At 39.6% G+C, this 144,179-nt stretch overlaps 1 protein-coding gene across 1 annotated transcript; it reads left to right on the top strand.

Annotated features, from left to right (window-relative positions):
• The first annotated feature begins 25,068 nt into the window (after positions 1–25,068).
• Positions 25,069–129,853, top strand: LOC148479276 (vomeronasal type-2 receptor 26-like). The gene is made up of 5 exons (XM_088454692.1): positions 25,069–25,200; positions 25,278–25,321; positions 33,406–33,697; positions 125,017–125,140; positions 128,940–129,853. The coding sequence occupies exons 1-5, from the start codon at positions 25,069–25,071 to the stop codon at positions 129,851–129,853; spliced, it is 1,506 nt and encodes a 501-aa protein (XP_088310818.1).
• The last annotated feature ends 14,326 nt before the right edge of the window (positions 129,854–144,179 follow it).

Here is a 144,179-nt window from a genome sequence, read left to right as displayed (position 1 = left end):
GTGAGCTGTGTTTTAGTATCTTAAATTAATCTTCATTATAATTTTTTTATTATAAATTGTACACTTTTTAGGCCCATTTTCCAACTTCCTTATTGGTTGGCTGGCATCATCATATGCTAGGCACAGTAGGTTATGCTGTTAATGCATATAAATATGTTACTTGGACAGTGTGATACAGAAGTTTACCCCAGTATGTTATCATGTATAGACTGTAAATTAAAGTAGAGTAATAGTAGAAGGTGGATTGAGACTCAGCTTATTTTAACAGTTTTGGGGATTGGATCTATAGTTGTTGGCCATTCATTACCTTTTACCTAATAGACTCTAATAAACATATTGTTTATGTCCAGGCTGTAAATGGCCAATACCATTGATATTAAATTAAAGGAAACCAAAAAATTGTGATATATTTTATTTTAGGTTTGATATCAGTTTACTTTGGATCTGTTATATACCTTTCCTGAGTTCAAATCTTTTAGATTTTGATTATAATGTACTAAAACAATCATGTACTAACTTCTATGTATAGTGGCCCCTTGTGTTGCCTGTGTTTTCTTTTTTTTGGTAATTTTTTACAGTTCTATTTACACTTTTCTATTATTTTCGTTCATGACAATGAGTAATTTACACTGTATATAAAGCTCCCACTATCTCTTCATTTACCTACTGTACATCCTGATTTATCTATAATACTCTTGTGCAGCTATCAGTGCTGAGCCTGGACATACAGTTGAAACACTTTCAAATGCACCTGATTTATTCTCTTTTGGATGTTGGTCCTGTGTGTGACACTCTGCAGATCTGCTATACAGAATTCCAGACCTGGATGTCACCTTGTAACAAAGGAATATACATTTAAGCCTAAATACTCTGAGGAAGAAAATATCATTATTGAAGAAATATTTTCTTTACATTCGAGGACATTTTTAAGGAGGTATGGAGGGAATATATTCATCTGCATAATGTAAGTATAGTAGATGCTACATAAACTTTAGGGGGACATTTAAAAAAACACAGAGATGAATTATCACTATTTTGGGTATTTCTCAATATAATAACTAACAATATTACTCTGTCATCTTGCTACAGAATGTCATTGTTTCTCTTTTGTGGTTTCTCACTTGTGCCGGTTCCATTTTGATATTTCATATAATTATTAGCTATGAAAGATGCATATTCCCAATTTACAGTGATTCTCACAATCATTAATACTGTGATCTCATGTTCATTACTACTGTGATAAATTCTAATATTTATTAATGCTGTGATATTTTCCTTTCCAGAAAATCTGTTGTTAAAAGATTTCTGTTTCACTCTATAATTTCATGCAGATCAGAATAACAATACTTTATTTTTATGGAAGCAAACATTAGATCTATAACATTTTCTGAATAAATGAAACTATTTAGTAAATAATAATCAAATGCTAAAAGGTTATGCTAATATTAATCGGTTACCAATAATATGAGCTCTTAGTGCAGGGTAACCCTGATGACAACTGATCAGGCCACAATCTGTGTATAGTATAGCTAAATTATGTGTGGATTTTATTTCAGGGTCCAAAAACATATTATTCAGTTACATAACTCCTGACTAAATTTTCTGTTCTATGACCATGAGCCTCTGGTTAGGAAATTAGATTTGTAGCACAAAACAGTAAATGCATCAAATATATCCGATATTCTGAGTGCTCAACAGTCACATTGCTAAACATGTGTTCTAGGAAACAAATAGGACCCTTACTCTTAATACACAGCATATTAAATGTAATAAAATATTTTAAGTTAAAGTGGGGGAAAAATAAATGTTTAAATGATTATGTGTGTTTTGATTTTTTATAACTGCTTAATATTATGTTCTCTTTAGTTTCCTGCTTTGCCATATGTTCCTCTATAGGTAACTGTCATGAACATCACCTTTTAACTTAATAATTGTACATAATAATATGTCTAAGGGGAAACTAAGTGATATAGCACATATTATAATCAGGAATCCCACTAACAACTTTTTCAGATAACCTGTTAGTCTATTTTAGGACTTGGTATAGAGGTGCACGGAAACTGCACACAATTCAGAAGTCCATACAGTTGAGTGATTATTGCTATTTTGCATTTACAAAAATTCTAAAATCTCCTTCGGCACATTCATTAACCTAGATGTATGCACAAAGGTGCTGCTAGGTATGGCTCAGGTGGGACCACTAGTGGAGCAGCAAAGTGGTGGGTGTTCTTGGACGGTGACTTGACTTGAAGTAAACACTATAAGAGTCTATCTCTTGGGCATGTTATTGGAGTATTGTGGTTGTTTCAGTGAACACCGATGTACTCACAGACACATAGCCTCTTCCACATACTGTTCAGATAGAGAAACTGCACCTGCCAATGGGCTGGTGCATATGTCAATGGTGAACGTTATGATGCCCCAATGGTGGATTGTCTAGTACCACTGGTGGTGTTACTGCTTACTTGGGCGCTGAGAGTGGACATCTCACACAGCTTGAACATTCAAGCACATGCTAGCAGGGGTGTCAAGAGTTGCGCTGGGCCTGGGTAGAAGGGACTTTGCCATGTTCCCTTAGCCCCTCAGCCTGGCACATAGCCAAAGGGGGGTGCAATAAGTGTGATTGCTTCCCTCCACAGGTATAGGAGACTGCTGTGGCTGCTGCTCAGCAGGCAAGAGCAGTCTCACTTTTCAACCTAGAACATAGCATCATGTGCTGGGCTGCTCTGAGATAAGAGGGAGGGAGGTGGTGTAAGACCTGTGCTCCTGCTGGGCCCCTCTAGCAAGCTCAGTCCTGGGTAATTAGTTCTCGTAAACCCCCCCTTCTCTGCACCTTTGCATGCTAGTACACATAGTATTGCACCTGTGACTTTGGCAACAGACATTATACCAGATGGAGCATGATGTGGCCCATAATGAGCGGCAAGAAAGAGTATGTGAGGATGTTGTATATCCTGCTGAGACATGAGAAAAGGATCAATCTACTTCTATCAGTAACAGTAACAGGGAATCCCATCATCTCATGCATTACATTTATATTGCACTTTTCTATGTTGTTTTATTTCTCTGGTTCTAATGCTGGGTACACACTTATCGATGTGTACCCAGCACATTGTCATATGCACAGGGTCCTGGCGGGGTTACCGGCATTGGCTAATCCATACACAATATGCACTAGCCAATGCTGGCAGTGACAGAATGACAGCAGAATGCATCATGGCCCCCACTGATGTTATCTCCCATCGGACCTGCATGTGTGAGTGTGCATCATCAGTGACATAGCGGGTACACACTGCCAGATGTGGGCATATCGTCTAGTGTGTACACGGCTTTAGAAACAAGTCACATTGACTAAAATTTTATAAAAGTCAGGTGTTATCTTTATGCATAAAACAAAAAGTGGTTAAAAGCTCTCTCGTTAAGCTTCAGGTGCAATGTATCTTATTTGTCCAATAAATGTGCAAAAGAAGATTCCATAGTCTTATATTCCAATAGTCACTTTTTTGCAGTTCAATTGGCGCATATATTCTAATCCTGTTCCTTCTGCAAAGTTTTAAAAACCTGCTCTCTCCACTTGGTTCTCACACCATTATCTCTCAGTGTCAGTAAGCCATAAAGACAAAAGTGGGGAAAACATATAGTGTAAAACCATTTACATTTATTTCAAACAAAGTATAAATAAAAAGTGGTTGCGTACCCCTATTAAGGGGTGTGCTCCCCCTATTAAGCAATGCCTAATAGGGGGAGCACAAAACACCCCTATATGCTTAAAACTGTGCCTTTCATGAAAAGGTCTCTGATTGTATATGACCACTTTTTATTTATACTTTGAAATAATTGTAAATGGTTTTAAACTATATGTTTTCCCCACTTTTGCCATTTATGGCTTACTGACACTGAGGGGTAATGCTGTGAGAACCAAGTGGAAAGCAGGTTTTTAGAACTTTGCAGAATAATCAGGATTGGAACATATACAACAATTGAACTGCATAAAAGTGACTATTGGGGGTAAATTTACTAAAGTGAGAGTTTTTAGAAGTGAGTTTTAAAACTGATGTTACCCATAGCAACCAATCAGATTCAAGCTATTATCTTCTAGAAGGTGCTAGTTAAATGTTACGTAGATTCTGATTGGTTGCTATGGGCAACATCACTTTTAAAACTCACTTCTAATAACTCTCACTTTAGTAAATTTACCCCTAGGAATATAAGACTGTTGAATCTTCTTTTGCACACTTATTGGACAAATAAGATAAATTGCACCTGCAGCTTAACCAGAGCATTTTTAACCACTTTTTATTTTATGCACTTATACGTTTGTGATTGGTGAATATCACGCAGGTTATCAGCTGCCAGGTGTAGTCTGGATTGCAAGCATTCATTATTTTTCAGGTGTTATATGTATCTCATTATTGCATCACTTTAACCCTACAACTTTTTCTTCTATATTGTATGACAGAAAATTTGATTGTTAGCTTCAGTGTTTCAGGACATAATGTGAATGTTTATACATATAAGAGCATTATATAATGGGGATGTAGGTGGCATCCCAGCAGTCTGGATGCTGGCAGTCAGAATCCCATGAGCAGTCTCATCCCAACCATTGACATCCCAATGGTAAGTAGTTGGCTTGGGGTTAGGGTAGGGGTTAGGGTTAGGCTGTGGGGAAGATGTTAGGGTTAGGCTGTGGGGGGGAGGATTAGGGATAGGCTGTGGGGGACAGAGAGTTAGGGATAGGCTGTATGAGTGGAGGGTTATGGTTACATTGCAGAATAGTTGGGTTAGGGGAAGGTTTAGGGTACTTACATGCCGCTGTCAGTATTCTGACTGCCAGCATTCCAATTGCCAGGATCCTGTACCTAACCCTATTAGTGCTAGAAGAACAAAGAATAATTATGTATGGCTGTTTATTTTTATGTCAATATAAAACATTAACTTTTAGTTTTCCATATTATTTTTTAAATGTATTAGTATTATATTAGTTTTCTGTTTATTTTTGTTTTCCAACTAGACTGCCATGTTTTCAGGCAATAGAGAGTGTTGTCCCTGAGTTTTGGTTCTAATTCATGTGTTTTGGTTTTGGATCTGTATTTTTTCCAAATATAGATAAAAAATGGCTAAAATCAAGTAATTTTGGCCTTTTTTTGTACAGTAATAATAACCTCACTAACATTAATTTCCTGCCATTTCCAATCAGTATTGAGTGACCACCTCATAGTTCACAATTTTATTCACCAATATTGGCCAAAGGCTGGCTAAGCTAAGCAACAGAGCAGCAGCACAAACACATGGCAGTTTTAAAGAATAAAGCACATTTATGAAACATTATGACACAACAGTGGCAGAGAGGATGGCAGTTTAATAAACTATACAACCCCATATAAAGGTTGTTTTCATTCATCAAGAACTATATCAGAGGCCATATGTCAGTACAGGGAAATGGAGGAGGATTATTTAGTGGAAGGCAGCTAAAGCATTAATTGAAAATTTAATTTGAGATGTGTCTTTGTCCTTGTAAGAGCTGTTTTGCAGAAAATGAGAAGAGAAAAGTCCATAGAAGAATATGAAGTTCATAGCCAAGGATTCCTGATAAGGGTTGCAAGAAATGCTATCCATTTTGCCCCCTCTACCGCCTTCCTAATTGGGTAAAACACACCTGTAATATATTTATGAGGTGCACCAGAGAGTCAGAGTTTGATGGAAACTAGCTCAGAAGCCTGAGGACTGTACAGGGAAATGTATAAAAAGTGGAAGGTAGGTAAAAAATTATAATCAATTGATTAATTTAAAAAAATAAAATAAAACAACTGGCTTGCTATCTTCTTGTTCATATTATCAAATAATACAAAATATGGTCCAAATTTTGAGGAAGTTACCTCCTTCACCAATTGCTCACATGGTTCCCGGCTGTGATAACCACTCTTTCTGAGTACACACTGGAGGGTGGGCAGCTTAAGTACACCAAAGTTATTTTGTACAAGGGGCTTGCTTTTTTTCTCACACTAATCAAATGACTGTGTGACATACTAATTTGTACTTTGTCATTAAAATATTCCTCCACCATTATATTCATGCTCAGTGTGTCAGATTGAATAAAGGTAGAGGTGTCAATAATTGTGGAAAATTCTGTTAAGCTTGACCAGCTTTCAAAATGGTGCTTCACTTTGGTGTACTGAGTTGATTCATCATCTACATCCACACTCATCATTCAAACCCCCAATGGGTCTATAGGAAATGGTTAGTTCTCTCCTGACAACAACAATTCATGAGAAACTGAAGCAGGAGACATTGTCTTGTCATGTGTCATTTGAGCTGACAACTTGCTGGCAATAAGCTCTTTGCATCTCTTAAGATCTATGTCAGTTGGAAAGAAAGATGGCTTAAACTAAGGATCGAGCATGGTTGCCAAAATAGGGTTTTGTACATGATTCCGGCACACACAAAGCTGGCGGTCAGAATTCTGGTGTCAGAATCTCAATGGTAGAAATCCTGATACACGCTGGTAAGTAATTTAACCATTTATATAAACCTAACCCACCTTTCAAGCAGTCTAAACCTAAACTCTTCCTTCCTGTAGCTTAACCATAACCACTAGCCCTAAAACTTACCCTAACCCTAATACCATCAGGACTGCAGCCTTTGGGATTCTGTAGCTGGGATTTTGACTCCTGCCAGGACTCTGGCACCAGGATTCCGAGTGCCAGAATTCTGTGTGCCGAGATGCTGATTTCATCCAGCCAAAATTAAATTTCACCAAATGGAATATTTTGACAAACTTTTGGTCCTGGTGAAGCGCATAAAGCATATAATCCACAAGTTCAACATACTAAACAGAATCACTTCATTCCATCACAGTTTTTCAAGCTGCTTTTTAGGTAGCTTTAATAGGGAATCAGCTGACTCAAGCTTGAAGACTCTGAACTCACTACTTCAAATAGTTTCAAAAGTTTGCATAAAACACAAGTATTCTCCACTGTGCTAGACTAAGTTTCATACCCCTCCTCTCCTTATGTCATGGCTCATTGTGTAGGTTTGGATGGCTTGTTGCTGTACCACCATTCGCTGAAGTGTATACAGGGTGGAATTCCACTTGGTTACTCCCTTCTGCTTCAGTTGGTAGCATGGCAAATTGAACTGTTCTTGCAGCCACTGCAATCTTCTACTTGCAGTTGCTGATTGCCAAAAATGTCCATAAATTATTCTGGCCACAGATAAAAAATATCCTGCAGGCCCCTTTCATTTTGTTAAACATTTGAACCAACCATTTTATTGTTAGGGCAAAATAAGATGTGATCAAAGTCACACAGTTGTAATGCTCTCACTGTTACAAGCATTATTGAAAATGACAAATCATGAGGAAAGTCCTTGGTGGGGTTAGTCACTTTGCTAAGAAATATCAGAGTTTTTCTAACAGGTTGACATTGGTATGTCTCTTAATGAAGCTGGTAATAGAGAGAGAGTAGACTGCCTGTGAGTGAGTTGGCATTGTGTTAGATTCTGCTGCTGCTAAAGGTGATACACTCCCTCAGTGGGCTGTCATATTCATGTAATCTTTTGTTTGATCAGTATTGCTTGTCCACATATCTGTGGTTAAGTGGATAGTTGGTGCAATGGCATTTTCTAGGACAAGAACTAGATGCAAAAGTGATGCACCAGGTGCTCTCTATAAAGGGGTGTAAAGTGTAGATGTAGGACACAAGACCAAAAAGAAGACATTCCTTATTATTCTAATACTGAGATAAGAAAATGGAATATGAGGACATATGCTTATGGTCTGCACCTGACAGTCCCTCTTTGTTGGTGATGGTTGTCTAAACCCATAAATGAACTTTTATATACAGTGAATATATGTAATACATATACCATGTAGAACTGCACCTGTATAAGGTGATAAGGGTAAGTGAGGGCACTAAAATTAAGATGCGTTATACTGGTCCATGTGATATTCTATATGAAATATGGGGGCTGAAACTTTGTATAGTTAAAATTCAAATCCTTTTATTTGAGTTACAATGCTTTGGGAAGGAGATTATGAGAGAATGTAAAATAGAAAAAAGGTTTTATTAAAGAGGTATAAGGTAGGGACTGGATAGTGGATTTGATAAAATGTTTACTAATCCTCATTGCAAGGGGTGAAATTGGTAAATGTGGAATACCAGTAGTAGGCATCCTTTGCTCTCAATTAGAAAGTCAACGATAGGTCTATAAGAGTCACTATATTAAACAAATGTCCTGGTGAGGCCTCACATTTCTGTGTAACCAGTCTTCTTTTCTTCTCTTTCAGTCAGTCAATCCGGACCTTATTCCAGTGTGCTTTGACAGCGTGCACACCGGCCTAGTCCCCACAGTGGTAGATGGGACTTGAGTTATTTCCAGTGTTGAGGTATTGTAAGATAGATGGTGTCCCTGGGTCAGACTGAGTGCTCTACTCCCCTGATGGTGTGGGAACTTTGGTTGAATTAAAGTACTGCTAGTGGATAATGTGTAGCGAAAATGCACTGTCTTGAATAATTTCGGGCTGAAAAGCTATATGTGTTTACACATAAAGCTCTTCTGCGGCAAGGTAAAGGACCCTCGAGTTTTCCTACAGTTGCCAGGCCACCAATGAATCAGCAGATACTACTATAGTAAGCAGCGGCTGATTGGCTTTGAGTAGCCTGGCTGTCAATCAACAGCAAGGCTGCTAATTGGCTAATAGACAAATATGACACTTGTTTACATCAATATGGTGAAAATTATGTCCAGAGGCTCAACATAGAAGGGAGGATTAAGAACCATACACTATATCAATGCAAGCAGGCTCATGTTTATAGCAAAGATAAAAAATGGACACATAATGATACTCAGAGTGGAAATTTGAGCCTGATTCAGATTTAGAATAGAGTAAGATATATCAAGTTACTGTGCTTCTTGGTAAAACCATGCTGCACTGCAGGTGGGGCAATTTAAAATGTGCTGAGTGGTTTAGATTTGGGAGGAGAGTGTCCAAACTGAAATCTAAATTGCAGTGTAAAAATTAAGCTTTCCAGCATTTGTAGGCTATCTATATAAGCAGCCAGTATTTACCCCACATGCAAAAAAAAAAAAAAAAATATATATATATATATATTAGGGGAGAGCGGGTTCGGATTTCTGAAATCCGAACCCCCCAAGCCCCCCCAGATCCGAGGCCAATCCGAGTCAGGCTCGACATTTCCCACCTGACTCGGATCTGAAATCGAGGCAAAACATCATCATCCCGCCTTCCGGGTCTTGCGGGTTTTGGATCCTATATAAGGTACCCGCGTCAGCGCCATTTTCTCACTTGGCTGTGGACGGTGAAGAGGGAGGGTGGGAGTTAGGGCTGGCTGGGCTGTGTGGTGTAGTGTAGTGTAGTGCAGTGTAGTGTTGTGCTGTGCTGCTGTTATCCATAGGGGCTGGGTCCACTACTCCAAAGTCCATAGGGGCAGGCTGGACTGTGTTTTGCAGTCAGTTGTCCATAGGGGCTGTGTCCACTCCAAAGTCCTGTGCAGTCTCCCAGTCCTAAAGGGGTGCTGTAGTGTTGTGCAGGGGGTGCTCTGTCCATCAGGGGTGCTCCCCCGAAGTGCAAAAAATAGAAATATTTTTTCTGTGTTTGTGAATTATGTGCACGGAGGCTGCATGTGCATCAACAAAGGAGCAGCGCCAAGCGTGCGCCTGTGTCCCATAAGTAAAGGGCCAGCTGGCTTGTCCGTAAAAGGGTGCTGTAACCCCCAAAGTACACTCCAAACAAAATAAAAAAATATTTTCTGTGTTTGTGAATTGTGTGCACTGTGGCTGCTCGTGCATCAACAAAGGAGCAGCGCCAAGCATGCGCCTGGGTCCCATAAGTAAAGGGCCAGCTGGCTTGTCTGTTAAAGGGTGCTGTAACCCCCAAAGTACACTCCAAACAAAATAAAAAAATATTTTCTGTGTATGTGAATCGTGTGCACTGTGGCTGCTCATGCATCAACAAAGGAGCAGCGCCAAGCATGCCCCTGTGTCCCATTAGTAAAGAGCCAGCTGGCTCATTTCTTAAAGGGTGGTGTAACCCACAAAGTGCACTAGTCTCCAACAAAAATTAAAAATTATTTTCTGTGTTTGTGTGCGCCTTAGCCACACCTATATATCAATATAACATAAATGGAGAACCAAACTTTCTCCGATGAAAATAAAATAGGGAAAGATCAAGAACCACTTCCTCCTAGTGCTGAAGCTGCTGCCACTAGTCATATCATAGACGATAACATGCCATCAACGTCGTCTGCCAAGGCCGATGCCCAATGTTATAGTAGAGGGCACATATAATCCCAAATGACAAAGTTCAGGAAAATGAACTTAAAAAAAACATTTAAATCATCTGAAGAGAAAAGTAAACTGGTCAATATGCCATTTACGACACGGAGTGGCAAGGAACGGCTAAGGTCTTTCCCTATGTTCATGTCTAGTGGTTCAGCTTCACATGACGATGGAAGCCCTCCTCCCACTAAAAAAATCAAAGGTATTAAGCTGGCAAAAGCACAGCGAAGAACTGCGTGTTCTAAGAAGATATCACAAATCCCCAAGGAGAGTCCAAGTGTGGTGGCGGTTGTGATGCCTGACCTTCCCAGCACTGGACGGGAAGAGGTGGCTCTTTCCACCATTTGCACGCTCCCTACAAGTGCTGATAGAGCTCCCACAGTCCACTTGCTGATATGCAAATTGAAGATGTCACTGTTGAAGTACAACAGGATGAGGATACAGGTTTAGCTGGCGCTGAGGAGGAGGTTGGCGAGGAGGATTCTGATGGTGATGTGGTTTGTTTAAATCAGGCTCCAGGGGAGACAGTTGTTGTCCGTGGGATGAAAAAGCCCATCACGGTCATGCCTGGGCAGAAGACCAAACATTCCACTTCTTTGGTCTGGCAATATTTCTATCCAAATCCGGACAACAACTGTCTTGCCATATGTACCATATGAAAGGTGAAATAAGAAGGGGTAGGAACGTTAACCACCTAGGAACATCCTCCCTTATACGTCACCTGCAGTGCATTCATAAAAAGTTACTGTCAAGTTAAGAAACTTTGGTTAAGACCATAAGCTTTCCAGGGACACCTAGATCCCTTTTTCCTGTTTTATCCAAGGAAACAGTGGATGAGGAGGATGAGGACGACATCTTGCCTCCGTAGAGCCAGTTTGTGCAGGGACACATTAATTGCCAGCTTGTTTTGTGGGGGTCCAAACGAACCTATCATTTCAGCCACAGTCATGTGGCTGACCCTGGCACTGAAATGATTGGTTTGTTAAAGTTTGCATGTCCTATTTATACAACATAAGGGTGGGAGGGCCCAAGGACAATTCCATCTTGCACCTCTTTTTTTTTCTTTGCAGTATGTACTGTTCTGGGCCTAGTTTTTCAAACTGCCATCCTGTCTGCCACTGCAGTGTCACTCCTAGATGGGCCACGTGTTTGTGCTGCCCACTCGTGTCGCTTAGCATAGTCATCCAGCTACCTCGGTGCAACCTTTTGGCCATAAAAACAATATTGTGAGGTGTGAGGTGTTCAGAATAGACTGGAAATGAGTGGAAATTAAGGTTATTGAGGTAAATAATAGCATAGGAGCAGAAAAACCCACAAATTCTGTGATATTAGCTGTTTTTATGCTTTTTTAAAAAAAAATACAGACCCAAAACACAAAACCCAGAACCCAAAACACGGAAGGGTGGTTTTGGCAATACCAATCCAGATCCAAAACACGAAGAATGATCCAGATCCAAAACCAAAACACAAAACACGAAAAGTGGCCGATGCACACCCCTAATATATATATATATATTCGTTACCCAATACGGCCCTAACTGTGTGGAGTTTGTATATTCTCCCTGTACTTGCGTGGGTTTCCCCTGGGTACTCCGGTTTCCTCCCACACTCCAAAAATATACTGGTAGGTTAATTGGCTCTTAACAAAATTACCCATAGTGTGTATGTGTGTGCACATGTAGTAGGGAATATAGAGTGTAAGCTCCACTGGGGCAGGGACTGATGTGAATGGCCAAATATTCTCTGTAAAGCGCTGCGGAATATGTGTGCGCTATATAAATAACTGGTAATAAATAATAAATAAATAAATATATATATATATATATATATTTGCACCCCTTCCACTGCAACATGGCTTGTCCAGGTGCACAGGTACTTGCACTATTTTACTATGTTCCCAAATTTGAATTAGGCCCTCAGAGTGGAAGTCTTTGTGATAGGTGAAGCTCAAGTTGTTAGCAAAAACTATTACCAATAAATGGTTATACATATGAAACAGTATTTGTTAGCATGTTGGTATTCAAAACTTAAAGCAGCACAAATATTCAGTGTGAGGCATGCTGGCTTTACACTAAATGGTAGCACTGCTTTAAATATTCATCTCCAACCCACCTAGAAGTGGCAACTTAATAAACTTTGCTTTGTAAAATATACTGTAGCCAAATATACTATTATGCCCAATAGACATTATTGGCCAATGTGGCGGAGACAATTCATATATGGGACTCAGGCCCTGATTCAGAGCTGGATGCTCTGATAGAGCGCTCGCTATGAATCAGACTATGAATCGGGCTTTTTTCAGAATGGCCTACTGACCCCTCGGATAGCTGTGGGTGTCCACCCACAGCTATAGTGAGCGACCAAGATTATGGTCGCGATGATCAAGACCATCACGACCATCGGGCTTGTGACAAGACCCTTGTGGTAGGGTCTTGTTGCCGCAAGCCCCAGAGTGCTTTCGGCTCTAACAGAACCGAAAGCACTCCCACTGACATCACTTGTGATGTCAGTGGGGCCGGCCCCAGATGGTAGGCGTTCCTATGGGAACGCCTCCCTCTGGGCAGCCATGCCCCCGGCACACCCATCAAAGGGGGCATGCTGTCACTCAACATCGACAGCATGCCCCCTTTGGTACGAGACCTGGAGTGACGGATTGCCCGTCACTATCCGGTTCTCGCTCATGCGCACGATGGAGCCGGCTCTGTCGTGTGCATGCACACTGGGCCACCATAGACCCGCTTGAGAGTGCATAGCGCTTGCGATCGCGTCTGAATCAGGCCCTAAGGTTTGTTAAGACAAGAAAGAACACACATTTTGCTCGCTACACTCCTCCTCTCCTTCTATTTATTTCTCCTCTCCTCTGCTGCACTCAATTTCCATCATTTACTCTCCCTGCCAGCTGGAGAGCAGTTAATTTTATTATAATTATTTGGAATTGTTTTAACAAGTGCAAGTGTAGGTAATAAAATGAGGTTTGTGGGGTATTAGTAATATGTTGGTGTATTAATATAATGTTTTATTGGTGAAGTATATTAATGTAATGTGGGGTTGGGGAGTTTTATTAGGACAATATTGGGTCTCCATGTGACTAATAACTTAATGTCATGGCTTATTGAGTGAATTATTAAATTTATAAACATGATATTGGTAGTAGTTACATGAATGTTTTTCATTTAATGTTTGGGTTGGTAGGTGGAAATATGCCTGTTTATTAAGTTGCTTGTCAGGACATTTGAAGGAAAGGGGGGTCTAACCATAAAATAACAATGCAATTGCCTAGAAGTAATAGATACTTTTAAGTAGAGATGTGTGGTTCAGTTCTACAGAAATCCAAATCCATCCAAATTTTGTAAATAATGATAGATCTGAGTTGCGGTTCTGATCTTCCCACAGGTTGGAATTTGGATTTTAAATCCGAATTTCAGGTTTTGGAAATTGAATGATTTTAGCTGTTGATAAAACACAAAAAAAAATCCAGGTGCAAATGCAAAACTGAATCATTTCAGGGTTGTTTTGCAAAACCAAAACACAAAGATAAATCCATATCCAAAACCAAAATCAAAGTCAAAACACAGGGGTAAGTACATCTTTACTTTTATCTCTAAATACAAATTCATTATTTGCACATGTGAATCATCAAGGGTATTTTATGTACGAAAAATTGATTGTTCTACAACAGTAAACGAGATCATAATGTGTATTTACTAATATTTATCTCATTGTAGTTTTCTGTGTCTTAAATATATTATTAGAATGATTATTCTGTCAGTGAGGAGATATAAAGAAGAGCACAAATTCAAAAATAGTTTTCAACCTTTTAAAAATGTATTTAATATTTTCCACCAAATAATTTGGCTGTGCATATTGAGCACTGCACTCTGTAGATCAGAAACACAGAATCCGGAGCCTGGATGTCATTTAACCCGAAATCTTAAATATGTATTTGAATATAAATATTCCCAAGAAGGAGATTTTATTATAGGTGGAATATTCACAGTTAATGGCTTTGTCATACCACATAAATATACATTTGGAACCCAAATACTTCTTTGTGGAAGGTAAGTAATATGCTGAAAATGTACATTCTATTTATCAGTCACAGATTGGGAGTATGATCATTGGCCATTACAAGAAGGCTGACAGAAGGACATAACAGGGGTTAAACATTGAGGCAGTGAGGGTTATCGAAGAGTCAAACAGTGGGCTCTTGCTTTAGATCAGTTAGCCAATCAGATAGCAGGTAAGGGGAGGGTATTTCTATAGGGATTCTATATTATAGACTGTGCCACATGACTTCATCAAGCCAAATATTGAGAATATGGAATGCAGGTCAGACAGCTTTTAGCCTTTTGGGTAAGGCTAAGCTGTCTCAGACAAAGTTGATTGCTAGAAACACAGAGGGCTCTCCTGCTGTGAGCAAAAATTCAGTGGCTAATTTATGTGCACACAGAAACAGTATTTAAATGGTCCGACATGTATGCATTTTTCTGACCATACCCATTACCTCCCCCAAATGCTGACTACCTGTTACTCACTTTGTGAATGAATCCTCTGTGTGAGCGTAATCACAATACTATAGCTTCTCATGTCCAGTGCGGCTTACACACATCACTCAATCTGCATAAATATCTGCATTGCTTCCACATCAGAATCATGCCCATTGTGTGGAATATGCACCCACAATGTATTGCAATCCATATTCGCAAAAATTAGATATGTTCCTGTTTTTACAGAATCAGGACCAAAGTGAGATTAGCAGTTTATTCAAACCTACTTTAAAAATATCTCACAATAGTCAAACATTCATTGTTACAATAGTTTGATATTGATGAAAGTGGTGGATATTTGTCTACAGTAAGTTAGGTATAAAATTTTACAGCAATGACTATTTTGTTTAGACCAAAGTCTACCTGAATGTAACTGGTCAAATTCTTTATCTAATTTCAATTGCTCCTGTATTTTACTTACAGTAAGGAATGTTCCTAAACATAATTATAAAAATACTAGCAGTGCCTATCCGTCATTACTGAGTGATTATTAATTTTATTCAATGACAAGGAGACAGCACCCCAGGTACTCCTGATTGCTCTCCATGTTTCTGCTTCTCTGTGCACTGTCTGATGTTCCCAGCAAAGTTTTCTGGGTAAGTTTTGGATACAGAAGTCACCCTGGAAAAGCTGGGCAAGTAGATCCCAGAGTGGGTGGTGTGCCCGGTACTCAGAGTAGCTCATCCCTCCAACCAACAGGTGGAGAATCAGCAGCATCAGTGACCCTGGGGACTCATACTCAGAGGGAGGGAAGGATGATGCACACAAGTGGTGGCTGGGTGGATGCAGCAGTGGTCTGTAAACATCTAGATGGAGGAGGCTGTATTGCTGGTGCCAGCAAACAGACATGCAGAAGATACACAATAAAAGAGGTAAGTTCATGAATCCGGCATCATAAGGGGTGCTCAGTGTGATGGGGCTTGTGTTCTGGGCCTTGGCAGAGACTGTCAGCTGGAAGTAACTCTGCAGAATCCTCCACTCATGGTACACAAACTTCTCTCAGGCCATCCTTGTCTCTCCACCACTGGTCACATTAACATGCAGTTTCAGACACCTCCAGCTAAACATTGCCTAGCATGTCTGGGGCAGGGCCAGGCTATGTTTGTAACAGCCAATTGCCTTACCGCTGTACCGATGTGGTGTTATGATGTTGCCACATGAATCAATTGTCACCCTCCCCTTGTTGTACTAGGAGAAGCCTTACCCCCAGGCTGCTCAGTACTACAGCCAGCCAAAGAGGAGATAGGATGGATGGGGCCATCTGGCAGCAGAGAAGGGAGGGCAGGAGACAAAGCAATAGCTGTCTGGCTACTGTCACTCAAAGTAACGTAGGGCCAAGAGGCTCCTTCTCCTAGTATACATGAGGAGCTGCTGCTGGAAGAAGCCCAGTAAATATCTCTGTAATAGCTAGGATTGATGTGGTTGTGTGTGTGCATAGTCTATGTTATTTTAAGGATCACAAAGAACATTTCAGTGAAAACACAATACAAATTGGGTAGTTCTCAAGCTTACCCTGAACATACATACAAACATATAATTTTAGATATACATATATTAAAAGGGCATGGTCCTGCCCTTATATTAAGGCTGAATAAAAAAAATGTAATTCTCCCATAGAGAATTCCTGAGAGGGTAATGGTGCTTAAGGGGCTACACCTCAAAAGCTGTTGGATGTACTGAGCTGAAATTTGGCATGGGCAGATAAAACTTTTATTTGGTGTTACATGTCATATTTCATGGCAAAAAAAATGAGAATTTGTGTGTAATGTGATATTTCAACTGTATTTTTTTTCTGCCACTTTCAGTTATGACCAGGGAAGAGGACAAATTTAGACATCTGGAAAATGGCGTTCCACCCCCTCAAGCACAACCAGCCATGGGCTTTGGAGACCCAGCACTGTTTGTACTACATACCCGGGACAAACAATGTATTAAGCACAACCAGCACCTGGCTATCTAGAACCAGTCCTGGTTGCTAAAATACTGAGGAGAAATGACGTAGGGGACCCCTCTATTCAGCGCAATCAGCACTGGGCTCTGATCCAGTCCTGGTTCTGGAAATACAGGGAAAAAATGAGAAGGTATGCCCTAAAATTTCCATAACATCCATCAAACTTTTTCTAGCAGGAGGGGTAATGCCACAGCCAAGAGAACACTTTATCAGGGTCCCCAGCCAAAGCATTACCCCTGACTGCTAGTCATACCAGACCAGAGTTCCTTTGGGATCTGGGGACATCCATAATAAAGGGGTCCCCCTCTCCAGAGTACCCCAGGCCTTATCTGAAACCCTGGTGCTATCCCTGGCACCCCAGTAGCATTGGTGCTGGGTTGAGAGTGTAGTGTAGTGTAAATGAAAGAGTTAAAAATATTGGCTTTTGCAGTAGAACTACAGGTCCCAGCAAGCCTCCCCCACATGCTGAAACTTGGACAACCACAATTACCAGAATGTGGGGCATTACAGGCCCGTTGGTACCTCTAGTTCCACTGTACAAGTAATATTAAAATAACCACAGTACACACACTTTGCAGGCATTAATAGAGGAGGGACTTGTTGGAGGTAGCAGGTATTAGCGATGGCTTGGGACACAGTGGAGGTAGTGGGAGTTAGCAGTGGTGTACCCTGATGGAGGTGCAGGTGTTAGCAGCTGTGGTGCAAGTGGAAGAGGTGCGGGTATTAGGAACCAGTGGCAGTGCGAGTGTTGGCTTCCACCCTTGTGAGTGTACCATTTTGTTGCCCTTCTCCCCTGCAGGTGGCCTGATGTGCTTCTCCAAAACATGATGGTTAATAAATTATAAAAAGCAATGAATATCCATAGATAAAAAACCTTACAGTTTCACATGTCCCATTTAGGCTTTCTAGACATGATCTGAAATTTCACAAAACCTACTAAATTTCTACAACTCAAACTAAAAAAAGCAAATAAATTATGATCATTAATGCTCACACATTAATAGACTTGTTCCTTGCACAATAGAGATATGTTATGCCTTCACACCGTGTGCTTTACTGCAAATTCAGGACTCTCACAGAGTGAAATTGCTGTCACTCTCATAATGGGGGAGCTGTTAATTCACAGAATTGTGTTCTCATTGGAATACACACATGCAGTCTATGCAACTGAGGTCTGAGATTATGTGGCGCACACACATCCCACTCAGTGCCCACAATCTTCCCTTTTGGTCACATCAATACTCCCACTCATTTTGTAATCAATATTATTGTACCTTTAATAACTGAGTTGTGCATATCAGCACACAAAATTGTGGGTGGTGTTACAACACACATAAAGCTGTCAAAACATATCAAATAATGAGCCTGATTCATTATGGATCGCAACTGCAATTACACACACAGATGTCCAGTGTAGTGTACTGAGCATGTGTATGCATCGCAATGAGCATGAGAGGAGGCTATATAGCAATTGGACTGCAATTACAGTGACCATGCAGACCAATCGCAGAGTGATTGACAGGAAGTGAGTATTTAGGGGTGGTGATGGGGGATTGGTCAGTGAAACACTGGTGTGTCAGTACTTTAAACTACATTACAGGAGCATACAAAAATTAGCCACTGTAATGGCATACGCAGCTTGAGCTTTGACTGTGAGCAATGAGGCTTGGAAAATCTGCATATTGTCTGACCTTGCACAATTGTGCATGACGCTTTGATGGTACTCAATGTTACAGAAGGTTTTGCAGACTATATATAAATATTACCAGTGTGAGTAAAGGGAAGTAGGAATGTGCACCAACTCTCATGTTTTGGTTATGGTTTTAGATCTGTTTCTCCTTGTGCTTTGGAACTGGATTTGGTTTTGCAAAAATAAAACCTTTCTTGTTTTGGATTTGGTTTTGGATCTGTGTTTTTTTTTTTAAATTGATACAACCTGATGCAATCACATAAATTGGGAGTTATTTTGTTCCTGCAGTATTATTAACCTCAATAACATTAATTTCCACTTATTTCCAGTCAATTTTGACAACCTCACAGCTCACAATATTGTTTTCATCTTCTTGAGGCTCAAATTTGCACCAAGCTAGCTGACTAACTAAGTTAAGTGGCAGCAGTGGGTGGCACAAACACGTGGCAGTTTAACTTCCAACATGGCACATCAGGAAACAAATGTTTTTATTATTCAAAAGGCATCAGGGAGTTGGAGTATGTATGTAGTTGAAGGCAGGGACAGGAAGAGTTGATTGGTAGTAAATTTAATTTAATTTTTTATTTCTGAAGCAAATTTGCGAGGGTGGAGGGGAGGGGAGGAATTTACAAAAAATATTTAACTCATTCACATCAGTCCTTGCCCCAGAAAAATCATTGAGTGCTATACATGCTGCTGCTGATGCTGGGAATGGATTTTCATCCCAGAAGGGGACCAAGAAGAAACAATCCTTTGCAAAGATTCCACTTCACTACAAAAGCATTTCCCAACCTATACAGGGATATTACAAAAAACCTTAATTTGTGGCCTCCAAAATGCTATTGTATCCACTGTCCACTTAACCACAGATATGTGGACAAGCCGATAAGATTAAATGCAAGGTGTCCTTCTTGAGAATCCTTCAGCACTATGCCTGCTGCTGCTTCTGGGAGTGGATATTCATCCCTGAAGGGATGACGACATTGTATATTTCTTCCCAATGGACACAGTTCTGAAGAGATGCAAAGAGTTGTTGGTAAGCAAATTGTCAGTTCAAGTGGCACGTGATGCAGCAGTGGCTTCTCCTTCAGTTAGTCCAGCAAGTGCATCTTGCGAGAAAAAACTACACTTTCCCCCAAACAAAACACTGGTGATGCAAATGAGTCAACACAACCAATTGTTTTTGTCTTGTGCCCAGGCATGATAATGGGATTTTCCTAAATCATGGGCAACAACTGTTTCATCCACTGGTGCCTAATTTACACAAACAACATCCTCATCAGCAACATTGTCATCAACAACATCCTCATCATCAACATCTTTAACTTCAGCTACACAAATAATCTGTTCATACTGGCGGAATTCCACAGAAGCATTCTCGATTTCTATGTCAGTATGTTCACTTGTGCTTACATCATCAAAAGAGGCAGAACCACCAGTCTTAAAAAAGGCCAAGACCTTAGGTTTTCCTTGCCACTGCTTGTGGTGAAACTGGCATACTGCCAATTTCAGTCTTTATTCAGCTAACTTTCTCTTTAATGGTTTCTTCTTTACCGCTGTAAAAGATTGGTTCTTGATTTTAGATGCCCTGACTTAAGCCCTGTATGCCTTTGGGCATTGGCTTTAGTAGATGATGTAGATGGACTAGTATCATCATGACTTGTGGCACTGGCAGGAGCTATAGCACTAGTATGTGGTTCCTGCTCTCCTCTCAAGTCTCAACTGATAATTCTCCATATCACAAACACAAATGAAGTGGGGTACAGCACACATGTTTGTACCAATTTTAAATATTACACTGTGGTATCAATGACCTACAGTGTCACAAGATTTTTTATGAAAAAGAAAAGAATAACATGCTGTGCTGCCACTTACAGTGTAACAAGATTATTTATGAATAAGAATAACACAGTGTGCTACCACTTACAGTGTGTAGATTAATTATTTATGAATAAGAATAACACACTATGCTGGTACTTACAGCCTCACAAGATTAATTATTTATGAATAAGAATAACACACTGCGCTAACACCTAGTGCCACAAGGTTAATTATTTATGAATAAGAATAACACACTGCACAACCACTTACAGTGTCATAAATTAATTATTAATGAATAAGAATAACACACTGTGTTACCACTTACAAAGTCACAAGGTTAATCATTTATGAATAAGAATAACACACTGTGCTACCACTTAGTGTTGCAAGGTCTTTTTTTTATAAATAAGAATAACAAACTGCACTACCACTTACAATGTCACAAGATTGTTTATGAATAAGAATAACACACTGCACTGCCACTTATAGTGGTATCTTTATTTTTAATATAAAATAGCGCATGTTATAGAGCACTTTGTTGTGGTCTTGTAGTCGGCGTGTAGAATAATTATTTATTCACAATTGAGGAAATAAGTGAAAAGTTGAATATTAGACTGCATTACCACTTACAGTGTAAAAAGATTATTTTTTTATGAATATGAATAATACACTACACTACCACTTAGTGTCACAAGATTTATTATTAATGAATAACAATAATACACTGCACTACCCCTTACAGTGTCACAAGCTTAATTATTTATGAATAAGAATAACACACTGCGCTACCACTTACAGTCACAAGATTATTTATATATGAAGAAGAATAACACACTGAGCAATGACTTATAGTATAACAATACATGGATGATAAACTGCAGTCTGGCCGGCAGTGTCACCAAACAATATTAGCGCAGATAAGTTTCTAAACTACACACACAAATAAAAAAAAATTTTTGTAGATTGATAATGATAATATTAATTTAATTTCATTTTTATTTTTTTTACACTGGGGAAGTGCACCCCTTAATGAGGCAGCAACCCCTTGATGAACAACACATACAGCACCCCTTTTTGATGGACAACAAAGCACACCTGCTGAGTGTGGAAATACCACCTGCAGGGTCACAAATACATGGGAGATAACTGCGGCAGTTTCACCAAACAATAATAGCACAGCTAAGTCGCTAACACACTCACACACAAAAAAAAGCACTTTCATTTTTTTAAAACTGGGGAAGTGCACCCCTCATTGACAGAGCACTCCCCCTGGAAAAACACAGCACCCCTTTTTGGACTGCAGCCCTAGCCTGATGGACAGGACAAAAACAAATAAGCAGCCACAGTTAATTGACAGGACATGTGACACAGCAGCTGCATCATCCACTGAAGGAAGGCCCCTTTTATATACTGCAGCTTAAGCCCTTTATGGGCAACACAGCAGCAACCTACAGGCCAAGACCCCAACTGGACACACAAACTGATTGACTTACAGTGACTGACTATGTCTGCTAGCTTCTCTCTCTACAGCCAGAGTTAAAATGGCGCTGATCGCAGGGACCTTTATATAATCCAAAACCTGTGAGAATCCGACAGCAGGAGGATGATGTTTTGCCTTGTTTTGAGATCAAAGTTATGTGGGAAACCTCAAGCCTAGCTCGGTTATCACCTCAGATCTGGAATTTTGAGTGTGTCCAGTTCTCAGAGAACTGGACCCGCTTATCTCTAATATAAAGTAACAAATTTTACTTAATAGTTTAAAATGCTGCATCGCTTTATAAGAGACATAGATACATAGTAACAAATTGTGCAATATACCATACTTATTATAATTAAAAAAATATTAGAATGAATTAGTAAAATTAATTTAAAACATATTGCATACATAATGTATAAAAAAGAAAAACAATATCTTCATGTTAGGTTGACATATATCAATTACACAGTTAAATAAAACACAACATATCAGAAATTAAAATTTTGTAAAGCACCAGCATGCATTCACACCTATATTTTAATAATAATAATAATAATAATAATAATTTTATTTATATAGCGCTTTTCTCCCATAGAACTTAAAGTTGCTTTACAGACATCAGAAAACATGGTACATTGTAATGATTTGGTGTTGCAAAATAACAGAAAACCACACCGAGATAATTAAAATCAACCGAAACCTAGAGAGCACTATAAGCATATTGCTCGGTTGGTGCAGACATTTTGGTAAATAACTTCCATTGGTTATATATTCCACTCACAAAGGTACCAGATGAGGCAGCCATCTTGGGGGCACTACGTAGGATTACCCTGGGTGTAATAGGTTACGCCTAGAAGAGATGACACAAAATGGGTGGTTGCAAAACTAGGAGTAGTTTCCCACCATAATAGTCAGGTCCATGTATTTTTCATCCCATCCATGAGTGTAACAGGTGAGGCAGCCATGGTGGGCGCACTATGAAGGTTGCACTGTGGGTGATAAACCATACAAGGACCCAAGGAATAAATGGGAAAACTGACATGTGTGGCAGTATGATATACCCTTTGTGAATAGATCCACATAAAGTACATCTTGCCCATGGAGGATGCACTTCAGTGGATGTATAGTACACCAATGTATCATACAGTGGGATGGAAGTACATTTCACAATACAGGGATTAGTAAATACAGCAAACAGTGCTGCAGTTCCGGCATGAGATTTACGGGTGACTGAAACATTTGAAATATGAAATGTACTGAATGAATAAATCCACGTGTTTGTTCATCCTGCCCAAGAATGAACCATCCGAGGCAGTCATCTGGGGCACTCTGTGTAGGTTACATCTGGCAGGGTGTGCAAGTAGCGGAAGTATAATATCCAGGTGGAGAAAAAATAAAAGAATAAATGGTGACCGCATTTTAAGTTAAAAACATGTTACACTTAATCAGAAATTAAAAAATTATAGAATGATCTGCAAAAAGCCACAGCATCTCCTTCGCTTGCGTGTGTGGATTTGTCGCATCCTTCAGTTTGTGAAGTTTGATTTGGCTGCTGCATGAGACAGCAACCGAACTCAGTCTCAGGGGAGTGTAAATGAAGGTGGAGTGGCAGCATTCCTGTGTGTTCATGAAATTGTTTAAATTTTGGTTAGAAAGTAGTCAATAGTCCAAATCCAGTTCGAAATCCGGTTCTAACTCCATGCTTCAGATGGCAGGCTACAGTGGCAGGCAAGCCTGTGTGTGCAGGCTTTAAAATGACTCTCTTTTGCAGGAGAGGTTAGGTCAGCTGTTACAGTGGGAGGGAATGTTTGAGCAGTTTGTTCAACAAGCTAATTAAAGTGGGGGAAGATGCAGTCTCACAGTTGGAAAACGAGCTTCAAAACAAACTATTCTTTCAGTGAAAGGCATCAGATATGGAAGATGGCATTAGTTTACCTGGAAAGAGATAAAAGATGGTATTAAAACTCATCTCTGGTTCTTACTCCATGCTTCAGATGACATGCTTAATATGGAGGCTACAGTGGCAGGCAAGCCTGTTAGTGCAGGCTTTAAAATGACTCCCCTTTGCAGGAGAGGCTATGTCAGCTGGTACAGTGGGAGGGAATGTTTGAGCAGTTTTTTCAACAAGCTAATTAATGGTGGTAGTCACTAAAAGAGATACACACCTGTGAAAGAGATAGATTGAGAAATATATATATATATAGACCAAAAAAATGTAAAAAATACATTATATAAATATATATATATATATATATATATATATATATATATATAGACTAAGAATGACAAATGATCACTATCAGAATCATAGAAAAAGCTGAAATCACATAATTTGGGTCTTTTTTTGTTCCTACAGTATTATGAACCTTAATAACAATTATTTCCAGTTATTTCCAGTCAATTTTGATGAACTCACAGCTCAGAAAAAATATTTCATCCAGTTTAGGGCAAAAGGTTGCATCAATCTAGCTGGCTGAATAAGCTAAGTGACAGCAGTGGGCAGCACTAACATGTTGCAGTTCAGCTTCCAACATGGCACAGAGTGGCACTGCAGTGACATACAGGATGGCAGTTTAATAAACGATAAAATTAAAAATGTCAGGCCACAATGTCCCAAATAGTACATAATGCAAAGAAAAGAGGTGCAAGATAGCATTGTCCTTGAGCCCTCCCACCCACCGTTTTGTTGTATATACAGCCATGGCCAAAAGTTTTGAGAATGACACAAGTATTGGTTTTCACAAAGCCTGCTGCTTCACTTTTATGATGGCAATTTGCATATACTCCAGAATGTCAAGAAGAGTGATCAGATGAATTGCAAAATGCAAAGTCCCTCATTGCCATGACAATGAATCTATTCACAAAAAAATAATTTCCACTGCAATTCAGCCCTGCCACAAAAGGACCAGCTGACATCATATCAGTGATTATTTTGTAAACACAAGTGAGAGTGTTAATGAGGACAAGATTGGAGATCACTCTATCATGCTGATTGATTTAGAATAACAGACTTGAAGCTTTATAAAGGATGGTGCTTGAAATCATTGTTCTTCCTCTGTTAACCATGGTTGCCTGCAAGGAAACACATGCAGTCATCATTGCTTTGCACAAAAGGGCTTCACAGGCAAGGATATTGCTGCTAGTAAGTGTTCACCTAAATCAACCATTTATTGGATCATCAAGACCTTCAAGGAGAGAGATTCAATTGTTGTAAATAAGGCTTCAGGGCACCCAAGAATGTCCAAGCTCCAGGACCATCTCTTAAAGTTGATTAAGCTGTGGGATCATGGAACCACCAGTGCAGAGATTGCTCAGGAATGGCAGCCAGCAGGCAGATGTGAGTGCATGTGCATGCTCAGTGAGACAAAGAGTTTTGGAGGATGGCCTATTTGTCAAGAAAGGCAACAAAGATCATCAGGTACAGACAAATATTCTGCAAAAGGTACAGGGATTGGACTGGGGTAAAGTTTTTTTCACTGATGAATCCCCTTTAAGATTGTTTGGGGCATCTGGATAAATGCTTGTCTGGAAAAGGAAAGGTGAGTGCTACCATCAGTCCTGTGTCTTGCCAACAGTAAAGCATCCTGAGACCATTCATGTGTGGGGTTGTTTTTCAGCCAAGGGAGTGGGCTCACTCATAATTATGCTTAAGAACACAGCCATGAATAAAGAATGGTACCAAAACATCCTCCAAGAGCATCTTCTTTCAACCATCCAAGAACAGTTTGGTGATGAACAATGCATTTTCCAGCATGATGGAGCACCTTGCCATAAGGCAAAAGTGATAACTAAGTAGCTAGGGAAAAAAAAACATTGACATTTTTAGCCCATGGCAAGGAAACTGTCCAGACCTTAATCCCATTGAGAATTTGTGATCAATCCTCAAGAGGCGGGTGGACAAACAAAAACACACAAATTCTGACAAACTCCAAGCATTGATTAGGCAAGAATGGGTGGCCATCAGTCAATATTGATTGACAGCATGCCAGGGCAAATTGCAGAGGTCTTGAAAAAGAAGCGTCAACACTGTAAATATAAACTCTTTGCATAAACTTCATGTAATTGTCAATAAAAGCCTTTGACATTTATGAAATGCTTGTAATTTTACTTTAGTATACCACAGTAACATCTGCTAAAAAGGTCTAAAAACACTGAAGCAGCAAAATTGCGAAAACCAATACTTGTGTTATTCTCAAAACTTTCGGCTATGGCTGCACATTGTTTCCAGATGGACTAAATGAAACTCTTGAATTAGACATTTAGTAAAACAATCCTTAATATTCCTAAATATATAGATAATATTTAATATTAGAAATGGGTGCTCTAAATATATATATATATATATATATATATATATTTAGGGCACCCATTTCTATATATATATTTAGGGGTGAGCGGGTTCGGTTTTACTCGGTTTTACTTGGTTCTTATCGCCACTTTACCTCAAATTTGGCTCGATTTTATTCGCTATCCAAAACACATGTTCGGCGATAGCCAATAAAAAGATCCGAGTAAAACCGAACCCGCTCATCCCTAATATATATATATACACACACACACAATCTATGTACGCATAAGGATCAGATATTGTACTTACATAACTTCATGGTAAAAACCAAAATATATTTACAGTAATAAGGTTCAGTTACTAAAGTATAATGATTCCAATTTTTCTGACTGAGATTCAACAACACACTTTGTTGTAGATTAATAATATGTACATCTGTTTAAACAACATATAACCTTGTCATAATTATTATAAATTAAAATTACATCATTAGGAGTTATTCTCGGTTGCTCTCTGCACAGTGCTGAGTGCATTATTTGTGTTTGTTGTACGTAAATGGGATGTGGATCTTTAGTCCATCCTATCAATGAGGAATTGAATGTATAAATCAACTGATTATAAAAAATATCATATTGTTATTACTTGACAATGTATTTGTAACACTGTATGGTATAAATGTATTTGCATTTAGAAAGTCTAGTTATTGGGCTTTAATAATTCAAAAATATTTTTTGGACTCAATAACACATTGTGCTGGGAACAAACAAAAAATAATGCACACTCACTTATAGAATATGCAACCTGGTTATATTTAATTATGTTTTAAGAATATAAAGTTTGGTGCTCCTTGGTTATTTATTATTGTTTACATTATATCAAATACTGAATATAAATATATACAGTATCTATGGAGTTGATATTGGATGTAAATCTTGAGCTTGTTTTGTGAATTTTAGGAAGTAAATATGTCAAATGACTGATTACAATTGTTTTTATTATATTGATATTATGTGAGAAATGGCTTATTAATATTGAAACATTATTTGAATATTCTTAATTGGTTATTTGGTTTTACCCTGTATTTGAGTATTTTGAATTTATGAAGAATTATTGAGAAAACTCTCTTCCATTAAATTAACAATAAAAATAAGACTACTCTGCTAAACTCTTTTTTAATATTCTATTCACGCTGATCAATTTTTTCCTTGAGAAAAGCCATGAAGAAATACTAAGCGGCTGGCTCTTTGCTAAACAAACTGATGCGCCAGTGGGATTCTGGGAATAAACTGCCTATCTCACAGTCCAGCTGTTACACTTCACCGAGCATCAGCTCTATGACAAGCCTGTGCTCCCGTGAAATAGTTGAGAGCTACCTTGTGTGGGTAACATATCACTGAGTACTTTGTGCAGCCTCCATGAACCAGCAAAACTTGTGTATGCATAAACACATTACACAGTCAGTGGACATAGGCCTTGATTCAGAGCTGGACGATCTGACAGAGCACTTGCTCTGAATCAGGGACGGGCTATTTTTTTTTACAACGGCCTCCTGGCCGCTTGCATAGCTGTGGGTGACCACCCACAGCTATAGTGAGCAGCCAGGAAGATGGTCGCGATGGTCATTGCCGCAAGCCCCAGAGAGATTTCAGCTCTAACAGAGCCAAAATCTCTCCCACTGACATCACTTGTGATGTCAGTGGGGCCACCCCCAAATGGAGGCATTCACATGGGAACGCCTCTGTTTGGGCAGCCACTCCCCCAGCCCACCAACCAAAGGGGGCGAGCTGTCACTCACCATCAACAGCTTGCCCCCTTTGTTGCGAGACCCGGAGTGACTGATTGCCCAACACGATCCGGGTATTGCGCATGCGCACGACGGAGCTGGCTACTTCATGCACATGCGCACTGGCCCACCATTGACCCGATTGCGAGCACACTGCGCTTGTGACCGAGTCTTAATCAGGCCCATAGTTCAGAACTGGGGAAAAAGCATACACCGGTGATACAGATTTTTTTATACTGGGGACATTTCTTTCACATATATAAATGTACCACTACTGTATAGGCAGCAGTTAAAAAGGACATTGTAATAATACAATATGCCTACATAGGAACTGGCACAAACAAGTAGGAGATTACTTGGATTATATAAATCAGATCTATCCTGCTTGGCATATTTCTTTGATTCAAGGATAGGGAATATATCTTTATTGATCTTTAGAGCTATAGTAGAATTATTGCACTGTATTTTATTGATATCTACATTGTATGTTAATATGCAATAGTATTAGTAAATTACATTTTTTATAAATTGATGTGTGGTTTTTCCAACAAGCGCTCCATCTACATTTTTTAGATTTTCTGTATATATCAATACCAAGCAGGAAATCCAAGATAGATTCACTAAGAAGAAGAATTTTATAAAAAGAAAGCACTGAATCAGCAAAAGATTTAATATGTTTTAATATATCCCAATTAAGATAAAGTTATCCCAAGTTAAGATAAAAGTATAATGGTATTAACCATATACCAGATATAAGCTGACAATTATATATAAATTATTCCAACATACATCACAAATAATGGGCCCACAACACATAAATACTAAAATAAATAGAATCTTAGTCTAACCTGTATTACGTAGCAATGTGCACATATCATTTAAAACTGTCTTAAACCATGGATGCTCATTTAGTAGAGAGACCTCCTCTTTTGTATAGTTATACAGATACAACTGTAGCAATCATGCATTGAAATCCAAATTGATACACAGCATATAACTTCACTGGCAAGATCTGTTTCTGGGCAGTGTGCTGTTTCAAACTCCCAACAGTCCTGGTTCAGGTATACTCCTTAGATGTGAAAAAGGCACATTATATTTGGGCAGTTTGTTTGTTCCTTTAAGCAATATTATTCCCTGCTGTTATAGGTACACTTAATTCACATTCCTTCAGAGGCTTTAAGCTTCGTTTAAAGCTATGAGATTCCTCTCAGAAAATTAATGCAGTCTTGGTCTTATGTCCAACATGGCCATGTAAAAATAAAAAGGAATATAACATAAAAATATATATAAAAAATATTCTTTTTACCGGGATGTATGTCTGCCATGTCTGGGGATCTTCTGATCAGGCAGCTTACTGCGGCTACACACATCTATTGATTGTGCTGTTGCACCTGTGTATTATCAAGGTGGCCACAGCTGTGTTCCATAGGAATCGTCCGAGTAATATGCTTCCTGTGGCTTCCCTTGGTAAAGGGAATTAGTTTCTGTGGGTACCCTTGCAGATTACATTCAGCATGTAAGTGAATGTGGATCCGTATTGCCGGCATCTCTGGAATTTTCTGTATATATCAATACAAAGCAGGAAATCCAAGACAGATTCACTAAGAAGAAACCAGCAGTGGAGGCCAAATGGCTTTGCGGAAGGTCTGAAGTAAAAAATGTAGAAAGCAACAAAATAATACCCCCAAGTGACCCAGCAATCCAACCCAGGTAACTAACAGGGTTTAACACGGGAGAAACCAGTGAAACCCTGCACTGTGAACAGTGCACTCCGGGTCATGCTGACCTCGAGTGCACCGCATGCTGGCCAATTGGTCAGGCTTCAGTGGCGCTTGGAGATGACATCATCTCCAAGCATCCACTTCAAAGCCAGAAAAGCTGGGTCTATGCAGACTCGGCTCTGGTCTGAACGGTGCCTACTTGGGAATTCCTTGGGTTGGCGCTGGCTAAATTCCGGGTCTGATCCGGACAGGAGCTCTGGGGCTGATTCAGACCTGCTCGCAAGTGCACAGCATTTGCAAGTGTGTCGAAGTTTGCCCCTGCACATGCACCATGTCCAGCGTGCGCAAGCGAGAGCCCCAGTGAGCAACTGAAGTTTAGTTGCTCTGGGGCTCGCTACAAGATGGGGTGGATGTCGATGTTGACTGACAGCTCACCCTGTTTTATAGGTGGGTAGGGGGGTGGTTGAGCAAATGCAGGCATTCCCTAAGGAACATCTGGCATTTGTGGGTTGCCCTACTGACATCATTAGTGATGTCAGTAGTGGACTTCCTGCTCTATTAGAGCAGGAAGTATATTTGGGCATGCCAGAGCTGAGACCCTACCACAGGGTCTCCTCGCAAGCCCGATGGTCGCAATAATCATGACCATCTCCAGGCAACTCACAAAAGCTGTTGGTGGTCACCCACAGCTTAGTGAGTGGCCTGAAGAAAAAAAAATTCCCGCCCTGATTCAGACCGAGCGCTCAACCGCAGAGAGAGGCTCTGAATAAGGCCTCTGTTCCAACTCCAGGTCAGACCCGAAATTTAGGTGTAAAAGGGGTTTAAATATGGCTTTTCTAAGAGCTGAGTTGCCCAAAGTAATGCATCACCTTTTAAAAGTTGTGCATCAAACATAATTGTATTGAATCTGATAAAAATGTTCAACAAAGCATTTGTAAAAATCAAATAACATTGGCCCCTAATTTGTTGATACTGGATCTTATCCCCTACAAGCTTTTTTTTGACAACTTAATCAAATTTTGAAGAACAGCAGAAGGGCTGGGCCCAAAGCATAAGGAACAGAGCAGAAAGCAGAAATGCCTATGAGGCTCCTATTGTAATTAGTCTATTTAAACCTGAATTTTCAAAAAGATGTCCTTGAAGAGTCTGTATGGTCTAAATTAGTGCAACCTCTGAAGATTGGGTGATGGCCCCAGTGGAATCCATGAAAGGGGTAAAAGCTTTTCTGACATGGTAACTGGACACTTGTGTTACTTGTTTCACAAGGATTAGGTCCCAATAACCAGATCCTGAAAAAGTCACAGAGAGGTATGTTAACTGGATGTACAGTAACTGATAAACAAGACAAGGTTGTGGCCAGTACAGTATAGTTACGGCAATTAATAGAAGTTAATAGATGTCAGAGATGGTTGTGACAGGCATAGTAGTGGTTTAGTATATGGATCAATGTGGGTTAGTACATGGATTAGTGGTTTAGTACATGCATCAATAGGGACAACCATTGTGACAATTATTCTTCCATTTGTTTCCTTTTAGAATAGAAAGTAACCATGTTTTTCTTTCTCTCAACAACCCATATTTTTAAATGCACCCCTATTACGTCTATCTAGTAAAACCACTTATTAAAAAGTAATTGTAGAAGTTTTCACATTATTTTTTGTCAGAGAGTAAGCTGTCACCATATTCAGTACTGACCACAACTTGTACTAGCTGGGACAGGACTATACAAATAATAAAAAGGGAAAAGGGTATTCTCTTTGGTGCACTATAGAAGTTGTTATGTAAAATATATCCTTTATTTAACTTATTAAAATTGTGCACCATACCAGTGAAATATTAAAAGCAACAATTCATATTAAAGATAACATAGAAGTTGGCACGCTTACAGGAAATTCGTATCCGTGTATTAAATAGAACATATATTTCACCTTCCCAAAGGAAACATTTTGTTCCTACCAAAACGAGTTCTTGCCTTAAATGCAAGGCCTCTTGTGCCACAATTTCCCATAATTTCTGGTCTTGTAGGAAGATTAGGAAATTCTGGTGTAAAATACTAGATTATCTGTCGACGTCTCTTCATGCCCGGCTACTTAGGACAGCCAGTGCCTTACTTTGTGCAGATTTCTCTTTATGGGAGGAGGACCATGAAATAACCCACCTATTATCTTTATTACCAGTTATAGTTACAGTAGCCAAACAAATTATTCTGCAACATTGTATTTATCGGGCCACCCCTACATTGGGGGAATGGAAGTTAGCTTTGCTAGAGGTTCTTTATCACAAATCTCGCATGGCCACATTTTTCTTTGAAAAAGGAGTGATTTCCTTCCACAAAAAATGGGGAGAATACTGTATATTGATAGTCTCCCGACCCAAACTCAGGAACAGATATGGAGAGTCTTAGAAAATACAAATTGTTTTTTTGTTAAGACAGCTTAACTAAAGCAGCTAAATACTAATATATCCCTCTGTTTGCTACATTCTTTCTTTTCTTAGTAGCAAGGTTTTCAAATTTTGAAAATAATCTTATACTACATTTTATACTTTGAATCTGATTGTTTTTATTTTTTCTATTTTGTTATGTTTCTTATTTAATTTTATTTAATTTAATTATTTAAATTTATTTACTTAATTATTCTTTGATACAGTATGGTATTTTCACTTTATTTTTATGATTTTATATGATCCAAGTAATGTTAGTTTATTTAACTAATGTTATATATGAAGTTACTTGCTGATGGCAGGGCATCTATCCTGTTTGTTGAAACAAAACAAAAAAAATCACAGCAGTTTTGATTGTGTGAATTTTATTGCAGACTAAGTGAAGATTTGGTTATTTTATTTATGACTCTGTACACGTTACTTTTTTGTCTGTATATGTTTGTATTGCTTTTTCACTGTACAATAAATAGAATTTATGAAAAAAAAAGAAAATATGAAGCAATAAAATTTGCAAAGTTGTGAAATAAACAGATATTCATTTCTGGGCTCTAAATTTTAAATGCCATAATATTGTAGGTACTGTATATATTGCCTTAAATTATGGGATGAGGGTGTTCCCTCTTATTGATGAATGCACTTTCACACAGTAAAAGGGATGTGGCAATTAATTGTTACCACAATTGTATCTCAATTCAGTAACCACTTATATTATTATCAGTAAACTGCACAAATTATCAGTTCATCAACATATGAATATGATATTGAGAATGAAGTAACTGACCCTCTTTATTATGGACCAAGGGAATTGACACTCACTTATATAATTTAGATTAGTCTGGTTTATCATTCAACCTTATTCTTGAATAATGTTCCTTTAGATATTAAGATTCCAATTATCTATTTATTAACAGTATTAACTGACTTACACTGTGCAGAGATTGGTATTATTAGTATATCATAGTGTATTGCAATATATTGCAGAACACTGAGGCAGGCACAATCATACAGCACATTACGCAGGTTAGTGCTCATATCTGACAAATGGTTGCTAGGATGAAGATAGGGGATTCCATGTGGTTTATATCAATGAAATCCAGCCAATATATTCAGATTGGCAAAAAGTATTTTATTAAATACCATCTGCATGTGCTGATCCAGACAGAGATCTTTCTGACCCCATGTGATATTACACAGGAGTATGAGATGGGTGGTATTGCTGAGCCTTCTAGTCCAGATAGTTATTATTTATGTTTTTAATCATTTAAATGTGAAAAATAATTTGGAAGAAATGCGTTATATATTTATTAAGTCATTTTAACTGGAGGAAATAATACTGAACCTTGAAAAATGTTACAATTTACAAAAAAAAGGTTGTTTATTTTTAAACAGTGTACATCGTAGAGAATACAGACATATCAGAACTTTTATCTTTGCAATTAATCAGATTAACCAGAACCCAGACCTTCTGCCCAATATTACTCTGGGTTATCATCTGTACGATTCTTGTGCAAATGACAATAAAGCTGTGGAAGATGTATTACAGATATTGTCTGGACACAAAAAGATGGTGCCCAATTATATGTGTATGGAACATGGTAAAGTAGTTGGGTTTATTGGAGACCTCAACTCTCTCACCACCCTTACAATGGCATGGTTGCTGAATGTATATGGCTATACACAGGTAAGTGCTATCAGATCTGATTAAATTATTTACATTTACAAGACTTTAATGTTTATGTGATTGTTGCTGCTTCAAGGAACAACATTTTTGGACCAGACTGAGAATTTAATTTACCAACATGAAAGAAATTATAACAATATACGACATTATGTAAACACTCTCAGGAGCATTCTAGTACCTCACTGCCTCAGATTGTGCATACCAAGTGCCACCACAATTAAACATACCTGTAGTAAATTCTTAAAAAATAATGGTGCAATCATAAAGCCCCAGTACTTCAAGGAGAGATGACATTCAGAACATATGTGTCTAGAAATGAAACAGCACTTTAAATGTATATGTAGTCTTAGGGGTAAAGTTCCTAAGAATCATGTCTGGCTGAGTTTTAACTTGCTTAGCATCAAATGGACATGGGATAGTTTTGTCAGCTAAACATACAAAAATTGTGTTTTGCTAAATCCCAAACATAACCAACACTCAGATTTTTAAGCTGGATCTGGTTCAGGGAATACAGGAGGCAAAAAGTGTGGTTGGGTCCCCCGTACTCCAATGAACAAGCACTGTGCACCTAAGCCGGTCCTGGTTGAGGAAATGCAAAGTAAAAAAATGCATAGGGTTCCCCCGTATTGCCATCAAACAGCACAGGGCTCTTACTAGCAAGGTTGTAATGCCACAACCATGGACTATGCTTCATGGGAACCCCCACACAATGCATTCATTAACCCACACTAGTCAGCCCAGGCTGGGGATCCCTGGGGAGTAGGCAATCACCCCAATAAAGGGTACCCTATATAGGGGCTAATGCCTGGGATATTCCCCATCTCTGGCTGGTGGATGCGAGATTGACAGTCTTATATAAGAGGTAACAACTAATATTGTCATTTACATGGGGACTATAGGTCCCAGTGAGCATCTCCCACATGCTGGCACTTAGAGAACCACAAGTACCAGCATGTGGGGCACTAAGGGCCCAATGTTACCTCTAGTCCCACTGTATAATATATAGTTAAATAATGACATTACACACATATTGTAGGTTAGATTATTTTATCATACATACACTCACGTCTGCATTTACACTAACTACTTACCTTGTCCCTTGCACTGGTCTGTGCCCTTGTCCAGTAGCATCCCTGATTGCACTAAAAAAACATACTCACAAACCCCTATGTTCAGGTCTTCTTCAGTCTATATATTCAAAGGTTTGAACCATGGGGTTATTCAAGATCTGTCATGCTCTCCCTATACTCTAGTATTGGGACTTAAATTTATCAAAATCCAAAAATATTATATTTTTAGACCTTTACTGCAGGAACATTCACCATTTTTAAAAGGCATTTTCTCCTGCACCCTAGCAGTGAAAGGAATTGAGGAGACAGCTGATTTTTGCATCAGCTGTCTCTGCACCGGAGCAAAGTTGAATTGCTCCAATGAATATGTATCCACTGCTGCTACTTGCAGCAAGTTTAATACTTAATTATTGTGGGCCACACATCCCCCGAAAATTTAAATAATTAATGGAACCCAGAGTGAGCATAGAAAAATAGGATGAAAATCAAGTATCAGGAACTGTCCATACCCTTAGGGTTATTCTGCTCTATCTAGGTGGGGCTCCCGGCCTAGGGGATCTCAGAGTGCACTGTTGATTGGTTCCCAGCATAATGGAGGTCTCAGGGGTTTGGAGCTCTAGCGTCTGTTACCATCCAGTGAAAGTGATCCTCTGTGGAGGACAGTGAGCCGGGGGGTTCAGGTGACTATCGGAGTGACTGTGGCTAGGTCTCCTATTTGCGGCCGAATCCAGGTGTGGCTAGACCTGCCCAGAAGTGCGGAGTCTAACTCACTTGGTGGTTTTCTCCAGTGACCCCTCCAATTGGGATTTGGTTTTCCTCTGCACCAAGTGAGCAGGTCGCGGCCCTCTGGACAGGTACCTGGGAATGGCAGAAGACCGGGTACTATTTTACGTTAAGTTATTGCTAGAAAACGGGAGATACACTGTAACACAATTAGAAATCCTGATCACCGGCTTGCATAAGATTATTGAGAATGTACTAAGAATCACTAAGAAATCCAGGAGCTGACTAGCTCAGCAGCTCAGGGAGATGTGAACACAGGCAGGTACTGGAGTTTGCTAAATATGCAGGAAAACACAAACATATACTGGGGATTGCACATACAAGAGTAGAGTAGACTCAAGGAATATATTGGGAATGCTAGAAATGTGGTACTGGACAAAGGCCAAATACTGGGAGAGCTAGAAATGCTGGTACTGGACAAAGGCAAAATCCTGGGAGATTGCACAGACAAGACATATAGAGAAGTTAGGCATACACTGGGAGAGTGCTAACTGCAAGTGCAGATTTGCACCGACAAGACACAGAGCAGATTGACACAGACATGTGCTGGGACATCCAGCTGTGAGCTAATTAATACCAGCAGGTAATCTGACACTTCAGTGATACAGGGTAATAGCCACAGGAAAGCTGCAGTAGAATTAGCAGCACATATACAAAGACACACAGGGAAGGGACATGAAACACTGAAGTACTCAGAGAAAGCTAAAGTCTCTGAGTAAGGTTTAGCATTGAAGCTAATACAGGAAACTGGGAAACTGTGAGCAGGCTGAAGCAACATGCTGAAGGATTAGCACAGAGCTACAGTGGGAGTAACACAGGCACTTGGAATAACAAAGTTGAACAGCATCTTCCTTGAGTTCTGGAGGCGGATTTATACCAAGGGGTAGCAGATTACTGGAGCACAGCATCAGCTGACTGAAATCATGCTACCATAAGTTAAGAGTACTGTCACATGTGAGGAACTGTCATGGCGGCGCCCATGAGGGGAACTCCGATCCCGAGCACACACAGCCGACCATGGAAGCTCGCAAAAAGCACCTAAGGCAGAATACTCAGCCCACATCCATCACTGCACCAGATGTCTGACTGCAAGGAAGTCAGGGGAAGTCGGCAAGGAGATGAGAGAGGCCGATCCTAGGCTGAACCCTGACAGTGTCATTCCACCGGCTCTGTACACTTGGCACTGCCATAGTGGACCCGGCCAGCCAAGTGTATTGCTGAGAGGCTCCTAGCATGGTCCTGGTCTCAAGGGGCTTGGAGCTCTGGCTTTGTATCCGCCAGCTCCAGAAACTGGGTGTCGCCATATTGTCATGGTCAGCTAACCTCTAATCTCCTGTTGCAGCTAGGCTGGTGCTAAACTGACCACATCAGCAAATTCTGATGAGACACAGGTTATAAGTTCCTTTCCCTGACAGGATTCAGTGCCTGAGCTTTGTCACTGATAGATGTGCTAAGCTCTAGTTCCCTGGCTAGTTGTCTTAGACTCATTGATGTTCCCACTCTGGCTACAGTCTGTGCTCCAAGTTCTGTCCCACTCTAACTACAGTCTATGCTCCAAGTTCGGACCCACTCAGGCTCCAGTGTGTGGTCCAAGTCTGGTTCCAATCCAGTCCTAGTCTGTGCTTTATTCTGATACCATTGGTCACAGTTTGTGCTCTTAGTCTCATCCCAATCCGGTCACATAGTTTTTTCCAGTCTGGTCCCACTCCAGTTCCAGTGTGTGCCCCAAGTCCAGTCCTACTCTGGCTCCAGTCAGTAGAAGAACTATGGGAGACAATGGAGTCATTTTCCGCCACACTCCAGCCCTGAAGGAGGCACCTCCACTCCTCCATTGTCCCCCATTCCATGTCCTCCTGCTGCAGTGCTAAAACAGAGTTGAGTACTGATCATGAATCTGCTATTCCAGTTGTCACTGCCTGTCAGCCCAGGTAGATCCATGTGTCTGCAGTACAAAGACTGGCTGCTGTGCTTCCAGAATTTGTGTTCCACTGGGGAATGCAAACTGGAAACTACTGGCTTCTGTCTCCCCTCCCACAGCTTCAGCTGCTTGTCCATGTCCACCACTCCCCCCTGCCTCAATGGATATTTTAGTAGGTACCCAGCAGGAGCAGAGCAACAGGGCATGTATCCTCTCCTTCCCATTATGTCTGCTGGCACTGCAATCAAGACATGACACTAGCCCCTTACAGAGCAGCACTAGGTGGTGTCAGCATCCAGTCCCCGGCAGCTGGTTCAGTCTCCCTGATGCTGCCCAGGACTTTGTACAGTACAATAACCCCTCACCCTCACCAGTCAGTAGACTCCTCAGGGTCTGCTTGGAGGACTTCTTCCCTGTGAGTTCCTTCTCAATACTCCTACTATCCTGCCCCCTGCTTCCCACTATAACTCATGTTCTGCCCCCTGATTCCCACTACTCCTCCCTTCCTGCCCCCTGCTTCCCACTACTCCTCCTATCCAGCCCCCTGCTTCCCACTACAACTCCTATCCTTCCCCCTGCTTCCCACTACTCCTCCCATCCTACTTCCCACTACTACTCCCATCCTGCCCCCTGCTTTCCACTACTCCTCCTTTCCAGCCCCCTGCTTCCCATACAACTCCCATCCTGACCCCTGGTTCTCACTACTTCTCCTATCCTGCCCCCTGCTAACAACTACTACTCTCATTCTCCCCCCTGCTTCCCACTACTTCTCCTATCTTGACCCCCTGCTTCCCAATACTACTTCCATCCTGCCCCCTTTTATCCCATGTCTATTACTCCCATCCTAACCCCATTTTCCTGATTCTATAACTCTCATTCTGCCCACAGCTGCCTTGGAGTGAATAGAACTTGTGCTTTAAGTGCTAGCCATGTTGAGGGAAATAGGCTAACCAATCCTACCCCCTGGCCCACCCTAACCACTAGCCCCTCCTACAGAACATACCTGTAACCTGTCTTACCACCCCATGGCCTCCTATCGATACAGTACCCCCTAGCTCAGTGTCATACACTACCCACCCCCTCCCTGGCCCCAGAGGCATACACTGACCACCACACTCCCCAGCCCCAGTTACATACACTATCCACCCTATGACACCCCAATCCCCATAGCTAGGGACATACACTTCCTACCCTACCTCCTCCAGCTCCCTAGATACAGAACCACCAACCCAGGGATATACATTATCCACCCTATCCAGGCCAATTTGTTTGTTTTTTCTGTGGGGGCTAAAGTGTTTTTTTATTTCCTGTTGGGTCACTGTGTTTGATTTGTTTTTTTTTCTTTTCTGTTGGGAGCCAATGTGTTTATTTTACTGTGGGGGCCAACATGTCTTATTTTTTGTTGTGGGGCTAGAGTTTTTATCCTATGGAGGCCAATGTGTTTATTTTTTCTGTGAGGGCTAATGTATGTGTTTTTTGTTCCAATGGAGGCCAATGTGTTTCATTGTTTTATATGGAGGCTAATGTATGTGTTTTTTCCTATGGAGGCCAATGTATTTATTTTTTTCTATGGGAGCTAAGGTGTATTTTTTTCTGTGTGGCTCAATGTATTTATGTTTTTCTTTGGGGGCCAATGTGTTAATTTTTTTCTTGTACAATGTTTTTTGTCTGTGAATGCAGTTGAATTGCACCATGTATGATTCATACAGCATTGCAGTACAGATACAGGCACATATAATATATAAAAACATTTGTTTTTGGCATTCCTAAGTGGCCACAGGGGGTTGGCTAAGCAGAAACAGATGTAACATAGTTTGGGTGTGTTCATGACATTGCTGTGTACAGTATAGAGATGCTATATTGCTCACATTAGAGGCCATACTCAGACTTGTGATAATGCACCTAGCATAGGGCTGGTGAAAGTTGAAATGGTTGTGTCTAAACACTACACAGCATGATTGCAACTTCTGTAGACATTGGATGTAGGCATCTCAGTCTATGCATATTTGAATGTACTGTACACCAGGGAAGGGCATCATAGCTACATTGGCCTAAAGTCGCAGATGCAATTGCAAAACCTGGAAAAGTCACAGATGCAAGATGCAAGGAAAGCTGAAACTGCATCCATCTAAAAATCAGGCCCTCTGAGGAGGGATCCTGTCCCCTCGACAGACCCACCACATCTACAGTCCCTGCACCTATTTGAACTGCTTCCATAAAATTCCAGATTTGTCTTTATATTAGGGATGAGCGGGTTCAGATTTCTGAAATCCGAACCCCCCCGAGCTCCCCCCAATCGTATCTGAGTCAGGCTCGACTTTTCCTGCCTGACTCGGATCTGAAATCGGGGCAAAACATCATCATCCCGCCTTCTGGATCTCGAAGGTTTTGGATTCTATAAAAGGTCCCCACGTCGGTGCCATTTCTCAGTCCAGCTGTAGACAGTGAAGAGGGTTGGTTGGAGCTAGGGCTGGCTGGGCTGTGTTGTGCTGCTGTTGTCCATAGGGGCAGTGTCCACTCAGTCCATAGGGGGCTGACTGGGCTGTGTTGTGCTGCTGTTGTCCATAGGGGTTGGCTGGGCTGTGTTGTGCTGCTGTCATAGGGGCTGGCTGGACTATGTTGTGCAGTGTCCCATAAAGGCTGTAGTCCTAGAGGGGTGCAGAAGTGTTGTCCAGGGGGTGATCTGTGCATCAGGGGTGCTCCCCCAAAGTTCACTCCAAAAGAAAATATTTTTATTTTCTGTGTTTGTGCGTTGTGTGTGCAGTAGCCTCACGTGCATCAACAAAGTAGCTCCTAGTGTGCACCTGTGTCATAAATCAATGGCCTGCTGGCTTGTCTGTTAAATGGTGCTGTAACCCAAAAAGTGCACTCCAAAAAAAATAAAAAATAAAAATGTTTGAGTTTGTGAATTGTGTGTGCAGTAGCCGCACGTGCATCAACAAAGTAACGCCAAGCGTGCACCTGTGTCATAAGTAGAGGGCCGACTGGCTCATGTGTTAAAGGGTGGTGTAACCCCCAAAGTGCACTCCAAACAAAATAAAATAATATTTTCTGTGTTTGTGAACTGTGTGCACTGTGGCTGCATGTGCATCAACAAAGTAGCAGCGCCAAGCGTGCGCCTGTGTCAGAAGTAAAGGGCCAGCTGGCTCATCTGTCTGTTAAAGGGTGGTGTAACCCCCAAACTGCACTCCAAACAAAATAAAAAATATTTTCTTTGGTTGTGAATTGTTTGCACTGAGGCTGCACATGCATCAACAATGGAGTAGTGCCAAGCATGCGCCTGTGTCCCATAAGTAAAGGGCTGGCTGGCTGGCTTGTCCATTAAAGGGTGCTGTAATCCCCAAAGTGCACTACAAAAAATATATATATATATATTTGTGTTTGTGAATTGTATGCACAGTAGCCGCACGTGCATCAACAAAGTAACTCCAAGCGTGCGCCTGTGTTATAAGTAAAGGGCCGGCTGGCTTGACCGTTAAAGGGTGCTGTAACCCCCAAAGTGCACTCCAAACAAAATAAAAAATATTTTCTGTGTTTGTGAATTGTGTGCACTGTTGCTGCACGTGCATCAACAAAAGAGCAGCGCCAAGCATGTGCCTGTGTCCCATAAGTAAAGGCCTGGCTTTCATTTCCATTAAAGGGTGCTGTAACCCCCAATGTGCACTCCAAAAAAAATTAAAACATATATTTTTTTGTGTTTCTGTATTGGGTGCACAGTAGCTGCATGTGCATCAACAATGTAGTGTCAAGCGTGCGCCAGTGTCATAATTAAAAGGCCGACCAGCTGGCTTGACCATTAAAGGGTGCTGTAACCCCCAAAGAGCACTGCAAACAAAATCAAAAATTATTTTCTGTGTTTGTGAATTGTGTGCACTAATGCTGCACGTGCATCAACAAAGGAGCAGCGCCAAGCGTGCGCCTGTGTCTCATAAGTAAAGGGCCGGCTGGCTTGATTTCTAAAGGGTGCTGTAATCCCCAAAGTGCACTCCAAACAAAATAAATACTTATTTTCTATGTTTGTGAATTGTGTGCACTGTGGCTGCACATGCATCAACAAAGTAGCTCCTAGCGTGCGCCTGTGTCATAAGGAAAGGGCTGGCTGGTTTGACTGTTAAAGGGTGCTGTAACCCCCAAAGTGCACTCCAAACAAAATAAAAAATTATTTTCTGTGTATATGAATTTTGTGCACTCTGTCCGCATGTGCATCAACAAAGCAGAGCCAAGCCTGCGCCTGTGTCAAAAGTAAAGGGCCGGCTGGCTCATCTCTTTTAATGGTGGTGTAACCCCCAAAGTGCACTCCAAACAAAATAAAAAATAATTTTCTATGTTTGTGAATTGTGTGCACTGTGGCTGCATGTGCATCAACAAAGGAGCAGCGCCAAGCATGCGCCTATGTCCCATAAGTAAAGGGCCGGCTGGCTCATCTCTTAAAGGGTGGTGTAACCCCCAAAGTGCAGTCCAACAAAAATAAAAAAATAATTATGTGTTTATGAATTGTGGCCCTCATTCAGATCCGCTCATTAGCGGCAGTACGCTCGTTCCGAGAGATGTTTGCACATCTGCACATGCGTACGGTTTTTAGTACACATGCGCGAACCAGTCAGTGCGGCCGAAAATTGTTTGTACGCTATATAGCGAGTGCCTGCTATTTTGAGTGACAGAATGAGGCGTATGTGGGTGGTAACAGGGGAAGGTGCTTGAAAACGGGGGAGTGGAATTCGAACGCAGGCGTGCTTAAAGGTCAAAAAGGGCGTTTTAAGGGTGTGCATAATTAATCCAGCAGCGTCATTGACCACGTCACTTGGTTTTTTTAAACTCAGAACTGCTCGCAAAATAGCGGTTGAAAAAACCAACCACAAGAATAGCGAGCAGTTCATATGCTGTACGATGTACTCGATTAATCTAATAAATAGCGGACATGATGTATGGTGCGAGCAGCCAGGGGGCGTTTTTATCAAATAAACGAGCGTATGTTTTGCTCGCTCGTTCAGACTTAGAGGTGTGAACAGACTGCAATGTGCGAACGGATCATTTGAATAGCCACCCCTTGTTTTTGAATGAACGAACGTAAATAGCGAACGGCTCTGAATGAGGGCCTGTGTGTGCTGTAGCTGCACATCCACCAACAAAGGAGCAGCACAAGCATGTGCCTGTGTAATAAGTAAAGGGTTGGTTTGCTCGTCCATTAAAGGGTGCTGTAACCCCCAAAGTGCTATACAATTGTGTGCACTGTACGTGCAACCTCAAACTAGCAGCGCCAAGCGTGTGTCTGTCTGTTAAAGTGTGGTGTAACCCCCAAAGTGCACTCCAACAAAAATAAAACATTTTTTTCTGTGTTTGTGAATTGTCTGCACTGTACATTTATCCTCAAAGCAGCAGCAACAAGCATGCATCTGTCTGTTAAAGGGTAAGTGTAACCCTCAAAGTGCGCTCCATAAAAAATAAAAAAATCTTCTTTTTTTTCTTTCTTTATGAATTGTGTGCCCTCTAGCTGCACGTGCATCAACAAAGGAGCAGTGCCAGGGATGCGCCTGTGTCCCATAAGTAAAGAGCCGGCTGGCTCATTTCTTAAAGGGTGGTGTAACCCACAAAGGGCACTAGTCTCCAACAAAAATAAAAAAATATATTCTGTGTTTGTGTGCACCTTAGCCGCACATATATATCAATATAACATAAATGGAGGACCAAACTTTCTCCGATAAAAATAAAATAGGGAAAGATCAAGAATCACTTCCTCCTAGTGCTGAAGCTGCTGCAACCAGTCATGACATAGATGATAAAATGCCATCAACATCGTCTGCCAAGGCCGATGCCCATTGTCATAGTAGAGGGCATATAGAATCCCAAATGAAAAAGTTCAGGAAAATGACCTTAAAAAACATTTAAATCATCTGAGGAGAAACGTAAACTTGCCAATATGCCAATAACGACACAAAGTGGCAAGGAACGGCTAAGGTTTTTCCATATGTTCATTACTAGTGGTTCAGCTTCACATGACGATGGAAGCCCTCATCCCACTAAAAAAAACAAACAAGTTAAGCTGGCAAAAGCACAGCGCAGAACTGTGCGTTCTAAGAAGATATCACAAATCCCCAAGGAGAGTCCAAGTGTGGTGGTGGTTGCGATGCCTGACCTTCCCAGCACTGGACGGGAAGAGGTGGCTCTTTCCACCATTTGCACACCCCCTGCAAGTGCTGAAAGGAGCACCCACAGTCCACTTGCAGATATGCAAATTGAAGATGTCACTGTTGAAGTACAACAGGATGAGGATACTGGTGTAGCTGGCGCTGAGAAGGAAGTTGGTGAGGAGGATTCTGATGGTGATGTGGTTTGTTTAAATCAGGCTCCGAGGGAGACAGTTGTTGTGCTTGGGTTGAAAAAGCCCATCACGGTCATGCCTGGGCAGAAGACCAAACATTCCACTTCTTTGGCCTGGCAATATTTCTATCCAAATCCAGACAACAACTGTCTTGCCATATTTACCATATGTAAAGGTGAAATAAGTAGGGGTAGGGATGTTAACCACCTAGAAACATCCTCCCTTAGACGTCACCTGCAGCGCGTTCATAAAAAGTTACTGTCAAGTTCAGAAACTTTGGCTAAGACTGTAAGCAGTCCAGGTACACCTAAATCCCTTCATCCTGTTGTATCCAAGCACCTGCAAACCAAACCATCAACTCCCTCCTCATCAATTTCCTCCATAGGATCAGAAGTAGTCCTGCAGGCCATGTCACTGGCATGACTGACTCTCATATCCGGGATTCCTCCAGAGGATCCTGCATTGCTACACCTACTGCTGCCACTGCTGTTGTTGCTGCTGGGAGTCTATCATCATCCCATAGTGGAAGTAGGAACAGCACTACTTTTACTAAACAATTGACCCTCCAACAGTTCTTAGCGAGGAGGATGAAGTATGACAGCAGTCATCCTTAAACAAAACAGATAACTGAGGCCCTGACTGCTTTGTTGGTGGTAGACCTGCATCCGGTATCTGCCATTAGTGCAGTGGGATTTAGACAATTGATGGAGGTAGTATGTCCCTGGTTCCAAATCCCATCTAGAATCCACTTCACTAGGCAGGCGATACCGAGACTGTACAGAAACGTCAGAAAGTGTCCTCAGTGTCTTGAATAAGGTGGTTGTACCCAATGTCAACAAAACCATGGGCATGTGGACAAGTGGAACAGGGCAGACTATGGACTATATGACTGTGACAGCCTACTGGGTAGATGTATCACCTTATGCAGCAACAACAGCAGCATCACCAGTAGCAGCACCTCAGAAATGCCAGCTGATTCCAAGGCAGGCTACGCTGTGTATCCCCAGTTTCAGTAAGAGGCACAACACTGACAACCTCTTAGAGAACCTGAGGGAAATCATCGCCCATTGGCATACCCCACTTAGACTCTCCTGGGGATTTGTGATATCTGACAACACCACCAATATTGTGCGGGCATTACATCTGGGCAAATTCCAGCATGTCCCATGTTTTGCTCACACAATAAATTTGGTTGTGCTGAATTTTCTGAAAAGCGACAGGGGCGTGTAGGAGTCGCTTTGGGTGGGCCGAAAAATTTCGGGCCACTTTCGCCATTCAGCGACTGCGTGCTGAAGACTGGAGCACCAGCAAACACTGTTGAACCTGCCCCACCATCACCTAAAGCAAGAGGCTGTAACGCAAAGGAACTCAACCCTCTATATGCTTCAGAGGATGGAGGAGCAGCAAAAGGCCATTCAAGCCTATACATCCACCTATGACATAGGCAAAGGAGGGGGTATGCACCTGACTCAAGCACAGTGGAGAATGATTTTTGTGTTGTGCAAGGTTTTCCAGCCCTTCAAACTTGCCACACGTGAAGTCAGTTCAGACACTGCCAGCTTGAGTCAGGTCATTCCCCTCATCAAGCTTTTGCAGAAGCAGCTGGAGAAAATTAAGGAGGATCTAAGATGGAGCGATTCTGCTTGGCATGTGGGACTTGTGGATGAAGCCCTTCATTTGCTTTGCCAGGATTCCAGGGTGGTCAATCTGAAATCAGACCACTACATTTTGGCCACCGTGCTCGATCCTAGGTTTAAAGCCTATGTGGTGTCTCTCTTTCTGGCTGACACAAGCCTGCAGAGGTGCAAAGACCTGCTGGTGAAAACACTGTCAGCTGAAGCGGAACGTGACACGTCAACAACTCCTTCTTCATTTTCTCCCGCAACTGGGACTGCCAGGAAAAAACTTAGGTATCCTATGCAACCCACTGGTGGTGATGCAGGGCAGGCAGGACCAAGATTGGACCACTGGTCCAGACTGAAGGACCTGGCAACAATTTCTGACATGTCTACTGTCACTGCATATGATACTGTCAAAATTGACAGAATGGTGGAGGATTACATTGGTGACAGCATCCAAGTAGGCATGTCAGACAGTCCGTATCTGTACTTGCAGGAAAAAGAGGCAATTTGGAGGGCCCTGTACAAACTGGCTCAATTTTACCGGAGTTGCCCCCTCTCCAGTGTGTACTCCGAAAGAGTGTTTAGTGCAGCCGGGAACCTTGTCAGCGAATGGCGTAGGAGGTTGCTTCAACAAAATGTGGAGAAGATGATGTTCATAAAAATGAATTATCAACTCTTCCAGGGAGACCAGCCTCCAGAACGTACAGAGGGACCTGTGGTGGTGGATTCCAGCGGGGACGAATTAATACTCTCTCAGGATGAAGATATACACAACACTGAAGAGGGTGAGGAATTGGTAGATGAGGAACATGAGGACCACATCTTGCCTCCGTAGAGCCAGTTTGTGCAGGAACAGATTAATTGCCAGCTTGTTTTGTGGGGGCCCAGACGAATCAATCATTTCAGCCACAGTCATGTGGCAGACCCTGGCACTGAAATGATTGGTTTATTAAAATGGACATGTCCTGTTCATACAACATAAACACAAGGACAATTCTATCTTGCACCTCTTTTTTTATTTGCATTATGTACTGTTTGGGGCCTAGTTTTTCAAACTGCCACCCTGTCTACCTCGGTGCAACATTTTGGACATAAAAACACTATTGTGAGGTGTGAGGTTTTCAGAATAGACTGGAAATGAGTGGCAATTAAGGTTATTGAGCTTATTAATAGCATAGGAGCATAAAAACCCACACATTCTGTGATTTTAGCTGTTTTTATGCTTTTTAAAAAAAAATACAGATCCAAAACACAAAACCCTGAACCGAAAACACGGAAGGGTGGTTTTGGCAAAACCAGTCCATAACCAAAACACGAAGAAAGATCCAGATACAAAACCAAAACACAAAACATGAAAAGTGGCCTATGCACACCCCTACTTTATACCCCAATCTGCCCCTGCTGATCAACATCAGCAGCCCTCCTCCTCACTGACCTAGACTCTATGCTCTGGTCATGGACAGCACATAACCTATGATCTCGACCCTTAGCCTGCTCGGCCGGGTGTACACACAGAGTACTGCGCGGCAGCTTTCACTGTGGGCAGTGGATGGGAGTTGGGAGAGCACTCAGTAATGATAAACTCATGGTACATTTAAAGAGCAAGATAGTGTAGAAATAGAGCAATAATAAGATAGAGCAGATGCACCTCCAGTGATACACACACACATATATTTTTGCACTTTTTAATTTTGGGGTTTGCACCAACATTTATCTTGCCTCTGGGCAGCTGGGGTGAAGTTACACCACTGGCTCCAGTATGTGCTTAAATTCAGTTCCAACTCCAACCCCAGTGTCTGTTCTAATCTGGTCCCAGTATGGCTCCAGTGTTTACTTTGTTCTAGTTCCAGTCCCAGTGTTTACTGTTATTGCATCTACTTTCCAATAATTTCCTGCTGCATAATGTTGAAGCCGGATAATTGGCTGAGACAGAATCTTTTAAAATTAAAATCTGCACGATGCCATTTTGCCAATGGCAACAAGATGTCATTTTAGCGAATCTCACACAATATCAGTACATACGGTGATGTTATTATTTAGCATCGTGTGATTCCAACGCAATAGAACAATGTCAAAAGTCCTCATTATATAAATGCATACATTTACTAAAACATATAATATGAACAATCCTGCAAAACACATACCACGGTGTACTCCACACACACATAGATGCACAATGCTAACTAGCATCTTTTCTTAATATCCCTACACTTACACATTGCACACTTACATAGAAAGGTTCCCTAGAATTAAGGTTAAAATTTAAGGTTATATTCATTATTAATTATGTTATGAATTAACTGTATTAAAGATCTAAGGTTTAGTACATGATAAGCAGACTGTGTTTGGTGCTATTCTGAACCACTGTTTATTTGCAGATCTCTGGTTCCATCAGCAGGGAGATCGATACATGTGTCTGCAAATTATGGATCATAGAGAGTTAGGCATTGAAATGTACCCTGTAATGTAATGTTTATTATCCAGTTTAGACTTATTCTTCGGTGGAAAATGGACACAAAGGGCTGTTGGAGGCTGGATTATTACCATACAAATTGTCCTATGAACTGTGTCATAACTGAAGAACCAGGAAGAAGAACCAGTTGGATTATGCCAACTTGTTCTATTGTATTGCCTATCTCTGTAATGGTACATAAGCAAGCTCTCTGAATCTGATAGTTAGTCATCATTTTCTTTGTATTGACAAAGGCTTCACCTTTGATGCTGGAAATATGGATCCAGAGCGCATGCATATGTATTCGACTGTACCTAGTGATTGTATAATTTGTTTGCGCTAATTGTATTTAGATCATGAGCATGTAACTATCTGCTTGATGGTGAATTATATCTTTTTGTGCTTTGGAACCACAATCTAAGTCTGGAAAGCAATTATTTATTGTGCGACTTATAACGCTAAATAGCAACATTTAAGGTGTATAGATAATTAGGTATTCATAGTTGGGGGCTCATTGAGTGAGATCTTGCTACCAATTTACACGGTAACACACAGTTATCGATCTCTCAGCAAAGGGTGGAGGTGCCATATGCAGGAAAGAACGCATTGTGCCTATGAACACCTGCTACCACTTGATGCTGAGAGACAGCTATCCGTTATTGTGTGAGTTTGTTTATAAAGGTTAGTATTAAAAGGGGAAGTCACACAATAGCATATGCATATTTTGTGTATTGCTGCCACGTGTTCAACGATCATTGTATGTGTAGTGTGATTGCTTGAAAAAACCTCTGAATTATACTTCTGTATTAAGGGAAAAAGGGTTTTATTTTCTGTACAGAAAAGGAGTGTATAATTGAAATGTGTGATTGTAAGTGGAGGCTACTGTCTATTACGCCTAAGTGTAAGTGGAGGTTACTGTCTGTTAAACATCGGTATAAACTCAGGAGGTACCCAACGGGTAACAGGTACAGCACAGGTACCTGCCTCACTAGTACCAGAAATGGAGGTAGCCCCACCAGTACAGGAAGTATTAAAACCCGCTTTAACAGTAGCGGAGATTACTAATACCATACGTAGTAGCAGTAGGCTGAACCCTCAACTAGGTAATCAGGCCAAAGGTAGCATTGTGGCAGGCATCCATCCCGTCCAGACAATAAATGTTCCCAATGGGAATCTGGAAGTGCATGGTGTAGTAGCGATGCATTGTCCATGGACAAGAGCAGAACTACGTTCTATATTGACAGAATTCCATGACCCTAGGAAAGAACTTGCAAAGTGCCAGAGATTTGTAAAGGATTTAGGTAATGCTCATGAGCCAACCAATAAAGATTGTCTAGTGGTATTACGGACATATCTTCCACACAATACCGGCAATAAAAAGTTTATCATGGCCTGTGTATTGGCTGGAAATAGTCCCATAGCTGATGCAGGAAATCAGGACAATGTAACCCACATTGTTACCCAATTGGGTTTATTTTTCTCATTAATTGTTACCTTGAGTAAAATCTTCATGATTAAGCAGAAAGACAGTGAGTCTGCAGCAGATTTTTTTACCAGAGTGCAGCAGACTATTACCCAATACACATGTAGAGGGGACATAAAAGACAACACCCATCACAGTGCTTATGGATGGTCTTAAGGACACTCTAAAGGCCGGGGTTCAGACCTCAATTCCTGGGTGGAGGGGAGTTACAGTGGACACACTCAGGGAATCTACAAATGAACATGATAAAAACATCTTGAGTAAGAGAGAAAAGCAGAGCGAGAAACTAATGGCTGTTAGTATTCAAGTTCTGGAATGAATGCAAATAACACCGCAGCACTCTTACCACACTCAGCCACAATATACTCATCCCATACAACCTCCAAACCCTTATCCCTAAACACAACCACAATCTTTCCTCATTCCCCAATCCACACAGCCACAACCTTTTACAACACATCAACCACGAAGGTGTTATTGATGTAACCAGGAGGGCCATATAAGTAAGTTCTGTAAGGGTAAGAAAATGGAAACACCAAACCAGGGAACACTGACATACCTACAGACAAGGCACCTACAACAGAAAGGACAATTCCAGCCATAATCTGCTCACGTCACAGCAGTGAATGCTTTGCTAGATGAACATAGTCAGCTCTAGAGATCAGGTCACACCTGTAGTATACAGTCAGTCAGGTTAACTGGGGATGTTAGAGAAGAACCTGTAATGTTAATTGATGTTGTTGGTACTAAACATTATTTTCTAGTAGACACAGAGGTGAATAGATCAGTGATAAAATTTCCATCTAATTTACATGTAACCAGCGAAACAGTACCAGCAATGGGAGTAACGGGTAAAGTGCAATATTATCCTTTAACCAAATCTGCAGAGGTTACTATCGGTCCATTGCATACCAGGCACACCTTACTCCTGGCAGCAGCGGCCCCTACTAACCTACTGGGAAGGGATTTGATATGTATAATGGGATGTGTCATTTATTGTACCCCTGATGGTATATTTCTAGATATCCCAGAGAGAGTTGTGCACAAGGTGAGGGATATACTGGACACTCCCAAAAGGTTAATGTTTCACTCTACTGTTTCAGATAAAAATCCATCTCAAGTAGAACAAATGTTATCTCAGATACCGGGGTCCCTCTGGACCAAAGATGGACAGGACGCTTGATTGATGGCAAATGTAGCTCCCGTAATGGTAAATCTAAAAAGCGGAATGCAAGCTCCAAAAATTCACCAGTACCCATTAAAACAGGAGGTAGAGCTAGGGGTTTATCCCATAATTGAGCGGTTATTACAACAGGGAATTTTAGTCTGTACAGCTAGTGTAGCCAACAGTCCCATCTTTCCTGTGATTAAGAGTGGTGGGAGGGGTTATAGACTGGTACAAGTCCTTAGAGGTGTTAATAAGGTAGTAGAAAGCCAATTCCCCGTAGTGCCGAATCCAGTTGTCATCTTCATGCAGATCACACTAAATGCAACCCATTTTACTGTCATTGACCTCTGTTCTGCTTTCTTCTCTGTCCCACTTCATCCTGACTGTCAGTACCTATTTGCATTTACATACAAGGGGGTACAATACACATGGACACAATTGCCCCAGGGCTTCATAAACAGCCCCAGTATCTTCTCCAAGGCCTTACATGACTGTTTGCAATCTTTTTAACCTGCCAATGGATCTGTTCTAATACAATATGTGGACAATTTATTATTGTGTTCTGATTCATTTATGTCATGTTAAATGATACTAAACTTTTATTGCTTCATCTCTTGCATACAGGACACAAGGTTGCTAAGGACAATTTACAGCCATGCTAGTCCAAGGTTAAATGCTAGGGACATTGCCTAACCCAGGAATTACAACATCTGACCACTGACAGAATCCAGGACATATAGACCATGACACTGCTGATGAACCAAAAGCAAATCAGTACCTTGGGAATGTGTAGATACTCTAGAATGTGGATCCCAGGTTTTTCTTTTTTGGCTTTACCATTACAGGACTTAGGACCTCATTCAGACTCGGTCGCAAGCGCTGAGTGCTCACAACCACGTCAATGTAAGGCTATGTGCACGCAAGCACCGGAGCGAGAGAGAATTTCTCTCGCTCCGGAGCTCACTACAAAAGGGGTGGCTGTCGCTGTTGAAGTAGTGGAGCTGGTGGCACTAAGAAGAGCATGTGAATTAGCAAAAGGCAAATCTGCTAATATCTACACTGACTCTAGGTACGCCTTCAGAGTAGTACATGATTTTGGTGCTCTATGGCATCTGATAAATTTTATGACAGCAGCAGGCACACCAGCACACATTCTAGACATATAAAAGTACTACTGACAGCGATCCAACTGCCTAAGGCAGTGGCCGTAATTAAGTTTAAAGCCCATACATGTGAGGATGATCCGGTGTCACTGGGCAATAACAGGGCAGATGAAGCTGCCAAATGGGCAACAGGGTTAAAAGTGAACATGCGAATTAACCATTAACCATGATGTTTCAAACGATTGATATGCAGAAATTAATTGAGATGCAAAATTTGTGTTCCATTCTGGAAAAAGCAGTCTGGAGGTCCAAGGGATATGGGCAAGACTCCTCTGGACTCTGGAGAGATGGACAAGATAAGCCAGTGGCTCCCAAGGTGAAGTACCCAAGCCTGGCTGAGGCATATGGTCTGACTCACCTGGGAAATCAAGGTATGTGCAAATTGGTGAGAGCATACTGGTGTGCACCTGTAAAAGAGAGCAATGTCCTGTTTGACCTGCTTGAGAAAAAACATTGGGAAAACATTCCCTACCGAGCCATCCCACATTCCTCCGACCGACGGACCTTTTCAGGTAATACAAATTTATTTCATCCAATTACCACCCTGCAGGAATCTCAAGTATGTATTAATGTGCACTGATGTGTTTTCTAATTGGGTTGATGCATACCCAGCTGCCACTAATACTGCTGCGTTTACTGCTAAGAAAATTGTTCAGGAGTTTGTATGCAGATACGGTATCCCTAGAATTATTGAAAGTGATAGGGGTACTCATTTCACAGGTGATGTCTTCCAAAATATGTGTAAGTTGATGGGTATTAATAGTAGACTTCACACCCCCTACTGACCGCAAGCCAGTGCCAAGGTGGAGAGGATGAATGGTACTATTAAGAATAAATGAAGTTAAATAATGGCAGAAACTGGACTGGGGTGGCCAGAAGCACTACCACTTGTCCTTCACAGTATCAGGACTACTCATAGACCCCCTCTCAATCTTTCCCCCTTTGAAATACTGTTTGGTAAACAACCTCATTTGATTATAAGTCCGCAAGAAGATTTGAAAAGTAACAACTAGGTTACTGTAAGGTATCTTATAAAAATAAGTAAACAGTTAAAACAGCAACAACAGAAACTGAAATTATTGTCACATGATATGTCGGAAACAAACTGTCATGATGTTGAACCTGAAGAATTTGTTATGATAAGAAATTTCTTGCTTTCAGGTTGTTTGACAGATCAGTGGAAAGATCCATATCAGGTGTTGCTGACAAGTACAACTTCCTTGAAAGTGCAGAGAAAGATACCTGGGTCCATTCCACTCACTGTTAGAAGGTCAACCAACCGGTGGAGAGACAAGGTGGAATCGAAGCAGATAATGTAGACCTGTCTATTGAGAGTCTGTTCCGGGAGGGTTAAAGGTTACAGTGAGATATCTCAGGTAAAGAAATTTGTAGATCATTGTTTTCAGCAATGGATTGGCCTGCTGTGGTTATTTTTGTGTTTTCTCCCTGAGTTTTCATCATCCTAGGTTGTTTCGGGATCTCTGGTTTCTGTGATGGAGGAGAGAGGACGGAGAGGGGAGCTAATGTTGATATCGATGGAGTGGAGTTGGGAGAAGGAGCAACACAGTCACAAGGACAGTATCTGACCAAACCCAGTATAGTAATTATTAAGAAATCTGTTATTTTGGAAACTCGGAAACAGTGTGAAGGTCTATCATCTGAGGATTATTGTATATGTGAGTTTTGTGGGTCCCTAGTCAATAAGAGATGCATCCAGCAGTATCAACCTAAATATAACCCGTATTGGGGTGGGTATCCTATAGAGGATTATACCATGGTGGGCAAAGTTTTAAATCAAACTGACTGTTGGGTATGCTCTCACGTGCCTCAAAGACAGTATAATGTAGGGTTAATGCCATTCCCATTGAATGTCTCTGAGGTTTTAGAATTACAAAAAGGGGATGCACTGGATGGAAAATTTCTTAAGTTCATACCACCTCATTTTAAACTCCACCAGTACCAAGTAGATAGATCACTTATATGTATGAACCTCACCAACTACAATAAACCAGGAATTTGGGAGGTGACTGGGAATAACCAGACGATGAACTTCTCACTAATAGCTGATAGTGAACTTATAAATCTTGAACTTTTATGCACTATTATAACAGGTGGCAGACACTTCCAGTATAAATATACACTAAGTTCCACCAAGGAAATGGTTGGTAGGGTACCAGATGGGTACTGTGCCAAGGTTTTACAACCAGAAAGTTGTATGAGTCAAATGGGAGAACCTGAAATAGGATCACTAGCTAGAGAAATGTGTTTGATGATAATGATGTTTACTATCCCTTATGTTCTCCCCGATGATAGATATTTTATATATGGTAGAAAAACATATAAGTGGCTCTCTCCGAGTTCTGAAAGTTTATATTACCTGGGAAGAGTAGTTCCAGAAGTTATGACTCTTACACATGGTGAAATGCTTGGTATTCATAAAAACACACCATCGCCATATCTTCACACACAGTATGAACACCGTAACAATTGAAACATGATATCTGGTGATGTACATAAAGCCACACACTTGATTAGTGAAACAACTGTCTTTCAAGTTTAAGTCACATTGGATCCCACTAAGATTGCTCGGGGTACTCTAAATTTCAGATGTATTCAAGATCTTGCTAAATTAATAGATAATATCACCGAGATGTATGATGACACATTTAGGTATACAGGTAGGGAGTTACAAGCTTATAAGAAAGAACTTGTGCAACATAAGCTAGTGTTAAATTATTTAACAGATGTCACTGGAGGGTATTGTGTAACTTTGGCAACCCAATTTGGTGTAAAGTGTTGCACATATATTACAAATAATACTAGTGACCCCAAGGAGGTAATTGACCAGAAGATGGACGACATTCTGCAGCTGAAATGATAATTTCGGAAGAACCATAATGCTTCAGTGGCTGAAGTAGAGGAGAAGGTATAAGAATGGGTTTCATGGTTGAACCCAGTGAAATGGTTCTCCGGTCTATGTGAGTGGGTCCAGGAAATGATTGCTAGTTTAGGTAAACTCCTGATCCTCATATTGGTTGTCATCATATTAATTGGCTTATGTGTCAATTGTGTTCCTACTGTGTTCAAATGTGGAAAATGTAAAACTAAAGTTAATCGAAGGAATGGAATTATGATGGTGGTCAGTAGTAACAATATGAATGCTGAGGTAAATGAAGGACAGCATTACAACCCTGAACTAGAATGTACCATCAGATGATGTATAAATTTAGATATGCATGAAATGTATTATAAATGTTATTTTGAAACCACTTAAATAATGTAAGTCCCTATCCCATCAAAGACTTCCTTTGTAGGTTAGATACATCCCCACATCTTTCCCATGATCTCCTAAGATCCACAGTGTGCATATAAGGGTAGTTTTACATCCCTCCTAGAGACACATTATTGATGGTTTAAGAACCACCTTGTGCTATCCCATAATATAACATTAAATATGTCATAGTGTAAACCTAAATTAAATGTTAAAATCAGAGTGTGATAGCATGTTGTTTGCAATCAAAGGGTGGACTGTTGAAGCCGGATAATTGGCTGAGACAGAATCTGTTAAAAATTAAAATCTGCACGATGCCATTTTGTGAATGGCATCAAGATGCCATTTTGCGAATGGCCGCCCAATGCCATTTTAGCGAATATCACACAATACCAATACATACATTTACTAAAACATATAATATGAACAATCCTGCAAAACACATACCACAATGTACTCCACAAACACATAGACACACAATGCTAACTAGTGTCTTTTCTTAATATCCCTACACTTACACATTGCACACTTACATAGAAAGGTTCCCTAGAATTAAGGTTAATATTCAAGGTTATATTCATTATTAATTATGTTATTAATTGACTGTATTAAAGATCTAAGGTTTAGTACATGATAAGCAGACCGTGTTTGGTGCTATTCTGAACCACTGTTTATTTGCAGATCTCTGGTTCCATTGGCAGGGAGATCGCAACATGCATCTGCAAATTATGGATCATAGAGAGTTAGGCATTGAAATGTACCCTGTAATGTAATGTTTATTAGCCAGTTTAGACTAGTTCTACGGAGGAAAACAGACAGAAAGGGCTGTTGGAGGCTGGACTATTACCATACAAACTGACCTATGAACTGTGTCGTAACAGAAAAACCAGGAAGAAGATCCAATGGGATTATGCCAACTTGTTCTATTGTATTGCCTATCTCTGTAAGGTTACATAAGCAAGCTCTCTGAATCTGGTAGGTAGTCATCATTTTCTTTCTATTGACGGAGGCTTAACCTTTAATGCCAGAAATCTGGATCCAGAGTGCATGCATATGTATTCGACTGTACCTAGTGATTGTATAATTTGTTTGCGCTAATTGTGTTTAGATTCACAGTATATAACTATCTGCTTATTGGTGAATAACATCTTTTTGTACTTTGGAACCACAATCCAAGTCTGGAAAGCAATTATTTCTTGTGTGACTTATAATGCTAAATAGCGACATTTAAGGTGTATAGATAATTAGGTATTCGTAATAAGCATATATTGCAGTGCATCTATGAGGAGGAGTAACATCCATTTTTACTCTAAACCTCCCAAGCCACCAGTGAGATGGTATCTGTCCCTCCTGGGCATTCCAGAGTCCCTAGCCATGACTCCAAGTTATTTGTGCCAAAATCTTTTTACATTTTCACATTCCCACTTAAAGTGTAAAAATCTACATATATGACATTTTAAACATGTACCCATCTCTGCAAAAACCATGTGTTTGCGTTATGCTAGGAATATATAGCCACTATGTAAAGTATGTGTAAGATATTTCAAGTAAGTAAGCCAACTGTTTACATCTCAGGGTAGTATTGTAATGGTTGACTAAGTCAGATAGTGAGTTTAAGATGGGGATATCTCACTGCCATGTTTTAAAAAAAGTATCTGATTGGGATCTAAAATAGTCATCTGTTAAACATAGATATAAATCTATAGTCCTGTAAGGGTTATTGGTAACAAATCTCAGTAAAGAGCATAAGTGTTAAGGAGAAGAAAAATAATATTTTTCTGGCAATGCGAGGAAATTAAACATGTAGAAATGCTGTCAAGAGAGGTTATATATCTGTTGCAGGTTGGAGGAAGACAATAATTTACCACCTGGGTCAAATGCTTTTTCCGTACAAGACAAACTGTTGTCTCTCCATTTGAGATAAGTGGAAGTATCTAATAAAAAGGGAAAGGATAGATTTCCCCACAATGGGACATATGGCATTTAAGGTGGCTACAGTGAAGGTATTTATTGATGGAGACCTAAGAGAAATTATAAGATATGAGAGGAGGTACCAAGCACTCACAGTAGGTTTGCTAGATGTTCTAGTGCATGAGGAGGCAGCAGGACTTCTAGAAGGAAATCCCCTTCCTTCTAAGTTATATATGGGTAAGGGTGAGATGTGGAGATGTTGCATATAGCAACCAATCACATTCTACCTATTATCTTCTAGAAGGTGCTAGATAAATGGTAAGTAGAATTTGATTGGTTGCTATGGGCAAAATCTCATCTTTGCACTTTAGTAAATATACCTCTTAGTATCCAAGAAGGAATTAGTTGAGCATGGTGCAAATTATGTCAAATTTAAGGCATGGTCAGGGTAGGTTTTTCACTCCAGTAGCCTAAAAAAGGCCATCACTGATTATGAGTCAATATCAAGAGTTTCCATGCCCCCTTTCACCTGTGTAGTGTTTAATTTTTTATTGCTATATGAGGCATTTTGTTCTGCCATAAACATTTTAAAAATACTGTACAAGTAAGATATTTTGTGGATACAGATGTGTCCTCTTGCATCTTTGCTGCATATTTGGCAATTTGGGGCATGCATGAGGCCAGTACCCACAAGCGGATATGCACACTGTGTTCACAACCGTGACATCCCTCTTTGGATTCTGAATGGTGATGACAAATATTAATTTCACAATTAATTAATTGTGACTGAGGATTTGTATATAGGGTTTGAAGATTGTCAACAAATGGATGAGAGAACCCAAATTTATGTATTGTGTAAAAAGACGTTGCCAAGTTAGATGGTTGAATTTTTTTTTTTGCATCTAAAGCAGCCATGACTTTCAAATCCAAACTGAAGTGTGTAAGTGCTCAATAACAGACAGAACTCTACAGACATTGACAATTTAGTATCTGTCCCATATAAACCCCATCTGACTGATGTATATTATGGGTGGCAAGATAAGTTTTTGTCTCTCTACAAAAATTTTTTTAAGTAATTTATAATCAAGATTAGGCAAAGATATATGTATGTATTTATGAACTCTGTGAGAGATGGGTCTCTACCTTTATCATAGCCAAATTAAAATAAAGTGGAATTGTCTTATTTGATAATATGAAATTAAAAAAGAACACTAGTGTTTCTCCATATCTGGGTGATATAATTCTACAGAAATCACTAGTCAGACTGTTCAGACCAAGGGCTTTAGAGGGCTTTATTAGCTAATTCTGCCAGGACTTGTGTAAAGCATAAGTCTTTCCACATGTCAAAAGTGGATGAGATACACACACCAGGGGATCAAAAGACAAAGAGTTCAAAGGTGCAGCCATAGAAGATAGAGAAGATTGATCTATGGGGGTCACTTCTATATTGGAATATACTGTAGGGAATCATAGAAGGTCTTCATGATATCTGTTATCTGGCTACTGAGAGAACCATTAGGAGTTCAAACAGATTCACTACTTTCAGTAATTAAGAACCATGTAATAAATTGTTTAGCAATTTCCTTATTTTTTGCCATATTTATGATATTAATAATTGAGAAAGAAGAAAGGAAATGTAAAATAATTATTAACAATTTCAAGATAAATCCCTAATTGTCTCAAATCCCCTAATACATATTTATTGTGGGATAGGGGGTGCTGTCACAGACTAAATATGACACACTAGAAAAAGAAAATTGTATCTGATAATTATTGCATCCTTAGCAGACCCTTTTCTATCCTCCTTTTTCTAGTGAGAAATCAAAGGAATCGATTAGTGACTGTAAATAGGTATTAATTAGCCATAATTTGAAGGAATTGCTCAAAGTGTATTTTAGCAGCTTGATATTAATGTTTGGAGGAGGGAATTAAAATAAATTTACAATGTTTTAATATTAGATGACTCATGTAATGGCCCCATGGAGAATGGTTTTAGCATTGGGGGGGGTTTATCTTTAAATGGGAAATATTATTAAGTTTGTATCCTTCCCAGGCTGTTTCAAGCTAATTATAGAATAGCATAGAAGGAGATTGAGATAGAAACCTCCAGAGATAATATGTACAGTTATCTGTAGAGGTTTTAATAATGGCGCATACAAGAGCATGATCTGAGGAGGATTGGTTATACTCTATGTGGTTTTCAGAAACTTTTGGAAAAAGGGAATGAGATAAGATAATGTAGATAATGTTGTCAATTCCCAAGAGGGTGTTATAGATATTTCACAATACAGTATATCTATCCCCCGTATGTCTTTTTGTGCAAGTTTTACCTTAAAATGCATCTGATTCGCAAAGTGGTGCCAATATGTTGCACAAGCAGCTTCTGCTGAATAAAATGATATGCAGCATGCCTATATTCTATGAGTGACTGTGGTTATATCAGCATGTGAAATGCTATGTTAAAGTGTTAGAGGCTATGACATTATAATGTAGAATTTTGCATGGAGATACAGCCGCAGTGGTACACAGAATATAGGCATGCTGCATATCATTTTCATCAGCAGAAGCTGCTTGTGTGTCTCTTTTGCACTGAATAAGAGACGCACAATTTTAAGGGATTGATTTGCACAAAAAAAGCTTGGCGCTAATTGTAAGAATAATACCAAATCAATATGCATTTTGGTTAAGTACATTTGAATATTATGCCTCTTGGCAGGGGAGTTTATCCCACAGTTCCAAGGGTAGGAGCAGCGATGCCACAGCAGGAATATAATGTATTACCTGTATAACAAAGAGTGTTGCAAAGGACAAGGGAAGGGTGATGGGAGAGGAAACATCAAAAGGAGAGAGACATCAACCTACAAGAGGAGGGGGGAGGCACACAAACAGAATACACTAATAGTATGTGCAAATAAAATGGAAAAGAACAAAAACAGGTCAATATAGATTATGTATGTAACTATTAATAATGACATGTCTGCCAGGACAGAACTCTAAACTGTGTCCCTGCTAATCAAAGGACTTGGAACCCTGCACAACCACATTTGTATAGGCAATAAAAATCAGAGAACATAATTTATAATGCCACACATTAAATGCATGTGAAAGAGAGAAATAAGGGAGCAAATGGTTAACACAGTATGAAGTATAACTAATAAAGCTAACACTCATCAGAGCAGACAATAATATATTGTAATGGAAATGTCTTATGGTAGCAGAGAGATATCCAATAAACAGCAGAATAATGAGGTACATGGTTTCAATATATTCTTAACAATGTCCCATAGCAATCCATATTCATGGACGGGATGCAGCAGAGTCTGAGTTTTCACAATCTGCAGCACCATGTTCCTGCAAGGATAAGCAGATGCCTTCTTCTGGGAGGCAGCCCAATAATTACTTTTATGGAGGTAATTGAGGCAATGGAATAATGTCACTCTCATCGGGTATCAGATGTGGGGGGATTGACCCACTCCGTGAACCCTTTCTATTACCATGTAATTACATTTTAATTCAGTACCAAGAAATGTTGTTAATGTGTTGCACACAAAGTTAGCTTAATACATAGGGGGAGGGGCCCCAGATTGCACACCCTAAGCACATTGTGAGGTGCTACCTGCTGAGACTTGAAGTGCTGCAAGCATAAAGAGACAAATGCAAGTGCACAATCTAACCATGCTGAACCTAATACTATAAATGCTAAATAGAATCGAAGAGGTTCTTTGCATAATGATGGCCATAATTATGGTCCTGCCCACCACATCCAGGTGACCTAACACTCCTATGGAACAAATATAGGGCACAGGACCCCCCAGGCCAACACAGCAGAACTGTCCTATAGCATCATAATACTGTGAGAACTTTGATGCTATTTAGCAGTTATATTATTAGGTTTAGCATGGTTAGAGTGTGCACTTGCATTTGTCACAAAAGTAGCTTAGCCTCGACATTTAATAGATTCAGGAATTCCAGCCAACCTGATTTTGTTCTATCAAGACCTGTTTTGATGTCATCCACGTTATTCCATATTTGAAAGTTGTCCTGCTCCAGTTTATGAGCAGTGCATTTCAACAGAGAAGCATCCTATAAAAGTAGCTTCTAGTTTATGTTCAGTGTCTGCCACCCTCTGTGAGCTGCTGTAGCTGTACTGTGGTATAAGGACAACCTGATTCAGGAGAGGACTCATAGTGAATTTGATTGATTCAACAATATCTCCAAAATGATTGGGGACATCAGAAGCACAATACACTGCACTGGTAAAGGGAAGCTTTCCCCTCCTGGGCAACTGCAGCTTACTTGGCTGCTGGAGATACTGTATTAGGGGTAAATTTGCTAAGATTCAAGATGGTCTCGATTATCAAAGTGATTTATCTTGCTGGATCTCCCCAGAATTTGGGTGATTTAATCCCTTTTATGTTACCAAATTTACCAACAGGTGATTTGAGGCTAAACAAGTTGGCCAATGATGAAGCAGAACGAGATATCTTTCCCAAGTAACTCATTTTGCAGGAGATAACTCACCCGAAATTGCAGTGTTTCTCTCTGCAAATCTCTCCCGAGCTAGCATCCAGCACATATCAGTGAGATATGTACTTGCTGCTTGTATTATGCCTTGTAAACAATAGAAAAAATGTTTTTTAAAAAATAACGCGAGGTCCCCCCCCAAAAGACTAACCTTCCTCGGGCTTGTCAGCTTGTCCTGGTTCTTAACAGTACAGGGAAAAAATTGTGCAGATATCCACTGCAATTTAAGAACCAGAACAAAGCAGCAGGGACAAAGCTGGTTTTAAATATATGGAGAAAAAAATTATGTGAGGTCCCCCATATATTTAAAACCATCCCTGGACCCTTTCCAATTGGGGACTGATGCCACAGCCAGGGGTGTCCTTCCATATGGCCCCACCAGCCGCAGCATCAGCCCTGACCATTAGTCAGCACAGGCCAGGGATCCCTGGGGAGTTGGTGACCCCCCAATGAGGGGGTCACCCTCTCCAGGGCACCCCTGGCCTAGGCTGATAGCCCGGGGCTATCCCCTCCACCCTTGGGTGGTGGGTGTTGGGTTGATAGTGTAAGGTTTAGTGTAAAAATTAGATTTATCATCATTGTCTTTACAGTGGAACTACAAGTCTCAGCAAGCCTCCCCCTCATGCTGGTACTTGGAGAACCACAAGTACCAGCATGCAGGGCATTAAGGGTCCATTGGTACCTGTAGTTCACCTGTAAAGAAATGGTTAATAAAACACATAACACACCGTGAAAATAAAGTTTTAACGAATCCATAAACACACTTACACATACTCACCTGTTTCCAGATGTTCATATCCCCTTCTCAATGTAAAGTATTCCATCAAATTACCTGTAAATAAAGATCCAATACTCACCTTGACGTCCCTTGATGTTCTCCACAGAAATCCAATATGTGGGCAGGATACAGTGTAACAACATGCTTCTGCTTGTTATTACACTGTGCTAATGTCTGCTTGTGGGAATGAGTTCACTTCAGTCCCGGGAAACTGGCCAATCAGCGGCGTCTAACATTAGTGCCAATCATTGGCTGGGACCCACGTGGGCTTAGCCAATGAGCAGCTCCTCTACATGGGTCCCAGCCAATGAGCGGCTGCTAATGTTAGCCGCCACTGATTGGCCGGCGGCCTGGGACTGAAGTGAACTCGTTCCCACGAGCAGACATTAGCGCAGTGTAATAACATGCAGCAGCATGTTGTTACACTGTATCCGGCCCACATATTGGATTTCTGCGAAGAACATCGAGGGACATAAAGGTGAGTATTGCATCTTTTTTTTTAAGGTAATTCGATGGGATACTTTACATTGACAGGGGGAAATGAACATCTGGAAACAGGTGAGTATGTCGAAGTGTGTTTATGAATGCAATAAAGCTTTATTTTCATGGTGTGTTGTATGTTTTATTAACCATTTCTTATAGGTGAACTACCCCTTGCTGTGGCATCAGTCCCCCATTAGAAAGGGTCCAGGGCTGGTTTTAAATATATGGGGGACCTCACATCATTTTTTTAACCGTATATTCAACAAAAGCTCTGTGTCTGCTGCCTGTTGCTGGTTCGTAATTTACAATGGAATCCTAAACATTTTTTTCCCTGTAATGTTAAGAACCAGGACAGGCTGGCAAGCCCAAGGCTGGTTAGGCTTTTGGGAGGGACCTCACATCATTTTTTTTAACAAATTAACCCTATATAACCATTTACAGAAATAAACATACACAAATCACAATGATTTGTGTATGTTTCTGACCATCTTGCTGCTCAGGGGGTTGAAAGTTTGAAAAGTGATTTTGACAGAGAGTTTGCTGCTATCTCACCTGAGCTTGTCATCCCGATTTTTGGTAAGTTTGAGAGATGTATGTTATAAGTGAAAAGTATTTCTGATTTGGCCCGATGGTGATAAGATTCGATATTGCTATCTCTCCCGAGTTGAACAAGTGAGATGAGAGAAATCTCTCTCTAAATCACCCGACTTTGCCTTTAGTAAATTTGCAAGCAGGGAAAAAATCAATAACTTACCCGAGATGGTTATCTCCACCTATCTCAATTTTTTGTAAATTTACCCCTTATTCTAAGTATCTGCTACTATGTTCCGATCCACCCAGTGTTTCTCCTGGTGGTGGGACTGCATTATCAATGGTGCCTGGACAGAATGGAGTCTATCCATATGGGATCAGTCGGGCAGATAGGTAGAGGAGTGTGGCACTAGTAAAAAGGGTATTATAAAGCCTTTAAAAAGGTTATAGCCAAGGATCAAAGCAGAGTTCAATGTAGCAGCCAGTCACTCCAAAAAAAATTAAATGGAAGTGCAACAATTTAAAATGTATTGCTATTGGCATTATAAATCCATTAGTTGCTGCTAATTGGCTGTTTCAAAAACACACTCTTTATCAAATAAACCTCTTGATGCTTTATGTTCCATTTACAATATGCAAGATAGTAAGTGTCAGGTTGCGCCCTAGGATCAGCCATTACTCAGCTCAGGCTTCCCCTAACCTCTCGAGCGGTTAGATGCCAGGAATGGCAGTGAGTGATGTGTTAAGGATTATGCCTGGGGTCTGCTAGGATATCTATGTGCTCATTCAGTTATTTGGTTCCTGCGGTTACCATCATGGATGCAGCCATGACATTCTTCATCACCTGATTAGCCCTTTACCCAACAGTAGCATTGGTTGCAGTCAGCTGACACTATCCTCCAATGGACTGCTACCGTAGGGTATTTAGCAGGGCTCTGGACAACAAGAAGTTGACGGTACAATGCCATTACTTACAGATTATACTTGCTGTTACAGCGTTCCAGGTTCCATGCTCATTTTTTTCTAGTGATATATTCCTCGTGTTTACTCAGGGTATGAGTGTGTGCACTCAGTAGGTCATCCAAGTTCTATTGTATCTCTGTGCAAGTGCTGCATCTGGAAACCACATTGTGTGTACTTAGTACATCATCCAAGTACAATCTCTTAGTGCTATTCTTCTGTGTCTGCTCTGCATCTGGATCTACAGGGTGTGTCGTCAGTACATCACCATAGTACAAAACTTATAGTATAATTCTCCTATGCTTTGCCTGTGATTGTGTTCTTCCATTCCCCACTTGTGCTGCATACTTTACCAAAGAGCTGTGACCTGTTTGCTGGGTGCAGCGTAAACCCAAATCCCGCTTGGAGGGGTCACTGAAGAACACCTCCGTGCCTTTGGTCAGGTCTAGCCAACATTCAGTACTTGTGGATGAGGAAGGCATATATACATGCCCCTCGCTTCCAGTTCCCAACCAGGGTCCCTGTCTTCCATCCCCTCTACAGAGGATCACCATAGCCTAAATGTGACAGTATGTTGTCATTATGTCAACCTTTAGGTTTTTGATGATGAGGATGTCAACATGGTCTGAATGACAACAGTAATAATGTTGAGAGTCACAATGTTGACATAAACATAGTGTTGACATGGTCATTATGTTGACATTGTGAATGTTGACAGTACATTTCGGTATTACCTTTAGGTTTAGATGTAAGGTTTGGGTTGGTGTCAGGGTTAGGCTAATTTCTGGTTTAAAATAAGGATTAGTGCTTAAATATTGTAAAAAAACACTATGGTGACATGCACATTGTTGACATTAAGACAATGTTGACATTCTGGTGTTGACAATTTGAAGGTTGACATTACATACCACACTCTTCATCCCATCACAAGTGATGCACAGGTTCCAATTTGATAGGAAGCAAACACAGATTACTGAAGAATGGAATGTGATTAAAATGCCAGCGGCTGTTTAGCCACAAGTTCAATTTCTGACAGTTGCTGTCCGACAGGAAGTGATTTTGACAGAGGCAGGAAAGTATGCTAATCTCCCCTACCCCCCCTAATTCTAACCCTCCCTTAGTAGTGCCTAACTATAACCCTCCCCTAGTGCCTAAACCTAACCCCCTCTTACTGCTGCCTAAACCTTACCCTCCCTAGGGTGACCCTAGCCCTAACCTCCCCCTGGGGGTGCCTAACCCTCCCCCTAGACTGTCATCCCTAGGGCTGCCTAACCTCCCCCCCAAGACCTAACTTCGGACCCCACTAACAACCCTAAACCTAACCCTCCCCCCTGCAGCTAACAGGATGCGTGGGCTGTACTTACCTCTTTCGGGTATGCATTATCCTGAATTCCGGTGTTGGGATTATGATAGGCATCAATATTTCAACGCCTATCATCAATCCCTAGCCGGCATTGTGGGATTGCCGGCGGTCACATAACTACATCCCCTGAAGAATGGTGTAGTATTTTTACATATTGGGTTAGTAACCAGGTAGTGTCACTTGTCAATATAAAATTTGTTAAGGGAAACATGTCACTCCTCTGGCACAATAAAGGCTGGGGACCCACTATACTTTGATTGTGAGAGTGAAACAATATTGTTTCTTTTATATATAACAAGTTAATACATTACTAAGGTTTAATTAGATGTTTATACATTAATATTCAATTAATTTATTTGATCATTTATGTTAACTAATTGCTTTTATAAATGGCAAATATTGTTTTATTCTATGCTAGCTGAAGTTCCCGACATTGCCTGGGTTTAAATTTTCAAATTATTATGTTTTATTATGTAATGTCATCCAAATCCATTAAGTGGAAGGCCCAGAACAGGCTCCCTGGGTCAATTTTTTTCTGCCGCACTCTGCCATGAGGTCCAACCGGGACCAAATCACTCCATTAGGTATCACAGACCAATTGCTACCCTTAAGTGAAGTTTCAATCCAAATCCATCCAGTGAAAACTCCAGAACAGGCTTCCCGGGTCAAAGTTCTGCTCAGCGTACACTTTTGGGAGGTTTGACCGGAGCCCTTACCCCCCTAAAAACTGGCCAGGATCCTATTGGATCACAACCCATTGATTTCCTCCCAATCGGTTCAGAGGTGTCTGAATGCATAACCTTTTTTATTTTTTCAAAATTGCACTTATTTTTATTAATGTGTCTCTAAGATTTCCTCCATACTACTTGTGTTCTGAACAGAGAACACCATTTTTAAATTTATCTTAAAGAAAACAAGTCAATAAAGAACTAAGGCCCTCTTTCAGAGCCGGACGCTCTGAGCAGAGCGCTCGCTCTGAATGAGGGCCGTCCTCCATAAAAATGGAGCGTCCTCCTGGACGCTCGTATAGCTGTGGCTCACCACCCACAGCACATACGAGCGTGCAGGATGATGGTCACGATGGTCTTGACCATCGCGACCATCGCCAGTGCGACCAGAAACCTGTGGTCGGGTTTTTCGACCACAAGCCCAGGAGTGATTTTGGCTCTATCAGAGCCAAAATCACTCCCACTGACATCACTAGTGATGTCAGTGGGGCCGGCTTCAGACGGTAGGCGTTCCCATGGGAATGCCTCCATCTGGCAGGCACGCCCCCGGCACACCCACCAAAGGGGGCGTGCTGTCAATCAACATCTACAGCACGCCCCCTTTGATCAGACACAATGAGCGAAGGAAAGTCCTTCGCTCGTCGCGTCTGGCGCATGCACACCATCGACCCACTTGCGAGCGGACAGCCGCTTGCGAGTGGGTCTGAATGAGGCCCTAAATTACCTATACAATGGAATAAAAAACAGAAATACACAGAATACACTTAAACAAATTCCAAATAAACTTTTGTGTTCAAAGGGAAGATTTTTGAAATTCACTACTCTGCACTTATACTTTTTCTTTTAAAAATGTCCATGTGGGGGAATGAAGAGGAAGCTAACAGCATAGATTTAAAAATGTATTCAAAATGTGATTAACAACTTATAGTGTATTCAATGTTTTCATTAAAATAAAATATCAAGGACATCACATATCTATCCTTTTTAGGGATCCAACTTGTCCCCAAACTATAGAGGAGGAATGACACTGCCAATATCCTAAAAAAGTGGCCAGATTCATATTTGAGTTTGAAATATTAGCACTGGCAGACTTGAATAAAGTATTTGTCCTTTGGGTATTTCAAATACATTTATTAAGCAAAATGAATTGTTGCTGCACCAGTACTATGTAACTTAAAGGACCCCATATTATTACATCTCACAAATTTTTACTAGGGGTGCTGCCTACTGACGATTGATAAATATACAGTTAAGAAGGATAGAGCAGAATTGTCCTTGATAGTGGTGCACTAGATAAATTAACTTAAAATATAACTTTTATTCATTAATGTAAAAAGTTTATTGATAACAGTTTTTCAAATAACACAAATATTTAAATCTTAACACAAACCTATATTTTATAAAAATAAAAATTCTAATTAAAATGCAATTTACCAGTTAACCAACATGTATTATTGATACTTTGATATACATATACTGTAGGCAAAATTATTATGATAATATGTGTTCTCAATGATTATTTTAAGGACTTATGAATCAACTATATGTTATTGTAGGATTATTACTACAGTGGCTATAAAAGGTATTTACCCTCCCTGGGCTTTTATAAGTAGACATTTTATTCTGTGGCCTTCAAACTGTGTCCTGATATGACTATGGGAGAGAAACCAGGGTTGTGCTGAATTTGCAAACAAAGAGTGTTCTGATGTTTCCAGAGATGAGTTCACTAGCTCCAGCAGTGTCGAACTGGAGCATTAAAGGCCCACCAGGGGAATGCAGTGATAGGGGCCATGCTTAAGGGGTGTGGCCAGCCACCACAGATGCTTGGTTAACTAATAGGCAAATCTTGGTGTAGTAACTATAGAAAGCTACCAGGCACCCACGATCAGTGTTACTTCTCCACCAAGTAACTGACTATCTAATATAGTAACAATGTATGATTCAAGGTCTGGAACCTGACACCTTGAGTAGTGGGTGGGCCCTCATGCAGTAAGGCCCCCCAGGGATTTCCCCTGTAGCCCTTTGGGCCAGTCCAACCCTGAGCACCAGTTCACAACAACAAGGCAAGTCTTGGTCAGGCTCACAGTTACAGGTTCTATGATCAAATAACTTGCTGTTTATGGTACACAGAAATCAGTCCAATCTCAATATATTAATGTGGTACATTGTCCACTCCATTATTTTGGAAAGAGGGCTTCTAGTGGATGTTGCTGGCACTGAGAGACAAAGAGAAACCAGAATCCTCTTTGGAGATGTAGAAGATGAAGGGTAAACTGTTGGGGACGGGTTCGCTAGCAATCTGTGATGTCAGAATATTAATAGTCCAAAATAGTTTAAGTGTAAAAGATCCTTATGTTTGTAGTATTCTTTTAATAGGGCTTGTATGCCTAAATTATAAAAGAGAGATTGTCCATCAAAGGATGCTTTTTTTCAAACATATTATTGTCTGAACCATATAAAACGTTTGCATGTCGGTGCCTTCTTTCAAGTACATTGATTTGATGTGTTTACACTTAGTATCATAACTATATTTATAATCTACTCCAAGTAATGTATGACTGTCCCCTCCACAGTGCCTTATAGACTAAAGGAAAACAAATCAGGTAATTAAACAGATGTAAAATATCTTTATGTACTCAGATATGACCAAGACTAGCAGATAGCAAAAGGGGTGTGCAAGTTCCTCATAATCATAATCACCGGGTATATAGGTCAAACTAAGTTCAAGTAGTATTATTTAAAAAATCTATAAAAAATATTTTAAATGACCAGTAAGTTATAGGGGGAAATTCAATTAACTGCAATTACACATTTTCACATGTAAAAGTGAAATTTGGGTGTTAATTTTTTTGGCCTATTCAATTAGCCATCCAGATAATGTGCACTAAGTCTGCATAGGAGTTATTGTGCCTTTTTTGGACCTCCAGAAAAGTTGAAAAATTAAAGAATGTTAAGGTAAAAATGTCAGGACTTGGTTCAAATCACTGGGCCACCCTACAACAAATAATTAGGCACTTAGAAGTTTTAATTATCTTACTTTGGTCAGTAATGACATGTAATTTTTGGGGCTAAATGTTATAGGATGTGAGTTCTAAAAAGATTCAATTTAGCACAAACCTCTAATTTTTTTAAAGCTTGCACATATAATAGGCTGCCAGAAAAATGCAAACTCGCATGATTCTCACATTTTCACTACTCACATGGTACAAGGTCACATCCAGATGTTTTCCCATAGAAAACATACAATTCACCAAATGTAATAGGGTAAAAGTTGTAAACTCACACAGAATTAATAAAATATACCCCTGCAAAATAATAGACCTGCTTCAGGGTGGTGACTTTAGCTTTAGCAGCAGTGTCTATAGCAGAAGATTACACAGATGACATGGGGTCCCCCTCAAAAGCAAAACTAGTACTAGGCTCTGTGAGCTGGTCCTGGTTGTGGAAATACAGGTGACAAAATGACTAGGAGTACTCTGTACTATCTGCAACCAGCACAGTGCTCTAACTGGATGTGTGTAATGCTTTAGCCATGGGACATATATCAAGGTGTCCCCTGGCCAAAACATTATTCACCCCACACATGTCAGCCCAGTCTATGGGGGAACCGCTCATTGGCTAAGAGGCAGAGCTAGTCGTGGGACATATTTCAAAGCATTCCCCGGCCAAAATATTATTCACCCCACACTTTCAACCCAGTCTATGGAGGAACCGCTCATTGGCTAAGAGGCAGAGGCAGCCATGGGACATATTTCAAGGTCTCCCCTGGCCAAACATTATTCATCCCACACTAGTCATTGAAGTTTATGGGGGAACCGCTCATTGGCTGAGAGGCAGATGGTCTTCTCTCTTAGCCAATAAATGTTCAGCATATGCATTTCTAGGTGAATGTGGCAGCTGAACTTGAAATGGGAAGTACCATCATTAGAGGATGGTACTCTGTCCGGTGGGCTCAGCATTGGCTTATTTTATTTTGCCAAGACAAAGGGTGCATACATAAAATGAAGAGGAACAGGACAAAGGGGAACGTGAGTATAGATTTTTTTTTACATATACAATTTACAAGTGACAAGGTAAGTATCTTTTTAGTGTAATTGTGAGAGCTAGTGTATGTATGTATGTATGTTTGTATGTATGTATATATGTATGTATGTATGTATGTATGTATGTATGTGTAATAACATATTACAACCTTCAGTGTTTATCTTGTCATTTTTTTAACATTTCTTTTGCAGGTGAACTGGAGATACCAGTGGACCCTTGATGTCCCACTTGCTTGTACTTGTGGTTCTCCAAGTACCCCCATTCAGGGAAGGATTGCTGGGACCTCTAGTCCTCCTGTAAAAAACAATATTATATAAATCTATTTTTTAAACAATTAAACCCACATCCACCAGCCATGGACACAGTGGATAGCCCCATGCTACAGTTCAGGCCTGGGATACCCAGGAGAGGAGGAACCCTTTATTTGGGAGTCTCCACCTTCCCAGGGATCAACAGCCTGGGCTAACTAGTGTGGGGTGACTAATGATTTGGCTGAGGGACCCCATGAAGTGTTTCCCCCAGCTGCAGCATTACAACCATACTAGTAAGAGCAGGGTACTTGTTGCTGATAATATGGGGGACCTTTACTAATTTTGTCACCCGTTTTCCCTCAACATCAGGGTTAGCTCACAGAGCCTGATACTAGTTGTGCTTTTGGGGGATACCCCACATCTTTTTTTTATTTTAACATTTTAATTGCTTTTTACACACAGAAGCCTACACTGATCCTCTGATCTCTGATCCTTGCTGTAGACACTGCAGCTCCAGCTAAACTCGCTAGCTTGAATCAGGTCTATTATTTTGCAAGTCTTTTCTATCTAATTCTATGCATACTTCATTGTGCGAGTTGTTTGTTTTCCATGGGAAGACATCTGAATGTGAGTTTGCAGTATGTGAGTATTTATAATGTGAAAAACATGCAAATTTGCATGGTCTCACACCCTATTACATATGTGAGTTCTGAAAATGTGTGAGTTTAGTGCTAAACTAACTAAGATGTGTTAAAATGTGTGAGTTTAATGCCAAACTCACACTTTTTCAGAACCTGTACCCTATTACAATTAAAGGTTTATGTATTGTATCAAGCAGTGAAAAGCCTGGAGCAGTAGATAATTTCCCATAGCAACCAATTAGCTCTTCCTACCTATTATTTTATAGACTATACTTGATAAATTCTACTTCAAAGCTGATTAGTTGCTTTGGGCAGCTTTTCCACTGGTTCACTTCTCCATGCTTTTTACTGCTTGATTCATGAAAACATTAGCCCTTTGTCTCTTAGTCTTCATTTTATATTATATACTGTTTATTTACTATACTATATATTTCCTAAATTTATAATATACAACTGTTTTGTATTTTATTATTGTTCTTTAAGATATAAATGTAACAATACTAATTTTACTGATTACTCTTAATATATATATTGGCAGACAAAGCCACAGATCTAATAAACAAGGGTAATCCTACAACAGTGTGTTAATTAGTGAGGTATTTATTCTAATACTATATCATAGGTCTCATCTCTTGTTTTTAAGATAACAAATTCTTAGGACTTATAAATGTGTGATGAGGTCCTACCACAAACTCTACAATAAATTCACAAACAACAGCAAGAAAACAAAGGGGTTGGTGATGTGGTGAACTATGAGTCCTTATTTTGTCTTTTGAAATACATTAGTCTTTATTAATATACTTTAAACTCTTTTACATTGGAAATCTCATATTATAACAAAAAATAAAACAAAAATGTGCAATAGAGTAGAAATTGTGTGAAATAAAGTTAGTTAAAAAAAACTGTGCACCCAATGTGTTTATTGTCTACTGTATATTACAAGCGGATATGACGTCTGGGTTCTCAATGTTTCCATCATATACATATCATGAGAAATAATTAAGTATATATATAAGAGCACTAGTCTATCTGGTGACAATAGCTGCTAGTCAAATTGCAGCCTTCTAAAGTATATTGCTGCCTTTTAATTAGTGCAATAAAAAAAACTTCAAGAAGAGAAGAGGAAGGCGCTATTTAAATAGTAGGAATATAAAATATTCAATGTATTAAAATAAATAAATAAAACACATTTCATGAGCAAGAACAATAATTCATATTGTATATTCAAAATATTAGAACCTGAATCTAATGAACATAGGCTTAATACTTCCAATGCAATAATTAATTTATAGTCCTTATACTCAGAACTCTATTACATATAATTAAAGCTTTTACACAATAATTGTTCACGATCACAACACTCAATAAAAATGGCTTATACTTTTACAACTTATTGACTAATATATGTAACGAAAAAGGAAAATAAAAAGCATGCTTATAATTTGTTGTGAACACAGGCCTTTTTATTGGAAAAACAGTCACTTTTGTAACCATAGGTTCTCAATGTCCTTTTATCCAATTATTGGTTTAGTACTATAGTTGTTACTTTGTAATTCTGCACTTCACAATACAGATACTTAACCAATAGTTGAATATATGGTATTATAGTTTTGCACTTCACAATACAGATACCATATATTCTCTGTAAGGTTCCTTATGGTAGCTGCACAAGAACACAGGGCCTGATTCAGAGACGGATGCTCTGAACGAGCCCTCGCTCTGAATCAGGGCATATTTTTTTGTCCGGCCTCCTGGCCGCTCGCATAGCTGTGTGACCACCCACAGCTATTGCAAGCGGACAGGTTGATGGTTGCAATGATCAAGACCATTGTGACCATCGGGCTTGCGATGAGACCCTTGTGGTACAGTCTCGTGGCCTCAAGCCCCAGGTAGTTTCTGGCTCTAATAAAGCCAGAAGCTGTCCCACTGACATCACTGGTGATGTCAGTGGGGCCGCCCCCAAATGGCAGGCATTCCTTCAGGAATGCCTCCGTTTGGCCAGCCACCCCCCCTGCCCGCCTACCAAATGGGGTGAGCTGTCAATCACCATTGGCAGTTTGCCCCCTTTGGTGCAAGACCCGGAGCGACGGAGCACCCGCACATGCCCAGTGGTCATACATCTGAAGCAGGCCCACAGTCCAGACTCCAAGCAAGTTAGTCAGTCACTTTTACCTTCTGCTCCTGGTTATCATATCAAAACATACAGCCAATCTGGAGAAAATGCAAAGATAGCATACACTTCTCTCCTATATATATATATATATATATATATATATATATATAATGTTGGTCCTCAAAAAAAATCAAAGGTCCATGCATGGCACTACTATAGAAAAAAACTCTGTTTATATCATTTAAATATATGAATAATACATGTTACAACTGATCCAGCATGTGAGCAACGTTTCAGGATCCCTCCGGACCCCGTCCTCAGGCTGCTGCAATAAATGCAATATTCATCAAAAAAAGAACAGTGAAAGTATGATTGTAAAATCTTCCTACCTTTATCTGTTGTGTCACCTCGTGTTTGCCAATCCCGGAGACCGGCCGCGCTCTCCTGTCCGTCCGGACGCCCTCCGATGACATCAGTGCTGCACGTCAGGTCGTTGCAAGCAACCCCGACGCTGCCTCTGTCTCCAGGAAGCGGCTGTATAAATGAAAAAAAATATATAGTAAAACAAAGAAAATATGTGTGTGTATAAAACAATTTGTAAACGGCATGGCACCATCTCCCTACTTCCAGGGTATATCAAAAATGGAGTCAAGCCCGTAAGTGGATATATAGTCAGTAAGCTACCTAATAAGTACACTATCTGTATAAAAATCACTAAGTGGGATGTATAGTACTATATCCCTAGTGTATGTTACATGTTGCCCAGTGTTAAAAACTGTTTGTAATCCAAAAATGATGAAAGATAGATAACTCATATGGAAATTGCTCTAAGTAATTAACATAAAGCAAAAGTATTGGCATATATGAATAAAAAGTTTATATTGTAATTTGTAACCACGGCTCCCATGTTTCAAAACGCATTCCAATCTATTTTCTCATTCAGTCCTGCTGGGTACAATGTGTTCAATCGATGTATCCATCTGGATTCTAATTTCAAAAGCAGCCTATTTCTGTCTCCTCCCCTGCTGAGTGGGGGGACTTGATGGATGATCTGATATTTCAAAGATGATAATGAGTGATGTTGTTCCTTGAAATGTTTTGCCACTAGTTGGTCCACTTTACCTCCTGAAATGGCCTTATTGATAGCTGATCTATGGAGGGCCATTCTTTCTCTAAATGTACGACTTGTCATACCTACGTAAAATAACCCGCACGGACAGGTAATGTAGTAAATGACGTATTTGGATGTGCAATTCAACACATGATGAATTTTAATATTAACTCCTGTATGGGGATGCGGAAAGGTTGAGCCAGTGATTAAATAATTACACATTACGCATGAAGGACAATGGTAGCAACCAGGTCTCTTTGTTTGGCCAAACAGAGCTGTTGATTTTTCTTCTGTAACGTCAGTTTTGACTGAGTAGTCCTTCAAACTCTTGCCTCTTTTATAACAGGTCATAGGTCGATGATGTTGTAAGCTCTGCAATGAAGGAACTGTTGTTATGATTGGCCATAATGCTTTAGTAGCACGTGGAATGATTGGACTCGCCGTTGAGAAGCGCGTGGTCCAAATGAATTTTTTTTTGTTTTTGTTTGTTTTATTGATTTTTAAGAGATTACTTCTGTCCATTTGAAGTACCTTAATTTTGGTTTTTCGCAATGCTGACAAACCATAGCCCCTCTGCAAGAATTTGTTTACAACCACCTCCAATGCTTCTGATAATTTGGAGGGATCACTGGTAATCCGTGCCACTCTTAACATTTGTGAGAAGGGTAATCCTTCTTTAAGTGCTGTGGGGTGATGGCTACTAGCATCCAGGAGTGAATTTCGATCTGTCGGTTTGTAATACACTGTTGTTGAGACTTTACCTTCCTTTAAATGTACTGTAACATCCAAGAAGTTTATGGTGGTGTTACTGTGTGCATGCGTAAATTTTATCGTTGATGGTAATTTATTAATTTCATCCATCATTTGTTCAAATAGTGCTGCATCCCCTTTCCACAACATGAATAGATCGTCAATAAATCTAGTATACCACAATATGTGCCCGGAAAATGCTGGTTTGCCAAAAGAGAAATCTTGCTCCTGTTGGAACATAAATATATTCGCGTAAGCGGGGGCCACACTGGACCCCATCGCGCATCCGGACCTTTGTAGGTAATATTGACCATCGTACATAAAATAATTCCGTGTCAGAATGAACCTTAATAATTTCATGAAGGTATTGTGGTTCAAGTTTAGTGGCTCTTCCAAGGTGGTAATAAATGCATACATTGCTTGAAGACCCTCATAATGAGGGATGGAGGTGTACAATGAAGATACGTCCATAGTACACATGATGATATCATTTCCCAAATTCATGAAATCTTCTAATTTAATAAGGAAGGTCGTAGTATCCTTTGTTTAATTATATGCGGCTGTAACAATGAGTCCAGATATTCCGCTGTAGGCTGAAATAAAGAACCCCTTGCAGAAATTATTGGTCTGCCAGGTGGGTTCATTAAAGTTTTGTGCACTTTGGGCACAGTGTACAAGATTGGCACTATTAGATGTTCCGGATATAGAGCACATTTCAATGTGGGTGTTATGTGGTTATTAGACACAGCTTCCATGAGAATACCTTCCAATTCCTTGGCAAATACAGCCGTTGGATCCCCTGGCAATCGTTCATATACATCTAGTTGTCCCAACTGTCTCTCAATTTCCTCTTTGTAATCCCTCAAATCTAGTATAACTATGCTGCCTCCTTTGTCAGCAGGGCGTATTGTAATTGATTTCTCTTTACTCAAAGTTGTTAATGCTTCAAAATTCATCCACTGTTCAATGCTCCAACAGGGGCTCAAGCAGGGAGGCCAGCTCTCTTTCTCCAAAACCTCATGTTTAATAATGGTAGTCTATATAGATACAATGCATGGCAGTATGTATGGCAATCAATTCAGCATATCATACATTACTTGAACCAAATAGGTCAGCATAACTGAGGTCCCAAGACATTCCCAGTGCCTGATCCCAACAGCTGTTTCGGTTAGTACTGTCGTCAGAGGAAAATCCAAACTTAAAGTACTTGTGCAGCCTATAAGTACCCACATTAATTAAACACAATTCCACTCACCTGTCCGGTCAACAGCAGTGAACTCCCATCATAGCCACCAGTACAGCGTGCAGTCGCGGTACACGCGGTACATGCAGTACACCTCTGATGACATCAGCTGGTCACACCAGCCCACCGTCATCAGCCTCCACATGACCAAACAGCCGCACCACTTGACCGGCGCTCATGAGGTATCCCCTCCATGAATCACAGGCCCGCGTGTGTGCGCCATCACAGCATTCAGCTACCAATCAGATCAGTAGCATCTGCGTGACTTGGCAACCACACCGCTAGTCAAGTGGCCGTGTCAGGGCATAATATCACCATGGTGACCCGAGTGTAAACATACTCTAAAAAACAGCGTATTACTGACACCACTTATTCTATAACCAACCATTAATGACAACACCATGTGTCTATCCACTGTATCCCAGTGCATTAAGAGGCATGGTATCCCAAAACAGCCTAACCAATAGGAAAAGGCCACATAGGTAACCAGGTCACACAATGCACAAATTGGGTCAATACAATAAATAACATCAATACACAAATGGAGTCATGTGTCAATAGAAATAGACATACATACATCTAACAATAAATACATGTGAAAGAAGACATAAATATTCTTAAGCAACAAAACAATATCAATATTTTGTATCGTATAGCCAAAGAATCGGGTCCATATATGCAAACACAGTGCCAATCAACATTATAAATACGATGTAAACAACAACTTCTCATTAAGACCATCATGTACCATTGCTTTGAGAAGGTAAATCCACCGACATTCTTGTTTAAGAAGCAGCTTATTTCTGTCACCACCATGACGCAGTGGTGGAACATGATCCAGGGGCATAAAGACAAAGTCATTGATATTATGTCCATATTGGGCAAAGTGTCTAGCCACAGGTGGAGTACTTGGATCCACAATAGTTGTTGCCTTTTTGATCGACGACCGATGCATCGCAATTCTTTCCTTGACTATACGTATGGTCTTGCCCACATACAACTTTTTGCAAGGGCACATGTTCAGGTAGGTCACAAACTTGGTCTCACAGGTCATCCTATGCCGTAAAGGATACGTTACTCCTAGTATGGGGTGTACGAAAACATCTCCTGTCTTCATGTATCTACAGTTCACACAGCTTCCACACTTAAAAGCACTCAGTCATAAACTCAACCAATTAGCATTAGGGACCAATCTGGGGCTAATATCTGAGTATGTGATCCTTTCCTTCAGATTCTTGCTGCACTTATAACAAAACAGTGGAACATGTTCACAGCATCTTTTCATTATAGGATCAGTCTGTATGATATGCCAATATTTGAGAATAATTTTCCTCACTGCCCCTGACGTAATGGAGAAAGTGCTAGCAAACGCCAATTGCTCAGCATCCCCTGCATGATCATGTGGCATCAGTAAATCCCTGCGATCCAATTGCAGGCAATGCTCTATTGCTTCACGGACATCATCGCGTCCATAGCCTCATTCAATAAAGTTTTGCCCCATGCATTCAAGAGCCCCTGGTAATTTATCCAATTCAGAGGTAATGCATGTAACTCTCATAAGTTGCGAATGGTTAACGGTTAATGGTTTCGGATGGAAACTTGTGGCCTAAAGCAATGTGTTCTTGTCAGTGGGTTTTTTATAGATATCAATCGTGAACTTACCCTCACTAATACCTATTAAAACATCTAAAAATTCAATATTGTTGGCACTATGGCCCTCATTCAGAGCCGGACGCTCTGAGCAGAGCGCACGCTCTGAATGAGGGCCGTCCTCCATAATTATGGAGCATCCTCCTGGACGCTCGTATAGCTGTGGGTCACCACCCACAGCCTATACGAGCGTGCAGGTTGATGGCCTCGATGGTCTTGACCATCATGACCATCGCCACTGCGAGCCGGAGCCTGCGGTTGAGTTTCTCAACCGCAAGGCCCGGAGTGATTTTGGCTCTATCAGAGCCAAAATCACTCCCACTGACATCACTAGTGATGTCAGTGGGCTGGCTTCTGATGGTAGGCGTTCCCTTGGGAACGCCCCCGTCTGGGAGGCACGCCCCCGGCACGCCCACCAAAGGGGGCGTGCTGTCAATCAACATCGACAGCACGCCCCCTTTGATCAGACACAATGAGCGAAGGAAAGTCCTTCGCTCGTCGCATCTGGCGCATGCGCACGACGGAGCTCCCGCCGTCATGCACATGCGCAGTGCACACCATTGACCCACTTGCGAGCGGACAGCCGCTTGCGAGTGGGTCTGAATCAGGCCCTATGTTTGCATGTAAACCGAATGGAACCCAGCTTAGTATTAAGTCTCTCAACAAATTCATAGAGAGCCAGTTCACCACCTGTCCACAGTATAAATAGGTCGCCAATAAACCGAACATAAAAAGGTATTGCCTAGTCACACAGATGCTACTAATCTGATTGGTAGCTGACTGCTGTGATGGCACACACACGTGGGCCTGTGATTCGTGGAGGGGATACCTCATGAGCGCCGGTCAGGTGGTGCGGCTGTTTGATCACATGGAGGCTGATGATGGTGGGCTTGTGTGACTGGCTGATGTCATCAGAGGTGGACCACGTGTACCGCATCTGCATGCTGTTCTGGTGGCTACGATGAGAGTTCACTGCTGTTGACCTGACAGGTGAGCGGAATTGTGTTTAATTAATGTGGGTACTTATAGGCTGCGCATGTACTTTAAGTATGGCTTTTCCCCTGACAATGGTACTAACTGAAACAGCTGTTGGGGTCAGGCACTGGGAATGACTTGGGACCCCAGTTATGCTGACCTATTTGGCTCAAGTAATGTATGATATGCTGAATTGATTGCCATACATGCTTTCATGCATTGTATCTGTATAGACTACCATTATTAAACATGATGTTTTAGGAAAAAGAGTGCTGGCCTCATCTCTGCTTTGAGCCCCTGTTGGAGAGTTGAACAGTGGATGGATATGGATATTTATGGATTGGCCTTGCACCTACATTTGGATACTACAGTGTAGTGTGATTTTCTCTCTTTTGTATATGTATATATATATATATATATATATATATATATATATATATATATATATATTTAAATTAAATCCCATGATATGTATATGATGGAAACATTGAGAACCAAGGGATGCTAACCTCTTATAATATATGATAGACAATAAGTACAGGTTGCAAGGTTTTTTTAACTTCTCTTTTTCTAACTTTTTTTTATTTCAAATAATTTTAACTCTTTTGCACATTCTTTGTTTTATATTTTACCATAGTATGAAATTTCCAATTTAAACTAATGTATTGTATATCAATAAAGATAAGTGTATTCTAAAACCCAATATAACATAAGGTCTCAGAATGTGCCACATCATCAACCTTTCTTTTTTCTTGCTATTGATTGTGAAAGCCACAACATGTAAATTGGATAAAAGAAAGAAAATAATCCTTCAGTTGAAAAAAGCCATGCTGCAACTTTTCATACATGTGTTAGAAAAAAATACTATGATTTAATTTAAGTTTTTCTGACCTAACCATAAATTAATTTCAATTATAGATCAGTTATGGAGCAGGAGACCCTGTGTTGAGTGATAGAATGCTATTTCCACATTTCTTTCGTACAATTCCGAATGACCAGATGCAGTTTTTGGCGATTATAAAGTTATTGAAACATTTTGGATGGAACTGGGTTGGGATAATTTCACCAGGTGGTGAAAATGGAGAGCGAGAGCTCCAACAACTGAGCAGTGTGTTAACTTCTCATGGAATATGTATTGATTTCAAAATAAAATATATTTCTGAAGATAAATATTCAAATTTTGATAATATTATTAAGAATTCCACTGTGGAGATTATAATAATTTGTGGCACAAATACTTATTACTCTATAAGTGGCATGCGTAGACTAGCACAAGTTACTGTTAATAGGACATTCATTTTTCCTACTTCATGGTCAAGTGCAGAAGAGCTTGCAAATCCTAATATGTGGGGAAATCGAATTAACTGCACACTTGTGTTTACATTTCCTGTATATATGATCAAAGGAATGCAGGAATTTCTATATGATGTTAATCCACCAAATAACTATTTTGACCCATTAATGGAGGATATCTGGATAACCGAATTTTTGTGCAAGTCTAAAAATAATTTAAAAAATTTAATTATTCCAATCTTAACTAAACGACCCCCTCAAAACTGCTCTGGGGAAATAAGTCTTCAAGATTATTATAATTATACTATAGATGCACATCCCTACCATGTGTATTTTGCTATCTTTACTATGGCTCACGCTTTGCATGACATGTATTTATTTTTAAACAATCATGGAACAAGGAATAATTTTAAAATAAATGAGTTCAAAGTAAGTTAAACAAGTTTTTATTGTTATCACCAAACTGTTATAGTTTGCATAATTACCATTAGAGAAGAATATGACCATATGGTCTTACTCCACCGCATTCATTGTATACAGGGTTTTATTGTTCCCGTAGATAAATGCCTATTGCTACCTCCTCCTACTGCATCATAAGAGCTTCAGTTGCTGCTGCCACCAGGTTGCTGCACCAATACTTGGAAAAGCTTAATCCTTGATGTATGTGTAGTAATACTGCTTCAAAACCTCTTAGGTAGTAATGGGTAATTATTACTGACTGCTTACTATACATGAGGGCTTTCTTTTGAACAGAGTAAGATTGGAGCATGAATAGCCAACTGAGGGAATATAGTGAAAGGGCTAATGCTTAAAGGGTGTGGCTAGCCACCAGAGGGGCTAGTATTTTTTATATATAAATGTATACAGGCTTGGCTAGGCCCCTGTATACATTTATATATAATAAATACTAACAGAACATGCATAATAGTGTACCAGATTAATAACAGCAATTCACTTTATTGAATACACTATAGCCATGGGAATGCAGTATAATGTAACATGTATATAATAATTAAGCAAATGATTGTGATCCTGTCTATACAGAATATACCCCTATACAGTAGTGCAGTTTACATGTGAATGGGGATCCCGATACTGAGCAGCCAGCATCTGAAAACTCAAAGAAATAGCATTAGGTCTAGTAAAGGGGATATGTGTGCCATTGTTAAACAAAAAATCAAATATCTGAGCTCCTACCACTGAGATGACTTAATTTTAGGAAAGTGAATGAATGCAGAGCTCCTATAGTTTTGACATTACTGGCAGGAACTGTGTTCATTATGTAAAAAAACACAGCCAAGACCACAGGTGTGCCATGACTGCCCAGTTTGATTAGCAGGAGGGTGCCCAACATTATAGGATGAAGATGGGCCCACGGGCAGTGGGGCTTACTGGGTATTTTCCCTGTACTTCTGTGGGCCAGTCCAACCCTGCTTCCTAGTGAGAAAAGGGTGAGTTTGGAGATACTGGACTTAACTTACAACAGCTGTAGGATGGATAAACATTTTCACATTTATTTACAATAAAATGACCTAAATGGACAGTACAATCAGTTGTATGTATTTTCACTACTCAAAAAACAGACATATGTTCTTCAGACGTTAGATGATATATGCACAGCAAGATGTTCAAGATGATGCATTCAATTCATGGGCTACATACTGGCAGTGGGTAATCCAGACTCTGGGCCTGATTCAGAGCCGCTCGTATGCAGCCGCTCATTTGTTCTGAGCGATGTTTGCCCAACCGTGCATTCGTACGGATCGTAATACGCATGCGCGAACCAGTCAGTGCGGCCGAAAATAGTTTGTTCTCTAAATAGCGAATGCCTGCTATTTTGAGTGACAGGAGGAGGCGTATGTGGGTGGTAACAGGGGAAGGTGCTTGAAAACGGGGAGTGGAGATCCAAACGCAGGCGTGCTTAAAGGTCAAAACGGGCGTTTTATGGGTTTGCATAATTAATACAGCAGCGTCATTGACCACGTCACTGGGTTATTTTATAGTCAGAACTGCTTGCAAGATTGTGGTAGGAAAAACAACCACAAGAATAGCGAGCAGTTCATATGCTGGTCGATGTACTCGATTAATCTAATAAATAGCGGACATGACGTATGATGCGAGTGGTCAGGGGGCATTTTTTACAAAATAGCGGCCGCAGGTTTTGTTCGCTCATTCAGACATGGAGGCGTCAACAGACCGCAAAAAGCGAACGGTTCATTTGAATAGCCACCCCCTTTTCCTGAACGAACGACCGCAAATTGTGAACGGCTCTGAATCAGGCCCTCTGTGGTATATTTGTCAAAGTTTGATTTTGCATTTGATTTTATGTTCAATTTTGCTTACCTGAAATCAAATCAAATTAAATATGTAAATTCCTGTCTAAATCACACATTTACTAAAATTCTATTTTGGAAGCCTTCTATAAATTAAATTATATTTGTAGCAATTTTGAATAGTGATTTCTTGCTCAAATTTGCATGCCCATGTCGAACACAAAATCAAACACAAATTGAACTTCCAAATCGTACTTCAAATCCTCAAAATAACAGACCTGTTTCATGCTGGATTTTTTTAGCATGAGCAAGTGTGAATTACACAGATGCATGCACAGATCAGGGAGATCCGTGCATGATTCTGTATGGAAAAAGTTTGTAAAGTGTTGTAATTGAAAAAAAATGGCATGAGGCCCCCCAAAACCAGCACCAGGCTTTTCTGAAATGGCCCTGGTTGTGAAAATATGGGGGACCTACAATTACTGTACTTGTCCCCTTCTCTATGTAGGCATCCAAATCTTCCTAAAATAAAAAAACTGAAGTCCTGACCCACGGACATAAGTACCATCCTCTAAGGATGGCACTTCCCGAATGACAGCTCACTGAGCTCAACTGCAGCATTTCACCTAGAAATTAATGGGCTGTAATTTGATTGGCTGAGAGAGGCAAGCTCCACCTCTCTCAGCCAATGAATGCTTCTCACTATTGTCTTCAATGGTGAGAACCACTATATAACCTTTAGTAACCTAGCGGTTCTCACATAGAAGTCAATCGATTCATTTGGCTGTAGGACTCAGTGAAAGGATTCTCCAGCTGTGGTTCAACAACCCTGCTAGAAAGAGTCTGGTGCTGATTTTGGAAAATCCAGGGACCTTTACATCTTTTGTCCCTGATATTTCCAAATCCAGTGCCAGTTCATTGAGCCCAGAGCTGGTTGTGCAAAATACTGGGGTTGCCTTCCTCTTTTGTCCCCCTTATTGTCACAAACATGACTGGCTTAGACTGGTTGTGCTATTAAGGGGGAGCCAACATATTTTTTTTTGTTTTAACACTTTACAAACTTTTTACATGCAGAAGTATGCACAGATCTCACTGGTCTGTGCATGCATCTGTGTTATTTATACCTGCTCATGCTAAAATAGCCAGCATTAAGCAGGTCTATTATTTTGGGAATTTGAAGTCGATTTGAAGTACGATTTGGTGTTTCTTTTCAAGTCAAATATTTGTAAATGTGGGATTTGTTTATTTGGTCTATGTAAAATAACAGATGTTTTGCCGATGTTCGATTTTGAGTGGGATTTGAGTGGGAATCAGTTAAACTATATGTCCAATTTCACATTCAGTTTTGCCTTTAGAAAATCTGCAAAAGGAAAATTGAATGCAAATCGAATGACAAGTCACTCAAAATCAAAATCATATATCAATAAATATACCCCTCTCTCTCTAACCAATACAGATCAATTCATAATTAGTATACAGCATCAGGATGCCTTCCAAAATTGAATTTAAACTCAGCTGATAGCAAGCTTTTAATTAAGTTCATTATTATTTGGTACCTTTCCATAGACATATTAACATGCTTTGAATGTACAGCAAGCTGTGATTCTCCAATATAGAGAAGTACCCTTAGTTAGCTTTGCTCCTAGCACAGCAGACACTGTATCTCTCTGTTAAGAAAACCATCTCACACCAAATTGTCTTGAAGTAGTAGCGTATTTTTGCAAAAGAGATACATATATTCAGAAGGCAGATGGAACTTCTGCTTCAATGTACTACATGTGCATATTTTTGCAAGAGCAGTACAGGCAATCAGATGGCCTGTGGTATACTTGTTAGACTCTACTGTGCCTGACAGCAAACTGCTATTGTGAGTAGTATATACAGAGCAGAGCATTTGTAGCTATGATGGCCATACACTGTCCAACATTTTATCTACAGATGTGTCTTTACTCAGCTTTGCTATCAGCCTGACATATTAACAGATGTGGCACACGATCTCATGCTAAGGTTTCTCGCGTGTACAGTATTTTTGTACTGACATCAATACTATACTTTATTGAAAATAGCACTTTCAATTAGAAATGTGTTCTGACTCACAAGTTTTGGTTTTGGAATCATCTTCATGTTTTTGTTTTGGAGCTTCAAAGGATGAAGCCGTATCTGTGCGCTTAATTTGGGAAGGAATAATCATTCTGGTTAGAATGATTATTCCTTAAAGCGATGGTCGGGTTTCTCGTGTTATTGTTTTAATCCATGGATGCCTCCTGGAGAAGGGGACCACTGGAGGTAAGATATGAGAGTATTGTGTGAGTGTGTATGTATTTATTAAAGTTATACTTTGTAAGGTGTGTGTGTGTGTGTTTCTTGCAACCTTTCTTTACAGGTGAACTACAAATCTGAGTGGGCCATTAATGCCCCGCATGATGGTACTTGTGGTTCTCCAAGTACTAGCATGCGGGGGAGGCTTGCTGGGACCTGAAGTTCCACTGGAAAGACAATGTTTATTTATATCTATTTTTACACCACACCTACACAATCAACCCACCACAGGGGTGGTGGGGATAGTCATGGGCTATCAGCCCAGGCTAGGGGGTGCCCTGGAGAGGGAGACCCCTTTTTTTGAAGGGGTCTCTAACTCCCCAGGGATCCCTGGCATGGGCTGACTAATGGTCAGGGCTGATGCTGTGGCTGGGGGGCCTGGTGATAGGGCTACCCTGGCTGTGACATCAGTCCCCCATTAGAAAGGGTCCAGGGCTGATTCTGGATCTTGCAGGGGAATCCTACACAAATTTTTCCCTTTAAATCCAGAACCAGCTCTGCTTCCCATAGCCCAGTGCTGGTTGTACTAAGTACAGGGAGACCCTACATCATTTTTTCCCTGTACTTAGTCAACCAGAACTGGGTTGGCAAAGTCTGGGGCTGGTTGTGTTTTCGGGGGTGACCTCACATTTTTTTTTAACTATTTACAACACTTTTTACAGCCAGGTACATGCAGGCATCTCACTGATGTCTGCATATATCTGCATGACAATGAACTACTCATGCTGAAAGTGAAAGCATGAAGCAGTTTCATTGTGTCACGGATTTTCAACCAGGCAAGCCCTCTGATGAAGTTTGAATACAAAACATGTTAGTGCCTTGCCTGGTGAGGCTGTTATATTGTGATCCAGCATTTCTGGAGACCTTCCTTAACCTGAAGTAGTCTCACTGGGCTGCGTCTCCACTGGTGTCTGTCAGTTTTCAGCGGGCACCTGGAGGTCAAGGACTGGAGGTTTGATATTGCCTGCTTACAAATATCAAATTCAAGTGGTAACCAGGCCACTCAGCTACATTATATATATATATATACATATATATAATATATATATATATATATATATATATATATATATATATATATATATATAGTGCTTTGCACCAGCCCAAGCCCATAGACTCCTATTATATATCGATTTGGACATGAAGTTGCCAAATCGAACAGCAAATCACTCTTCAAAACCAACTCAAATCGAATTTGTTTTGGAAATCGCAAAACAAATCGACTCATAGTAAATGCAGTGAAAAAATGGTTTTCACTGCATGTGATTTGAGTTGATTTGAGAAGTCCTAAATCGCTCCTCAAATCGTGCTTCAAATCAACCTTTAGTAAATTTACCCCTTTATGTGGATGTTGTAGCTTAGTTGTGCACAGTCTCCCCACGAGTCTCCCTACCAGTTTTCCTGCTCAGTCTCTTCCACAATCTCCCCCAGTCTATGACCCAGCCTGTAACCACACCTCCAGTCTTGTAACACTTCTATTACCAGCCCACTGTCAGCCCTACACCCTCTGGCTGCAGTCCTGTCTTCTGAGCTGGATCATGTTGGCCAAGATTCTACTGTGTATGTGGCAGCAGGTAAATATAATGTAATTTTCACTTCTTCTGTGTTACATGGTATTAATGTTATAAATCCAGTAAAGTTAAAAATGTTCTCCTAAAATTATTAAATATTGTCCAAGGGTCCAAGGGTAGTCATTTTCTTTTAACATATACAATCATTTCTCAGTGTGGATATGCAATCTCCCACCACCAACATATTAATAGTTATCCCTGTTTCTATTGAACCAATCTGCAGTATATCAGGTATGTACTATGTCATACCATGAAGTCTGTATATACAGTCAGGTGCATAAATATTGGGACATTGACAGAATTTTCATATTTTGGCCTCTATTCACCACCACAATGGCTTTGAATGAAACAAACAAGATGTGCTTTAACTGCAGACTTAATTTGAGGGTAATTACATCCAAATCAGGTGAACAGTGTAGGAATTACAACGGTTTCTATATGTGCCTCCCACTTTTTAAGGGGCCAAAAGTAATGGAACAAACTAAACAATCCTAAATCTAACTTTCACTTTTTAATACTTTGTTGCAAAACTTTTGCAGGCAATTACAGCCTGAAGTCTGGAATGCATAGACATCACCAGACGCTGGGTTTCATCCCTGGTGATGCTCTGCCAGGCCTCTACTGCAAATGTCTTCAGTTCCTGCTTGTTCTTGGGGCATTTTTCCTTCTGTTTTGTCTTCATCAAGTGAAATGCATGCTCAATCAGATTCAGGTCAAGGGATTGACGTGGTCATTGCATAACATTCCACTTTTTATCCTTAAAAAACTCTTTTGTTGCTTTTGCAGTATGCTTCGGGCCATTGTCCATCTGCACTATGAAGCGCCGTCCAATGAGTTCTGAAGCATTTGACTGAATATGAGCATATAATATTGCCCGCAACACTTTAGCATTCATTCTGCTGCTTTTGTCAGCAGTCACATCATTAATAAATACAAGGGAACCAGTTCCATTGGCAGCCATACATGCCCACACAATTACACTACCACCATGCTTCACTGATGAGGTGGTATGTTTTGGATCATGAGCAGTTCCTTTCCTTCTCCATACTCTTCTCTTCCCATCACTCTGGTACAAGTTGATATTTGTCTCATCTGTCCATAGGATGTTGTTCCAGAACTGTAAAGGCATTTTTAGATGTTGTTTGGCAAACTGTAATCTGGTCTTCCTGTTTTTGAGGCTCACCAATGGTTTACATCTTGTGGTGAACCCTCTATATTCACTATTGTGAAATCTTCTCTTGATTGTTGACTTTGACACATATACACCTACCTCCTGGATAGTGTTCTTGATTTGGACAACTGTTGTGAAGGGGTTTTTCTTCACCAGAGAAATAATTCTACTGTCATCCACCACACTTCTTTCCATGGTCTTCTGGGTCTTTTGGTGTTGCTGAGCTCTCCGGTGCATTCTTTCTTTTTAAGAATGTTCGAAACAGTTGATTTGGCCACACCTAATGTTTTCTGCTATCTCTCTGATGGGTTTGTTTTGATTTTTCAGCCTAAAGATGGCTTACTTCTCTGATAGTGACAGCTCTTTGGATCTCATATTGAGAGTCGACAGCAACTGATTCCAAATGCAAATGTCACACCTAGAATCAACTCCAGACCTTTTACCTGCTTAATTGATAATAAAATAATGAGGGAATAGCCCACACCTGTCCATGAAATAGCTTTTGAGTTGATAGTCCCATTACTTTTGGCCCCTTAAAAAGTGGGAGGCACATATAGAAACGGCTTGTAATTCCTACAGAGTTCACCTGATTTGGATATAATTACCCTCAAATTAAATCTGAAAGTCTGCAGTTAAAGCACATCTTGTTTGTTTCATTTCAAAGCCATTGTGGTGGTGAATAGAGGCCAAAATATGAAAATTCTGTCAATGTCCCAATATTTATGCACCTGACTGTATTTTAGTTTTATTCATATTCCAAATAAATGCAAAACATATTTGTTAAGTGGATAATGTGTTATGTTGCTTTATTATATTCCTTTATACATCTGTAATTGAAATACATGTACAGTAATGTCAAATAAACATAAGAAAATTAAGGGACATATGTGGAACATTTTAAGACATATAGGGCCTGATTCAGAGCCGTTCGCTATTTGTGGTCGTTCGTTCAAAAACAAGGGGTGGCTATTCAAATGATCCGTTCGCAAATTGCAGTCTGTTCCCACCTCTAAGTCTGAACAAGCGAGCAAAACATACGCTCGTTTATTTGATAAAAACGCCCCCTGGCCGCACGCACCATACGTCATGTCCGCTATTTATTAGATTAATCGAGTACATCGTACAGCGTATGAACTGCTCACTATTCTTGTGGGTGGTGTTTTCAACCGCTATTTTGCGAGCAGTTCTGAGTTAAAAAAACCAAGTGACATGGTCAATGACGCTGCTGTATTAAATATGCACTCCCTTAAAACGCCCGTTTTGACCTTTAAGCACGCCTGCGTTCGGATCTCCACTCCCCGTTTTCAAGCACCTTCCCCTGTTACCACCCACATACGCCTCATTCTGTCACTCAAAATAGCAGGCCCTCGCTATATTGCGTACCAACGATTTTCGGCCGCACTGACTGGTTCGCGCATGCGTACTAAAAACCATACGCATGCGCAGATGTGTGAACATCGCTCGGAACGAGCGTACTGCCGCTTGCGAGTGGCTCTGAATGAAGGCCATAATGTACAAAAATCAAAGCACATTCTGCTATGTGCTTGGCTGCACTATGAGACTGATCGCAGCAGATGCAGAAATCTCCTTTGCCTGTGAGGGGATCAGTCACACTGATCATTTCCCCCACTGGCTTTGCACCAGGCTGAGGGGGCTCACAGCAAACAACAAAATTTGCAAATCACCACTCAGCAAACAACAAATTTTGCAAAGCACCACTTTGTGGTGTTGCAAAATTGTTTTTTTTGTTCCCTAAGGGGGCATGGCCATGCCTCCCATGAATAGGCCATGCCCCCTTCATCCAGGCTCGGAGTGCCCGGATATACTCTCACTATATAGTCCAGCTCATAAAATCCACCTTAGTGTATCAATCTTCGAACAAGGTTCTGCTTGTAAGACCACAGCTCCCCTTCATTAAAAAAATCCTGGAATTCTTCAGGCACATGTTAATTTGTTAAAATAGAATGAGAAGGGTGCGTTCCATAGTGCATAAACATCTTTAATAGAATTCACATACAGTAAAACACCAGAATAGACCCATGGAGTTAACCCATTTCAATAATGTAGCTGAGTGGGCTGGTTACCACTTGGTTTTGATTTTTGTAAACACAGGCAATCCCAAACCGCCAGTCCTTGATCTTTGTGTGCAATCCATAAACTGCCAGCTGCCAGTAGAGACGCAGCCCGGCGAGACCACTTCAGGTTTAGGAAGGTTTCCAGGGATGCTGGATCACAATATGAAAGCCTCACCAGGCAAGGCCCTAACATATTTTTAATTCAAACTTCATCAGAGGGTTGGCCTGATTGATGCTCATGGATATTCTTATCAAGGCATTTAATCAATCATCTCCCTTGTAGGAGTTGCATAAATATTCATAAGCCTTTACTTATAACTAGAGATGAGTGCATTCGGAACTCAGAGATCGAACCCACCTGAATTTCGGGGATCCACGGCGATCCGAGCGGATCCCTCACCAGAGGCAAAACCTTGCGACCTCGCTGTCGGGTCATGAGGAATTGTATTGAGTGGGCTTAGGGCCTGATTCAGACCCACTCGTGAGCGCTGAGTGCTCGCAAGTGGGTCGATGTTGGCCCAGTGCGCATGAGCACGAGGGAGCCGGCTCCATCATGCACATGAACGAGACCGGGATAGCAATGGCCAAGCCGCCGCTCCAGGTCTCGCTACAAAGGAGGCATGCTGTTGATGGTGCTTGACAGCAAGCCCCCTTTGGTGGGCGTGCCAGGGGCGTGGCTGCCCAGATGGAGGCGTTCCCATGGGAACGCCTACCATCTGGGGCCAGCCCCACTGACATCACAAGTGATGTCAGTGGGAGTGTTCATGGCTCAGATAGAGCCCAAAGCACTCCAGGGCTTGTGGCAACAAGACTCTACCGCAAGAGTCTCATCACAAGCCCAATGGTCACGATGGTCTTGACCATCGCGACCATCTTTTTGGCTGCTCGCTATAGCTGTGGGTGGTCACCCACAGCTATGCAAGTGGCCAGGAGGCCGCTCTAAAAAAGTGAAGGATGCCCTGATTCAGAGCGAGCGCAGTGTCAGAGCATCCAGATATGAATCAGGGCCTTAATGTTGATTGCCTAAGAGAGCCGTCTGTCATGGCTCTCAGCCAATCAGCATTAAGCCCATTGAAAATACAGAAAAAGAAGATGGCAACCACCATCCCCCACTGCATGACACCGCCGCAACCCCCCACTGCCGACACCACTGCTGCCGACACTCCTTGCACTGCTGCCCCACATACTGAGGACACCGTCAGTGACCCCCACACTATAAACACTGATGACACTACCACACTGAGGACACCACCAGCACCCCTGCACTGCTGACATTGATAGTACACATGCACTGAGGACACCGCTGGCACCCCCGCTCTGCTGAAACTGCCGGCACCCTGCATTGATAACACCCCTGCACTGCCGACACAGTCAGCAAACCTGTAATGAGGACACCACTGGCACCGCTGGTACCCTTCACTGAGAACACAGCCGGCACTGCAGGACTGCCATTCCTATACTGAGGACACCGCCAGCAACCCCTGCACTGCTGACACAGCCAGCAAACCCACACTAAAGCCAACGCTGGCACCCCTGCACTGCCGACACAGCCAGCAAACCTGTACTAAAGACACCACTGGCACCCATGCACTGCTGACATCACCGGTACCCTTCACTGAGGACACTGCCAGCACCACAGCACTATCATTCCATGTACTGAGGACACCATCAGCAACCCCGCTCTGCTGACACTGCTGTCACAGTAAGTGCACAATTGGTGTATCCAACCCACACTGTATAACACACTGTATCCATGTTGGAAATTAGAAGCTGAACTGCCACATGTTAGTGTCGCCCACTGTGTCACTTAGCTTAGACAGCCAGCTAGTTGGATGCAACCATTTGGCCTTAATTAGATGAAGCAAATAATATTGTGAGGTGGTCAAAATTGATTGGAAATTACTGGAAATAAATGTTATAGAGGTTATTAATACTGTAGGAACAAAAACAAGCCAATTTTATGTGATTTTAGCTGTTTTTATGATATTTTAAGAAAAAATCCAGATCCAAAACCAAAACACGAAAACAAAACACAAAGGTGAAGGTTTTGGCAAAACCAATCCAGATCCAAAACCAGGGGGGATCCAGATCCAAAACCAAAACACGAGGGTCGGTGCACATCTCTACTTAAAACAATGCCGATCTCATTAGATATCTTCACAAGGGACATTCAAATAGATGCATGTAGTATTACGCTTCATATATTTAGTTTATCTAGCAAATGCTTGTTGCATAATATAATAAAATCAGTTGGCTTAAAAGGCCATTGTAAATGCAATGTATATTGGATAAAGTAAACGACTACTAATAATAAGAGTCCTCAAACACTTACGTAACATACAAATGGTGTTACAAATCATACTGTTCCAAGGCACTTTAAACAATATCATAAAAGGCAACTCTTAAGGTTTAAAGTTCAAGGGTTCAAGGGTATATAAGTAGTGCCTCAAAGTAAAAGAGGGGGATAGAGGGAAAACTTGTTACTCAGAAGAGAAACGCACTGGATTCTATCCCTTAATACATTAATCCCTAAAGGCCTAAATGAAGACTATGAAATAATTCCATTTTAGAAAACTAGTAAGTGGAAAGATATGTAAGAATCATGAGTATGGACGGTATCCCTATGGGAATTATTGGAAAGGAAATCTGTAGGTTTGTATTTTTTTAGGTTTGTACTTTTAATATTAAGTGATTTTTCTGTATAAAAGAATGTTAACTCCAAAGTAAGAATCACTGATGTTTGCACAATCGATGGTGAATACTCACCTAGCATCTGCATAGCTATCTGATACATAAAGCTTTGCTAGAATAGTAATTAATCAGAACCTTGTTAGTTTATGAGCTAGTAGATTAATGTTAGATACCTGACACTAAATTAGAGAAACACCAACTTTCACTACTTGATGTAAATTGTAAGGTTTCTCAAAATGTTATGGGATAAATGTCTCTATTTTAGCATACAGTAAATTACACTAATATGCATGATTGAATAGAAGTAATTAAATAGCTAGGTGAGAACCCCTTCTAGATTAATCAATGTTGGTAAATACATCAATGTTTCATATTGTATTGAGGGTGAAGTTTTAATGTGAAGGTAACTTTTTGATCTTCGGATAACTAAATATGTTATTATCATTGTTGTTTAAGTTTCACCATCGTATTGTCCAAATTCTGTGTTTTTGTAATAAATATGTCCCACCAAATGACAGCCTGGTGCTAATAAAAACTACAATTAAAGAATAGACCACAGCTGCAAACACCTGTGGGTCTGTGTAAACCCAATAAAAGATCACCTACTGATGATCCCAAACATAAATATTACACTGGTGGTGTTGCACTAATTGGACTTGTAATTACAAATAAATACTTAACGTGGCAGAAATGAAATCAAGACACCAAATAAATCTAACATATTTACTTTATCCCATTCATGCTCTTTGATAAAGCTTCATGTAGTGGAAGCAAAACTAGTTAGAGGATTTTCATCAAGTGACACAGTTGTTTTGCTGATTCTATTGTGATTCAGTATTACTGGAGACCTTCCTAAACCTGAAATAGTCTCACTGGGCTGCATCTCCATTGGTGTCTGGCAGTTTTTAGTGGGCACCTGTAGGTCAAGGACTGGACGTTTGATATTGCCTGTTTACAAATATCAAATCCAAGTGGTAACCAGGCTACTCAGCTACAATATTGGATAGGTTCACACCATGGGTGTATTCCAGTATTTTACTATATGTGAATTCTATTAAAGACTTTTATGCAATATATAGCACCCCCTTCTCATTCTATCTTAACAATATATATATATATATATATATATATATATATATATATAGTGTTTTGCACAAGCCCAAGCCCGCAGACTCCAATTATAAAATAAATTCCCTTTCCCCAATGGCACTGGATTCCCCAGTGGTCATAAATCCTAATAGCAATACCCCCCACACCCCCTTGATAGTAAAAAATATCCATGTTTTATAAACCAAACCACCGCTGTAAAAAAAACTTAACTCCCAGGGGTATATAACCCCCCTCCCCTCATTCAGAGAACAGCAGAGTGTGTCAGGGGAGACTGATGATCAGCCCACCCCCCTGCTTCAGTTGATCTCTGCACTTGCGATGATCATTGTTTCAAATACATCTAAGGTTTCCGCCTGAGCCAGTAATTAATGTGTCAAAGTAGTTGGATAGAACAAATAGACCATTGGTAGAGTGTAAAGTATTCTTTTATTGTGAAGTCACAGTGCTCTCAAAATATAGTTTAATATATCAATGCTGCAAATCAGGGAAGAAATAGGGTAGATTGGGATTTGAGGGGCAGGGAGTAGCAACAAGGGTAGGTCATGTACAAATCCTTTGTGTGAAGGATGTACAGTGGAGAGATCGGAGGTGGGCATGCCTCACTTTCCGATAGTGCTGGCCAATAACGAATATAGTCAGCATGGATGTGTGTACCCAATGTGTATGGAATGACAGTCACAATGGGTCATAAACAATGTCAAAGAAATAAGAACAAATAGTCTTGGTGAGGCCTCATCTGCATCCGGTATCCATCTTCTGGTCACCTGTCCTCAGGCCACCCCTAGAACAAACATTAAGACACAGCCAGAAGCAATATCTGCAACCAGCAAGTCATGGGAGGATCATTGTTTAGATCTGGATGCAGGCCTACAGGCAAGCACAGGGATATTCAATCTAAGTAAGATGAATTTACATAAACAACATGACACACTACTGTACAAGGGACTAAAATATGCCCCAACCAAAACCCATTACAAATTTGAGACATACCTAGACCACCATAGGTTTACTAGAAAGCTGACTTTAGCTAAATACTTTGCCAGAAACCCAATCAACCCACTACAACTTAGGAAATAAGACCGAACATACAAACAAACAGAAAAAAAGCCCCCTTCTACATTTTACCCACAACACATAAAAGGATCTCTTATAGAGACCTTTGAAAAATTGTTCAGTAGAGATATAGATACCATAAAAATGGAAATACCACCAAGACACATGAACATCACCAAAAAAGAGCAGCAAGCACTAAAACAAATCACACACACAAAACAAAAGTATAGTCATCAAACCTGCAGTTAAGGGTGGGGGGATATTCATCATGGATAAAACTGACTACATAAAGGAATGAAATGGGATTGTCAATGACACACAAACCTTTAAAACATTACCCAGGGATCCCACAATAGATTACTAAAAAATATTAAGATGCCTCCTTCAAGAAGACCTAAAGAAATGAATTCTACCACAGAATATACAATTCCTTGACAACAACCATCTGTCAATACCAGTCTTTTACTGCCTACCAAAAATACATAAAGATCCAGTTCATCCACCAGGATGCCCCATAATTTTGGGTATTAACTCTCTATCATCCAATCTGTCAGAATATATAGATATCTTTCTACAGCCATATGTACAGAAATAAAGATCACATAAAAGGGACACTACATAAATTTTACATATGGAACGATTGGACTGGGGACAGAACTACTGGTTATGCACAAGTGATGTAACTTCACAATATTCCATTATGGACCACAAACAAGGAGTAGAGGCGATAACATACTGCCTACAACAAGATAGGGATATGGAGACACAACAGGTCACATTCATAACGGACTGCATTAACCACATCCTAGAATATAATTACTTTTGGTTTGAGGACAAGTATTTCAAACAAGTGACAGGCACCGCTATGGTGACTAGGTTTGCCCTGAGCTATGGTAACCTGTTCATGAGCAGGTGGGAAGATCTTAACATCTGGTCTGAGCATGGCTTTGGGGCAAACCTAGTCTTGTGGCGATGTTACATTGATGATGTCCTATTCACCTGGGAAGGGGAAAAACCAAGTTTACTTAAGTTCCTAGAATACATAAACAATAACAACTACAATCACAGAATACAGTAAAACACAAGTAAATTTTCTGGTTGTCACTTTTTTCATTAAGAAAGGGAAGATTTGCTCCAAGACATACAATAAACCAGTCAATGTCAACAGTTTTATACTGTTGACTAGTGGGCACCATGAAAATTGGTTAAAAAACATACCTTTAGGACAGTTCAAATGAATCAGGAGGAATTGCAGCAATATAGAGGACTTCCAGACACAGGGTAACCAAATGAAACAGCAATTTGTAGAGAAAGGGTACCAAGATGATATGATTACTCAAGCATTTGAAAAAGTAGAAAGAGAAAATAGGGGAGATCTCCTGAAATATAAAGAAAAGACCAGCAGTAATACTAGTATTTTCAAAACATCCTTCTTTACCCAATATAATAGAAATCACAGACAAATACGCAATATAATTAAAAGACACTGGCATGTGCTTCTTGAGGACGAAACGCTGAATGACCTATTACCAGAGAACCCAACATTCATTTACAGGAAAGCCCCTGATCTAAATAAATTACTAGTCCACAGTTATGTTAAAGGAAAACAAGTTCAGACTACACTGACCGGCACAACACAAAATGTAGGTTTCTACAATTGTTGGTCATGCAAATATTGTAAACTGGCCCCCAGTACCACAAAAAAGATAAAATATGTTATATCTAATCAAACAAAATATAATTTTGCATTAGAGATCATATAACATGTAACAGCACAGGGGTTATATACTGTATATATGATCACATGCCCCAGTGGGCTACAATACATTGGGAGAACGACTAGGAAGTAGAAAATTGTGGGCTGCCAAACACATGAAGAATATAATGAAGGGCTTGGGCACACACAGCATGTCAAAACACTTCAAAGAAAAACATAATCAGAACCCGAGCCAATTAGTACTAATCGGAATACAGACAGTACCCATTGACTGGAGAGGGGGGAACTATCAGTAAATAATTAATAAGGAAGAACTAAGATGGATGGTTAACCTTAAAACTATCTCACCATACAGGTTGAACCCACAGTAGATAACAAAGTTAAATCCATCATGACAGGATGACCCAGATCAACCACTGAATAAGTCCAACATATGCTAACACAAAAAGTGCACAATACTGTCAATGAAAAGCGATTAAGATAAATATGATACAGTGAAACTATCAATTAATTTAAATACAGGTGCAAATTTGCTAATAATCTTGCTCATTATTTTGTTTCATATCTTTCCTATACCCCTATGATCTGTATGGGCAACAACTTATCTCTCCCAAGCAACATATACCCCACAACATATACCCCACATGTGGTGATTCACATCGAAACCTGGTTAGGATGGCTTGTCAATCTAATTGGTATCCATGACAACCAGCGAGCCAAAAGTGGGGCGGGATGACATCATGCACAGCACATATATATTTCCCCAACAAATATGGCTGACATTTACTTCCCGAAGAAGCCCTGAAGAGGCCGACATGCATAGGAGCACTTTTGCCACATTTACCCACGGACTAACTCTTCAGTAAGTCTCCTCGCCGCAGGCACCCGGCAGAGTCGAGCACCCAGAACACTCTCCCACACTGAGCTGCGATCTCGCTACATCGGACTTGGATAACGTGGGCACCCTGAAGTCCACCATACTGCGGGGGACCACGCTGGTGTGCTTATATGCTCCCCAGAATACGGCCTGAGGACAGGTGACCAGAAGACGGATACCGGACGCAGATGAGGCCTCACCAAGGCTTTTTGTTCTTATTCCTTTGACACTGTTTATGACCAACTGTGGCTGTCATCCCATATCCATTGGGTACACACATCCACGCTGACTATATCCGCTATTGGCCAGCACTATCAGAAAGTGAGGAATGCCCACCACCGATCTCTCCACTGAACATCATTCACATGAAAGATTTGTACATTACCTACCCTTGTTGCTGCCCCTGCCCCTCAAATCCCCCTCTACCCTTTTTCTTCCCCCGATTCGCATAATTCATATATTAAACTATATTGTCAGAGCACTGTGACTCTACAATAAAAGAATACTTTACACACTACCAATGGTCTATTTGATCTATCCAACTACTTTGGCACATTAATTACTGGCTCAGGTGCAAACCTTAGATCTATTTGAAACAATTATCCTTAACCTAGGAGGTGGGCATCTCCTAATTAATAAGGTTTTTTGCTGCCGACCTGCAGTGAGCACTTAGTCATTTATCCTGTTTTACTTGCAAAGATCAGCCTAATAGTGTTTGAAGAAGAACTCACACTTTGATCCCTGGTGCTTGTGCTCTAGAATACCATTCACATACTGAAGGGTCGAGGGAGTTAGAAGAGATCCTCTGCACTTGTGTATGACGTACTGTATCTCCTCTTGTAAAACTGGGTGACAAAGAAGGACGGCACGGTTGCATGTGATGTGACATTGCCATCTAAAGCACTTCTGGCTGCTGCTGCATCACAAATGACATTGCCAGGTAAGTGGTTAAATATTAGGGACTGTCCCACCAAAGGAGGGATGGTTGGAATGTAAGTGTTAGAAGACAGATTAATATAGTCTCCAAACATGGTTAAAAAAAACCTGCTATAATTTCTTTAATTTGTTTTAAATTGTGCTACAGTATCTGATGAGTAATACAATACTTTTCTGCCTGAATAAGATGCACATATGGCTGCCCCAACACTGATGCATCTGAATCCATGGTTGTTTTATGCCAGCTAAGTAAGACAATAAGCCACATGTCCATTCATTTTTGCCATGTAAAAGATGCATCAATTTTTTGTGCAACTCTGAATTAGTTGGAGGTTGATCCAATGTAGCATAAGGTGTTCTCTAAAACTGGCAATACACTATACCAAAGCTCATTCAACCATCCATCTAATTAGCTGGTTCTAATGAAAATCTGGTAATATATGGGAGAAAATGATCATCAGCATTTTGCTCCCAAACACTGGAAAAAAGACAATATTGCTCATGCAGACAAGTTGGTTAAAAGTTTGATTTAAATAATTAGTTTAAACAACAGTTTTTTACCATTCTCCAGGGTTTGGGAACAAATTATTTGCTGTCATTTGCTTCCATACCTTACCGGATCTTCATTCTAACCAACCAACTAGATGAATGGTTAGATGTAAGTTGGTCTAGTGTATGGCCAGCTTTGGACAATGTCTTACTATTAGTAATCTGCACTGAACTGGTAAATGGCTCTGAGTGACAAGAATATAGTTAAATCTGCAAACTTCTTTCATTTTCCCCTGCATTCCAATGTTTTATTATAATGAAATTTACCAAAATATTTCAGTACTTCAAATTCATGTCATATGTCCAGAATAGTAAATTTCTGATGAACCTGAAGAAAAGTGTAATCTTTATGCTAATATGTATTTAGCGCTTGTCTGTAGACTTGTGTAGTTGCTTTGTTTTAAATATGCATAATTATACTGTATAATTTCATTAAAAATGTAAAAGATATACTACACGTGCTGATAATTTGACATAATCTGACCAAATTTATTATTTTTTCTGTCTTGCTCTTTTATTTTCTTGTAAAGCTTCACAGATATATGAGAAATTTTCATTTTAAAAATAATTATGGTAGAGAAATATTCTTTGATGAAAAAGGAGAATTCCCTTCTCCATTACACATTCTAAATTGGATATATAAGGCTGTAGGAGACATTAATGTTTTTAAGTATGACCATGTGGGAACATTTGATGGATCAGTTCCAGGTGATGAGCAGCTGTACATTCAGCTAATGAAAATACATTGGCAAAATGGAAGGGTATGTTATTAATATATGCTGATTTCTATCTATCTCATATCTATCTATCTATCTATCTATCTCTCACATATCTATCTATTTCATATAAATCTGTATATATATATATATATATATATATATATAATGTAACATATGTTTAACCTTTACCCTTTGGATTGTATTGACACCAGAAAGGTATATACTTTAGTCAAGTAATGCATGATACCTGATATGATTTATGTGTAGTATCTCCCACTGCATTATTTGTGTTGCCATGAAATCAGGAAAATATACAATATTCCTCATGTGCTAAGTGTTATATTCAACTAGAACAGAGGATCCAAAACTTGGTCTCAATGCACCCTAACAGTCCAGATTTAAAGGATATCCATGCTTTACCACAGGTTATTTAATTAGTCAATTTGATTTAACCACCTATGCTCAAGCAAGAATATCTGCAATACCTGAACTGTTGGAGTGCTATTAGGGCCATGTTTCTTATTATTGTATAATGTAACATTCTCGTATAGCCCATTAATAAAGATGTTACTAATTTTTGAATAGAACAACAAATCTTTTTGAAAATTGACAAGATATATTGTCCTGAAAAATGTTTGATAAATATACAGGGGATACATACATCCAGCCAGGAGATAGATCAATTCAAAAAATATATTTTTATGAAGTTTTATTTGGTCATTTTAAAATTTAAATAAATCTTATTAATGAATCACATTGACTTTAGTTTATCTATGAGACTGTTGTTTTTTTGTCTAAATGAAGTCTCCACATTTTACAATTTACTATTAAAATGTATATACATAGTGATTGCATACCACACAGAGCTTAACAATTGGGAACAAACACAGTAATAAGACTGAAAAGTCATCAGGGGATTGACAGAGCCCTTCTATCAATATTATAATGAAAAGGAGAATAGAACATTTGAAACATCATGGGAAAATTAAGGATTTTACAGGGGTGTGTGTTCCATTATATATATATATATATATATATATATATAAAAGTCCAAATATCCGGCACTCAGTCGGCCGCTGCAGCCAATGTATCATTGTTTGGGTGCCTTCCTCGAGTAGGATCCACCCCTCCAATGCAGGAAACAAAATGAGGTGGCACTCCAAGACTTGTAACTGGTTCAACAACGGTGCTTTATTGCTACGTTTCGGGGTCCAGTACCCCTTCGTCAGGACACACACAGGTGTGTGTCCTGACGAAGGGGTGCTGGACCCTGAAATATAGCAATAAAGCACCATTGTTGAACCAGTTACAAATCGTGGAGTGCCACCTCATTTTGTTTCATATATATATATATATATATATATATATATATTACTGTATATATATATATATATATATATATGTCATGGTAAGTGTGTGCAAGAATACCACACCTTGCATGGCACTGCAGAATATCCAAAAGTGTATTAAACAAATGATATGTCAATAGCAATGTTTCTGCTGGACCTTTCAGGGTCCTGTCCTCAGGCTGTCATGCACAAAAGCACAAAGAACACTAAACTAAGTCTTACCTTATATCCCCGCCTCTTGTGAAGCATGCTATCCCAGAGACTGTAGTCGCCCTAACATGCAGTGGGGCGCCTGTCACTGACTTCACATGGTGACATGGGCATCATGCATCACAAAGTTAAACAAAGTTAATAAAAGGTTAAAAGCAATGGATGTTGGCTATGTACATAGCCCCGAGTTTGTGCAACTGTATCTGTGCACACATGTATACATTGATTTATATTAGGGGTGTGCACCGGCCACTTTTCGTGTTTTGTGTTTTGGTTTTGGATCTGGATCTTTCTTCGTGTTTTTGATCTGGATTGGTTTTGCCAAAACCACCCTTCCGTGTTTTGGGTTCTGGGATTTGTGTTTTGGATCTGTATTTTTCTGAAAAAATGCATAAACACAGCTAAAATCACAGAATTTGTAGGTTTTTCTGCTCCGCTATTATTAACCTCAATAACCTTAATTTCCACTCATTTCCAGTCTATTCTGAACACCTCACACCTCACAATAGTGTTTTTATGTCCAAAAGGTTGCACCGAGGTAGCTGGATGACTATGCTAAGCGACACGAGTGAGCGGCACAAACATGTGGCCCATCTAGGAGTGACACTGAAGTGGCAGACAGGATGGCAGTTTGAAAAACTAGGCCCCAAACTGTACATAATGCAAAGAAAAAAAAGAGGTGCAAGATGGAATTGTCCTTGGGCCCACCCACCCTTATGTTGTATAAACAGGATATGCACACTTTAACAAAGCAATCATTTCAGCACCAGGGTCTGCCACACAACTGTGGCTGAAATCATTGGTTCGTTTGGGCCCCCACAAAACAAGCTGGCAATTAATCTGTCCCTGCACAAACTGGCTCTACGAAGGCAAGATGTCGTCCTCATCCTCCTCATCCACCGATTCCTCACCCTCTTCAGTGTTGTGTACATCCTCATCCTCACAGAGTATTAACTCGTCCCCGCTGGAATCCACCACCACAGGTCCCTCTGTACATTCTGGAGGCTGGTCTCCCAGGAAGAGCTGATAATTCATTTTTATGAACATCATCTCCTCCACATTTTGTGGAAGCAACCTCCTATGCCTTTCGCTGACAAGGTTCCGGGCTGCACTAAACACTCTTTCGGAGTACACACTGGAGGGGGGGCAACTCAGGTAAAATAGAGCCAGTTTGTACAGGGGCCTCCAAATTGCCTCTTTTTCCTGCCAGTACAGGTATGGACTGTCTGACATGCCTACTTGGATGCTGTCACCGATGTAATCATCCACCATTCTGTCAATGGTGACAGTATCATATGTAGTGACAGTAGACATGTCAGAAATTGTTGCCAGGTCCTTCAGTCTGGACCAGATGTCCAAACTTGGTCCTGCCTGCCCTGCATCACCGCCAGCGGGTTGCTTAGGATACCTAAGTTTTTTCCTGGCAGCCCCAGTTGCGGGAGAAAATGAAGAAGGAGCTGTTGACGTGTGACGTTCTGCTTCAGCTGACAGTGTGTTCACCAGCAGGTCTTTGCACCTCTGCAGGCTTGTGTCAGCCAGAAAGAGAGACACCACATAGGCTTTAAACCTAGGATTGAGCACAGTGGCCATAATGTAGTGGTCTGATTTCAACAGATTGACCACCCTAAAATCCTGGCAAAGTCTCACATGCCGAGCGGAATCACTCCGTTGTAGCTCTTCCTTCACTTTCTCCAGCTGCTTCTGCAAAAGCCTGATGAGGGGAATGACCTGACTCAAGCTGGCAGTGTCTGAGCTGACTTCACGTGTGGCAAGTTCGAAGGGCTGGAGAACCTTGCACAACATGGAAATCATTCTCCACTGCGCTTGAGTCAGGTGCATACCCCCTCCTTTGCCTATGTCATAGGTGGATGTATAGCCTTGAATGGCCTTTTGCTGCTCCTCCATCCTCTGAAGCATATAGAGGGTTGAGTTCCACCATGTCACAACCTCTTGCTTCAGGTGATGGTGGAGCAGGTTCAAGAGTGTTTGCTGGTGCTCCAGTCTTCGGCACGCAGTTGCTGAATGGTGAAAGTGGCCAGAAATTTTTCGGGCCACCCAAAGCGTCTCCTGCATGCCCCTGTCGCTTTTCAGAAAATTCTGCACCACCAAGTTTATTGTGTGAGCAAAACATGGGACGTGCTGGAATTTGCCCAGATGTAATGCCCGCACAATATTTTGTTGGCATTGTTAGATATCACAAATCCCCAGGAGAGTCTAAGTGGGGTAAGCCACTGGGCGATTATTTCCTTCAGTTTCTCTAAGAGGTTGTTGGCGGTGATACACAGCATAGCCTGCCTTGGAACGAGCTGGTGTTTCTGAGATGCTGCTACTGGTGATGCTGCTACTGTTGCTGCGTAAGGTGATACATCTACCCAGTGGGCTGTCACAGTCATATAGTCCTTAGTCTGCCCTGTTCCACTTGTCCACATGTCCGTGGTTAAGTGGACATTGGGTACAACGGCATTTTTCAGGTCACTGAGGACACTTTTTCTGACGTTTCTGTACAGTCTCGGTATCGCCTGCCTAGTGAAGTGGAATCTAGACGGGATTTGGAACCGGGGACACACTACCTCCATCAATTGTCTAAATCCCACTGCACTAATGGCAGATACCGGATGCACGTCTAACATCAACATAGCAGTCAAGGCCTCAGTTATACGTTTTGCTTCAGGATGACTGCTGTCAAACTTCATCCTCCTCGCTATGGACTGTTGGAGGGTCAATTGTTTAATAAAAGTAGTGGTGTTCCTACTTCCTCTCTGGGATAATGAATGACTCCCAGAAGCAGCAACAGCAGCAGCGGCAGCAGGAGGCATAGCAATGCAGGATCCTCCAGAGGAATCCCGGATAGGAGAGTCAGTCATGCCAGTGACTTGGCCTGCAGGACTACTTCCGATCCTGACTAAGGAGAAAATTGACAATAAGGGAGTTGACGGTGTGGTTTGCAGGTGCTTGGATACAACAGGACAACGGGATTTAGGTGTCCCTGGACTGCTTATGGACTTAGCCAAAGTTTCTGAACTTGACAGTAACTTTTTATGAGCGCGCTGCAGGTGCCGTATAAGGGAGGATGTTCCTAGTTGGTTAACGTCCCTACCCCTACTTATTTTACCTTTACATATGGTACATATGGCAAGACAGTAGTTGTCCGGATTTGGATGTAAATATTGCCAGACCAAAGAGATGGAATGTTTGGTCTTCTGCCCAGTCATGACAGTGATGGGCTTTTTCATCCCACAGACAACAGCTGTCTCCCCCGGAGCCTGATTTAAACAAACCACATCACCATCAGAATCCTCCTCGCCAACTTCCTCCTCAGCACCAGCTACACCAGTATCCTTATCCTGTTGTACTTCAACAGTGACATCTTCAATTTGCATATCAGCAAGTGGACTGTGGGTGCTCCTTTCAGCACTTGCAGGGGGCATGCAAATGGTGGAAAGAGCCACCTCTTCCCATCCAGTGCTGGGAAGGTCAGGCATCGCAACCACCACCACACTTGGACTCTCCTTGGTGATTTGTGATATCTTCTTAGAACGCACAGTTCTTCACTGTGCTTTTGCCAGCTTAACTCTTTTGATTTTTTTAGTGGGAGGAGGGCTTCCATCGTCATGTGAAGCTGAACCACTAGTCATGAACATAGGGAAAGACCTTGCCACTCTGTGTCGTAAATGGCATATTGGCAAGTTTACGTTTCTCTTCAGATGATTTAAATGTTTTTTTCAAGGTCATTTTCCTGAACTTTGTCATTTGGGATTGTATGTGCCCTCTACTATGACATTGGGCATCGGCCTAGGCAGCCGACGTTGATGGCATGTTATCATCTATGTTATGACTAGTGGCAGCAGCTTCAGCACTAGGAGGAAGTGGTTCTTGATCTTTCCCTATTTTATTTTTATTGGAGAAAGTTTGGTCCTCCATTTATGTTATATTGATATATACGTGCGGATAAGGCGCACACAAACACAGACATTTTTTTTTTGTTTTTGGTGGAGACTAGTGCACTTTGTGGGTTACACCACCCTTTAAGAAATGAGCCAGCTGGCCCTTTACTTATGGGACACAGGCGCACGCTTGGCGCTGCTCCTTTGTTGATGCACGAGCAGCCACAGTGCACACAATTCACATACACAGAAATATATTTTTTTATTTTGTTTGGAGTGCCCTTTGGGGGTTACAGCACCCTTTAGCTGTCAATCCAGCTGGCCATTTATTTATGGGACACAGGCGCACGCTTGGCACTACTTTGTTGATGCACGTGCGGCTACTGCACATACAATTCACAAACACAAAAAAATATATATTTTTATTTTGTTTGGAGTGCCCTTTGGGGGTTACAGCACCCTTTAGTGGTCAAACCAGCTGGCCATTTATTTATGGGATACAGGCACATGCTTGCCACTACTTTGTTGATGCATGTGCGGCTACTGCGCACACAATTCACAAACACAGAAATTTTTTTTTATTTTGTTGGGAGTGTACTTTGGGGTTACAGCACCCTTTAATGGTCAAGCCAGCCGGCCCTTTACATATGACACAGCGCACGCTTGGCACTACTTTGTTGATGCAAGTGCGGCTACTGCGCACACAATTCACAAACACAGAAAATATTTTTTTATTTTGTTTGGTGTGTACTTTGGGGGTTACAGCACCCTTTAATGGTCAATCCAGCTGGCCCTTTACTTATGACACAGGCACACGCTTGGCACTACTTTGTTGATGCACGTGCGGCTACTGCCCTCACAATTCACAAACACAAAAAAATATATTTTCTTATTCTGCTTGGAGTGCCCTTGGGGAGTTACAGCACCCTTTAATGGACAAGCCAGCTGGCCTTTAACTTATGGGACACAGGCGCACGCTTGGCGCTGCCCCTTTGTTGATGCACATGCAGCCACAGTGCACACAATTCACAAACACAGAAAAAATATATATTTTTTTGCACTTGGGTGGAGCACCCCTGATGGACAGAGCAGCCCCTGGACAACACTACAGCACCCCTTTAAGACTGGGACACTGCACAGGACTTTGGAGTGGATACAGCCCCTATGGACAACTGACTGCACAACACAGTCCAGCCAGCCCCTATGGACTTTGAAGTAGTGGACACAGCCCCTATGGACAACAGCAGCACAGCGCAGCACCGCACAACACTACACTGCACTACACTACACCACAATACACAGCCCAGCCAGCCCTAACTCCCACCCTCCCTCTTCACTGTCCACAGCCAAGTGAGAAAATGGCGCCGATGTGGGTACCTTATATAGGATCCAAAACCCGCGAGACCCGGAAGGTGGGATGATGACGTTTTGCCTCGATTTCAGATCCGAGTCAGGCGGGAAAAGTCAAGCCTGACTCGGATCGGCCTCGGATCGGGGGTGCTCGCGGGGGTTCGGATTTCAGAAATCCGAACCCACTCACCCCTAATTTATATATATATATCATATATCTATATCAAGACAACTGGCTATAAGTCTAATAGCTGAATGGAGAGCCTGGGTGGTAATACAGGGTGAAGGGAAAAACAGGGAAAAAAATTATAATACAAAACCTAGTAAAGGAATGAGAGAAGTTAGAAAAAATATATACGAAGGGAGTAATAGGAGTGAGACAGAGGGGGCTTACTGCTCCAAGACACTGGGGTGAAAAATCAGAAAGGGATGCAGAGTCAGTCCACTGTTATTGTAATTTAGCAGAAAGTGTTCCAATTCATCCATTTAGTCCTTTCGGATATATGGTGTCCAATTAATAGGTCCAGCGATATTCCTGTCTTACTAGTGCTGCATTTCGGTCCCTTCCTCTTGGTGATTCCGGTACATGGTCAAATATTTGGTATTTGAGTGTTGACAATGGATGTTGTTTAAGTTTAAAGTGGCGAGCCACTGGTTGGTCGCTGTCTTTCCCTGTGATCGCAGACCTAACTGAAGACATGTGTATCACCATGCATTCCTTGAACATGCAGCTGGTCATCCCAATGTAATATAAGCCACAATGGCAGATAATGCAGTAGATGACAAATCTGGAAGAGCATGTCAGTACATGCTTGATATCAAACAAGATGTCTCTGTGGGGATGTTTAAAATTTTATCCCATTATTAATTAATTGCACATGGTGCATGAAGGGCATCTATAGCAGCCAGGCTTTTTCTTATGTTCAAAAAGGCCAAATGGAGAATTGTAGGTCGTGACATCTGCTCTCACTAAGAAGTCCCTTAAATTCCTCCCTCTTTTATAGCAAGTCATAGGTCTAATATTCTTAAAGCATGGTAAGTGTTGATCCGTAGAGATTATAGGCCAAAGTGCTTTGGTGGCTCTTGGAATAATAGGGCTATACGTGGATAATTTGGTGGTTCAAATGAATCTATCATCTTTTTTTAAGTTCTCTACAAATTCAGGATTTTGTTCTTTGTGTCCATCAAGGATCTGTAACTATAACCTCTTTGTACGAACTTGCTGGCTACTCTACCGAGGACTCCTTGAAGTTCTGCTCTATTGCTGGTGATCCTAGCTGCTCGCAGCATCTGTGAATATTGTAGTGCCTCCTTTAATGCCTTTGGATGATTGCTGCTTGCGTCCAACAGAGAATTTTGGTCTGTGTTTTTATGAAAAATAAATGTGTTCAATCATCCCACTTTTAGCTATACTGTGACATCCAAATAATTGACTGACATGTTACTGCAGTTATAGGTAAATTTAATAGGAGTGGGTTTCTGGTTCACTTCTTCAACCATAAGTTCAAGTAATTTCCTCTCACCATTCTAAATCATGAAGAGATCATCAAAATATCTGATGTACCAGACTATATGTTTTTGTAGTTGTTGTTATCAAAGAGGAATGCTTTTTCTTTCTCAAACATGTACATTTTTGCAAATGCCGGAGCTACGCTAGATCCCATGGTGCAACCACTATTCTTTCTATAATACTTGCCATCATACCAGAAGTAATTATTCATAAGAATGATCTTAAGTAGTTGAAGCAACAAATTTTCATCCAATTCAAACTGTTGGCTTAAATTTCCAATAAAATTCTGTACCGAAGTTAAGCCTTCTTCATGGGGAATGGACATGTATAAAGAACAAGGTACAAAGTATAGTATCTTCTCTCAAGTTCTGACATTTGGTCAGGTGATTAAGGAAAGTGGTGGTATATTTAAGATATGTTGGTTGACCAATAACATGGGGTTGTAACAGTGCATCAAGGAATTCTGCCACTGGTTGAAATAGAGACCCTCTGGCAGAGATGAACAGTCTGCCAGGTGGGTCAATGAGGCTTTTGTGCACTTTAGGTACAGAATATATCAACGGGATAGTATGATTTTTTTGTAAAAGAGCTTGAAGCATTTTGTTAGTGATAAACTTGTTTCCACTACTTCTTTAAGGATCAACTCCAATTCCTTATAATATTTATTAGTCAGATTGTTCTCTAATATCTCATATGTGTCGGTGTCCCCCAGTTGGTGGTATATCTCTTTTTTGTACTGAGTCATGTCTTGTATCATAATACCCCTTGTTGGCAGGGCGTATGGTAATAGAGTGGTCTCCCCCAAAGACTTCAATGCTTGAAACTCCTCTTTAGACAAGTTGGAAAATACATGGGTTGCTGTCTTAATATATCTCTCTACTGAGGCATCCAATAAACGTGTATAGGTTTTAATGAAAGAATTGGATGACTGCGGATCGAATTTGGATTTAATGTGTTGCAACACGGGATGTATTTGTTCCTGTGTCAGGGTAGGTGTTGTAGTATTTTGATTAAATTATTTTAATAGTGTTCACCTTGTGTCGTTTCTTCCTGCTGCCACAAATCCCGATGGAGACCCGATGATGTCACATGTGGCGCCCGCATCTCAGCGTCTCCAGGGGGCATGGCCAATGTGATGTTTACCTTCACCATGGTGTCTGTTTAAAAACAATGATAAAATGAGCGCACTAACAGTGAGATAACAAGAAAATAGATCAACCTGTATCATGCAGAAAAAGAACTAAACTGCAGGTCTCTAGAGGCCAACGTATCTGATGGACTGTCTAAGTATAACTGTAAATGTCTGCCTAACAACAGACATCATGCTGATACAGTGCAAATATATTACTGGTCATTCTAATGTGCACATCAAATATCTAAAGAAATGGATCTTAATACAAAACAAATCAATATATTAACAATGGCCTATTATGAAAAAGCAATGGCCCAAATTAGTAGAGCCAGGATCGCTAGTCCAAATTGCTGCCCTGTGTACCAATCACTGCATGCGGTGGTATGCCACAGCCACTGTATTATCGACCTGCTATCTATATAACTAGAGCAGAATTAAATTATAAAAAGCTGCTAAATGAGAGAATCTCATTTAATCCTTGTGGATTAACAGTCTGTAGACTGTGTATCCACCAGGCTTCCCTTTGTAGAAGTAGTCGATTACGGTCACCCCCTCTTGGGTTTGGTGGGATCCAATCAATCATTTTATATCGAATAGTTGACAAGTTGTGTTTACATTTGTAAAAATGTCTAGCTACTGGATGTTCAGAGGGTTTGCCTTCTAGTGCAGCCCGAATATTAGACCTATGTAGGGCCATTATTTCTTTTAATTGTCTAGAGGTTTTCCCTATATACAAATGACCACATGGGCATTGTATATAGTAAACGACAAACCTACTGCTACAGGTTAAGGGATATTTGATTTTGAAAATCTTGCCAGAATGTGGATGGGCAAAGGTATTGCCTGTTTCCAGGTAGCTGCAATTAACGCAGCCTAAGCACTTGTAGTTCCCTGGTTTGCATCTAAAAAATTGCTCTGTACTCTGCTTTTTAAACAAAGAAATATCGTTATGGACTACAGTGTCCTTAATATTTTTGCCACGTCGAAACGATGGTAGGATTTTATAGTCCCTTAATCCTGGCAGTTAGTGATCCGACGTGATAATAGGCCATATACTTCTACCTTGCATACAATTTGCTTGCTGATAGGAGTATATTCTTTGTTTAGATACTTTATTCTTTTGTAAGTTGGGTCTGAGAACCTCTGATCTAGTTAATAGGAGGGCTTTTTCTTTAGCTTTTTTTAGCTTTATAGGATCATAGCCTCATATTAAAAATTTGTCCATCATTTTATTGATCTGTATTTCTGCATCTACTCGATCACTGCATATACGTAAAACTCTAATGAATTGTGAAAACGGTAGTCCATTTTTAGCAGCTTCAGGATGATGACTTGTTCCGTGTAGTAAAGTATTGTGATCGGTAGGCTTTGAGAACAATGTGGTTGTCCTGATATGATCCTAAATCTTGTATACACAAAAACAAGCAGTCTAGCACTGAAATTAATATATAATGAAATACACAGTTGTTAAGACTGCAGCTTCAAATATCACGACAGACTGTACTCTACCTGTCAATATGAACAACAACTAATACTAATAGAACAATGAAGCGCAATCAAATATTTATTAATATTCATATAAAATTGTATGATAAAAATATCTAACTTTGAATCCAAAAATGGATGTTGTTTAGACTAAACATAAAAATAAATGTTTTTTTTAAAAAATATGACAACTGAACTTAATTAACATATAAAATTCAGACACAAGAAGGATCAAATATTGAATCCAAAAAAATCCGGAATTATTGAGGTAAGATATTTGATAATATCTGTAAATACGGATAATGAATAAACCAAAATATCTGAAGTATAAACACCTTAGATAGTTTGTTGCAATGAGCTGTTACATAGAGAATATCTGTGAATTGTTTCAATGTAGCTAGCTCTTATTTGTGCTGTCTTTGCTTCAGTCCCATAATAAGTCAATACATATATATTATGGACATAATCCTCCAGGAGGGTAGGATACTGCAAAATCAGTCCATATAGAAAAGGTATACTGTTTAACAACACGTGGTGCACTCACGTTTGTAACAAATACCGGGTTTTCCTCCTTCTGTTATCTGGAGGTATGTATACTTGTATTTTTTGCAGCAGCAATAGCTGATGAAGGTGTCAGGTGGACTGAACCTGCATAAAGTGCCGGGTCTGTCTCCTCTATCCTCCGGAGGCCTGCACACCTGTAGTCTCCACGGCGGAAATGTGTCAGACACCTGTATGTCTGTATTCTACCCAGCGGCAATGTGCAATATGGAAGTCGGGTTGAATGAGCCGGCACAACAATGGACAGTGTGATCACACGGGCAGTATATAGCTTACTGCCGACTATTCTTCTACGCGTTTCTCCACCTGTATAGAGATCAGCGGCTTCATCAGGAAGTGAATAGATGTGTGGCTCAAAATTTCCCATGTTTAAATAGTACCTCAATTGCCATCAGCTGCATATAATTAAGAGTTACAGATGTCAATCAACACCCCTAGATTTATCTTGCACGGGGTTTGTACATTTGCCAAACTCTAATATAGTAGTATTAATGTTAAATCATTGTTTAACATAATCTCATAGAAATATATCAATACTAACTAATTGCAAAATAAAAAATAAAAAATTAAAAATTTAAAATATATAATTGACACCAATTAATTTATATAAAAGAAATATAGCCATAAAAATTAATAAATATCTCAGAAATATAACTTAAACAATAAGATATGCATATACACCTAAATATATAGCTAGCCCTTCCTACTTATATGCTATTTGATTAACATTTAAACATATATATTAACCATTAAAACATAATATAAATCCTTAAAACTCTGTATATACGACCATATGCTTAGACATATGCTCTTTGACATGTGTATAGAGTACCTTTAACCTATTTCGTATAGAATATATAAAGAAATATAATAGGTCTGGCTCTCAACTATAGACAGCAGTTGCAACCATTATATATAACATATAACTCTCCTATCTATACACTGATGCATATGTCTGAAGAAAGTATATTGTTGATTAAATTAATATATGTCAGATTATTTTTAGATGGTTTGTAAGAATTAGTTAATTCTACAATGGTATTCTCTATATTGGCCGTAAAGGATTTGATGGCTTGGTTTTGTGACATGGGGTCAAAAGTTGATTTTCTGTGTAATGGAACTGCATCTATTAAGACTTCTTCCGTGGTTTGGAAATGTTCTTTGAGACGAAGTCTTCTATTAAATTTATGAAGATCAACTTTGGATTTAAACAAGTCTGGTTTATTGGAGGGTACAAAGGTTAATCCCTTGTTTAATACTGAGTATTCATCTTCTGACAACACTCGGGATGAAAGGTTAAATACTATTTCTTCCCTTTCCATGGTTTTCTTCCTCTTTCTCACCCACTCGCCTCCCTTACGGGGGTTCTTTCTGTGGGGACAGTTTTTGCATGGGTGGTTACCCCTAAAGGGGGTCTGGAACTGAATGTTTGCGATGGTCCCTTGGCACATGCTGTCTCGCTTGATGTTATTCCTCCACTAGAAGTGTCTGTTTCCAAAGGGTATTTTTTGTAACGTGGTTTGAATCGTTGTCTTTTTTAATGTTTTTATCTCTATTATATGCCCAACTGTACACACGAAATTCTGCGTAGTCTCTATTGACTGTTTGTAATTTAGCTTGTTTAAACTTAATTAATTCTGCTTTGTATTTGTCAATTTGTGATTGTAAATTAATGACCAATTCACCCTCAGATTCTGATTTAATTTTATCAAGATGTTGTGTCTCAAATTGTGCAATTATTTATTTTGCTTCTTTTAGCTCTCTGGCAGACTCATCTATCACTAGCAGGATCTGATCGAATGAACATTTATTGAGCACTGCTGCCCACTTTCTGCAGAACTCAGTGTTGTATCATCCTATAGTGGGAATGTTCTTGATCCTGAATCCTCGTGGGATCTTCTTATCCCTAAAATAATCGGAGATAGTGACTCCGTGTAAATAGTAGTTCATTTCTCTCTTTTTGAGTCAGAGGATTTGTGCAATGTATGTTTTAATAAAATTTTACATTCACGGTGTATGTTTGTTTATTTACGTATTTCTAGTTGTGGAACTACAAGTGCTAGCAGTCCAGTAATGCCCCACATGCTGGTATTTGTGGTTCTCCAAATACCAGCATGCAGGGGAGGCTTGCTGGTACTTGTGGTTCTACAACTAAAGACAAAATGCAAACTTTATTATTACACTTTACACTAACACTATCAACCCAGCACCCACCACCCTAGGGTGCCGGGGATAGCCCCGGGCTATCTGTCTAGGCCTGGGGTGCCCTGGAGAGGGGGACCCCTTTATTGGGGGGTCCTCAACTCCCCAGGGATCCCCAGCCTGGACTGACTCGTGGTCAGGGATAATGCTTTGGCCGGGGAAACTGGTGAAAGGTTTTCCCTGGCTGTGGCATTATCCCCCCACTAGAAAGAGTTGAGTGCTGGTTCTGGAATTTTCAGGGGACCCCTACTCGTTTTGTCCCCTGATTTTCCAGAACCAGGACCAGCTCAGCAAAGCCCTGTGCTGGTTCTTAATATACAGGGGCCCCCTATGCATTTTGGCCCCTGTATTTTTAGAACCAGAACAGGCTTTATAAAGCACGGGGCTGGTTATGCTTTTGGGGAGGGGGTGCACGTCATTTTTTTTTTATTTAAAAACATTTAACTTAAGTACACACAGAAACATGTACATATCTCATGGACATGTGCATGTTTCTGTGTTAATCTGACCTGCTCAGGATGTACTCGCTAGCCTTAAGCAGGTCTATTATTTGGGGACTTTTGGTAATCTTTTTTGTGCGTCTGAAACAGACACTCTATTACATTGGGCAACTTGATTGTTTTCAATGTGAAAATATCTGGATGCGAGTTTCAGAATGGAGAGTTTTAGTAACTCTGAAAAATGTGAGTTTTAGTGAACAGATACCCTATTACAGTGGAGAGTTGTCAAAAATTGCAAGTTTAGCACCAAACTCGCAATTTACCAAAACAGACACCCTATTACGTTTGGCCCAATATGTGAAAGAAAGGATGGGGAAGCAAAGTATTGAAGTTTTCAAGGATAAAGACACAAAGTCACAGAATCTTGAATATGATTATGAGTATAAATAATAAAACAAGAGAAATAATGACATAAAAAGGAAAGAAAAATAATAGAAATAGAGAAATAGAGATGGAAATGAAAATAAAAAAATTAAACCAAAAATAAAATTAAATATAAACATATAATAATAATAATAATAATAATAATAATAAACATTAAGCATAAAGAATGATACTAATGACAAATAAAATACAAAAGAAAATGTGAGCGGTGGTGATGCCATCTAAAAACTGTCTGATATACTGTATCATGCAAAATAGGGATTGAATAAGTGAGAAATAATAAAAGCAAAATGATGTGTGTGTAATTGATGTATATAATGTAAATACATAGTGAAGTGTAGCAAAAAAATATGTAAATGAATAAAGATAAGGTTGTTTTGTGTGAGAAAAAATAGAGTTGAGAATATAACAACTGGGACATAGTGTGAAAATGGGTGAGACAAAATGATGGTACTAGTAATGAGAAAAATGTGATAACTATAAAAGAGAAAGGAAAAAAAAATAAAGACTAATAAAGAGCTAAAACAATAAGGGGAAGAAAAACAAAAAATGATCTAGAAGAATTTATTTTGTGTTATGTTATGCTAGAGAATATGGTAACGTATAATAAAGTAAAATACAATAAAATATAATGTAAAAAATGGTAGTAGAGATGCTGGGGAACAAAGATTGAAGAGCTAGGTAAATGTAAAAAGAGTACTAGGGACCAGGAGATAAAAAATCTTGTGAAAATCTAGATAAATGTTAAGTGGGAAGAAAAACTCCAAATATGCTCCAAGTTTGAAGGTTCACATGCTCTCCTTTTTTAAAAGTTTGGTGGTGATGTTGCCACTTTGAATCCCAAGATTAAATCTCTCCAGGTCAAAGATTTTTAAATCTTTGTAAGTGTTTGTATGTTCAAAATGGAAATGTCTCACCATGGTGGAAAGTTGTTTATTCTACTGAAGGTCAGCGGCAGCATTCCTAATGGAGCCAATATGTTCCAATGCCCTTTGCTTAAGCATCTGTGTTGTCATTCCTCCATACATAATCTGACAGTTACAGGTAATACAGTAGACCACATTCATTGCACAGCAGTTCAGAAATTGTCTGATGTCAATGGTATTGCCATATTTGTCAGTGACTGAGTTTTTATTTAGTATATACTTACAAATTTTACATGATCTACAAGGAAATGTGCCCATTTTGTGTGGCTTCTTGGGAAAGGTTCTCCTGTAGTGACTCCAAACTAATTTGTCTCTGAGATTAGGGGACCTCCTCCAACTCATAGCTACTTTGTCCTTCAGGTGTTTGACCAGGTCAGTGTAGGTGAGAGGATGGGCCAATGTGTTTGCATAATCTTTTGTTAGGTCTTCCACTAGTCACATAAATCACCTACAAATCTGATAGTAGTGTTATTATCCACAGGTTGTTCCTTTTGTCTAAAGATTAAAGACTCTCTATCAGTATGATCTATGAGAGCTTTAGATTTTTTAACTGATCATCCAATGTACCCTTATTCTTGAAGGTTGCAGATAAATTCTTGACTTTTAGTCTCATATATTCCTTCATCAGAGAAATTTATTCTAAGCCAGAGGAATTCTACCTTCAGAATGTTATGCAGATTAAGGGTAAAGTGTGAACTAGAATAGTGTAAGACTATTGGTAGCTGTTTCCTTTTTGTAAAGGGATTTTTCAATTGTAATTGCATTACCTCTATATATGAGAAGGTCAAAGTATGATATCTGATCCATAGGGATATCAAAGGTGAATTTCAAGTTGACATCATTGTCACTGAGGGTCTTCACAAAGTCTTTGAAAGAGTCTTCCTCTTCCTCTCATATCAGGAACACTTTGTCGATATACCTAAGCCTGGTTATGATGTTTCTTTTGTGGGGTTCATTCTGGTCACAGAATACATATTCCCTATTGTCTACTTTCATTATCTATTGATTACATAATTATCTCATCTAGCCCCAAAATTTGCTGTCTTGGAGTTATCCTAGACTCCTCCCTCTCCTTTAAACCACACATTCAGCACCTCTCACATTCCTGCCTTTTCCACCTAAAAAATATTTCCAGGATTAGACCCTTCCTCACCCAGGATGCCACTAAATCCCTCATCTGCTCGCTGGTCATCTCCAGATTGTACTAATGTAACCTTCTCCTAGCTGGCCTCCCAGTCTCTAAACTCTCTCCACTACAATTGGTTCTCAATGCTGCTGCTTTGCTCATCTTCCTCTGAAGATGTTCTACATCTGCTTCCCCTCTCCTTCAAGCCCTACACTGGCTCCACTTTCCCTTGAGATGCCAATTCAAGATTCTTACACTCGCCTAAAAATCCCTCATAAAATCCTCTCTCACATACATTTCTGACCTTCTCTCCCTTCACACTCCTGCCTGCCCACTTCACTCAACAAATGCATGCCATCTCTCTTGCCAACTGATTACTTCCTCTCACTCCCACATCCAAGATTTTGGCTTTGCTGCTCTCTACCTTTGGAACGCTCTCCCTCTCCCTATCAGACTCTCCACTTCTCTACAAATCTTCAAATGGGCTCTCAAAACCCACTACTTCATCACGGCCTTCCAGCATTCATCTTAATCCATGTCATGCTCTTTCCTCCCTATCTTCCCCTTCTGTGTCACGTCTATCTGCCCCTCCCCGTTAGAATGTAATCTCTCACAAGCAGGGATCTCTTCCCTCATTTGCTTCTCTTAACATTTTCTTCTACTCATTACTCCCCATAAGTGTACCTAACACTTGACTGCCAACTCTGTGCTATTGCTTACTGTTAGTGCTTTAATCACTATTGCAGCAATGTATATATATCATGTCCTTGTCCTGCACTGTTGCTGCACGACAATTGTGGCACCATATAAATAAAAGATAATCATAATAATAATTCCCTCTCCCACCAAACCAAAAATAAATTGGTGTATGTAGGTGCCACAGGTACTACCCATAGCTATACCCTGATACTGTACAAAAAATTATCATTAATGGTAAAGGAGTTAAAGTGTAGTACACAGTGTAACAGCTCTAATAAGAACTCATGATATTCATCTCAAAATTTTCCATTTCCAGATTTTTGGGTACTCAGAACCCCCCTTGCATTCCCTATTGTACATGATAAATGCTATGTAAGGCCTTGTTATAGTCTTGTTTCTATAAGGGTGTTAGAGTTTGGAAAGATTTGGTTTACAAAGGAAATAATTCAGCATAGGCATGGATATCCTTAAAACCTGGACTTTTATGGTGCCTTGATGACTGAATTTGGTAACCCATGGACTATGGAGATATTTGAAATCTTGTTGAAGCAGTTTTATTAAGGAATCTGATAGATACATTAGTAAAGATTTCTGTTAAATTCATTTACATTGAGAGAAAAGTTAGAAAAGCTGTTGCATTCAGAATAATCTGTAGAGATAAAAATAAACACAGTAAGAAGAGAATTGCAATAGTCTATGTAGTGTAGTAAGAGTATATGAATTATAGTGATTTATTATTTGTGAGTTACATATTTTGTAAATGTTTCTTAGAAGTATGTAGCAGATTTATTTATAGATTGAACGTGGGGAATTAAGTTTCTTATTCAAGTATGACACCTTGGTGAGACTGAGGGGTAGTGTTATAGTGTTCTTGTCAAATAATAATATTAGATTTTGTTGGCTAGATAGAATATCATTTGGTAAGTTTTACCAGAGTTTGATTTGATGAGAGGAAATCCATTAGGAGATGGCAGAAAAACATTAAATAACTCCACGCATAAAAAATAGTTGGCAGATGGACTAGGGCTGAGTTGTGTTGTTCTCCAATGTATATACAGTATGAAGGGGAAAGGAGGTGGAAAAATATTAACAACATTACCTTGTAAGATTTTCAGTATACAAGATCAGTGCAATCTATTATAAGTCAAAAACACTTTGCAAGGTTGGGACCATAGTTATTAGGGGGTGAGACACAAAAGGGAAGTAACCATTGGAAGACTATAAGTAGTACAACAGTTATGCCTGCAATCTCCCAATAGATAGTCAAGAGATAACAACAGACACAATATAGTTCATAGAAGTGTCAGCAGCAATGTACAGTCCTAGCAGAAAATTAACTAAGGCTTATTTTTGGTTGATTTTGCATTTTTCAGTGATAAGGGTGCGATTTTGCAAATAAGGAATTAACAAATAGTCAAATCACATGGATATCACATGTCAATCACAATTTCGCAGAACAAATTGAATAAAATCATTCTCAAAAAAACATTGTAAAAATAACATTGGTTCCAATAAAATCATAAATGTACTAATATTCGTGTTTTCAAAATCAATGATAAATTGCAAACAAATCTCAAATCAATGCACAAAATAAGAGCACTTGATTTAAAAATAATGTTGACATGTGTAAACCATTTTAATAAGCACCAAACTCAATCAGGATGCTTATAAATCCCCCAAAATTCAGCTGCAACACTTTCTTTCTGCTGACAAGCATTGCTGAGACAGGATACTCAGTTACATGTGCACAGGCACTTATTTTATGTGGTCTGCAACAGCTGACTGAAATGGCCCTTACCAAGAAAGAGAACAGAAGAAACAGAAGGTAAGAGCCTACATAGGCCTTTGTTCTTCCATGGATGGTTGTATGCAAATGCAGTGTCTAAGCATCACTCTTTGATAAAGCCCCCATTTGTGGTGCAACATGCACCAGTGGTTTGGACCCCATGGGATATCCCTGTTACACCTACCTGTTTTTGTTATGGAGTTCCAGAGAGACAGACATTTGCTGTGTTGTTGTTGGACACACAGCAGCATTGAGTTTGAGGCTGTGATCAAGACACTGCAGAAGCAGGACAGAGATTGAGCCTGACAGGTATATATAGTGCAAAACCTACGGCTGGAGATTTTCTTCCCTCCTTTTCCCTTTCCCCGAATCAACACACAGGGGAAAATGCAGGTCTCCTAAAGTGGAGACATATTAACATTTGTAGAGTTCCATAAACAGAAATTCAATTAAACGACTGAGAGTACAGTCTATGGGGTGATTTAAGCACCTGGAGTAAGTGGGACATTGTTACATTTACTATTGTTTTGGCATACAGTAGGTGTGGACATAGCAAATATATCTTCCATATTGGATTTTTTAGAATATTTGAGATACACCTCCTTTAAAAACCTGAATAAGCTGATTTTTAGATATTTTACAATAGATTATGTAATAACTGTTTTTATTTGTATTATTTGTTTATAGACAATTTATGTGAAAAAGTTTTTTTCATTAATTTTTGACTAGTCAATCAAATGTTCAAGATAATAAATCTGTTTTGTTAATATTTTTTTAATTAGCATGTGATTATTTCCATAAACACCTTCTCCTTTTAATTAGTGCAGAGGCTATTAGTAGATTTCTGTGTTACACCTGATTTCAAGGTTCTTATACAGTATGTGCAACCACAAGCACATTATTGCTTTGCTGCTCTAATCATAATCTTGTGTTTTTTAAGATAATAACTACACATGATATTGCATTAATAGAAACCTATAACATTCCCTTGTAACTTTACATGTAATGTCCTATGTATGTGGATAGGTGACAAAACTCCCCTGAACTAGTCCCATTTGAAAGTGGGCAACAGGTTGTAAAGAAGGTCTCTTTTTCCTGCTTCAGCCATAAATATGTCAACTTGTATATAGGACATAAGACAGATGTCCAGCAAAATTACCTGACAGCTGCCCAGATCCTTGAAAGCCAGTCTGTAAGAGATCTGAATTATTTGTAGGGTCAGAGATCGAAAACGGAGGTCTGGTTATAACCCCATAGGGGTCATGCTTACAGGCCAATGATTCAGACTGACCAGCAATGTGTTAAATCTATCTCCTAACCTCTGAGCTTCAAACAGCTAGGGAGTGAGCAGTTACCTAAGCCCTGCTCACCTGATCGAGAAACACTGTAGCTTCAGCCAGCTGGACAATACTCTCTGAGCTGACAGGGGTTAAAATCACCCCAGCGAGGGGGGTGAGAGGGATGCTGGAAAAAAGACATAACAATGTAACACACTGGTGGTTCAGCGTTCATTTCTGAGAAGCTATCATAATGTACAGATGTTCTGGAGTTCATCATTGGGACTACCTCGTCCAGAACCATTTAAGTTAACTGTTTGGTTAGTTTCTTTCCTGTTATTTTATTTCAGAACTTGTAAGTAATTGTGTGCAGCTTTTTAACCTTTTTATATTTTTAGAACCTTTTGTAACTAAGCTTTGAAGATATTCTTGAATTAAAACATTAATTCTAGTTCTGGAACTGTGTTTTTATGACCCAATGCCTCATAAGGCTCATGTTACCTATTTTTCTAAGTATTGATAAGGGTGTACATAGGAGAGAGCAAAAGCTCACCTTCTGCTTTGGCATTACAAATTTATTTTGCTGGTGGCAGTGAGTCAGTTTATTTAACCACGCATGCTCAGGTACCCGGTATAATTCACGGCTGGCGAGTCTCAGATTGGCATATCTGGAGGATCGGCTGGCAAGTCTGTGACAATTAGCATTAGGTATTTTTGCTTGGTTGGCATGCTAATTTGTGTAAACATTAAGTACATCACTTTAAGATGATGTATGTAACATTATCTGGGCCATACACTCCTTCAAGTAGGTGTCATTGTATTACCACATTTTTCACATAGAAAGTATTCCTAATCTTTTTCCCATTATGTTAAGTAGAACAGTACACTCACAGCGGCATTCCAATGATTCAGTTCCCAACAGAGGATGCAAAGTAATGTTCCCTTGCCTTATTTATCTTCTATCCCACCTTTTTAGTGCCCTAATTCTAACCCTTCCTACCCCGCACCCTAACCCTCCCAGTAAGTACCTAAACCTAACCCTCACCCATAGTGCCTAAACCTAACCTTCCCCCCTAAGTGCCTAATCCTAACCTCCCCCCATTGGTACCAGAAACTAACTCCCCCTAACTAGATCCTATCCATAACCTCCCCCCTCCAGCAGTCTTATTCTATGTCCCCCCAGGGTGCCTAAACTGAACCCTCACCCATGCAGCTGATACTTACCTTTCCTTGGTCTCCTTATGATCGGGATGCCATCTGCTGGGATCCTAGCATTGGCATCCCCAGTCCTGTTGGAATTTCATTGCATTTGTTTTTCCGGCAATCAGGAGTAATCGGAAGCAATTGTAATACCAGTGCTGGGTTTCCAGCAGACGGTCCATTAACAACAATGTGTATTTGTCATTTACCAAGCACAATCCTGATTTTTTTTTTACCCTGGCTGCTCATCATCCCATGTAAAGCGTGGGTGGCCTGCTTTTTTCTTCCCACTAACAATTTTACCTGCAATGTGATATTATAAAATGCACTGAGGGAAAAAAAAGTTGTTTTATTTTTAAAATAATGCTAACATGTGCAAGGACAATTGTACCAATCAACAAAAGGAATTCATTATACATTGTCCAAAACATAGAGCATGCAAAATATTATATTTATAATTGGCCTAATGTTTTGCTTTTTGCACATGTAAAAAGATTTGTAATGTATTTATTATTGGCAAAAAAGTAAACCTGCCTGTTTTTTCACTACTAAAGTTCATGTTAAACAAAAAGACAATGGTTGGATTGACATGTATTTTTGCTGACATCAATAATTCATATATCCAGATATGCACAACACAATGGACATTGGGCACGATTCAGCACAGATTGCAAATTCGATAGCAACTGCGAAATTGCACACAGTGGAGCAGCAAAGATATGCTAATACCTGCAACAGCTCAGCCAGCATAAAGACACCCACTTCTGCTTTCTCACATTAGTCTTCCCCTGCACTTCTGCATAAACATTGGTATTAATGCACATTGGACTGCCATGCACATTTACAAGAGCTCTGACCTGCTGCTGCAGAAACTGTAAGCCTTGTTGCATGCAATGAGCATGCAATACAAGCTGTGTATGTCCTTGCAGTGGCTAATTTATTCACATCCTTGCAACAACATTCAAAAAGATAGACACACATGCATTTTTCCGACCACTCCCCCATCACCACCCCCCAAATGCTGATTGCCTGTCACTCATTCTGCAATGAACTTCACTCTGCATGCGTAATTGCAGTGCGATCGCAGCGCACATGCCCTCCACCTTATATGCATGCACAGTGGATAACAATTGGTTGATCGGCTTAAACAGTTGCAATTGCAATCTGTGCTGAATCAGGCCCATTGTTTGCAAAGGTCTATGGTGATAGGGATCAAATTTCATTGAATAAAATGTCACAGTAAACACAAATAATATGACACAGGTAATCATTAAAATCTTACTCAATCTATTTAAGTGGGGTATTTGTGGCAGAGCCTGGACCATTTCTGGAGTGATGATAGAGTGCAGTGGCTCTTCATATTCCAACCAGTCCTGCTGGAAGGTGGAGCCAACAGCAGTCTGCCTCTGGTGCGTGACCCGCTGCTTGATATTTCTGATTCACTTTTGCCAGACTTCCATTAGAGCCGTGGCTACCACTCCCTGCACCCAGTGCAGGCCATGCCCCCTGTGTATGGCATGATGCAGAGGGGGCATAGCCTGCACTCGTTGCCAGGAGCTGGTGATTAAAGCAATGCCCGGAGCATCCTCAGGATGCTCCAGGCCACTGTGAAGGCAGCATTGTGACCATCTGAAGTATCCTAAGGATGCTCCAGGTGGCACTGCTGCATAGATTCTGGCAGCAGAGTGCCATTACAGGCACCCTGCTAGCCAGGTGCACCACTCACACACCCCTAGTTACAGTCCTGAATTTTTACAGTGTATTTCAGCATCTCTGAGCACTGAGCTTTCTACAAAATCTTCTGCTGCATAATGTATATTTGTGATCACTTGTCATTGAGGAGTAGCAGCCGAACATATGATCATAATGCCTCATAACTATTCTGACAAGAGCTACATTTTCCTCAATGCTAAACCACACATAGTGGCAACTCTTGCCCCTGATCACTGAGCCAGCTTCATCCTCTTCAAAATCTGACTTCATCAAAGGCTGCTGTACAGAAACCTCCTCTATGTCAGACTCCACTTTCACAGCCCTCCTGCTACCACTATTCTCCTCCATAACAACAAAAAACACTGAACACTTATAAATAATACAAAAAAACTCCAAACCACCTCACACACACTTGACACACACACAAAGCACAAATTCTCACAAATAATTACAAAACAAAAAGTAGCAATGACAGGACAAAAAATTAGACTCTAAAATCTAACAAGACTGCAAAAGAAGACAAGCCTACTTATACAAACAACCAAGGACAATCGATTACAATCTCTTTGCAAAACTCTCCTCTCCAAACACCTTACACACTCCAACCAATACAAATCCCACTAATGCACATGTGGAAGCATTTTATAACAACATGGTGATATCACAGTAGTATGTGCAAATTCTTACCAATTAGACTATGTTTGCAAAGGTCACTGTCTTTTTTTAACTATTTATTTTACAGTGGGGGTATGGGTTCTGGCCACCTGCTGGCACTTGTAGTTCCACAAGTATAGGGTGGTCCCTTAAGTATAGGGTGATCCCTATGCATTTGTTTCCCCTATATTTCAAATCAGGACTGGACCTGCAGCCAGGTGCTGGTTTTTAAATTACTTGGGAACCCTACACATATTTTTCAGTGTAATTTTAGGAACCAATACTGGCTGAGCAGTCCGGGGGCTTGTTATGTCTTTTGGGGGGGGAACTTACAACATTTTTCAACATTTAACCATTTTTTAACAGGTAAACCACACAAGCAGCTTTCACATATCTCACTGATATGTGCATGCTGCTTGTTCGGGAGAATTTTGCAGAGAAAAAACACTGCAATCTCGGGTGTATCATGTATGAACTTACTACTCAGGGGAAGAAATCTCGACCAGCTTCAACAAAGGAAAACTCACTCTCAGCTAAACTCATATCTTAGTAAATTTGTGAGTTTCTGGAGCCTCAAATCACCTTAGTTTCTGCAATGCAAGTTGAGTTTTTAAAAAAAAACCTCGATCACACTCGCATCATAGTAAATTTACCCCTTTAGCATCAAAGGAAAAGGAGTAGGCAGCAGGGAAAGGAAAAACATTAGAAAAAGTCAGCAGCCTGGCTTAACTGCCTGAATCCCACTGAACTAGTTTTAGCCAAAGGTGGCTGCTACATATGAAATGGCCCTCTCCCAAATCCCCTGGCTTAGGATAAAGCCCGGGGCTCTACCCCACATCCCTGGGCTGTGGGTATGGGGGTATTAATGTGGGAAAAAGTTCTAAATTAATATATTTTACAGTGGAAATGGCAAACAGTTACTCACTCTGCATAAATATCGGCATTGCGTCTCTCTCTGAATCAGGCCCAGTAAGAAATACATAGTGGGAAATTTGTTCTTGTGTTCAATCACATTTCTTTCTTTATTCGCAATTATTCCAATCACTCTATGTATAATTGTTATCAATATTGTGTTGCTGCTACTACCAAAAATGTAAAACAAAACTAATAAAAGTTATATTTTAACCATTTTGTGTGCCACTCAGAGATGTCTTTTTTCTTTTTTGTTTGTAACTCACATTATAAGTTGTCATAGGCAGCACTCCCATAGTAACAAATAATAATTATTATTTATGAAGACATTCATAATATGGGGTATTCACATTTAAAATAACAGGATAGAATTTGTGCAAAAGGATCTACCTGATCCCCTCTCCCTTATTCTAAAGCAAAGAACTCTACATGAACCTCATGTTCCTTGATAATAAATTTCTTATCTCAAATATGAATAAAGTTAAAAACATCAATTTTTCCACTGTCCAGCATAGCTGCCTATATTACATTTCATAGATGATTTTTCTGCCTGGCTTTGGTTTGAAGTATTTAAGTTTCAAAGAATATAGTTATGAAAATTGTTATCTATGTTTTGTGTTTTGTATCAATAATCAGCTAAATACATTTTCCATAAAAATGAATATTCACCATGCCAGCAAATAATTCCAAATAATTTATGTTTTTACTATACCAAAATTGTTCAATTTTTAAAATAAGGTGATATAATGGAAGGCTTAGTTACAGGATTATTCCATAGACTTAAATGTTTTTTTTAATAGATGCCACAAGGTCAATGTTCAGAAAAGTGTCTCAGTGGATACAGAAAAGCTGCAATGGAAGGATACCATGCGTGCTGCTATGACTGTGTGCCGTGTTCAGAAGGGGAAATATCTAATAAGACTGGTAAATGTATAAGTTAAATATTTTACAAATTTGATTTGCTAATGAATTAAAGAGTAATAATTTTTTACAGCAAACCTAATTTATGCATCAACATAAAACAACATTTTACTTTTTATTTTAAAGGTTATGAAATGTTTTAACCAATAGACTATAGTGAGGATTCAACTTCATTTTACAACTTTGTCTAAAAATTTTGGTGGATGAAATTAATAGATTTTGTAAATCAGTGCCAAAATCTTACTAAAAACATGTTCCGTAATTAATTGCTATGAATTGAAAAGTTGCAATACAATTCTTGTTTATTTCCAGTTTACGCTACAAACTTCACAAAGAAGTTAGGAAGACATAGTGTAGATATTTTTTTTAAATAATAAAGCACAAGGTGGAGGTGGATTCTGAGATGGTTTAACCATGTGTGGTGCTGCTCTCCAGAGTCTAATGGGACTCTGTGCTACTATTTTAACCAATTTATTCTGTAATAGACCAGTCATTATTAGGTAGCAACCATTTTTATCTTCAATTTCAGAATGGAGGACAAAAGACAAAGCAAGTGTATTTATAGTCCTTAAATATTGGAGGGCCCAGTAAGTAGAAGCAGATGTCCTGCAAGGCCATTAAATCAAGACATGTCAACCGTATTATCTACAGCTTCATCCATAGCCTGACAGTTATCATTAGCATAGATCAGGTCATTATGGGGTTGATTCTGAGCTGCACACAAGAGCACAAACAGCTTTGTCTTTTGGCAGTGGCTCATCTGTGAGTTTAGGCAAATGTCACTATAAACTCATTCCCTTGTGTGCCAGGACCGAGATGCTCATTTTCTGTGTCTTTACATGCAGTAGTACTGATTGGTGTATCCTTATACACCACCATCTGTATGTATGTATATATATATATATATATATATATATATATAAGCAAATGGATGGTGGCACTCGGTGCAGAAATAAAGACACTTGAAGCAGTGTTTAGAGAAACCACATTTTCAATGCTCATAGCATTTTTTGTAAGGGGGCAACAAGCATTGAAATGTTGTTTTCTCTAAACACTGCTGCAAGTGTTTTTATTTCTGCACCGAGTGCCGCCAGTGGCGTAAGTTCATCCCAGATGCCCAGAGGCAAGTTGTAATTTAGTGCCCCCCTATCCCCCATATTCACAGCCCTAAATTGGGTGCATATATTGTGGGTGATGGAGGAGGTGCCCCTTCAGTGCTGGCACCCGGCAGCAGGTGCCTACATTGTCTCCCATACTTCTGCCCCTGAGTACTGCCATCCATTTGCTTATATTTATTATTATCCTTTATTTATATGGTGCCAAAAGGGTTCTGCAGTGCCTTACACAGTACATAGACAAATAGCACACAAGAAAACAGAAATTAACAGTACAAACTAGGGATGTGCAGGCTCGGTTTTACTCGGATTTACTCGGTTCTTATCGCCACTTTACCGCAAATTCGGATTTATTATATTGGCTATCCAAAACACATGATAGGCGATAGCCAATAAAATGTCGTTTAAAGATCCGAGTAAATCCGAGTAAAACCGAACCCGCTCACCCCTCGTACAAACAATACAGGACAGATACATGATTTATGCATTGCTGCATAACACTTAGATAAGCAGCATGGTGTCTGTAACCAAGGGTTGGATGCTGTTATAAATTAGAGTATAATTAAGTAAAGGATAAGCACATGAGGGAAGAGGGCTCTGCTTGTGATAGCTTACTTTCTAAAGAGGAGGGGGCAGACAAACATGGGTGGCACAGATGGGCTGGATACAAGGGTCACAGTAATCTAACATTTATGGAAAGGTTAGTCTAAACTTAAGAGGAAAAAAAAACAATGAGTACAGCAAACTTGCACAAAGCCTCATGATTTGGGGGCCACAGCCAAGGATCATTTGAGAGGTAATCTTGCTGCGTGGATTGGTAAGGTATAGTTGGAGTGGATAAGCAGATTGCATGGGGAGATCAGGAGGGATGCGGGCAGCATTGGAGATCCATGTGCAGGCACAATCCATAGGCATGGCGGAAGTGTGGTGGTAGATAAAAGCAGTACTTAATACCAGGAATTGGTGATCTGTTAAATTCGCCTTCTGTTCTCCTGTTTAACTCCTGAATAACTCCAGCTTTAAAGTAAATGTTCTATTGACACTTTAAACTATGCACTTCAAACCTAGGCACTGATGTTGTAGCAGCCCTGGCTATGGCAGCCTAATAGTGACAAATAAGTATGACTCAAACCAGGTGTACACGCTGATTCAACCCCCACCCCTAACACCCTCCACTAATAACAAAGGGTCAGCAGTAAAATAAACAAATGGTGAGAGGACAATATACCAACACAGATACAGAGTAATTTCCAGCCTTGATACAGATTTAAAAATAATATGACATACTGTTTAATCAGTATGTTAGGTGCAGTAGTTAATTACCTAGCAGATTTAAAAGGCTATGCAAATAACATCCAAGCAGCAGTATGTTGGGTGCAGAAGTTAATTAACTGTGGATGAGAAGAAATCTTATATACAAGATTACCAGATCATTGATGGTTGACTAGGAGGGCACCTGCATTATACTATTTCATTCTATCTATTGAGGAGTGCTTCCTGCCATTGGACTATATATATATATATATATATATATATATATATAGTGTAGAAAGAGAAGAAAGAAGGGGGCGCTATATCGTGCATGAATCTTTTTATTACAGACATAAATATCCACATCTCCAAACACAAGATGATGGACATGTACCAATTTAGTACACTCTGTGGGCTGGATACCACATGATATTTACTGCACCCATATGGCAGAACTCTATCCCGGCTGCTAGTTTCCTCGGTCTCCACACCACATCGGTTCTACCGATCGTGATACTGAGCGGGTTAACAAGTGTTAGTTCCTCACACTGATTTTTTAAAATTTACTAAATCTAAAGTAGACTGCAAGAAATACTAATTGGTTGCTTATATCTTATGTTTAATTTCATATACGTACAAAAACTTACCTTCAAAAAGAAATGTTTCTACTCCATTGGGTGGTATATATTTACTATGTCCTTGATCATAATGACTCAATTTACCATGTTGACACAACAATGTCATCATTGGTAATGTGAATAAGTTTAAAATGTCAACATCATTAACATCAATACCTGCAGAATGTCATACATAGAATGTTGAAATAGGAATTGTTTAGATTGTCATAATTTTGGCATTTCCATTAGCTAAGGTTACATCTATATATAAGCTTAGGGTCAGGATTAAGGTTAGTGGTTAGATTTACTATTCGGTTTAGGTTTAAAGTTAGCTTTATGGTCCTGTTAAGATTTACACAAAAATATATTGCCAGCATTTCAGAAATGTCAACATGTTATCCATGTTGACACACCAAATGTTGACTTGGTTGCTGTCAACATTATGATATGTCAACTTGATCGATGCTTGCATTAGAACCATGTCAACATTCTCATCTCAACCAAATGACTGTTGAAATTTAATATGCCACATCCCCATAAAGACAATTGTATTGGTAATACCAATATCTACATATAAGAAAAGGCATGAGCATTATTCAGAAATGAACAAAGCAGGATTTAAACTGTTTTTTTTAACTAAAATGTAGACAAAGGTAGGTAATAAAAGATTGAAAGTAAAAGATCAACAAAATGTTAAAGAGAAAGGGAATGATGAAAGGATAGAGCAATAACTTGTGAGCATAAAAAGACAATAAGGTACTAAGGAAGAAGGCACCATTACTGATTAAATATTTTACTTGTTTCATTTTTATTCCATAGACAATGAACATTGTGTGAAATGCAGCGACACTGAATGGCCAAATGATGCAAAAAAGCAATGCATTGCCAAAGCTCAAGACTTTCTTTCTTATGAAATGGACACTATAACCTCAGTTTTTTCTGTCACAGCCATATTATTTTCTGCTATAATTGTTTTCATAATTGCAATATTTATTATCTCTCGAAACAGCCAAATTGTCAGAGCGAATAATCAGTACCTCAGCTTCATTCTACTTGTATCTCTAAAGTTGGGTTTGCTTTGTGTATTTCTGTTCTTGGGACGTCCAAAGCATATAACCTGCATGCTGCGCCAAATCTGCTTTGGAATCATATTTACTATTGTTGTGTCTTCTGTCCTGGCCAAGACTATTACAGTTTGCATTGCTTTTAAGGCCACAAGACCCGGAAGCTACTGGAGAAAATGGATGGGAGTCAAACTACCAAATTTTTTACTGATGATCTGCTCATCTGTCCAGGTCCTGAATGGTGTCATTTGGTTGTCAGTTTCTCCCCCATTTCAAGAGTTTAACATGATCACTACTCCTGGGACTATCATCATTCAATGTAATGAGGGTTCTGTGTTGGCCTTTTATTTCATGTTGGGTTACATGGGATTCTTGGCAGCTGTGAGCTTTGTTTTAGCTTTCATGGTGAGGACATTACCTGACATTTATAATGAAGCCAAATACATCACATTCAGCATGCTGGTGTTCTGCAGTGTTTGGGTCTGTGCCATCCCAGCTTATCTGAGCAGTAAGGGGAAACACACTGTAATTGTAGAGGTGTTTGCTATATTAGCTTCATGTATTGGAATATTAGGCTGTATATTCTTCCCTAAATGCTACTTTATACTGATAAAACCTGAAATAAACAAAAAATCACTTGTTTTCCATGGAAAAAATAATCCCTCTTAATATGATCTGATTTCCTGTAACAAAATAGAAAAACTATCAAAATCATGGTCCTGATGCTTAGTTGTTCACAATAACAAAGGAATTTATGTTTGAAGAAGCACATGCAAAAGTAACATAGTTTGCTTCTTCCATGTATGTATGTATGTATTGAGTTGAATACACTATGTTCCACATCTGCAGATGAGCTATAATTTGTGGTCAGATGCAGAGCTGGGAATATGTGCATGTTTCTGCAATAGATGTATATGGTTTAAATAAATCAGCTGTGTTTGCCTCCAAGTTAGCCGAGGACCGAAAAGTGCCCATATTATAAATTATGCTCATTAGAGAATACACACTACTCACAATTGTAATTAATGTATAGTATATTAATGCAATCATTCATATTCTATTTTGGTTGCACTGCCTCTTTTAATCTATTGTAGGGACTATTCAATAAGTTAATTATTACAGGCTAGATGACCCCAATAATAAAAAATCCAACTCTCTGCGAGTAGCAGTGGTGAATACAAAATCAATGGAGTTATTCAACCATGCTAAGACAGCTGATCCAAATATCAGCAGTCTTCGGTGAAACTTAGCATTGCCAACTCTGACTCTGCAGTACTAGGGTTCACGCAGCTGCACAAATCTCCACCATCCAACATAAGCACATAAGTTATTGTCTGTAACACATCACATGTGCACTGTTATACAACCAGGATCTATTTTCTTGATATTCATGGTCCAGTATTACAGTATGCTCAAGGAACAATGCATAAGAATAATTTGGAGCAAGATTATAGTGATGGTATTTGTCAATATAACGTCCTATTAAAATGTAAATATTTGCAAAGGCCTGAATTATTTATATTCTCTCTACGGGCAAATTGCAATAGGGTGAGAGTTTAGAAAATGTGAGAGTAAACTCTCAAACTTATTAAACTTGGCCAATGTAATAGAGTCCGAGAACAGGCAAACTGGCATATTTTTCAGACTCAAAAAAATTGCTATTGAAACTCTCATCCAGATGTTTTATTCATTTGAAAATACAACTCAACCCTTTTGATAGTGTGAGAGCTTACTGCTAAACTCTCACATTTTCTAAACTCTCATTCTGTTACATTTGCTCCCAAATCTATGAGTGACTGCCAATAATATGTTATTTTTCCATTGTCAGAAAAATACTTTCAAACCTTCACTATTAGCACCTTATTAACCACATGTAGATGCTTTGAAGTTCAATGGGAAACTTTATAAATGGATGATCCATGGACTTTTACTACTTATAAATTATGTTCTTTTACAATATTATACTTTAGTGATTTTCTCTTATTTTATGGCAACTGGAGATAATAGTCTGCCAAAATAACTTTCCATCATGAAACTGTAGTGTTTTAAGTTATTCTATTTCTATTTTGTAGTCCCTATTTTGTGGTTTTGGTTTTACTAATTACTGTTGCAATTTATTACACAGCATATGTCATGTTACAGTTAGCAATGATGAAATGAAATTGTGAAAGGTCTATAAATAGCAAATTATGAACACTCACTTATTTACACCATCAAATTATACTTGCCAGAACATATAACTTAATGATGTGTCAGCATAAGCACTTAACATATGAGTAGAAATGATAAATACATTAACAAAAAGATATACTATTTCAATCAAACTGCCCACTGCTGTTGATTGCTATTATCAAGCTGAACTGCTCATCATACATAAAGATGGCTGTGCTCTCCCACCACCCTCTGATCACCAGAAGGATCTTCATTATTGCCAGCCCTAGCTGAGGTTACTACATCTCTGGTGATCAGCCTGAGACCTGGAACCATGTACTGGGAGTGTGCGGGAGTCCACATAAAATTATTATTGACTCCAGGATTTAAACCTACATCTGGCCTAAACATTTATATACACTGATGGCTAATTATCACTGGGATTTACACAGGCAGCTCCTAGTGGAGTCCCATGTACATGGAAGCTTCTTAGTTACCATTGGAAACTGCTGTTATATTTTTCTGGACAATAACTATTTCCTGTGGACTCTTTTGTTTCAAGTTAATTGAATAATATACATTTTAGCAATCTTGATATTTAAGCTTACATGATGAAGCCCATTCATACATAAATTATGATAGTTTTTCTCAAGAATTCTTGTTTTTAATGTTTTTTAACATGTTCTGCGTATAAACTATTAAATTGTTCATATTTTCATATAGGCACTCAGTTTTTTGAAAATTAATTTGTTATTCTAATGTTGTATTTGAAGCAATCTGGAGTTGTTGGGAGCTGCTAAAAGTGTATTTAATGTGGTTATAGGAACATTTCATCTAACAATTATAGTGTTAGCTTGTTGTTATTTATTGGGCATTTAACTATGCTCTCCATACAATTGCAGAAATTAATTAAATGGATATTAATAAATTACTTTAGTTATTCTTTGTGTTAATGTTATTTATTTATTTTATTTATTTAATATAATGTTGCCATTTATTTCTTAGTAATTTATGCTGCCAGACTGCCAGACTGGTAGGGTATCTGGTACAAAGAAAAAACTTCTCCTACAGTATAAAGGCTGTGAATTAGCCAAAGAAAATTATCCTGTTTGAGATACAAAGTTAAACATTAATATTCAAACAATTAATACACAATGGTGCCACACTCTGACTAATCTATAACCCAGAGGGTGCCCCACTTTCTAACTTGACTGGCAAGAGCAACATTCACAAAACATTTAAAACATTAAAAATCATAGTAACACATTGTTCTAACATGCATTTCATTGTCATTGGAGCTTTTTCAAGCCTAAACTGATAGTTCCAGCCATGTGGGATTTATTACATTTTTGGGAAAAATCCAATCTCTTAGTTCCAGTCATGTTGAAAATTCTACAAATCAGGGCCATCCTTATCTCACATGGCTGGTGATACCAGTTGGCATACATGTCAATCAATAGTGACTCACACACATTATTGGTTTCCATCTGAGTTAGTTGATCCAATGATTGCAGAGGTGTATGTAAACAAAACCAAGTTACTGCTGGATTTATTTGCTTTACTTGGAACCCCTACATTTGGTTGTTGTTGGTTCTCTGTGAACCAACCCCACATATATCTAAAGTTTAGTCTTATTTATTTTCATATTAGATCTTTTAACTTGTTGTGGGACAATTGTCCCAGTATGTTAGTTATTATCTTCATTGGTATCTGATATGAATATTTATTCTGTATAATCTTGTTCTTAAATCTTGAATACTTATTTTCTTTATAGTTATTTGGTCATGCCATACAATTTTATCTTTGTAATGGATTTATGGTTTGAATATAAAAACATGAATGTGAAGTGAAGTCTCCAAGTGTCGACCAACAAAATAATAAAAATATAAATATGCGCAAACCATGATAAAGTACATTTTTGTAAAAAATTAAAAACATTTGACAAAAATCTGTGAGGTGAGCACAGTGGGAAAGTGAATAGTAATAATTCAAAATATACAAATATCTCTATATAATGTATGTTTAAAATGTCATAACATAATACATAATATGTGTGAAAGTGAAAAGTGTCTAACGGTGCATACACATGGTCAGATGTGTCAGATGAATGATTGATTTGAATGATTTTAATGGTTGAACGATTTTTTGTATGCATTAAAATGAATGGAATCGTCCAAATCTGACTGCAAACACATCAGATGTCAGATATGGTTATCTGACAAGTGGGAATGCGCATCGTTCATCATTCATCTGACAAACATGTCAGATATGACAGATTTTCCTTCAGATATGAATGACTGAACAATTTTAAAATCATTATTGTACAGATCTAAGGGAAAATCTGACCATCTGTATGCCCCATAAGACCATATTAAATGCCAGTGTAATTTGAATTTAAAAGTGCTGGTGTTGAAATAATAAAAATTATAATTTCCATGTATATCTCATTGGGTTTAGCAAAGACCACTTTCATCTCCCTCCACCTCAGTTAGAGAATGGTATTAGTTGGGGCATAGGCTGTCAAGGTTAGAGATATGGCAATGGGGACAGCCTGTACACCAACATTTGCAAACCTCTAGCTGGGGTGGAAGGAGAATGAAGTGTTTTTTGTTAAACCGATTGAGATATACATAAAACATTTCTTAATATACCTCAACTTCATTGGTGATATTTTGTTACTGTGGACAGGAGAAAAAAATAAACTGAGGAATTCATATCTATATTAAATATCAATGACTTGCTTTTGAAACCCACCTGACAGATTAGTAAAAAAGAAATACAGTTATTTTACTTGATAATATGGATTCAAAAAAACGGATTTATCACAACTGACATATACAGAAAAACAACTGCAGAATTCTTCATTATATTAGTTCACACTCACCTGCTACTATAAGAGAAATCCCAAAGGGAAAACTCTGTACAAATGGAAATTGTTTAAATCCAGAGACCTACAGTACAAAAGTGGGAAACACCAACTATGTGAAAAACAAAAAAAATAAAGTGTATAGTAATAGACTCATTAATGATGCTGTTAGAGATATCAAACAATATAATTGACAATCTCTGTTTAGACCAAAAGTGGTACAGCACGGAGAAGAATCCATTGTCTTCATTGGAAATTTTGACATACATTTGAGGGATATTAGCTGTATCCTCCTAAAACATTGGGCAATTCTCCAAACAGATGCAGATTTTGCATTATGTTTACCATCTATCAATCGTATTAAGTTATATTAATTGTACAATTATGGGGACTGTATATCATCTTGAATGCCCATGTTGTGAATGATATTTAGGCAAAATCTCTATACTTTTAAACATTAGGATATTTGAACATGTGGGCAATATTTGCAATGTCAATCAAAATTTGGCTAAGTATAAAATCATCACATCTATAGCCATGTATTTCTATAAATATTCTACTTGAATTTCCAAAGGCCTGAATTTATTTTGGATGAGACAAATTCAATTGGCAATATGAGATTAGACTGGAATCAAAAATGTTTTTCCTTATTGAAGTCTCAACCCAGGGAGACTCAATGAGGGAAATAGTTCTCTGCATTTCTAAAATGGTAATTTATGATACAAAATATTTTTTCCTACTATTCTGGCAAACAAAATGTAAAAACCATTTCTTATAAATCCACAACATTTTTGTATTGATCTGCCAGAATATTATAATAGTATACAATATATATAAACATTTCCAGTGTGTGTGGTCTGACTCTTCTGAATCACCAATAGCTGGAACAGGTGCCTGTGCTATAAGCACCCAAAGAGAAATCCAAGGGCATGGCACTCAGTTCAAACTTATTTATTTAAAGTGACTAAAACAAGAGCAACATTTCAATGTCCTAGAAGCATTGTTATCAGCCTAACAAATAATCAATAAAATCCATACCTTATAACAATACAGAGGGGCACCACATGCACACCATCTCTGGAGCCAAGACTGCAAACCCAGCCTGGTGGCAAAAGAATGATGATGTAAACACCAAAAGGTGTGTCATAGTGCCATGACCATCACCATTGGATCTATACACAGCTAGACAAGAAAATACAAACTACCAATAGATAATACATTAATACATAATCTTAAAAAGAAACAGCATATACAAATATAAACTATGCAAATTCTAAATGATATGACATATAATATTATATAGGCATAATCATACAACTACTGGAGAAAATAGATTATATTATATATATGGAGTCTTCTCAATTAGAGCCATATAATATGGATTACAGTAATGTTACCCAATTTATATAAACAAATAGTGGTAATTTGCATGCTGTCATCCAAACATATAGTGTGAATGTCTATATGATCCAAAACATAGAGGAAATAGCAGATCATAAACAATGGTTCAGAATAAAGTGGTCATTAAGGCCCTTGGGGACAAGGGTAGCCAATTTATAGATCTGCCTGGTTTCTAGATGAAGAAGTTTAAGATCCCTAGTACCCTCTCTGAAGGAAACAGGGACATGATCTAACATCATATAACAAAGGGTAGCTAATGGATAAGGAACACTGCATAAATGGTGGGCAACAGGTTCATCAATACTAACATAGCCGACCTGTGTGCAGCCATATGGTAATTAAAGGCCAGTTCTGTTTTGTCTATATAAGAGAGCCTGCAGGGGCAAATGATTTGATAATTATATATTTAGAGTTACAGGTTAATGTATAATTGATTGCATATGGTTTACCAGTGAGTGTGGTACAAACTGTCACCAGATAGCATAAATCCACAAGTAGGGCAAGAGCATTTGAGGCAACCCTTTAACACTCAAAAAGTGCCTGGAGATGATATCTGTTCTAACTAAATAATCACGTAAATTACGGCCACATTTGTAACTAGATAATAGATTAACCTATTGCAGATTAAGATCAGTATCTGATTGTACCATCAGTAAAACATTTTTTGCTGATCTTATTAATGTTAGTAAGGGTTATAATCTGATACCCAAGGAAGCATTTCAACTTTTTTGTCCTTCCTATGATTAATAAGCAGCATTGTATGATCCATCTTAAGGGATTTGGTATTAGCCATATTTAGTACAGTAACTCTAGGTCATAACTGTCTGAATTTAGCTAGCATGATATAAATTTGATCTTCAGATATTTTAAACTCTGAACTGATCCTCCTTATTTGCAGAAACTGCGTGTAATGAAGGTGTTTTATCAATGATTGTGGAAGAAAACTATGGGCATGTAAAATACTATTGTGGTCTGTAGGTTTGGTGTATAATGAGGTCACCAATCTACCATATTTGAGGGTTTTTCTGATGTCCAAAAAATTAACAGTTTACTGATATTATGTGCCAGTTTAACAGGGTGATCTCTTAGATTATGTGAATCAATAACATTTTCAAATAGTTGTTTCTCACCTCACCAAATAAACAAATCAGCTATAAAATGAGTAAAGTAAATAATATTGTTGAATCTGGCATTAGTTCTAAAGAAAATGTCCCTTTCTACATCAAACATGTATATCTTGGCATACAATAGGGCCACACTGGTCCCTATTGCACAGCCAACACATTTTAGGAAGAATTACCCATTAAATATAAAAAAAATTTTGTAAAAATCATAGATTATAATACTGAGACCCTGATATTCCAGGTGATTGACGAAAAAGTTCCTTACAGCCTTCAGACCCATGTTATGAGGAATAACAGTATACAGTGTAAACTTGTGATGTCAATACTATTAAGCCAGATGTTGCCATCCAAAGTGGGAAGTTATTGGAGTTGTTTCAATAATGTAGTGTGTCAAGAAGATATTGCGGATGATCTTGGATGCAAGGCTGTAGCAGACTATGGCTATAAACAACTATTGGTTGCAATAAAGATTTGGTAGTGGCAATAATAGGACATCCAGGTGGTCTATCTAGCAATTTGTGAGTTTTTGGTGTAGTTTATAACACTGGTACTACAGGATAAGCTAGTTTTAGTGCAGTTTTCAAACCTTAGTTAATAAATCCTGCATCTGTAGCAAGTTGTAATATATCAATAAGTTGACTTTTGAATATATCTATGGGATCTTGTTCCAAATTACGATAAATTACATTGTCCTCTACTTGTCTCTCAATCTCCATAATGTAATCCTTGGTATCTTGAATTACTAATGCTCCTCCTTTTTCTGCAGTCCAAAATATCAATGTCTGATTTTTAAATAGTTTTCTCAAAGCTTCCCATTCTACTGTAATCTAGAGAATTGTTTTCGTTTAGATGGAAAATTCACCTGAGTAGTATTAACTTCCTGATCCAATAGTCTCATGAAAGTCTTGATGGTGGAATTGGTAGACTGTGGATCTGGGTTTTAATTCCACTACTACAAGTGGCAACATAATGTTGGTAGTATTAGTGTTAGGGGAATGTGCAAAATGTTTTTTTGAGCTTTAGTTGATGGTGAAAGTATTGTTTGTCCACTAACCATTGGGAATGATCAAAATTATTATCAGAGATGAAGGATAACCCTTTAGACAAAATGTGTTGCTCTAAATGTGATAATTCATAAGATGATAAATTGATAACTATGTCTTCCTGCCCCTTGGGGGTCTGATGCCAAGAGGCATGCCTCTTCCTCTGCCACTGGTGGACACATCTGGTGTACAGTGCCTTCTCCTCCTAATTCATCTGTCCACTTTTCTTTTGTAGTGACCCCAATTGGGCATTGTAAGTTTTTTTACATTGATGGAGTGTCCACTTCACTACCGGAGGAGGTAAGATCATATGAGGATACCATATACCGGCTCTTTTTGTAATTTCTATGAAAGAATGGTTTAATTGTATAACATCTAGAATTATCTGTCCACTTGTATACATTGTGATTATTATAATCAGAATCAACTTTAATTTCCTTTTCTTTCTTTAATTTAATAAGATTGCACTTGTATATCTGTATCTGATTGTTAAGTTTGTCATACCAGCTAGTGTTAGGAAAAGAGTCAAATATAGGTTTGTAGATTATATATGTCCACACAAATAGTCCAGCACTCCACTGGTCACTACAGACCATTTCCTTTCTCCTGGTGTCTTCCTCTAGGGATATGCAGCCCATTTTTACAAGTAAGAATAGCAGTGACACACCAGAGACTTCTCTAGTTAAGTGAAAAACAGCATGTTAATTATCAACGTTCCGGTGCTACAGTGACCCCTTCTTTAGGATACATAAGAAGGGGTTGCTATGCCCTGAAATGTTGATAATAAACACTCAACTAAAGAAGTCTCTGGAGTGCCTCCAATTTTCTTGTTTATATATATATATATATATATATATATGTACAATGTTCCAAAGGAGGAGGAACTGCAAATAATATATTGCAATGTCTCTGTTGCCCTCCGATTAGGGATTATCATATAAGCCCCAAATACATACAACAAAGGCGGCAGTACTCAGAGCAACAAATGACAGTCACAAGCAGGTAAGTAGAAACTCCAATGTTTCGGAGTTCTTTTTAATGCTCCATCTTCAGGGTTATAATACACTTAATTTATAGCACCAACACCACACCAACTGAGCACCTGGGAATGGCAAAGTGATGGCTGCTAATCACTATTGTCTGTGTTTATGTTTAGCAGTTTCCATGACTACTGACGGTGGGTGATAACATCGCATATGAGCGCCATCCCTATGCCATTCATGGAAGTCCTAGAGCTGCGTTCACGTGGTGTGGCACCAGAGACATTTCATTATATTATTTGGAGTGTCATCTTCCTTGGAACTTTGTATGTGAGGTGTGATCACTTGGCAGGAGTGATTTCACCTTGGGACTGTAAGGTGTATAACACCGGCATTATAGCACATTCATTTCAGGACTATTGCTGCTCTGTCTATGAGCTATTTGTTGGTTTTATTTTTATTTTCAATATTTTGTATTGCTTATTTGGTGATCACTGTCTATGATGGCTGAAGGATGGGATGACAGCCTTGGGAAGGCATTTGAAGTTATTAACATTGCCATGTTTATGCAATGGAGCACATTGATGTTCTTAGAATCAAAGGCTGAATCCATCTTGTTTAAGGATCAATTCACTGATGATAATGTACCAAAATACTTGCAGAGTCGATACAATGATTGGTTGAGACTAAAGCAGCGTGAGATTGACTTTTATTATCATGGTGTCACAGTTAGTGAATACTACAAACAGGATTAGAAACTGTCATGCAATTGGTCGCTACAGCATGGACTTTTGTAAAAAATGGACTTCCATCCTTAATAAATGAAGTTACGATCTTATGCTGCTTGTAATTGAGGAGGCTACAAAATAATTGACTATTGTGCATGAAAAGATTGACACTATTGAGAATACACACAAAGTGGCTTTTGAATCTGATACCAACAATGCCTGGCTAGACAAATTAAGTAAACAGATAACCGCATGCAAACAGAATCTTATTCAATTTAAAAAATCCAAGATGGTAAAAGTCACTGCTGATTATGAACATAATAAAGTATATATTTGGATTCACGGTGGATGCAATGAGCTTCAATGACCCAACAAACGGGGGGCCAGGAGAACTCGTGAAAATTGGGATATGTCACCCTATAATTACTCCACTAGTGACTCTGATAATGTTCATGTCAGGGATAATGGCAGTGCTCACCCTTTAGGGAAAACCAGTGGCAACCAAACCGCAGGTCGCTGCGTAGGTTTACCAGACAGGGTCATCAGTGGGCAAGGTCGCAAACCAGCCAGGGGGCCACCCCTGTCCAGAAAGAGACAGTTTTTAACTTATCCTCTCATTCCCTGTCTGACCTTGAGATTTCTGTTTTAAGTAATGGACTTTCCTTTGTACCTACTGCCATATTTGATAGATTGAGGTGGGAGATTGAGAAAAATTTCTCAAGAGGGAAATGTTACCAGTGGAGTAGCTCAGGGATCTGTACTTAGACCAGTGCTTTTTAATATCTTTATTTGTTACATTGCAAATGGTATTGAAGTGAAACTATGCTTTTTTGCAAATGATGCAAAGGTATGCAACAGGGTAGACACAACAGGAGGGGTAAAACAAATGATTGATGATCTAGGTAGACTAGAGGAATGGTCAAGAACATGGCAACTACAGTTTAATGCCAAAAAATGCAAGATCATGCACTTTTGTCTCAATAATCCAAAGCCCAAATATAGTATTAATGGCACTATACTGGAAAGTACTGAAGAGGAAAGGGATCTGGGAATCACTATTTCAGGTGACTTAAAGGCAAGCAAACATTATAACAAATCAATGAGGAAGGCAAGTCAGATGCTTATTGTGTTGCCGGGTGGCGCTGGATATACAAAAAAAGATATAGAGAAAGGTGAAAAAATATTCAAATAAATGGAGAGGAAATACTCAATCTGTTTCAAGAGATGAAAAAGAGTTCTTGTATAGATCACTTTCTGTGGAAAATCCAGAGAGTCTCCGGGAATTAGTCCGATTGGCACATAAAAAAGGAAAAAATACAAAAACAAAGAAGGCCGTTTTAGTGGTCTAATATTGTATACCAAGTAATATTAGTACACCAAGTATAGGGGCAGAGTGATAAACGCTCCGTCAATTAGTTGGATCAGTGCGTACCCCAACTCACATCAAGACATGTAGTGGGACTCCCCAAAAGGTTTCTTTCAATGATTCTCCGAGGGATCCTTGAGATTTAATCCCTCTATAATATATCCTCATACAAAAGAGGGATAGACGATGTAGCTAAAAATTTCTTTTAATCCAAAATGAACATACAAGGCAAAAAAAAGGCACACATCAAGAAAATAAAAATAGAAAATAAAATAAAAATAAAAAAAGAAAAACTTAATGGTGAGAGGTGATATGAAAACCTCCACCTTATCAAGGAGCAAGTAATATAGTCCTGATTTTCAAGATTCCTGTTAACCAACGCGTTTCGACCAGTCAACTGCAGGTCTTTTTCAAGGTGTATCATTGAATGAAACCTCTATGTGCAGAACATTACGTCTGTAACACGTAAGTAGGGTATGCATCATTCTACCACCTTCATTTATGATATGTGACTATGGGAGGATTGTTTGGAACCATAGAGGTGGCGGGCAATATAAAGAAACCTTTTGGGGATTCCAGGGGTGCTCTTTCAAAATGTGTAAAAGAATATTATTGTTTCTAAATTCGAATTCTAATTTCTAAAACAGAATTAATTATATTTCCACCGGCCAATAACAGATACCAATCTGATCTCTTTATCACTGTTGATAACTCAATAATCCACCACACCCCACAAGCTCGCTGCCTTGCTGTCATCTTGATTCTGAACTGTCCTTTGTTCCCCACATTCAATCTGTCTCAAAATCATGTTACATACATCTAAAAAACATATCCAAAATTCGACCATATCTCACACAAGACACTGCAAAAACTGTAATCCATGCACTCATTATTTCCCACATTGACTATTGCAATAGTCTCCTTACTGTTCTTCCCAAAAACAGGCTATCGCCATTACAATCCATTATGAATGCAGCTGCAAGGCTTATCTTCCTTGCCAAATGTTCATCGTCTGCTGCCCCGCTCTGTCAGTCCCTCCATTGGTTGCCGGTTTTCTACCGTATTCAATACAAAATACTGTTACTTACACATAAGGCCATTAACCAAATTACACCAACATACATCTCTTCACTCATCTCAAAATATCTCCTAACCCGACCTCTCCGCTCAGCACAAGATCTGCGTCTCTCATCCCTGCGCATTACTTGCTCCCATTTACGGTTACAGGACTTTCTTCGGGCTGCACCCACTCTATGGAATGCCTTACCACACACAATAAGACTTACCTCTACTCTTCAATCCTTCAAGCGTTCCCTGAAAACTCACCTCTTCAGACAAGCTTATCAGATTCCAGAACTGACCACATAACCTTCATAGCTTCCATGTCTTATTACATCCCCTCTCACAGTCCACACATAACCTCACATATTGTCTTTCTTTCACATACTCCTGACATTTTGCCGAAATTCCTGTGTGACTGGATCATGCAGCCCACCAAGAAACTCTGCATTCTGGCCGGACCAAACTGCAATATATATAGCACTTATCCTTGTGTATCAATGCCTATTTCCCTATAGATTGTAAGCTTGCAAGCAGGGCCCTCTTACCTCTATGTCTGTCAGTTATTACCCTGTTTTGTTCTATCAATGTTTCCAATTGTAAAGCGCAACGGATTATGCTGCGCTATATAAGAAACTGTTAATAAATAAATAAATAAATACATAAATAAATTGTTTGGTGACACTGCCACTCACCACAGTGTAAGTTTGTTCATATGGAGGAAGATCAAATGAAAGGAGAACAGAAACCACATACTTGTACTGCAGCTGCTTCATGCAGTCATGATGATAATACAAGGCCCTCAATGTCATCTACAAAGGCCGATGCCCAAGGGCTCAAGTCAGGGCATGTAAAATCAAACAAGCAATGTTTTACAGTGTTAAAGAAAAAAAATGAAAAGCTGAGTTAGCTGCATAGCTGCAGAGAAACAAAAAAATGGCAATATGCCATTTATTACATGAAGTGCCAAGGAAAGGTTAAAACCTTGGCCTTTTTTATGACTGGTGGTTATGCATCTTTTAATGATGAATAACCAGGGAGAATAACCCCTTCTCCCTGAAGAAGTGTCAAAAAAAGGAAATCGCTAATGCACATGAACCAACTTTATGCATATAAAAGTCACAGATCCCGGAGTAGAGTCCAAGTGTGTACACAGTTGCTTTGTGTAAGCCTGAACTTTCCAATACTGTACTTGAAGAAGATCCTCCTTCCACAAATTGTGTGCCCTCTGCAAATGTGCAGATGAGCAGCACAAGTTATCATGCTAATGTAATCATGATCGGAAGTAGTCCTGCTGCATCCAATTTCATAAGCATGACTGACTACACTCCTATCCATGATTCTTTAGAAGGATCCTTGAGTGATACTCCTGTTAATGCTGCTGCTGTGAGTGTATCTTCATCCCAGAAGGGGACCAATCAGAAGGCTACTTTTTGTAGTTTAACAAAACAATTGTCTGTCAAACAATCCTTTGCAATGGGGATCAATTTTGACAGCAGTTAGCCAGTTGCACAATGGATTGCTGACACCATAATAGCTATGCTGGTATTAGATATGCATCCAGTATTTGCCCTTAATGTAGTGGGTCTTAGAAAGTTAATTGAGGTCCATTGTCCCTGCTTCCATGTCTCTTCTAGATTCCACTTCAATAGAACAGCAATTCCCAGTCTGTACAAGGACATTAAAAAAAACCTTATTAGTTTCCTTCCAAAATGTAATTGAAAGCACTGTCCACTTAACCTCAGATATGTGGAAAAGTGGGACAGGGCAAACTAAAGATTACATGACTATTACAGCCCACTGGGTAGGTGTATTGCATCCAACAGTGCAAACAGCAACATGCAGCATCTAACAAATGCCAGCTCATTCAGAGGCAGGCTACTCTGTGTTTCACAGGTTTCACTAATAGGCATACCACTGAGAACCTCTTAGAAAAACTCAGGGAAATCATTGCAAAATGTCTTACCCCAATTGGACCCTCCTCAGGATTTGTAATTTCTGACAATGCCACCAATATTGTTAGAGCCTTACATCTGGGCAAATTTGAACACTCCCATGTTTTGACACACACAATTAATTTGGTGGTGCCAATTTTAGTTCAGACACTGCCAGCTTCAGTCAGGTCATTCCCTAATCACATTATATATATATATATATATATATATATATATATATATATATATTATATAGAGAGAGGGGAGCTACATGAAATGATTAATAAACTTCACAACTTGGCTATAAGCAGTTTTCATAAATTATAAAATAAATTATAATTCA

The sequence above is a fragment of the Taudactylus pleione genome, unplaced genomic scaffold (assembly GCF_031769625.1).
Source record: "Taudactylus pleione unplaced genomic scaffold, aTauple2 ptg000627l, whole genome shotgun sequence".
In the NCBI taxonomy this organism is placed as follows: domain Eukaryota; kingdom Metazoa; phylum Chordata; class Amphibia; order Anura; family Myobatrachidae; genus Taudactylus; species Taudactylus pleione.
This window is presented reverse-complemented; position numbering and strand designations above follow the sequence as displayed.

Bases quoted from the DNA above. Each gene is read 5' to 3' on its own strand.
- LOC148479276 (XM_088454692.1), top strand. From the start codon at position 25,069: ATGGAACCACCAGTGCAGAGATTGCTCAGGAATGGCAGCCAGCAGGCA. The intron at 33,698-125,016 runs GTAAGTGCTATC...TTTTTTTAATAG, and splicing joins ATGTATATGGCTATACACAG to ATGCCACAAGGTCAATGTTC. The intron at 125,141-128,939 runs GTAAATGTATAA...TTTATTCCATAG, and splicing joins GGAAATATCTAATAAGACTG to ACAATGAACATTGTGTGAAA.